This window comes from Salvelinus namaycush, chromosome 8, assembly GCF_016432855.1.
Source record: "Salvelinus namaycush isolate Seneca chromosome 8, SaNama_1.0, whole genome shotgun sequence".
In the NCBI taxonomy this organism is placed as follows: Eukaryota; Metazoa; Chordata; class Actinopteri; order Salmoniformes; family Salmonidae; genus Salvelinus; species Salvelinus namaycush.
This window is the reverse complement of record NC_052314.1, coordinates 36,067,750-36,211,495: the sequence shown is the minus strand read 5'-3', so window position 1 is coordinate 36,211,495 and position 143,746 is coordinate 36,067,750. Positions and strand designations below refer to the sequence as shown.

The 143,746-nt window shown below is 43.3% G+C and overlaps 2 protein-coding genes across 3 annotated transcripts; both read left to right on the top strand.

The window, feature by feature from the left end:
* The first annotated feature begins 35,517 nt into the window (after positions 1-35,517).
* LOC120052640 (zinc finger CCCH domain-containing protein 3-like) lies at positions 35,518-131,285 on the top strand. 2 transcript variants are annotated; one of them, XM_038999679.1, is made up of 12 exons: positions 35,518-35,594; positions 35,839-37,444; positions 38,049-38,269; positions 91,827-91,980; positions 99,410-99,582; positions 112,309-112,390; positions 112,491-112,646; positions 112,764-112,833; positions 115,184-115,315; positions 120,417-120,586; positions 120,861-121,051; positions 130,960-131,285. In XM_038999679.1, exons 1-12 carry the CDS (start codon positions 35,549-35,551, stop codon positions 130,989-130,991), a joined length of 3,033 nt encoding a protein of 1,010 aa, XP_038855607.1. In that variant the 5' UTR covers positions 35,518-35,548; the 3' UTR covers positions 130,992-131,285. The 2 variants fall into 2 exon arrangements, with proteins under 2 accessions (XP_038855607.1, XP_038855606.1); XM_038999678.1 differs by having other exon boundaries at positions 35,839-37,456.
* A 10,815-nt stretch (positions 131,286-142,100) lies between these two features.
* LOC120051897 (transcription factor MafAa-like) lies at positions 142,101-143,027 on the top strand. Its single transcript, XM_038998784.1, has one exon. It carries the CDS (start codon positions 142,101-142,103, stop codon positions 143,025-143,027), a length of 927 nt encoding a protein of 308 aa, XP_038854712.1.
* The last annotated feature ends 719 nt before the right edge of the window (positions 143,028-143,746 follow it).

Genomic DNA, 143,746 nt, shown 5'->3' with positions numbered 1-143,746 from the left:
CATCACTGGAGGCTTCTTGCCATGGATCATCACTGGAGGCTTCGTGCCATGGATCATCACTGGAGGCTTCGTGCCATGGATCATCAATGGAGGCTTCTTGCCATGGATCATCACTGGAGGCTTCGTGCCATGGATCATCACTGGAGGCTTCGTGCCATTGATCATCACTGGAGGCTTATTGTCATGGATCCTCACTGGAGGCTTCGTGCCATGGATCATCACTGGAGGCTTCTTGCCATGGATCATCATTGGAGGCTTCTTGCCATGGATCATCATTGGAGGCTTCGTGCCATGGATCATCACTGAAGGCTTCGTGCCATGGATGATCAAATAAAATAAAATGTATTTATATAGCCCTTCTTACATCAGCTGATATCTCAAAGTGCTGTACAGAAACCCAGCCTAAAACCCCAAACAGCAAGCAATGCAGGTGTAGAAGCACGGTGGCTCGGAAAAACTCCCTAGAAAGGCCAAAACCTCAGAAGAAACCTAGAGAGGAACCAGGCTATGAGGGGTGGCCAGTCCTCTTCTGGCTGTGCCGGGTGGAGATTATAACAGAACATGGCCAAGATGTTCAAATGTTCATAAATGACCAGCATGGTCAAATAATAATAATCACAGTAGTTGTCGAGGGTGCAGCAAGTCAGCACCTCAGGAGTAAATGTCAGTTGGCTTTTCATAGCCGATCATTAAGAGTATCTCTACCGCTCCTGCGGTCTCTAGAGAGTTGAAAACAGCAGGTCTGGGACAGGTAGCACGTCCGGTGAACAGGTAAGGTTTCCATAGCCGCAGGCAGAACAGTTGAAACTGGAGCAGCAGCACGGCCAGGTGGACTGGGGACAGCAAGGAGTCATCATGCCAGGTAGTCCTGAGGCATGGTCCTAGGGCTCAGGTCCTCCGAGAGAGAGAAAGAAAGAGAGAAAGAGAGAATTAGAGAGAGCATACTTAAATTCACACAGGACACCGGATAAGACAGGAGAAGTACTCCAGATATAACAAACTGACCCTAGCCCCCCGACACATAAACTACTGCAGCATAAATACTGGAGGCTGAGACAGGAGGGGTCAGGAGACACTGTGGCCCCATCCGATGATACCCCCGGACAGGGCCAAACAGGCAGGATATAACCCCACCCACTTTGCCAAAGCACAGCCCCCACACCACTAGAGGGATATCTTCAACCACCAACTTACCATCCTGAGACAAGGCCGAGTATAGCCCACAAAGATCTCCGCCACGGCACAACCCAAGGGGGGGCGCCAACCCAGACAGGAAGATCACGTCAGTGACTCAACCCACTCAAGTGACGCACCCCTCCTAGGGACGGCATGGAAGAGCACCAGTAAGCCAGTGACTCAGCCCCTGTAATAGGGTTAGAGGCAGAGAATCCCAGTGGAGAGAGGGGAACCGGCCAGGCAGAGACAGCAAGGGCGGTTCGTTGCTCCAGAGCCTTTCCGTTCACCTTCACACTCCTGGGCCAGACTACACTCAATCATATGACCCACTGAAGAGATGAGTCTTCAGTAAAGACTTAAAGGTTGAGACCGAGTCTGCGTCTCTCACATGGGTAGGCAGACCATTCCATAAAAATGGAGCTCTATAGGAGAAAGCCCTGCCTCCAGCCTCATCATCACTGGAGGCTTCCTGCCATGGATCATCACTGGAGGCTTCATGCCATGGATCATCACTGGAGGGAGGAGACGTATGGGCAGTCTGGTACATTGAGCTGCCACAGGGCTCACCAGGCTGGGGAGACACACAGGAGGATTAATTCTAGGCGCAGGCACAGGACTCACCACGCTGGAGAGACATACAGGAGGCCCTGTCCTAGGCAGAGGCACCGGATACACTGGGCCGTGGAGGCGCACTGGAGGTCTCGAGCTAGGAGCCTGCACAACCCGTCCTGGCTGGATGGTTACTTTCGCCCTGCAGATGCGGGGCGCAGGCACAGGACGCACTGGGCTGTGCAGACGCACCGGAGACACAGTGCGCAGAGCCGGCGCAGGATATCCTGGGCCAAGGAGATGCAATGGAGGTCTGGAGAGCAGGGCTGGCACAACCCTTCCTGGCTGGATGCTCACCCTAGCCCGGCAGATGCGGGGAGCTGGAATGTAGCGCACCGGGCTATGTATGCGCACTGGAGACACCGTGCGCTCCACCGCATAACACGGTGTCTGACCAGTACGACGCTCGCCACGGTAAGCACGGGGAGTTGGCTCAGGTCTCCAACCTGACTCAGCATCACTCCCCGTGTGCCCCCCCAAAACATTTTTTGGGGGGGCTGCCTCTCGGGCTTCCTTGCCAGCCGTGTTCCCTCATAACGCTGCCGCTCTGCTTTCGTCGCTGCCTCCCCCTTCCTTAATGCTTCCACCTGTTCCCATGGAAGGCGATTCCTTCCGGCCAGGATCTCCTCCCATGTCCAGGATCCCTTGCCGTTCAGGATGTCCTCCCATGTCCATTCCTCCTTTTTACCACGCTGCTTGGTCCGTTGGTGGTGTTGCGAAGTTCTGTCACGGCCGTTAACAGAAGAGGACCAAGGTGCAGCGTGGTGAGCGTACATTTTCTTTTATTTATAAAAATGACGCCGAACAAAACAACAAACACTACAAAAACGAACCGTGAAGCTAAAGGCTATGTGCCCTAAACAAAAGTCAACTTCCCACAAAGACAGGTGGAAAAAAGGGCTACCTAAGTATGGTTCTCAATCAGAGACAATGATAGACAGCTGCCTCTGATTGAGAACCACACCCGGCCAAACACAAAGAAATACACAACATAGAACATAGAATACCCACCCCAACTCACGCCCTGACCAAACCAAAATAGAGACATAAAAAGGATCTCTAAGGTCAGGGAGTGACACAACCATTTCAGTAACAGGTGCAAAAATCTAACTAAATGATTGGATTAGTTTAGAAAATGTATGTTATTTATTTTTGTGTAGTGTAAGATCAATCATTCAGTCAATGTACATGCAAAAAACAGAGATATATATAGATTTTTTTATGTATCTGCGTTAACGCATAATAATGATTATTATTATTTTACAGTAACTTACAGGTAATTGGCTGCCATTAAGTTACAGTAAACAAAACCGTTTTTTTTCTCTTCTTCTATGGCATTATGGTCGCCGCAAGCATACGTTAGAGGTGCATGCTGCCACCTTCTGTGTGGGCTGTGTCCGCCTACTGTTCTTGGGGGTAAATGTATTAAACTTTGTGACGCATAAAGGGGAGGGAAAAAAGGATGGGGGAAAGGGGAGAAAAATTGCCCTACCAACTAACCCTGCACTCATTAAAACCTCACCACTATTCCACCACTTTGGCCCTATCTGACCCTACGCTAGGCCAGCAGTCTGGGAGGATGGGACACTATTGTTCAACACACTTTGTAACTCTTATGCAACAAAATCTTGTACACCCAAGTACTTCTCCACAGCTGCCACCACAATATATATTTTCTGTGATTTACATTCCATTTCTGCGTTACAGTTGATAACCCTACAGTCAAATTTTGGCATCAATAGAGTAGCTATCTAGCTATATAAACCATGCCCCTCTGCAAACATGCCTTCTCTGATGTTGGTTACAAGGCGTTACTTATTTAAACTAGGTAAGAGAATACTATTTTACCATAGGTGTATTCAAAGGAGAGTTAAGGCGATGTCACCTTATCCCTCAATAATAATCTAAGTGTTTGACATTGGAAAGGGGACTAGTAACTTCATGATAATACTTTATCAATGTAGAAGCAAAAGTCATTTTTCATACTTTGGTCATCATACTTTCATCTGGTTTCATCCAAATATCATCAAATTTCATGAAAAACATAATTTTGACTGCATATGACCAACAACGGGCAGTGTTTCTGTTACATGCATTTGATATAAGTACTTCCATACCTATTCTGTCGTTTGTATTTCACTGGCCTGAACTACAATTAATGTAGCCTATTTTGTAACAGTTTAATTAGAATACATGTATTTTCTAATACAAATATAGACTTGCAAGTAGCCCGCTTAACTACAACATTTTCAGTAAGGGTAGCACAATATTTTTACTTGCTATGACTGTGGTATATTATTGTTTACCTTAGTTTAATACACTGACTGTAATTCACTCTGGATAATAGTGTATGATAAATGAACAAAATGTAAATGTGAAAGCACACAGCTGGGTATCATTTAATGACCTCCAACACCAAACAACGCCAAAGTTGATGAAAATACAAATAGTTTGAGTGCGGAGCTCATGAGAATAATACCCAACAGTGTGCTTTGCAAAAGCTTATTTTTGACATTTATTTTTAACATAACATTCATTTGTCATAACCAGATGCTCTTGTCCAGATTGACTTAGTCAATGCATTCATCTAAGGTTGATAAAAAATTAAATAATATAATTATATATATATATTAACAGTTATAGCAAGGACAATGTTTCTGTAACCGTTACTAGGAATGTTGTTGTAGTTTAGAATACATTGGTCTTCAAACTATAATGTAATTGTAATAGGATATCTTTTAGATGTATCTTTGCACCATCTTTCTGTAAGTTACTTTCAAATGCAGCACAGTGTCATGGTACAATACTGTGAAATTAGCCTAATGTACTGTAATGAAGTCAATTCTACTGTAATCATGTTAGTATTTCACTAATTACTTGGGATTAGTTCAAGCAAGTTGGCTGCTAAGTATTTGTATATTGCAGCATATTTATGCGTATTTGGTGTTTCATATCACTTACACTTCTAGAACCCTAAACAAAGGCTTCCAAACTGGCTTTGATTACAAGGCAGAACAGATCAACAGGACACAGCTTAATATTCAACCACTACGGGTTCAAATCAAATTTTATTTGAAGACACTGTCACTCTGACCTGTCTCCTGAATATATTTAAGTTGTTAAGGCACTACTACCACGTATCACTTCAATTGGTACAGCACTCACTAACGGGTGCAACAAATATCGCCTCTTACATGGCACGTCTAAAAATATGTTCTCTCTAATTTATAGAATGCTGCAGTAAATATATTTGCAAAATATTGTTAAAATGTATTGTAATAAAATTACAACAATTGCTAACAGTGCATCCAACTTTTAGGTGCATACACCGCCACCTACTGTGCTGGAGTGTGAGGCCAGTCACGGCCTACCTACATAACATTCCGGTAATACAAAATTGGGAAAAAGGAAAATTACCCTGCCAACTATTAGCCCTCACAACAAAACAAAAAGCACCACCCCATTCCACTATTTAACCCCATCTAATCCTACTCAACACCCCATGCAACTCTTCTGCAGTAAAACCTCGCAATCCCAAGTACTTCTTTGCAGCTGCCACCACAACCTTTATTTTCTGTGAATTACGTTCCATTTCTGCAGTACAGTTGACAACCATGGCTATGAATGCTAAGAAACCCACCTTACTGAAGCACATATTATTCCCAACACTATTGGTCTCTGCCTACTCACAAGAATCTTCTCAGGATCCCTCACCTTTTACCATCTTCTACCACTCTTCACTGCTTCATCATTCAACACTTTCTGTACTACTCTGACCTTGGCAATCTCAACATGCCTTTCTTACGCCAGACACCTTTGATCTCCAGCCCCATGAGCGGGCACACACACACGCACGCACGCACGCGCGCACACACACACCCCTTTCTCCACCGACACTATACATTGAGGTGTGATCCGCCTCCTCATCAATTCACATAGAATTAGCCCATTTCAGCGTTGTGGACAATTTATGTTTGAGGCTTTACTGAGCCGGAGAAACGTATCTCTTCGTGGGTTCTCTCTTCGAGGATAGCCCACAGACTTCACCAATTTTTGTGCAGATCAAGTATGCAGACATTTGTGCAGTCTTGGAAAATGTTCTGGCTGGCGCTCGCATTGCCTTCCCGGTTGTTTTCCTTACAAATAATAACTTTGGACATGTGTGCGTTCTTATAAAAGTAAGTTTCTTATTTTATGTATATTGTGTTGTCGTTTCTATTGTAGGTGGATACAGTATATATGTATGGAGCATAATGTATTTAGTGTTTTATTCACACGTGTTCAAGTACTGGTGTCAAATAATGCATTACGATTATTGCATATATTGTAATGGACACCTATGTGTAAAATACTTATTTGAAGGTTGTACTGATTATAAGGAGCTAATGCTAAGCTATTTGCCAGCTATGTGTGGCACCATGTTTGTTGACACTATACAATGCATTCTGGGTGTCACATAAAACATCTGTCGGACCAAAGATGTTATGATGAGGTGAAGAAATGGGTCACTCATCTTTCGGGTAAACTTCCGGAAAGGAATGAAGGGAAGTGAATGATCGTAGATGACACACCCCCTTCAACATGCATACTGCAAACAGACCAAACTCATCTTGGCTCCTCTTATTATGTTTGGTTGATGCAACAAAAAAAAACATGGCGGCACGCAAAAACTACCCATCATCGGATTACTTTTGATTTCTAGAAACTGTTTTCCTCAATTATTTCGATCAATGGTGAGTTCACTCATGATGTGATTAATTATAAATAGTAATTGCTATTAGATCATTCATATTGTAGTTTCTGTCAGCCGAGAGTTATAAAAATATGACCGCTTGTGTTACATCAATCTTTCCTCAGTTAGCGCTAGGACAAATGTAGCCTACATTTTCCGGTTTGGATGATTGTGTTATGCTGTAGATACTTCTGTGAATGTCTGAACATTGCATCCCAAAATAAACTGGTCACATTCTGGACATAACTTTGTAAGGACTGTGTTTGTGCAAATTGTTTTTGTGAAAACAGTGTCCAGCTCAAATGCTGATTGTTGTGTCAATCGAAACTGGATGTTCTAAATAAGTGTTCTAATCACACCGGTTTGAGCGTACACTGCAGGGACCACTGTATAATTATCACACCCGTTTGTTGGTAAGTGTGAAAAGGGTAATGAGCCACAACACCATGCACCCACAATAGTTTATGGAACTCCAAAATTACAGTACAGTACAGCAAATTTCTAGCAGCACAGTTGCCACTGGATTACTGAAGATTTACAGAAAAAGGTTTATAGATTCCCAAAAAACGGTATGGTACTGTATTCTGTGGGATATAGCATTCTCACTAATGGGTGCAACAAATCTAGCCTCCTACAAGACACGCTTCAAAATATGTTAATGAGCCAGAGATTATTTAGCCCCCAAGAACATTTTCCCACAATGCACCATAATTCACAGTATGCTGCTGTAAATAAATAGCAAAACAGGTAATACATTACTTTACTGTACAATTGTGTTGTAATTTTCGCAGTGTAGCGGAACGCCATTGAGCCCCTGTAATGCATTGCCCTTTGCAGTACTGTAATATAGAATTACAGATTACTAACTGTTAAAGTGTTGCTGTAAATTTACAGCAATTAGTTAGTTATATTAACATTTTCCAAATCATCTAAAAGTAACTTATTTGATGTACACAATCCATTTTGAGACACTTTAAGATGGTTTGGACAGGAAGGGTGAAAAAGAAAGGGTCCATACATCAAAACTTAATCTTAGTGAGAATGTCCAATGTCATTTTGCTCCGATATTTGATTTATATAATGAAAATAAGATATAGACTTTAGCTTTTAAGAGTCAATTACTCAAATTCCAAAATAAAAAAGGTATACAATTGATTTGAACACAATCCTAAAGGGGCAAGTTTTTGTTTTTATTGAAAAACAACAACCGAAATTCTGCCCACTTATTTCCCTTCAAAATGTGTATGCTTGAGGATCGCCAATATGCACATATTTAAATTTTACCAAATATTTCCCTTAAGGGGGGCGTTTCCCCCCAAGTTACCCTAGTTGTGGGTCTTTCCCCTATTGAAAGATAGCATTAATATGTTTACACTTTCTTTTTGCTTGATTTTGAGCACTACAGGGAGATGATAGATGCCAAGGACATGTGTCCTAATAGAGACACTCAAGTCTCTCTCACAGGCAGCCCCGGAGAACGGGACTCTTGCTGCTCATTGACGTCTATAGAAAAAGTATACTGTACGGGTACCGCACGGAGTACTCAGCTAAATTAGACACAGTCGCTTTGCCCCGGTCTCCGCGGTTGGCACCAGAACACACCAGACTCAGCACGATCCTTTCTCAAAGGAAATTAACTTAACAATAACCAGCCGAATCCTGGGGCTATGATGACAATTAGAAAGACAATGACCTGTAAGACTGGATGAAAGATTCAGTGTTCCAGCCTAATAATCAGGGAAATTAAGTCCCAAACTTTTTAGAATTCTTTCTCATTTAACCTATAGAAATAATGTATAGTTTGGATAGTGTGTTATAGAGCATTGTATAAAATATGTTACATTGATGATTAAATTGATTTGGAAGTTAAAGAGGTCAAAATAATGTTTTGAATGTTATAAAAGCATTTACTTACCGTTTCCCATACAATCTGATGCAGCCAAATAGCAAATAACGTGCGTATCCATTTCAACGACGAAGTTTTAGTGAGTAACATTGTCCTTTATAATTAATTGCCCCTTTTCTTAGTATAACAGATGGTTCAAAGAATAGTACATTGCATTGACATAACTCTAAATAAGTATCCTAATTATTTAATGAAACACTGGTTAGTTGTTTCTCTGAACGAAAACTAGTATTGTTTGATTCTCTTTGTCTATTATCCACAGAGTTTGCATTTGCCTGTATGTAACCCTTCTTGTCGCCGTTATTCCGAGGTTTTTCGGGGTTTCTCCAGCGCAGGTATGCTGGGCTTAGTTTCTAGCAAGACTTCGCCATACACGTACAAGAGACAGGACTCGACTGAGTGAATGAGGTGCGCGCCTCCTACTCAAAAGCCAGCTACAGTACACATCGCAGCGCACACTAGTAGACGTGCTTGTCCTCCTTGGAGATAAAACGACCGTAGTTTGTCCACTGGCTTCTTATGTTATAAAAGTGTACTATATCCACTGTTAATGTTAAATACTAAAACATTAGGGAAACCATGGTAAGCATAATTGCAGTGGACCTAAGCCTAAATGCATTTTATTGTCTCGTGAGGCTAGTGCATTCTGCTGGAACAGTGCTTGAGACCGGAGAGATACTTCTGTAGGTGTCAGAAAATAACCTTGAGGTCTGTTTAACAGACAACCCCCACCTAAAACAGGTTTACAGGTCAAATTATTTTTTTTATATACACTATATTTCATCAAGTATATAGGCTACAGATGATATGAGGCACCCATAGCTCTAATTTGGCAACTCAACATTATCTGTATCTTTAACATAGGATTGTTGTTACTTACTGATTTTCCATTCACGTTAATTCATTGTTTTTCCATAGAGTCCAAACACAGGCAGTCCTCAACCATAGACATTTAATGAACTGGATTACCTTTAGGCTTAGTCACCATGCCAGGACATTAGCATGGGGATTATATAGGGACCCACACTATAAAAATAACAACTCTTTGGATCAACTTAAAAAAATTATAATTCAAGTGATTACACATAAAAGTTAGGTTTTCTCAATGGAAAAATACTATACTTGTTGAAACCAAATATATGATTCTGTCAGAGCTGCTAGGAGTACTGGGTGGAGGAGTCAAGCGCAGAGAGCAGGGTTTCAAGAAAGTGGATTTATTTTCCAGTTGACAGGGAAAACGATCATGCCCTAAACACACGGGCGCATGAAAAGACGAGTCCAAAAACACAGGACTAAACTGTCCAGAAAAAATAATAAATCCACATAACAATCCAACACCAAATAACAGAGAAACAAGCCCGCACAAAAGCCAGCGGGCTTACTGCCCTTAAATAGCCTACCCACAAAACTAAACTCAAAACAGGTGCACCCAATCAGCCCAAACTAACAGAAACAAAAAGAAAATAATCGATGGCAGCTAGTAGGCCGGTGACGACGACCGCCGAGCGCCGCCCGAAAAGGAAGAGGCACCATCTTCGGCGGGATTCGTGACAGATTCAATGCCAACTGTATTATTTGATTATTTAAAAAAAACTATATTTCAAGTTGGAGGTTAAAATCAAATAACATAAATGCAAACTAATATTTCATGTAAATACACCCACTTTTTACAATTCTAGTAGATTTTTTACTTTTACTCAAGAAATTACTCTGGTTCAATAATGTGAAATAGTGACTCCAAACTGACCTTTACATAAAATGTTCTAATTTATTGGCCACAATATTGTAACCAAATTGTGACTTGTTAAAAGGTCCCGAACAGTCATTCTGATTCTAATCAAAAGATTACCCATAATAATATTTCCAGATAATATCATTCTGATTCTAATCAAAAGATTACCCATAATATTATTTCCAGATAAAACTGCTCAAAATGTTTCTCTCATGTCAAACTACCAGGAAGTCTGAAAAAACAGACTGAGTGGACAGGGAGCTAGTAGGCTGAGTTTGAGTTTTGAGTTTATTTTATTTTTACATGGACAGTGCACATTAATCAACGTTTCAGTAAAAGTGACGGTTTTAGCCAGCCGGCTAATTTTCAACCGCAGTCCCTGGGCAGGTTATGGGCCTGGACAAAAATAATGCATATGTGAGGATGCTGTGACAACCCTCCCACTCTGTCTGCCAAATTCTTTCTTTTTGCTCTTATTTGACTTATTACGACGTCGGTGGGTAGAGCCGGGAGAGTTGTCAGCAAAATGGTACACCTGGGTTTGGGTGTGTCCTAGGCATAAATACACCTTTCCCCCCCATTCATTGAAGAGACTCTCCATGCAGACACACTGTTGGATTTTGGTTGTGGCAGCTTGATATGGCACCTTTCAGAACCCTTCATTATCACATATTTGCACGCAACCACTTACACTACTGTTACTTTAGTTAATAAATATATTTTTGTTATTACTTGATCTCCACATTGTCTCCCTTTTTGTTACGGGCTACGAGCCGGTTCGTGACAAGTGGGAGCTCATCTGGGAATATAAGGTTGGTTCCTGGACATTTTGCCGTATAGTATTATGATGGGTTAATGTTATTTTGGGATGTGCTTTGGTTAGTATTCACTGCATAGTCTTATGTGTTCGGTATAGTGCCTTAGTGTCAGTGTTTTTGGTTGTCCGGTGATGTCATCAAATGATGCGTTGCATGGAATAAAAAGGGCCAGTAGACCTAATACTAGTGTTGTTGAGCTAACTGGTATGAGTCATTTGTTTGGGAGAAAACGTGGAGTTAGTGTTTGAAATCTCTGTTGGTGCTTGTTTGCATCTTTTGTGATAGCTTTTTTTGAGTTGCGCTGTTTGGTAGGCCAGTGTTGGGTGTCTTTGTTGGTTGTTTTTTTGGTAGACTTGCCACTGCGGGGGATAGTTGGTTGTGTGCTGCGTTGGAGTTACGTTGGTTCGTTTCCAGGCCCCTGCCCAGGCTGGAAACTCTTGCTCTACTCGCTGTTGGACATCGGTCTGAGGTGGTGAGTACAATCTGCTGTGTACCTCAGTGGGAGATTTGGGTAGGGTAGTGCCATTTGCTACCAGGAGCTATAGCCTGTCTTTTCCCCTATTAGGCTTAGCGACGTGTTCTACTTTGGAATACGTTGGGCATGGTTATTTTGTTAGTTATTTTTGTGTGGACGTCTGTGGACTGAGTAGTTGTCTCAGGGACTCATTTGTTGCTTTCGGGGAATCCGCCAGCGTGCTGTTTTTTTTTCCCATGCCAGTGAGCTTCAGCTCATAATTACCCACCGCAAATCCGCACGAAGACTAGGGTTGAGTTATTGTAGGATTTGGGGAAGCTCCTTATATATCTCATCTCTCTCCTGTGGTGCCCAGTGTGATTGGTGCTTCTCTTGTTGTGGTCTGGTGTGCTCAGCAGAGGGGAAGAGTGAGATTATTTTTAGCAGTAACTTGTGACTATGGCGTCTAATGTAGACGAGTTCATTCGCGTTCCATCAGAGGAACTGTTCGGAACTGTTGCTAAAATCAAGCTGCAACAAGAGCGACTAGAGTTGGTTAAGGAAGGAAAGCTCTCGGGAGAGTTTGCTCTGGGAAGGTGACCCAGATTTACCTGCTCTTCTCTTGGTTGTGCCCCAGACACGATTGATGTTGTTGGAAACTTACGGCTGTTGCAAAAATGTTATGAGAAGGACCATGAGACGCTCTTTTCATTGCTTGAGCGTGTTGCTGATGCTAGGAGTTGGCCTGATTCTAATCGCACTTTAATGTTGCAGTGTGTGTTGACTGGTAAAGCGCAGGAAGCATATTCAGCTCTGATAAGGTTCAAATGGATATGTTACAGATTTACGAATTGGTTCCTGAGACTTACCTCCAACGATTTAGAACTTTAAAAAAGTGTGATAAACAGACTCATGTTGAGTTTGCGCAAGAGTTATCTTCGCAGTTTAATCGCTGGTACTCCGCCTCTGGGTTGCAACTTTCCAGGGGCTGTGCGATCTGATTATGCTAGAGAAATTTAAGGATACAATCCTTGATCGTACATTAACGAATGAAAAGTGAAGGCGGTCTCTGAAGCTATGGTTTTGGAAGATGAGTATGTTAGTATGTTAGCAGCGCCTGTCCCACATCAGTTCGCTCCTGTCATGACGTTTCCCTGTTGGGGGAGGTTTATGACCCCCATAAATACCTTTCCCCCCTTTTCTCTCCACTCTACAGAATTTACTCTTGGAAAGCCCTTTGTTAACATAGATAATGGTAACATAAAAAGGTTGGGGGAAAAATAACAATATTTCTATAATCCAACCAGTTGAAAGTGTCTGTTGGTACTTAAAGAATATGATGTCAGATCAGTTGATGTCTAGGACATTATCTGATGATAGGACGACAAATTGTATCTTGGAAATTCTACACATTCAAGTTATCAGATTCACATGGAATTGTTGTGCAATTTAAATATTTAAATATTAAACTATTTGTGAAAAGATTGTAATTTTAGCTTCTAAATGAGAGAATTGTTTTCATAAAGTGAACTATGCTCACTCAGTGGCCACGCCCATGTGAACAGACATTGGTTGAAAACTATGAAACACGCCCTTCTCTCCCCCACTACAAAAGCCCGTTGACGGAAGTCACACTTTTGTTCCCGACGACGTGAGGCCTGATGTCCATATGTTTTAAAAGGGCTAATTTCAACTACAACCTAACAAAATTAACTTTAGTTCCCAATGACGTGAGGACTGGTGTCCATAAGTTTAAAAGGGCTAATTTCAACGTGGAGGTGATGATCACCACGCTGGAATGGTGAATTTCGACTAGACCAGCCAGAATATAGCACGAGCTGAGTATGGCAACTTGGTATGAACTTTGAACTCTTATTCACTAAAGAAGTGATAACTCAACTTCTACTGTAGGATGTATCAGTAGCAGCTGTAAACATACGTGGCCTAGGAAAGTACAGACGTATCTGTCACGACTTCCGCCGAAGTTGGTTCCTCTCCTTGTTCGGGCGGCGTTCGGCGGTCGGCGTCGCCGGTCTTCTAGCCATCATCGATCCACTTTTCATTTTCCATTTGTTCTGTCTTGTCTTCCCACACACCTGGTTTCAATTCCATCATTACATGTTGTGTATTTAACCCTCTGTTCCCACCATGTCCTTGTCCGGAATTGTTTATTGTAAGTGCATGTGCACGTTTATCTGGTGTGCGACGGGTTTTGTACCCATTGATTGTTTGTTCTGATTCCGTTGGTTTTTATTATTAAACTGCTCCGTTGTAAACTGTTTTTTCTCTCCTGCGCCTGACTTCTCTGCCGCCAGTACGCACCCCTTACAGTATCCGCCCTACAACACAACAGCAAGACAGATTCTACAAAGGACAAGGGCGTTCTCTGCTGGGCAAACCAGTCTTCCATCTTCGACTCATCTATCAAAGCGCAGCTCAGTGTAACTATATCTTGCATTTTCCTTTTCCGAATGAACGGTTATTAGAATGCATAAGATTCTGTATTTACGTTAGCATAGCTTTTCAAAGTCCGCCAGAGACCCTCTCCTTTGTACCTCAGTCTTCCTGCTCTTTCATTCGAACCCAACCCCCTTTGGGTAACCAGCCGTCATATTGGTTTTGTAGAATAGAACACGATATTGATGTTGGGGATGCTGACCCCGTCCGTCAGCGGTTCCATAGAGTTTCTTTCGGGAAACTGCATTGTCTGAATGCTGAGCGGTACATGGAGAGTAATATTGCAGAGCCTTCTTTCTCCAGCTGGGCTTCACCCTGTATCTTGGTCAGTAAACCAGATGGGACAAACAGATTTTGTACAGACTACCATAAGGTAAACAGTGTCAGTAAGCCAGATTAATTTCCTCTTCCTCGGATGGAGGACTGCGTTGATCAGGTCGGAGCAGCTAAGTTTAAAAAGGTCAAACTTGCTCAAAGGGCTATTGGCAGGTGCCACTGACAAGTAGGGCACGTGAAATCTCTGCCTTTACAGACCGAAGGGTGTAATACTCTTATTCAGTTATGAGTTTCGGCCTGCGTAATGCACCTGTCACTTTTCAGTGCCTTACGAATAGGGTTGTCCCCAGTCTGGTCGGGTGAGCTGTTTATCTGGACGATGTAGTGGTTTATGCGGATACTTGGGAGGAGCATCTGTCCTGTATTCAAGCCTTGTTCGACCGTTGCGTACCTTGGTAAGGTGGTTGGGCAGGGTGAAGTGCGTCCTGTTTGGGCTAAAGTGGTAGCTATTGATGCTTTTCCACCGCCAACTACTAAAAAGGAACTGATGCGGTTCTTGGGAATTATTGGTTATTACCGTCGTTTCTGTAGGAACTTCTCTACCGTAGTCGCTTCCCTGACAGATTTGCTGAAAGATAAGGCGGTTTATGTCTGGTCTCCTCTTTGTCAACAGGCTTTTGAGGATGCAAAGAGGTTGCTTACCGCAACTCCAGTGCTGGCTGCTCCTTGCATGGGTTTGTCATTCACTTTGCAGGTGGATGCGAGTCACATGGGGGCAGGTGCAGTCCTACTGCAAGCAGATGTGTCTGGTGTTGAGAGGCCTGTTAGCTTCTTTTCCAAGAAGTTTAACCCTTATCAGTTGAACTACTCCGTGGTGGAAAAAGAAGCGCTAGCACTCATATGGGCGCTATAACATTTCGAGGTCTATGTTGGGTCGGGTGTAGTACCTATTGTGGTCTACACCGACCGTAACCCTCTTACCTTCTTGAGGTCTATGATGTGTACTAACCAGAGGATAATGAGATGGTGTTTGTTTATATACGCATTCCATCTTGATGTGCGGCACATCAGGGGGACTGATAATGTCTTTGCTGACACACTCTCTCGTGTGCCATGTTCCGGAGTTGTCAGGTCCCATTGATTGGTGGACACGCGTTCTCTCATACACGTTGTCTGAGTGTACGGTGTCATTCACGTGACCGGCCACTGTATATTTAATGTTTTGTATTGTCCTGTTGCTCCTATCTGTTCCCTTCTGTTCTCGTTTTCTTCTTTCCTCTTAAAGGTTGCTTCTTGGCCAGTATTTTGTTTGTATTTATGATTGGCGTGGTGTTCCGGGATCCTTGGTGGTCCCGGTCTCTTTAACCTTAGGATGCTGAAGAAATTTGGCCTGTCCCCGAGGGACCTCAGTATTCTACAGGCGCACCATTGAGAGCATGGTCTCTGATCGCGGTCCTCAGTTCTGTTCCCGGTACTGGAATGCATTCTGCACCCTCATTGGGTTGTCGGCCAACCTGTCCTCCAGTTTTCACCCCCAGTCTAACGGCCAGTCGGAGAGAGCCAATCAGGATCTGGAGATGGCTCTTTGTTGCCTCGTCGCCGCCAACCCCACCACCTGGAGCCAGCAACTCGTGTCAGTGAAATACGCCCGCAACACCCTTCCCTGCTCGGCCACTGGTCTCCCGCCCTTCGAGTGTTCCATGGGATATCAGCCCCCGCTCTTCCCTGAGCAAGAAGAGATCAGCATACCCTCGGCCCAGATGTTCGTCTGCCACTGTCGCTGTACCTGGAAGAGAGCCCGGTCCTCTCTTCTCAAGACTACCTCCAGGTATCAGCGACAGGCGGACCGCCACCGGACTCCTGCTCCCCGCTACCGTCTCGGGCAGAGGGTATGGCTGTCCACTCGGGATCTGCCCCTCCAGGTGGAGTCCCATAAACTTTCCCCCTGTTTTAATCGGCCCTTTCCACCGATCGCTAAGAATCTTAGCCCCTCTGGTGTTCGTCTTCTGTTGCCCCGCACGCTCCGTATACGTCACACTTGTCCAGGATAAACCTCTGTCTCACAGCCCTTTATCTCCTTACCAGTGTGTTTTCCAGTATCTCCAGTTTCTGTTTTCTAGTTTTCCCGGTTCTGACCATTCTGCCTGCACTGAGCCTGCCTTCCATTCGATCCCTGCTTGACTCTGCCTCGGATTACTGACTTCTGTCTGCCCTTGACCTGCCTTTTTGCAATAAACATCTGAAATTCGAACTGTTTGCATTTGGGTCTTATCCTGAGTCGTGTCAGTTGGATCAATATCGCCATTCTAATCATTGGCCAGTACGGAGAATTAAGCAAAGCCACAAGTCCAAAACCCTATCTCCTTCCGTGGCTAATTTAGGAAAGGAACGACTAGCTAGCCAGCCACCGGAAGATAACACAACGAGAAGCAACAATTCATTTTTTTTCTGTAAATGATGTTGGGCTTTTGGTGTGATCGGCTTAGTGTGAAGGCAAATCCAAACTGACGTCCTTTGACACTTAAAAAAAAAAAAAAATTTAAATGTTTTTTTGGTGCGCCAGGACCATTCACAGATAAGCTCACTCAGTTTAGCTCAACGCTGTTTGGCTATTATAAAAATATATCAAGGGAGGCCAAATGCTCACTGGCTTCCCTTGTATTCACTGCTATAGGTGGCATAAATATCATTATTTTTGATCAGACAGCATCAGGTGGGTGTTACATACAGAGACAGAGGGGCGCTTCTTCGCTCGCTCGGATGCTTTCTCCAGTGAGATGCAGTCAGCCTCTTGCGAATTGAAGGAAAATGATTAAGCACAGAGACTAAGGATAAATAATTTGTACTTCGTCCATTTTTTGAGGAAGCGTGGCTTCCCTTGGTATCCATGAATACACACCACTGTTTCCTAGTCAGTTGCACAACTGAATGCATTCAACAAAAACCTGTCTTACGCATTTAACTTAACCCCTCTGAATCAGAGGTGCCGGCGGCTGCCTTAAATCGGCGTCATCGGGCACCCGGGAAGCAGTTTTTGGGTGATAACTACCTTGCTCAAGGGCAGAAATTTCTACCTTGCCAGCTCTGAGAGTTGAACCAGCTGCATTTCAGTTACTGGCCCAATGCTCTTAACCGCTAGGCTACCTGCGTCCCACAGTTCCTGGAGATTATTATTTATTTTTTTAACAACGATGATGTTGAGAGGGTTAGGGTTGAGCCGGGATTGGACATGATGCTAGGGAGATGGTTGGACAGAAGTGGAGGTAGCGCAAAGGCTATGGGTGCGACCACCTTAGGTCCCCCTGTTCCTGGAGTTTTTTAATATAATTATTTATTTTGACGATGTACCAAAAACATTCCCATAACATTATAAAACATGGCAAATGTACTGTGTATATATAATTGATATCCATATGATTTGATTAAATCCTGGAATTGGTCTGAGCTGGTGTTGCCTATTTTATTAAGCAATATCTGTGTCTGTCGCCATACCTTCTTGAGGGGCCCCCTGGCCTGGGACTGGTGCTAGACTCCTGGTTGGACGCTGGTGATTATGGCTATATGCAATTGCAATGTCATAGCCTTGCCATTGTTTGTTAATTCAGCAGAAAATACACTATTATATTCTCCTAAAGTTGACTGTGACCTCTCCAGCCTGCTGTTAATAAACAATGATTCATTTAAGATTGACTTTGAGTGTCCCATGTGTAGAATTTCCACGACAACAGAATTGCCATGCCCACTGAGAATGATGAATTACATTTCACCCCATGGCAAAACACATCTGTTTGGTGAGTAGGCTTACTGTAGTGTTCTTTCCTGTAACTTGTTTTTAAATGGCATCTGAAAGCAAAAGTAGTCTATTCTATATTAGATTATAGGTTGAACTATAACGAAACAGGCACATGGGACTCAGTTGCTTGTTGTGCCCGACTACAGAAAGCAATATCGAATTGAAGTGGATGTGTTTGCTGTTTACAGTGTATGTTATAGACTGCGGTCTTCCAGATCTTGCATGATTATTATTTTGTTTACTGTCCGACTATTCTAAAGAACTAGTTGTAGCCATGGCCTAATTATTTCTCCATGGTTCTGACTTGTCTGCTCATTGCTTTGTCAGTCTGCGTGCTCGATAATCCAGGTACAGGTATAGCCTACGTAATGATTGACGACCATTAAACATGCATGGATTTTTTTATACTAGCTACTTTTGAAGTATGTATGTATTGACATGAGCATCATGTTGTGACCCTTAACTTTTTTTTCAAAATTGTCACAGGATGTGTAACGAACGTCGTCGGGAGAAGGATAAGAGGACCAAGGTGCAGCGTGGTAAGTATTCATAATACGTTATTTTAATAAATATGAACACTCTAAAAAAACAACAACACGACAAACGAACAGTTCTGTAAGGTGACGAAAAAACACTAAACAGAAAATAATCACCCACATCTCAAAAGTGGGAAAACAGGCTACCTAAATATGGTTCTCAATCAGAGACAACGATAGACAGCTGCCTCTGATTGAGAACCACACACGGCCAAACACAAAGAAATAGAAAGTTTTATGAGGGTATGTTTGGCAGCGTGAGTGAAGGAGGCTTTGTTGCGAAATAGGAAGCCGATTCTAGATTTAATTTTGGATTGGAGATGTTTAATAAGAATGTGGTGATTGACAGAGTCGAAAGCCTTGGCCAGGTCGATGAAGACGGCTGCACAGTACTATCTTTTATAGATGGCGGTTATGATATCGTTTAGTACCTTGAGCGTGGCTGAGGTGCACCTGTGACCAGCTCGGAAACTGGATTGCACAGTGGAGAAGGTATGGTGAGATTCGAAATGGTCAGTGATCTGTTTATTAACTTGCCTTTCAAAGACTTTAGAAAGGCAGGGCAGGATGGATATAGGTCTATAACAGTTTGGGTCTCGAGTGTCACCCCCTTTGAAGAGGGGGATGACCGCGGCAGCTTTCCAATCTTTAGGGATCTCAGACGATACCAAAGAGAGGTTGAACAGACTGGTAATAGGGGTTGCAACAATGGCGGCAGATCATTTTAGAAAGAGAGGGTCCAGATTGTCTAGCCCAGCTGATTTGTACGGGCCCAGGTTTTGCAGCTCTTTCAGAACATCTGCTATCTGTATTTGGGTGAAGGAGAAGCTGGGGAGGCTTGGGCAAGTAGCTGCGGGGGGTGCAGAGCTGTTGACCGGGGTTAGGGTAGCCAGGAGGAAAGCATGGCCAGCCGTAGAGAAATGCTTAATGAAATTCTTGATTATCGTGGATTTATCGGTGGTGACAGTATTACCTAGCCTCAGTGCAGTGGGCAGCTGGGAGGAGGTGCTCTTATTCTCCATGGACTTTAGTGTCCCAAAACTTTTTGGAGTTAGAGCTACAGGATACACATTTCTGTTTGAAAAAGCTAGCCTTTGCTTTCCTGACTGACTGCGTGCATTGGTTCCTGACTTCCCTGAAAAGTTGCATATCACGGGGACTATTCAATGTTAGTGCAGTCCGCCATAGGATGTTTTTGTGCTGGTCAAGGGCAGTCAGGTCTGGAGTGAACCAAGGGCTATATCTGTTCTTAGTTCTACATTTTTAAAAGCGGCATGCTTATTTAAGATGGTGAGGAAATTACTTTTAAAGAACGACCAGGCATCCTCGACTGACGGGATGAGGTCAATATCCTTCCAGGATACCCTGGCCAGGTCGATTAGAAACACCTACTCGCGGAAGTGTTTCAGGGAGTGTTTGACAGTGATGAGGGGTGGTCGTTTGACCGCGGACCCATAGCGGATGCAGGCAATGAGGCTGTGATCGCTGAGATCCTGATCAGGATAATATCTATGAGGGTGCCCATGTTTACGGATTTAGGGTTGTACCTGGTGGGTTCCTTGATAATTTGTGTGAGATTGAGGGCATCTAGCTTAGACTGTAGGACAGCCGGGGTGTTAAGCATATCCCAGTTTAGGTCACCTAACAGAACGAACTCTGAAGATAGATGGTGGCAGTATCAGGGCAGGCAGAATGGTCAAAACCAGGACAACAGGTGCCAGAGGAAACCACTGGTAGGCTTGACCAACAACACAAACTGGAAACAGAACACAGGTATAAATACACAGGGGATAATGAGGGAAGATGGGAGACACCTGGTGGGGCATGGAGACAAGTACAAAGACAGGTGAAACATATAATTTATTTACAATATCGACCAATAGAGATATACACAATTTTAGCATAGAAACAAACTGCAACCAAGTTTCTATGTTCATAAGGCTAATAAGAAAATATGTCAAATTACTTAAATATCGGAAAGGTGTACCAATCTGAAGGTTATTGTAAACATGGCGGAAGATCATCAGCTAATTGTGTGTGTAGAAAAAAAGATCTGCATTGTTTTCAATTGCGATTATTGCCACAGTCCCTTCAAGCGTATCTTGCGCAGCTTGGGTTGTAGAGGGAAATAGATGAAACGGAAGTGTTCCTGAGTGTTTTAGCTTTCAGGAAATGTGTCATAATAGCTAATATACCCAACCGTTTAAAAGGTAAATAAAAAGGTGGAGGAAGCAAACAGAAAATCAAGCATAGTTGGTTCAGACAGGAAACCTGAGTGTTGCATCACCTGATAGCATAAGCTGATGTTGCACCAATTAGATCATCACTCTATGGCGGTCTACTTGGTCCACCAGGTTCTGGAAACACTTCTCTGATGGCTGCTGCGTGCAAGCTACAGTATGTGTTGGTGTTCTTGGTGACATGCTATTGCTGTAATGTCGTTACTCGCATGCATATGTGTTTCCTTCCTGCAGGGGGGTTGGTATAGCCTTCCTTCCTCTCTGCCTGTAATTATTATTATCTTAACATTATGCATGCTCTGCATGCTCCCCCCCCCCCCCCCCCCCCTCCCCCCCCTCAAAGGAGCAGAGCCTAACGTATTGCATGTATTTTAATATTAAACGAACACGTGGCGTTTCCTGTCTGTCCGCTCCATTTGCCACAACCAGAGCTGGTCACAACCGCTAAACACGCGCATATCAGAGAAGGGCCTAGAGAGGAGGAGGAGGAAGGCAAGATAACAGAGAAATTATGTATTATTAAAGGAAAGTATGCCAACTTCACGAGGCCCCTGATGATGTGAGGCCCCAGGCAATTTCCTGAGTTCCTTATTGCTATGTCAGCCACTGGGTGACAACCTCAACACAACAAGCACTGCAACAATTACACCAGCCAGCGTCAGAGTTTACATAGTAGATAAGTGTCCTAGGCTTACCTCTATTCATCATGCATCAAGTCGTATTTCTGAGAAAAAGGGGCATTGTGGTTCGTTGATTTGTTCTCTCATTTTGTGTACACTGATAATGTCTCTCCCCAGTAACACAAGGATGTGGCACTTGGATCCAGCTGTGTTGTAGTGGTTGCTTTCACACTCGTTATGACAGACAGACATATAAACTCACAGACAGACATGTCTCTCTCTCTCTCCTCTCTATATCTCCCGCCCTCCTCTCTCCCTCTCTTTAACTGCCTCTGTCTCTCTTTAACTGCCTCTGTCTCTTGTCTCTATCTCCTCTTTATGCCCCCAATTCTCTTCCCTCTCACTCCCCCTCCTTTCACCCCCACCACCCTCTCCCTCCCTCCTTCTCTCTCACTCTCTCTTTCTCATTCTGTCTGTCTCTCTCCCTCCCTCCTTCACAGTATCCCTTCTCTCCCCCTCCATTCTCTCCCTTCTTTCCCTCCCTCCCACCACTCATCTCTGTCTCCCTTCTCTCTCCCTCCTCTGTCTGTTTGTTGACTCGCTCTTGCTTCCCTCTCTCCCCTCTCCCACCTTCACCTTCACCCTCTCCCCTTTCTCCCTCACTCTCCCCCTACTCGCTCTCCCTCCTTCCCCCTCCATTCTCTCTCCTTCCTTCTCCACCTCCTCTCATCTCTCTCTCTCTCCCTTCCCCTTCTCTCTCTGCAAGACCGTTGGAGGTCAAAAATGCTTTTTGGACTAATGATTACAATGTCATATTATGGGTCATGTCTGTTCCCTGGTCACAAATATGTATAATAATACAAATATTCTAAAACATGCATCCTGTTTACAATAAGGCACTAAAGTAAAATTGCTAAAAAAGTTCATTTCTTTGCCACATTATGTCCTGAATACAAAGTGTTATGTTGGGGGCAACTTCAATACAACACATTACTGAGTACCACTCTTAATATTTTCAAGCATGGTGGTGGCTGCATCTGTCATGACGTCCACCGAAGGTGGTTCCTCTCCTTGTTCAGGCGGTGCTCAGCGGTCGGCGTTGCCGGCCTACTAGCCATCACCGATCCATTTATCTTTTTCTGTTTGTTTTGTCTTTGGTTCATTCACACCTGGTTTTCATTTGCTTTAATTCCTGTGTGTATATTTACCCCTGTTTCCCCACTTAGGTTTGTGACGGGATTATTTTCATGTTGCTTGTTGAGGCTTTCCTCAGTTTATTCACGTGTGTTTATTATAGTAAGGAGCGTTGGTTTTTTCTCCTTCCGTGAGTACTGTGAGGTCCCATTGTCTTGGGTGTTTTTTTGGTGATTGTACCTGTACCGTTTTTGGACTTGCTTATTAAAAAAACGCTACATTGACATCTCTGCTCTGCTGCGCTTGACTCCTTACCTACCTTCGGAACGAAATCACAACAGCATCATGTTATGGGTACACTCTTAGCACCTTTTTTAAAAAGTAGAACCATACAGGGGGGAGCCCGTTTTGGTGCTGGGTAGAAACCATTGCAGAGGGTTCAATGTAAGGTACTTCAAATAACTCCCTGTATATGGTTCTACCTAGAACAATCTATGAAGGGTTTTGCCTAGAACCCTCTACGAAGGGTTCTACCAGCATTAAAAATGTAATTATTTATGACTGTACATTGCATATATCATCAGGCCTTTATTTGAGGGCCTAATTATAGCCTAACACAGTGATGTTAGGATGCTCCTAGTTTACAGGCCAGATGCAAAGTGATTTGTATTTCCTATTGGAATGCAGCCAGAGTTAGGATTTCCAACAAGTGACATTGTTAATCACCTGCCCCTTTCCTACTGCCAGAGTAGGGATTATTGATTACTGAGACTACCTCAATAATCTAAACTGGAACAACCATCTCAGTAATGGGTGCAATAAATCCAGTTACTAACAGATTGGTTAGTTTAGACGACAGTATGTTATCTTTGAGTAGCATAGAATATATCAACCAAGCAATGTACAGATATTACAGTAAAACAAACTAATCTTAAAATATCCCTGCATGCTGGGAAATATTATAGTTCAATGTAAAACCCTTCTTGCCTTCCAAAGAACCCTTAATTTAAAAAGAGGTTCTTAGGGTGTTAAAGGTTCTATGTAGAATCCTTTGCTTTAAAAATAACCCTTGTCTTCCAAAAAGGGTTCTTCTGATCAAAACAGTTCTTGGTAGAAGTAGAACCCTATCCCTCTGCAAATAATTTTTTTGGAACGTGTATGTGTCACGATCGTCGTGAGAAGCGGACCAAAGCGCAGCGTGGTTTGAATACATTCTTCTAAGTTTAATGAAGAACACTTAAACAAAAACAACAAAACGAATAAGACGAACGTGACCGCTATATAAACACTGTGCAAACATGCAACATAACATAGACAATAACCCACAACCCACAATACAAACCAGGCTACCTAAATATGGTTCCCAATCAGAGACAACGCAAAACATCTGTCTCTGATTGAGAACCATATCAGGCCAAACACATAGAAATAGACAAACCAGACAAACAACATAGAATGCCCACTCAGATCACACCCTGACCAAACAAAACATAAAACATACAAAGCAAACTATGGTCAGGGCGTGACAGTATGCTTGTCATCGGCAAGGACTAGGGAATTTTTGGGGATAAAAAGACATGGAATAGAGCAAAGCACAGGCAAAATCCTAGAGGAGAACCTGGTTCAGTCTGCTTTCCAACAGACAGTGGGAGACAAATTCCCCATTCAGCAGGACAATAACCTAAAACACAAGGCGAAATATATACTTAAGTTTCTTACAGAGACGACATTGAACGTTCCTGAGTGGCCTATAGTTACAGTTTTGACTTAAATTGGCTTGAAAATCTATGGCAAGACATAAAAATGGTTGTCTAGCAATGATCAACATCCAACTTGACAGAGCTTGAAGAATAATGTGCATAGCTCTTAGAGACTTACCCAGGAAGACTGACAGCTGTAATCACTGGCGAAGGTGAGTCAAACATACTGTATATTGACTTAGGGGTGTGAATACTTCAGGGGGTGTGAATATATCTGTATTTCATTTTAAATACATTTGCAAAAACTAATAAAAACATGATTTCACTTTGTCATTATGGGGTCTTGTGTGTGAGAGAAAAAAATACATTGAATCCATTTTGAACTCTGTTGTAACACAACAAAATGTGGATGAAGTCAAAGGGTATGAATACTTTCTGAAATCACTGTAAGCGTCAACCCTGTGATACTCACCTTTCTCATTGAATGCCAAGTGTTGACATAAGCATCTATTGGTTGACATTCATCTTTTCCCACTGACTGCAATGTATTGACATAAGCACCAATTTGTTGATGATCATCTTTATAAACTCAGAAAAAAAAGAAACGTCCTTTTTCAGGACCCTGTCTTTCAAAGATAATTTGCCCAGGGTCCCTGCTCATCTGCGTGAATGTGCCTTAGGCATGCTGCAAGGAGGCATGAGGACTGCAGATGTGGCCAGGGCAATAAATTGCAATGTCCGTAGTGTGAGACGCCTAAGACAGCATTACAGGGAGACAGGACCGACAGCTGATCGTCCTCGCAGTGGCAGTAACAACACCTGCACAGGATCGGTACATCCGAACATCACACCTGCGGGACAGGTACAGGATGGTAACAACAACTGCCCGAGTTACACCAGGAACGCACAATCCCTCCATCAGTACTTAGACTGTCCGCAATAGGCTGAGAGATGCTGGACTGAGGGCTTGAAAGCCTGTTGTAAGGCAGGTCCTCATCAGACATCACCAGCAACAATGTCACCTATGGGCACAAACCCACTGTCGCTGGACCAGACAGGACAGGCAAAACGTGCTCTTCACTGACAAGTCGCAGTTTTGTCTCACCAGGGATGATGGTCGGATTTGCGTTTTTCGTCGAAGGAGTGAGCGTTACACTGTGGCCTGTACTCTGGAGTGGGATTGATTTGGAGGTGGAGGGTCCGTCATGGTCTGGGGCAGTGTCACAGCATCATCGGACTGAGCTTGTTGTCATTGCAGGCAATCTCAACGCTGTGCGTTACAGGGAAGACATCCTCCTCCCTCATGTGGTACCCTTCCTGCAGGCTCATCCTGACATGACCCTCCAGCATGACAATGCCACCAGCCATACTGCTCGTTCTGTTACGTGATTTCCTGCAAGACAGGAATGTCAGTGTTCTACCATGGCCAGCGAAGAGCCTGGATCTGGGACCGTTTGGGACCTGTTGGATCGGAGAGTGAGGGCTAGAGCGTGATCAACCATTTCAAAGTGTGTTCACATTATGGGGATAAAAATAGTCCGACTTGCGCCTAAATGTCGATTGCATGAACTTGACAAAAATCATGTGATCATAGGTCATGAAGTTGGTTCAACGTAATTTTATAAAAATTACGTGGAAACAACTTTGATTCAACCAGTGTGTGCCCAGTGGGCATTGTGAACCACGGGTGTTTTTGTTTGACCCATGTGAACGTGACCAAAGACATGACAAATAGGAACCAACTTTGCTGCAATTCATGAGTACAGTGGATATGTGCAAATTAATGTGATATTTGAGGCGCTCTCTCACCAATTCATTGTACACATATATTTTTCAGTGTGTGATATAGGAGTTGGAGACATGTTTATTTCGATGTTCTAAAGAATACTTTTTTATAAACAATGGCAACACTGCCATGTTGCGCTAAGCCTTGCTGTTGTCTTAGGTCTCTCCTTATGTAGTGTTGTGTCTCTCTTGTCGTGATGTGTGTTTTGTCCTATATTTATATATTTTTTTATTTTTAATCCCAGCTCCGTCCCCGCAGGAGGCCTTTTGCCTTTTGGTAGGCCGTCATTAGAAATAAGAATTTGTTCTTAACTGACTTGCCTGGTTAAATAAAGGTTAAATAAAATAAATAAATAAAATGTTGGAAAACCACATCAGTGTCTGACTTTTGGCTGTCGCAGATGCACCTCCCCCGACTTCAAGCCTCGACTTTGATCTGCAGTCGGTTGCTTTTTCTTACCACTCAAATGCGCCTTGTGTCTGTGGTGCCACAGCGAGAGGGATAACTGGGCCCAAAATCTGTCTTCTTCAGCAGGTTGCGTTTTTTTTTCGCTCACCAAGTGAGGAGTTTTTATATGAGTGTCGAATTTGGTTAACAAAACATGTAATTACTTATTTGCTACATGTGGCTTATTTATCAAACTGAAGTTTCGTAATGCTTAGGTTGTTATGAGTGTGCTGATTAGTAGACGTGACATCCCGGCAATTTAGAGAAAAAAAACACTTTATATCAGTGCCTGTTGTTCAAATTCATATCTGCTCTCTCATTGGTTAGAATGGTCCCACCTTGCCTCCTCCCGACTCCCTTACATTTTGGAAAACATGTATTTTATTTTCATTGCTAGAGCGGCCTCTTGAGTATCTGGACAATATAATGGATAATCTGTGCCACAGTGGAAAAAATCTGGTCGTCACTACCACTGCCACAAAGTCAGAAGGCCTGCGTACTCAACCAATCTGATGAGGGAGTGTGATGACGCTTTGCCGGCTCAGAAGACACGCCTACCCGACCAATCAAATTAGGGAGTGTGTTGACGTGTATTCTGGTTTGCGGGAAACAACTAATAAAAAATAAAAAAAGGCATATCTTGAGATCAAGTTTGAGGACAAATTAACTGAAGGGTATCAAGCGCATGAAGCGAGACAATGGATGGTGGTTGGAAGATCGCGCTTGTTTGAAATGGAAAAGCGTTGCGGTAGCTTTTGATAAAGAAGAACATCAAAACGAAGCAGGTGTTATATAAGTGGGATGCACTGTTGAGCGCTACATCCCGAGGGATTCGTGCTAATTGTACGGAGATTGTGAAAGCCGGTTAAATGGCGTCCCTTGAGAAGGCAAGAATAAGATGTCAGGAGAAGTGTAGTAGTATCATAAGGAGACGTACTGTATACTTGGAATACTGAGGAGGAATGGAGGGAAAAAGTGAGGCAGAGGAGGTCTAAGAGAGAGAGGGAGGAAGAGGGTGAGTTTGAGTCGGTTAAAAATGGCGGAATAAAGGGAGATGGTTTGTTAAAGAAGAATGGTAGAAAGGGTAAGCAGAGTGAGCTGAAGACAGGAGGAGAAATGGAAGTGAATGAGGTCGAAGTATTGGAGGTGGTAGGTTTGTTTAAGTTCTCGGAGCCCGAGGCTTGCACCGAGGGTCAGGATAAAGATGAGTCTGTGACAGTAGGGGTGAAGTTTTTGGAAAAAGTGGACCTTTGCCTTTTGGCTGATCCATTTGTGCTTTCAGGGTGGGTGAAAACAGAGTTGGGTGCTGTGGAATCGGTAAGGGTAACCAGAAGTGGTCTTGTGATAATTGTTTGTGTTTCTGCTGGTCAGAGGGAGAAGGCGCTCAGAGTTAAACGAATGGAGGCAAGAAATACTAATTGTTTTGCTCTCAAGAAAAGGGTGCCATTGAAAGAAGTGATTACTTGATTACTTGGGTAGCAGTAAATGTAAATGTTGACTAACTGAAGGGGAACATTCCCGGTGTTTGTGATGCTCGTCGTTTGGTGTGACGCAGACAGGGTGGCGTGAGTGGTGAAACCAAAGAGTCATTGTTCTTTTGAGTTTTGATGTTGAGTCTTTGACCTACAAAGTGATGTTAGGATATATAAGTTATCCTGTACGAGGTTCCTAGGTGTGAGAAGTGTGCAGAAGGTTATGAGACAAAGGAATGTATAGCATTGGGGAAATAAGTGGTATGTGTTAATTGTAGGGGTGCCCATGGGGCTGGGGATCAGAAATGTCCCGTGCGAGAGTGGCAGGTTGACGTTTCCAGGGTTAGAGTACTGCAGAGGTTGTCATATGCTGAGACAGTGAAGAAAGTAGAGGAAGATGGGTCAAGGGGGCGGGATCCTGAGAGGGGTGGTGTGAGTAGTAGATCTGTACCAGTACAGAGGGATAGGCCAACAAGTGATACATGTTTCAGTAAGATTGGATTTTTTGCATTTATAGCAATGTTTATCAACTGTACTGCAGGGATGGAACGTAAGTCGCAGAAAATTAAGGTTGTGGTGGCAGCTGCAGAGAGGTATTTGGGTGTGCGAGACGTGACATCAGAAGAGTTACAGCACATATGTCAGAGTCAAGGCCCGCGGGCCACATCCGGCCCGCGAGAAGGTTTTTTACGGCCCCTGGGATGATCTTGATTTATTATTAGAACCGGCCCGCAGACCGCAGCAAGCCGGCATCCCGCAGATCTTTTACACGCACCAATACTACATTTCCCACAATGCAACGGTGACGCACCGAGCAGTAGGCTGCTTCATTTCAATATTTATTGGCACAGCAGTCGTCAGCATCACAGTAAAATTAACTTTCAGATACCCATCAAAAATGGCAAAACGGAAGGTGGACACTGAGAACCGGGGGTTTCAAACAAGGTGGGAGTCGGAGTATATGTTCACGGAGGTAGCTGGAAAACCTGTGTGTCTTCTGTGTGGAGAAAGTGTGGCGGTACTGAAAGAGTATAATCTGAGACGACATTATGAAACGAAACACGCGGACAAAAACAAGAATATGGACATGGAACAAAGGCTACAAAAGGCAGAGGAATTAAAACGAGGCCTCAAATCTCGACAGGCTCTGTTCAAAAAAGCCAAATCACAAGGCCAGGCTGCTGTCAAGGCCAGTTTTATTTTGGCAGAAGAGATCGCTAAATCAGCCCGGCCATTTACGGAGGGGGATTTCATCAAAAACTGCATGATTAAAGTTTGTGACGAAGTTTGCCCAGAAAAAAGGCAACTCTTTTTAAATGTGAGTATGAGCAGAAACACCATTGCCGAGAGAGTAGACCAGTTGTCCATCAATCTAAAAGAGCAGCTTGTGAAAAAGGGAAAAGATTTCATTGCATATTCCTTGGCTGTGGATGAGAGCACCGACATTTCTGACATTGCCCAGTTGTCAATTTTCATCCGCGGAGTGGACTCCAGCCTAAGCGTGACAGAGGAGTTTTTGGCTTTACGTCCTATGCATGGCACAACTACGGGGCATGATTTGTATGAAGAGGTGTCAAGATGTGTAAATGAGATGGAGCTGCCTTGGGAAAAACTCGTGGGTTTGACAACCGACGGAGCACCTGCGATGTGTGGACACAGGAGCGGACTGGTGGCGAAGATACGGGAAAAGATGCAAGAGGAAAACGCGACAGGTGAGCTGACAGCTTATCATTGTATCATACACCAGGAAGCGTTGTGCGGTAAAGCCTTGAAAATGGAGCATGTAATGAGCATCATCACGCGCACAGTTAACTTTATCAGAGCCAAAGGTTTGAATCACCGCCAGTTCAAGGCATTTCTGACGGAGTTAGAAACGGAGCATGGTGATTTGCCTTATCACACAGAGGTGCGATGGCTAAGCCAGGGAAAGGTGCTTCAAAGATGTTTCGAGCTTCGTGAGGAGATTTGTCTGTTCTTGGACAGCAAAGGGAAAGACACAACACAACTCCGAGACGAAATGTTTCTGTGTGAAATGGCTTTTCTGTGTGACATTACGAGTCATCTGAATGCAATGAACTTGCAGCTGCAGGGTCGGGATCATGTCATCTCTGATATGTACAGTACAGTGAAGGCATTTAAAACCAAACTGACTCTGTGGGAGACGCAGATGCGGAAAGAAAATTTGAGCCACTTTCCCAGCTGCCAGACCATGAAAGAGAAGCTCTCTACCAGTGCGTTCCCGAGCGCACAGTTGGCTGATAAAATAGGTATGCTTGCCGCTGACTTTCGACGCCGATTTGCTGACTTTGAAGCACAAAAAAGCAGGTTGGAACTGCTCGGTAACCCATTTGCTGTTGACGTGGAAAGCTCACCACCAAACCTCCAAATGGAGTTGATTGACCTCCAATGCAATGATGCACTGAGGGCAAAATATGCGGCAGTGGGTGCTGCGGAGTTCGCCCGTTTCCTCCCCGACACAATGCCCCAGCTGCGCATCCAGGCTGCTCAAACGTTGTCTATGTTTGGCAGCACATACCTGTGTGAACAACTGTTTTCTTTGATGAACCTGAACAAAACATCACACAGAAGTCGACTTACTGCTGAACACCTCCACTCAATTCTGAGGATTTCCTCAGCTCAGAGCCTTACCCCGAACATTGAACTTGTGGAAAAGATGGGACACCACCAAGTATCACCCTCAACCTCAAACAAGTGAACATTACTGTGCAATCACATATTTAGAGTTTTTACTCAGTTCAAGTTTAAAAGTTAAAGTTTAATATTTGTTTTCACTGCATGTTACTTCTCCTTAAACAAAGTGTTGTTTTTGATTAATAGATTTTTGCACTTTATTTTATTGTATTTCAATCCAATTATATTTTAAAAATATTTCAGTTGAGTGGATGATAGAAAATTGCTATTATTGTTTTTTTCTTTGAAGTAAATTTAGCCCACTTTTGCTAAAATAGAAAATATAGGCTACTGATGGTGCCTTGAATACCGGTTTCTTTCATTTAATGTTCATGTTATGGGGATTTTTATATAAAGGAAATTTGTCTTTTGTGTCTGTTGAAAATTAAAGATTACTGACAGAGCCATAAGAAAATATTGCTTTATTTATCTGATCATATTGGAATATATTTGTTAGGTTTTCAGTAGGTTCAATTAGGTTCACTAGACTATATGCGTCATTTAAAAATTTTTCAATGAACATTCGAACAGTCCGGCCCTCGGCTTGTAGCTAAATTTTTTATTTGGCCCTCCGTCCATTTGACTTTGACACCCCTGAGTTACAGGGTGTGTTAAGTGGTGGTGTCCCATCCGTTCAGGTTGTTGGCCTGAGGTAGGACTAAATAGATTTAAATAGTGGATTAGGGTGGGGTAATATATATATATTTATTTTTAATTTTGTGAGTGTAGTGTTAGATGGTAGGATATTTGCTTATTTATTTATTTTTCAAGCAAAGTATAAGGGAGTTGTACTCCAGTTTAGTAGGTGGCGGTAATGCATCATTTATTGGATGCCAACCGCTGTTAAACCTCATCGAAGAAGAAGGACCAATTAACTAAACACATTCGGTAACAAGAATTGGCAACATCACTCAAATTCATAACATTGAGAAAAGGGTCAGTTGTATTTTCTTTGTTAGATAACTAGTAGCTAATTTTTGCTACCCTCATCTAAAATGAGCTAGCTAGCTAGAATAAATCAAGTCAAATCAAATGTTATTTGTCACATGTGTTTAGCAGATGTTATTGCGGGTGTAGCGAAATGCTTGTGCTTCTAGTTCCAACAGTGCGGCAATATCTAATAAGTAATATCTAACAATTTCACAACAAATACCTAATACACACAAATCAGAGTAAATGAATGGAATTAAGAATATACAAATATATGGATGAGCAATGTCAGAGCGGCATAGACTAAGATACAGTAGATAGTATAGAATACAGTATATACATATGAGATGAGCAATGCAAGATATGTAAACATTATTAAAGTGACTGGTGTTCCATTTATTAAAGTGGTCAATGATTTCAAGTCTGTGTATGTGGGCAGCAGCCTCTCTGTGCTATTGATGGCTATTTAACAGTCTGATGGCCTTGAGATAGAAGCTGTTTTTCACTCTCTCGGTCCCAGCTTTGATGCACCTGTACTGACCTCGCCTTCTGGATGATATACTGACCTTGCCTTCTGGATGATAGCGAGGTGAACAGGCAGTGGCTCGGGTGGTTGTTGTCCTTGATTATCTTTTTGGGCTTCCTGTGATATTGGATGTTGTAGGTGTCCTGGAGGGCAGATAGTTTGCCCCTGGTGATGCGATGTGCAGACCGCACCACCCTCTGGAGAGCCCTGTGGTTGTGGGCGGTGCAGTTGCCTTACCAGGTGGTGATGCAGCCCGACAGGACGCTCTCAACTGTGCATCTGTAAAAGTTTGTGAGGGTTTTAGATGACAAGCCAAATTTCTTCAGCCTCCTGAGTTTGAAGAGGTGCTGTTGCGCCTTCTTCACCACACTGTCTGTGTTTGTTGGACCATTTCAGCTTGTCAGTGATAGGTACGCAGAGGAGCATAAAACTTTCCACCTTCTCCACTGCTGTCCTGTGGATGTGGATATGGGGGTGCTCCTCTTGCTGTTTCCTGAAGTCCACAATCATCTCCTTTTCTTTGTTGACGTTGAGTGAGAGGTTATTTTCCTGACACCACACTCCCAGAGCCTTCACCCCTATACACTTCTTGATAAACTCAGTAACCGTCTCAGTGTGCACATCAATATTATTCTCTGAAGCTGCCCGGAACATATCCCAGTCCGCTTGATCAAAACAATCTTGAAGCGTGGTTTCCGATTGATCAGACCATTATTGAATAGTCCTTTCCACGGGTACTTCCTGTTTGAGTTTCTGCCTATAGGAAGGGAGGAGCAAAATGGAATCGTGGTCAGATTGGCCGAAAGGAGGATCGGGGGAGGGCCTTGTATGCATCCCGGATGTTTTTCCAGTGACAGTACTACAATCGATAAACTGATAGAATTTAGGAAGCCTTTTCTTCAAATTTGCTTTGTTAATATACCACGCTAAAATAAATGCAGCCTCAGGATATGTGGTTTCCAGTTTGCATAAAGTCCAGTGAAGTTCCTTGAGGGCCACCGTGGTATCGGCTTGAGGGAGGATATACACGGCTATGACAATAACCGAAGAGAATTCTCTTGGGAGATAATACGGTCAGCATTTGATTGTGAGGTATTCTATGTTGGGTGAACAAAAGGACTTGAGTTCCTGTATGTTATTACAATTACACCATGAGTCGTTAATCATGAAACATACACCACCGCTCTTCTTCTTCCCGAAGAGATGTTTATTCTTGTCGGTGCGATAGACTGAGAATCCAGATGGTTGGACTGACTCCGACAGTATTTCCCGAGAGAGCCATGTTTTTCTGTGGAACGGAGTATGTTACAATCCCTGATGTCTCTCTGGCAAGAAACCCTTGCCCTGATCTCGTCAACCTTGTTATCCAGGGACAGAACATTAGTGAGTAATATACTCTGAAGTGGTGGGCGGTGTGTGCACCTCCTGAGTTTGACTAGAAGACCGCTCCGACTTCCTCTTCTCCGCGGGCGTTGTTTTGGGTCGGCCTCTGGAATCAGTTCAATTGCCCTGGGTGGTGCGAACGAAGGATCCACTTCAGGCAAGTCGTATTCCTGGTTGTAATGCTGGTAGTGCTGGTGAGTTACCGCCGCTCTGATACCTAATAGCTCTTCCCGATTTGTATGTAATAACACATAACATTTTCTGGGCTAACAATGTAAGAAATAATACATAAAAAAACAAAATACAGCAAAGTTTCCTAAGAAATAGAAGCGAAGCAGCCCTCTCTGTCTGCACCATCTTATTTAAGGAATTCCATTCCAAGCATAGAGGAGTTATTCTATTTGACAGAGCAACGTTGTTAGTTTTCTACAAGCCTTTAATTCTAACAGTAATATATAATATTCTTGACCTTCAACAGAAGAACAGCCTTTGGCAAGAAAAAAACTCATTTGGGAGAGTTAAAATCTCCCATTCAATGGTGTTCTGTCAAGTATGAAGACATATGAATGTCACCAGGGCAAAGACTGACAAACAAATGCCAAAGAGAAATATGCTGCTGAAATGAACATGAAGGCAGTAAGTTCAAAGAAAGATCACTGTAATTTATACTATATACTTTTACAACATTAATTTCATTTGAATAATGTTGAAATACCAACTAACAATGGAATGTTCCTCAATAAAATTGAAGAAGATGGGACTTCAAATGGGTGTCCTAACTCTGTGGTCACTAAAGATCCCATGACACTTATTGCAAGTGTATGTAATGATGAGTACCATTTTATGTGTAATGTGTATATCAAACTGTATTCTTATCATGTAATACTGTGTATAAAAGTACCCTGTATGTAAAGTGTATGAATAATGTATATATAACAAAATATCTGTAAAAAAAATAGTTAAACAAGTTTACTTTGGGCCAATAAAAGTAGAGTATGTAAGTTGGGTTAGCGTGGTAAGTTTCCCCTTACACTGTTTGGGTGCTTTGGGTGTCTAGAAAAGTGTCATGTAAGTCCAATCAATTATTTATTATTAAATGTTTTGCCATCTTCCATAGCTTGAAGACCATGCCTTTGTACAGCGGCAAACTGGTTCAAAATACCGGAAAGGTGGACTGCACGGCTATGTTAGGTTAAATAAACAAATTACTATAGTAAGGGCCTAGGTGCCAAATAATATCACAGGGTTGAAGTTTATATCTTAAATCATCCAAAAATCAGCCAGTTAAAAAAAAAAATAATAATTCTGTGAACATTTCTGTTAAACTGTTGTGGATTTTGGAAATAAAAATCTAAAATTAAGATATGTCAATTTGTTTGTCTACATGCCATTTAAAATACAATGCAGATATTGGAGTAAACCTATTTTGGGGTAAGACAAGTACCTATGAGTAAGGGCAAATATCATGATAAGCTTGCGAGCTGAGTTGAAATAAGACATCTGATTACCACTTTGCATTTAGAACGTTTGGTTTTATTATAGTTAATAAATAACCAAATCATTGGTGAATCACTAGATAAAACAAATGCATGTCTTTAAAAAAAATCTTTATAATGGTTAAGGAAACCGAGCAGCACATTCTCCCATAAAAAAACAAAAGTCATCAAGAATATTAACAATATTAAACTGTGAATATCTTTCCATAATTGTTTTACATGTAGACAATGCCAAAATAAATGCGAAACTGTTTCTGGATGCTCAACACAAAAAGTACAATCAATGTTAATGTCTTTTTTGAGTTTCTTCGGGTAATGATTCGCAGGGTAATAATTATGGATCATTCTGAAAGAGGCCTCTTTGACCTTGTTAACAAGCAAGTTTTTGTGTGGTTATAACCAGACTTTTTCCCAACAGATATTAGTGACCAATGTATTCCAGTAACTTGTGACATAATGCATGCCCGTCTGGCATTGCAAGCCGGTCGACATTCGCGTCATCACACTCCCTCATCTGATTGGTCGAGTAGGTGGGATTTCTGATTTTGTGGGTGTGGTAACGACCAAACTCCTCCACGCGTAATCTATAATCGCGACGCTGGATGATGACGTTTGAGTTTAGGACATAAACAACATGGACGAGAGAGAAGCGCTGAAAAGGCAAATCGATCTGTTGCAAAGTAATGTGGAGTTTTACAGTACAGTTAACATTAATGATACACTATATTTAATAACTAATACTTACCAGTTACATTTGAAAGCTGTCACGCTGGCTGTTGGAACCACCACGTTCTCTGTTGATGCCTAGCTAACGCTATCTAATTTAGCTGGCGCAAATTGACGGTGCTAGCTAGATACACGCTTTTCAATTTTAATTAACCACTGTTGCCAGTTACTTCTTAACCTCTTTCTGTCATCTCACAGATCTCATCAATAACCATAGAAGTATCCATGGTGATGCCCCTTCTTGTTCTGGCCAGCAGTGGCACCCAGCGAGACCACCAGCCCGAGGCAGGAGTCCCAGCTCATTTTTCAGCCCTGCATTCTCCTCGCGTGGTGGGCCTCACCCCTCTCAACCCACAAGACACTGGAGGAAGAGCTTCACCTTCAGTAGCAAGACCAGCTCATCCCAGCACAGTAGACCTACTACACAGACTGCCAAGCCCTCTCTAGAGCAGCAGGGTAGACCAATACAGATTACCAAGCCCTCTTTAGATTCTGCAGCACCCAACTCCTCTACTGGCTTCCTGTCCCTTCATGCTGCAGATACCTTACAGTCCAGCCACAGCAGTAAGGAACCAGCTAGAGGAGAGAAGGATGGAACAAAATGTGCTACATCTAGGGATCTAACAGGACCAAGGGGCCAGCAGTACGCACTCACAGGGGGAGTGAGAAGCTCTATGACGGGGACAGGCAGTGGATCCACAGCTATAGAGGCAGAGACTGAACCCGGCAGAGGAAGGACAGGACCTGGGGGCAAGGATGGGCTGGGAGTCTCGGAGCTTAAAGGGCCTGGACCTCCAGAGGACCAGCATATAGAAACGAAACACAATATTCAGGCCAAGACTGAAGGGAAGAGCATAGGACTGGGACTGCCTCTGATGGTGACCGCCCCTGGACAAATGGACTTGTCAGGTGTCCCTTCCTCAGCCAAAATGACCACCACTGCCACCAGGGTTCAGAGCACTGCTCAGCTACATATTAAACATTGCGTGACTGGGAAAACCAACACAGTAGCTAAGCAGGTTGTTGCCAAGGCAACCTCCAACAGCAACCCCACCCCTAGCGATGCCAATTCACTTCCTCTACCCCTTCCACCTCCTCTCTCTGCTCCCCCTAGTGCCTCTTTCAGTCCCAGGTCCAAGCTCACCCCAGCCCAGCCAGCCTCCTCTCCCCACTCCAAGTTTTCCTGGGTGAAGAGCCATCAGCCAGGAGGAGTCAGGCCCAACCAGGCCAGAATAGAGTCCCGGCCCCCAGAAAATCTAATCACCTCTGTCACCACCACAGTCTCCCATTCTGGGGTCCCTAGTAGTTTCTCATCCAGCCCCAGTTCCAGTAGGAAAGCCTTTGTCCCCAGAAAGAAGGTTCCCCGTAGGCTCAGTTTATCCACTGCAGTCCCTAAGACCTCCAAGTACACCTGGGTGTCCTCCTCTGCAGGGGCCCAGGCTAGGCTGTCCCGGAAGCCTCTCTCACCCAAAGACCTGGCTCTGGCTCTGCCCCAGAGAGCTACAGAGGGGTTGGTAGCCAAGAAACCAAAATCCCTAAATCTTTTAGCCAAGCAACGTAAGGCAGCAGGGGCCTCCTCCTCCACTACCCTCAGTAGTCGCTACTGCTGGAAGGCAGGGCCTGGGGGAGGGGGGCAGACTGGCTCCGGGACAGGGTCCAGAGGTGGGTCTCTGTTCCGCTGGACCTCAGAGAAAGAGAACGGGGCCAAGGGGGGGTCCAGTGTTCCTCCATCTGTAACTCAACGCACCGCCTCCTCTTCCCCTGGAGGGTTCAAACTCAGGAGCAGGATGAAGATCATCAGGAGGTCAGTTAGCAGGTGAGAAAGAAGAGGATGAGGGCAGCCAGTGATTTATCTTCTCATCCATTCTCTTACTATAGAGAGCAATAGTAATGGCGTCTTTTTGTAAGCACTAACTCCGCCATGGCTCGTTGGGTCAAAGCCTATGGGGAGCTGAATTAATTGTTTTATTTTGGGGGGGGGGGGGGGGGGGGGGGGGTAGATAAACGTGAAAATAAGGTCTGTGGTAAATACAAGCTTAGGAGATCTTATACATTTTCTTTGAGATTATTTTCTTCTAACTACTTTTTGTGAATTTTGAAGCATTTATGTTAAAGAAAATATAAATTAAAGCACATAAAGGCTTTACAATTCATACAGGTCATGTTAACTCAGGGGTTACCAAACATTTTCGCTCAGGCCACCCTTCCAGCTTTAGGGAACATCCTGCGCCCCCCCCTTCAAGCGCACGCCATGTCTGTTACTATTGGCAAAAGCACTATTCATGACAAACTGTTCACACCCCTCTTGGCAGAGGAATTTATATTATTTCCCCACTACCTCTAACACACACACACACCTACCTCTAACATGGACATCTACCTCTAACACACTCTCCTATGTATTACAGTGGGTCTGGGGCAGAACGGAGATCCAGCCCAGCAGCCATGACCCTGATCAGCCGCTACTCTCTGCGCCTTAGGACACACATTCCGGTCCGGACACAAACTGCAGTGAGGACATGCACCCTTGTCCAGAGCCCGGGGGGTGTGAAGAGGAGCCCGTCCCTTGAACTGGTCTCATTTGGCAGACACAAGCTACGACGTCTCTCCCCCAACCCCTCCAGGACAGGTAGGAAAAGAGAGCTGGGGAAAAGGGGGCAAACACACAGGATGTACAGTCCTATTAGGGCCAGTAGGTTTTTCTGAACTTGGCTAGTGACCTGAACAAAAAAAAACATCTTCCATGTAACTACAAAATTAATGAAGGAATTAATGGAGATCCTTTCCATTCTAACATTTTAATTTAAAAAAATAATATGATTTTATAAATTTCACTAGCAGGGTTCTGGTGAATTCCACAAATTAAATTCCAACTCAATTCCCTCTCCCTATAAATTCCATCAATTCAACATTCCAGCAGGGTTGGGGTCAATTCCCTAAATTAAATTCCAATGTAATTCCCTCTCCATTTAAATCCCATCAATTCAATACAAAATTCCATAGCAGTTCTTCAATTCAGAGTAAATTCAACTTGAATTCCAATTCTGAGTCAATAAAAAAATACAGTTCCTAATTTGTTGTTCTGCCACAACAATTCACTCAATTAAATTCATCTCAAATACAAATTCTAAATCAATTCAAAACTACAATTCTTAATTCAATATTCTGCCACAACAATTCAAATAGTTACATTTCCTCACTCGACCAATTCCCTGAATTTATATTCCTTCTTTCAACTCAAGCCAAACACAACCCAACTACCTCAACTCATGGCAGATTCCAAAGACAAACTTAACCTCTTGACAAATTAAGAGGGAATATTCCTGGTAAACCTCAATGTCCCCAGAATTTTGAAAACATTCAGGAATTAGCTTAACATATAAAATAATACTATCAGATGCTTTTCAAATTGAAACATACCATCATAAAGAACTGCTATGGAATTTTGTATTGAATTGATGGGATTTAAATGGAGAGGGAATTACATTGACTTGCTTGATGTGACCTGCAAACCATGAGTTTCAGATCACTGTGTTAGAGTAAAACTAGGCTGTTGCAGTATAGTCTAATGATATGTGTTGTCATGAAGGGTTACATTTTAAGGATAAGATATTCACTTAGGCCACTCAGGAACATTCAATGTCGTCTTGGTAAGCAACTCCAGTGCATATTTGGCCTTGTGTTTTAGGTTATTGTCCTGCTGAAAGGTGAATTTGTCTCCCAGTGTCTGTTGGAAACCAGACTGAACCAGGTTTTCCTCTAGGCTTTTGCCTGTGCTTAGCTCTATTCCGTTTTATCCAAAATAACTCCCTTGCCGTTGACAAACATACCCATAACATGATGCTTGAAAATATGAAGAGATGTACTCAGTGTTGTTGGATTTGCCCCAAACATAACGTGTTGTATTCAGGACATAACGTTTTTTTTTGCAGTTTTACTTTAGTGGTCTATTGCAAACAGGATGCATGTTTTTGAATATTTTTATTCTGTACAAGCTTCCTTAATTCACTCTTTCATGCAGGTTAGTATTGTGGAGTAACTACAATGTTGATCCATGCTGAGTTTTCTCCTATCACCTCCATTAAACTCTATATCTGTTTAAAGTCACAATTGGTGAAATCCCTGAGCGGTTTCCGTTCTTTCCGGCAACTGAGTGAGGAAGGAGGCCTGTATCTTTGTAGTGACTGGGTGTATTGATACACCATCCAAAGTGTAATTAATCACTTCCATATTCTCAAAGAGATATTCAATGTCTGCCCCCCCCCATCTTCCAATAGGTGCCCTACTTTGCGAGGCATTGGAAAACCTCCCTGGTCTTTGTGGTTGAATCTGTGTTTGAAATTCACTGGTCGATTGAGGGACCTTACAGTTAATTGCATGTATGGGGTACAGAGATGAGGTAGTCATTCCAAAATATTTTGAAATACTATTATTGCACACAGAGTGAGTCCATGCAACTTATTATGTGACTTGCTAAGCACATTTTTACAACTGAACGTTAGGCTTTCAATAACAAAGGGGTTGAATATTTATTGACTCAAGACATTTGACTCGAGACAAAATCCTAGCGGAAAACCTGGTTCATTTCAGCTTTTCATTTTTAATTTGTTAAAATGTCTAAAACATAATTCCATTTTGACATGTTGGGGTATTGTGTTTAGGCCAGTGACACAAAATCTCAATTTAATCAATTTTAAATTCAGGCTGTAACAACAAAATGTGGAAAAAGTCAAGTGGTGTGAATACTTTCTGAGGGCACTGTATGTTGTAGAATTATAAAGCAATACAAAATAATTGAGTAAACAATACTTGGTGGAATTTGAATGTTCCCTCCTTATAAAAGATGTCCTTAAGTGATAGTTCACCCGTATTACAAAATAACAATGCCATAGTTCATAAACTGCTTACGGCTAAGGAAACCAACATGTCATTTTGGTGAACTATCATGTTAATTGGACCTGTATATTGCCCGTCGACTCCTCATTAGAAAACAGTATTGTATATAATTATGTGATTTAAAAGAAAGTTTGAATTCAATTTCAATGCATTAATAATACATGGTCATAGCCCTCGTGGCTATGACCACATCACAGCCTTGATTAAAAATGTCAGAACCAATGGCCTCATATATTGTTTTTATACAATGGGTTACCAACATGAAGAAGCAAGATTGTTTCCCAAACCATATTTTTTTTCAACAAAACATGATGATACATTCACTAACACTGGTTGTCAAGTGCAATTTTAGGCATTCTCTGGTTGTTAGTTCTATTCGCTTTGACTGCCGTGTAAAGCAAAACTACCCAAGCGCTGGTTAATAGAACTTTGCAAGTTGCTATGGCAAACAAAAATGGTTGCTATGGAGGCTTTTCCCCCCCTTGCTAGCTTGCCAACTACACAGCTAACACAATTACTTCAGACTGAAGCTGGAAAGACAGCAAAGTATCTTCATTTCGTTTAATTTTACCCGATATTTCTTTGTATATATCCATACAAATTATGCTGATTCGTGATTTCGACTGTCTGAGAAAAATTGCCTGTCTGTCTCGTCCGGTCACGTTCATTATTATGGGACACAATGAAATCGAATTTCAATATTGTAACAATGTTGGAGATAATTTGTGATGCTTTTTACAGTGTTGATCAAGTTTATAAATTGTGTAGCTGGGCAGATGAGACAGTGGATCTGTAAAAGTAGTAGTAGTGCGTTGCTAGGTAACGGTGTATATTAGCGCTGGGCGATATGGCCAAAATATCATGTTATATGGTATTTTAAAAATGTTTTTGATTAATAAAAGTTCTAAATTTGCTTTATGAGTAGTGCGTGACCCTAGGGTGGCAACACATATATTCTAAATTATTTCAATGGGTCTTTCTCCATTCTGATTGTTTTATACTGTTCGATTCAACCTAAAATAACTTCCTGCATTTCCATCAATTTCTGCATTTCCTGCACTCATTTGAGATCATTCCCACACTGCCACGATATGGGAAAAAATAGTCCTTATTTTTAACCAAATGTTGCAATTGCGATTTAGATCTAAACACTTGGGTGAACTTTTGGAATCATGGAAATAGAATGTTTATTATAATTCTATAGTTAGAATATAAATAATAGTGGGCACTTTGAATACAGTGTTGTTTGACATGACAACAAATGAAAATGCCATGGACGAGTTTATTGTGACAGGGTAGGAACCAAAGTGATGTTCAGTGTTTCCTATGGGACCCTATAATCTTGTGCTACATTAAATCTTTGTTCATATAGCCAACATATTCATGTTTCGCCTATTCCTCTTTGATTTAGACGATACTGTTGCACAAACAACATGCTGATTTAAGCCTCCACCAGTACTGGTATCAGGCTGTATTAGCTAGCTACGTTTGCTCTGACTCAGAACTTTTATTAGCTAGTTTGCTAACTAGCGATTAGCATTAGTGGCTAACACGATTTAGCTTAACTTGCTAAGAAAATACAAACTAGCTGTTTGCAGATGTAAGAAACACAAACTAATATTGTAATTATAGAACGCTTGTGGATTTATATTAAGATCAAAGTGGAAACAACTTCGTTGTCATCAATATTGTTGCATGTGCTGCATTGACCATCTCGTGGACAAGCAACAACAAATGCGCTACTTGAGTGACGGGGTGGGACTATGTCTGTGCGGAAAGCGGAATGGAGAGAGAGAATGCAGAGGGATGACTCAAGTAGCGGAGTAAACTATAAAAATGGACGTTACACACGGCGTATCAAATTTAACAAACCAAACATTCAAATACCGGTATAGAAGGTAAAATAAAAACCCAAACCGGTCCGTGCATAAATAGCAGTATATAGTAAAATACGGTATACTGCCCAGCCCTACATTTGATGAACGTACTGGCCATGTGTATGTTGTTTAGTATATCATCGGCAGGAAAGGTTGCTAGATCGAATCCCTGAGCTGACAAGGTAAAAATCTGTCGTTCTGCCCCTGAACGAGGCAGTTAACCCACTGTTCATAGGCCGTCATTGTAAATAAGAATTTGTTCTTAACTGACTTGCCTAGTTAAAAAAAGGTTAAAATAAAAATTCCATTGCAAGGACGCTTCATGTTAGAATTCAATTTCAAATCACAGTTTAAATTCCAGTTCCATTCCAGGGATGATATTCTTTTCAAATTCAATTAAAATTCAGACAGTCTAAATTCCAGTTAAATTCCAATTACGTTTTTTGAAGATATAATTCTTCACTTCCTGCTTGAATTCCAAAATTGAATTCGGAATTTGAAATTAAATTGGAATTGACCCCAACCTTGATCACTAGCGATCACAGAATAAACACATTTTGAATTACATACCTACAGTAGAAAAGAGGATAATATATTATTTCTAATGATTTTAACTTTGTTTTTCAACTCCTAATATTTAAGCAAATTACATTCATTGGAGCCAATTAAACTCACTGGAGTAGCTGACATAGGCTTTGAAAAAGCACCCGTGAATAGGCTGGCTAATTATTCAGATGGCTGTGAGTGGTGTCTTAGTCTGTGTTAGCTACTGTGTGACTAATTCACTTAAAGATGGAATCCTTAATGTTGAAACTGACACTTCTTTTTGGGATATTACAGGACAAAGAAGTTACTGCAAACAATCACTGTTTGTTGCCATCTTTAATGAATATATCCCTCTGTGTAGAATTACATGACATGGACCATAGTGTGGATATAATCTGTCTAACAGCTCTATGGTTTAGTAATTTTAGGACACTGTGATCATTTTAGGAAACTGTTGGACATGTTTGCGCTTTGCAGTGCTCGAATCGGCCTATCTGCCGATGGTATCCCACACTGTCTCCAGTCTCCTGCAGGGGGCAACATACCCATCTCTATGAGAGGCCTATGGAGAAATGCAATGTGTTCTTTGTGTGAGGTCGGCAGTTAAGAAGAGAGGAGTGAGGGTGGGGGGGGGTGTAATTGATAGCCTGATTGAGCTGTGATGGTGAACAAGTGGTTACAGTGGGTAATTTGCAGGGCTGGAGGTGGGGAAAAGAAGAGGCTCTACTATCAAGCCCTAACATCACCACACCACTCACCTCCCCATCTCCCCCATCCAGCCCTAGATAAAAAGCAGCTTATGCATAATTATCATTTTGCAAATTGGATTGTTTTAACAAACTAGAGAATCTAGGCCTAACCTGATAGAAAGCAATCAGTGTTTTTACAACCCTCTCTTCCTTCCATCCCCCGGTCATTCTGCTATAGCAGCCCCTGTCATGCCCGTCTTTGTAATCTCCCCCCAGTCAATGGAGTCGAGCAGACATTAGAAAATACATCACTATTAACAATGGGCTTTATTCATCCTGATGGCTGACTGTCTAGCCCTCTCCATCGCTCACTCTCTCTGTTTCTCTCCTTTCTCTCTCTTCATTCACCCTCCTCTTCTCACATCAACTCTCTGTCCTCCATTGTTTTCCTGCTGTTCTTCTCTTCTTTTTCTGTCTCTCACCCCTCTCTCTCTCCATCCAGTCATTCTTTCTCCTAGTTCTGTGCCTTATCTTCCCTTGTAAGTGTCGAGATGAAGCTCGCCTGAAGCAGGACATGTTTTTTTTCTTTCTCTCTCTCAGTGATAGAGAGAGAGAGAGAGAGAGAGAGAGAGAGAGAGAGAGAGAGAGAGAGAGAGAGAGAGAGAGAGAGAGAGAGAGAGAGAGAGAGAGAGAGAGAGAGAGAGAGAGAGAGAGAGAGAGAGAGAGAGAGAGAGAGAGAGAGAGAGAGAGAGAGAGAGAGAGAGAGAGAGAGAGAGAGAGAGAGAGAGAGAGAGAGAGAGAGAGAGAGAGAGAGAGAGAGACCCCCCATCTATGCTGCAGATAAGAGCTGCTAATAAAGAGCAAATTGAATTACTAATGATAGGGAGCAGTCTTACAGCTCTGATGACCACACACAAACAATGTTGTTTTCTCTTCAATGATCTCTCTTTCTCTCAGTGCAGCAGTAGTGCATGTGTTAATTTTGCTGCCCGGATATCTACGGTTTAATTTAAAGAGAAAATTCAAGGCTGTTATGAATCGTGTGTGTACGTATCTGTGAGCCCAGATAACCTAATAAAGCAGATAAACGACAGGAATGGACAGAACGCGGAGTGGAGGAGTGCTGAGCCATGTGGGTTCAGGCCCCATGTGATGGCTCGCTGGGAGTGGAGGGTCTCTCTCTCCCCCCTCCATCTCTCTTTCAGCCTCTCTAAATCAAATCAAATGTAATTGTCACATGCGCCGAATACAACAGGTTTAAACATTACCGTGAAATGCGTACTTACGAGCCCTTTCCCAACAATGCAGAATTAAAAAGTAATAGAAAATGTAAATAGTAGCACAATAAACAAAGCTATATACAGTGCTTTGCAAAAGTATTCATCCCCCTTGACATTTTTCCTATTTTGTTGCATTACAACCTGTAATTTAAATAGATTTTTATTTGGATTTCATGTAATGGACATACACAAACTAGTCCAAATTGGTGAAGTGAAAAAAATAACTTGTTTAAAAAAAAAAAAATCTAAAAAATAAAAACCTGAAAAGTGGTGTGTGTATGTATTCACCCCCTTTGCTATGAAGCCCCTAAATAAGATCTGGTGCAACCAATTACCTTCAGAAGTCACATTATTAGTTAAATAAAGTCCACCTGTGTGCAATCTAAGTGTCACATGATCTGTCACATGATCTCAGTATATATACACATGTTCTGAAAGGCCCCAGAGTCTGCAACACCACTAAGCAAGGGGCACCACCAAGTAAGTGGCACCATGAAGACGAAGGAGCTCTCCGAAGGAGCTCTCCTATATGACAAAGTTGTGGAGAAGTACAGATCATGGTTGGGTTATAAAAAAAATATCAGAAACTTTGAACATCCCACGGAGCACCATTAAATCCATTATAAAAAAAAAATGGAAAGAATATGGCACCACAACAAACCTGCCAAGAGAGGGCCGCCCACCAGAGAGGCAACAAAGAGACCAAAGATAATCCTGAAGGAGTTGCAAAGCTCCACAGCGGAGATTGGAGTATCTGTCCATAGGACCACTTTAAGCCGTACACTCCACAGAGCTGGGCTTTACGGAAGAGTGGCCAGAAAAAGGCCATTGCTTAAAGAAAAGAATAAGCAAACACGTTTGGTGTTCGCCAAAAGACATGTGGGAGACTCCCCAAACATATGGAAGAAGGTACTCTGGTCAGCTGAGTCTAAAATTGAGCTTTTTGGCCATCAAGGAAAACGCTATGTCTGGCGCAAACACCTCTCTTCACCCCGAGAACACCATCCCCACAATGAGCATGGTGGTGGCAGCATCATGCCGTGGGGATGTTTTTCATCGGCAGGAACTGGGAAAATGGTCAGAATTGAAGGAATGATGGATGGCGCTAAATACAGGGAAATTGTTGAGGGAAACCTGTTTCAGTCTTCCAGAGATTTGAGACTGGGACAGAAGTTCACCTTCTAGCAGGACAATGACCTTAAGTGTACTGCTAAAGCAACACTTGAGTGGTTTAAGGGGAAACATTTAAGTGTCTTAGAATGGCCTAGTCCAAGCCCAGACCTCAATCCAATTGAGAATCTCAAATCAAATTGTATTGGTCACATACACATGGTTAGCAAATGTTAATGCAAGTGTAGCGAAATGCTTTTGCTTCTAGTTCTAACTGTGCAGTAATATCTAGCAAGTGATCTAACAATTTCATGCATAGTTTCCTAAGAACGCAAAGCCAGGCGTCTATCTCTGTCGGCGCCATCCCACCTGTGGTATGACTTAAAGATTGCTGTACACCAGTGGAACCTATCCAACTTGAAGGAGCTGGAGCAGTTTTGCCTTGAAGAATGGGCAAAAATCCCAGTGGCTAGATGTGCCAAGCTTATAGAGACATGCCCCAAGTGACATGTAGCTATAATTGTTGCAAAAGGTGGATCTACAAAGTATTAACTTTGGGGGGGTGAATAGTTATGCATGCTCAAGTTTTATTTATTTACTTATTTCTTGTTTGTTTCACAATAAAACATATTTTGCATCTTCAAAGTGATAGGCATGTAGTGAAAATCAAATGATACAAACCCCCCAAAAATCTATTTTAATTCCAGGTTGTAAGGCAACAAAATAGGAAAAATGCCAAGGGGGTGAATACTTTCGCAAGCCGCTGTATATATTTAAGTGGGCAGGGGTACGAGGTAGTTGAAATACTAGGTAGGGGTAAAAGTGACTAGGCAATCAGGATGGATAGTTAACAGAGTAGCAGCAGCATATGTGGAGATTGTGAATGTGTGTGTGGTGTCAATATGCGTGTGTGTGTGGGTAGAGTACTCTAGCTGTCTCTGTCTCTTTTGTGTCTCTATTTGTCTATATGTCTCTGTGTAATGTGGTGTTGCTCTATATTATACAATCACACAGAACAGAGCTATCTCTGAGTCTTCGCATAACAAATCCAATCCCGTCAAAAGATCACGTTAGGTTCAGACTTCACTTCACTGAGAGGGTGTCTTGGGGGGTTGGAGTTGTAAGTTGAGAGGGCAACTGTTGGTGCGTTAGAGTTGCTGTAGTTCACATACTGGCCCTGCTATGGCAGCCATGTTCTCCTCTTTCTCAGCATCAAGTTACTGGTACCCCCCCTCCACCACAAACACACACACATACACACACACACACATACACACACACACACGTATACACATACACACACGTATACACACACACGTATACACACACACACACACACACACACACACACACACCCCAGCCGGTTACCCCGCCACCACAGATGTTTTGTGGGGATCCCGCTACCGTGCCGATGATCTGCCCATTTGGTCCATAAATTATCATTATCATGCGACATGTGCATCTAACCACAAATATATTTAGGCTTCACTTAGTGACAGTATGCTCTTATATCATGCCCCCTGGCTCTGCTATTAGGTCTTCGTATGACTTAGCAATATAGTGAATCTATGATATCCTCTGCAATAAAATCTAAATCTAGCTGCACTATTTGTTTGTATATGCAACACAAAATGTAGGTGTGCGTGTGTGGACTATCTGTTAGTGCAGTGATGGTTTTAATCTCTGCACCCAGAAGCAACTATTGCGTACATGCTGGCAACTATAGATGGTTATTTTGGCAGACATGCCTAGATGTTGAGAAAGAGGTCTATGTTCCCTGCCAGGTTTTAAACTCAGCAAAAAAAGAAACGTCCCTTTTTCAGGACCCTGTCTTTCAAAGATAATTCGTAAAAATCCAAATAACTTCATAGATCTTCATTGTAAAAGGGTTTAAACACTATTTCCCATGCTTGTTCAATGAACCATAAACAATTAATGAACATGTACCTGTGGAACGGTCGTTAAGACACTAACAGCATACAGACGGTAGGCAATTAAAGTCACAGTTATGAAAGAGGACACTAAAGAGGCCTTTCTACTGACACTGAAAAACACAGAAAGAAAGATGCCCAGGGTCCCTGCTCATCTGCGTGAATGTGCCTTAGGCATGCTGCAAGGAGGCATGAGGACTGCAGAGCAATAAATTGCAATGTTCGTACTGCCTAAGACAGCGAGACAGGACGGACAGCTGATCGTCCTCGCAGTGGCAGACCACGTGTATCAACACCTGCACAGGATCGATACATCTGAACATCACAGCTGCGGGACAGATACAGGATGGTAACAACAACTGCCCGAGTTACACCAGGAACGCACAATCCCTCCATCAGTGCTCAGACTGTCCGCAATAGGCTGAGAGAGGCTGGACTGAGGGCTTGAAAGCATGTTGTAACACCTTGCCCAAACCGGCTGCGCGCGTGCGCTATCGTGCATACATTTATTTTGCCCCCCCACACAACGCGATCACGACACGCAGGTTAAAATATCAAAACAAACTGAACCAATGACATTAATTTGGGGACAGGTCAAAAATGTATGGTAATTTAGCTAGTTAGCTTGCACTTGCTAGCTAACGTTAATTTGTCCTATTTAGCTAGCTTGCTGATGCTAGCTAATTTGTCCTGGGATATAAACATTGAGTTGTTATTTTACCTGAAATGCACAAGGATCTCTACTCTGACAATTAATCCACACATAAAACGGCCAACCGAATCGTTTCTAGTCATCTCTGCTCCTTCCATGCTTTTTCATCGTTTAAATTATATGGTGGTCGCATCTAAACTTTCATTGTATTACCACGACTACCGGCAAAACAGTTCGTCTTTCTATCACCCACGTGGGTATAACCAATGAGGAGATGGCACGTGGGTACCTGCTTCTATAAACCAATGAGGAGATGGCACGTGGGTACCTGCTTCTATAAACCAATGAGGAGATGGGAGAGGCAGGATCTGCATCAGAAATAGGAACGACATCTATTTTAGCCCTTGGTGTCGCAGACGCTCGTTGGCGCGCGCAAGCAGTGGGTGCAATAATTGAATAACATGGATTTCTAAATTTATTTTACGACGCACGCGATGTGTCCGGTCTGGTCAGCATGTAAGGCAGGTCCTCACCAGACATCACCGGAAACAACATTGCCTATGGGCACAAACCCACCGTCGCTGGACCAGACAGGACTGGCAAAAAGTGCTCTTCACTGACGAGTCGCGGTATTGTCTCACCAGGGGTGATGGTCGGATTCGCGGTTTTCGTCGAAGGAATGAGTGTTACACCGAGGCCTGTACTCTGGAGCGGGATCGATTTGGAGGTGGAGGGTCCGTCATGGTCTGGGGTGGTGTGTCACAGCATCATCGGACTGAGCTTGTTGTCATTGCAGGCAATCTCAACGCTGTGCGTTACAGGGAAGACATCCTCCTCCCTTCCTGCAGGCTCATCCTGATATGACCCTCTAGCATGACAATGCCACCAGCCATACTGCTCGTTCTGTGCGTGATTTCCTGCAAGACAGGAATGTCAGTGTTCTGCCATGGCCAGCGAAGAGCCCAGATCTCAATCCCATTGAGCATGTCTAGGACCTGTTGGATCGGAGGGTGAGGGCTATGGCCATTCCCCCCCAGAAATGTCCAGGAACTTGCAGGTGCCTTGGTGGAAGAGTGGGGTAATATCTCACAGCAAGAACTGGCAAATCTAGTGCAGTCCATGAGGAGGAGATGCACTGCAGTACTGGTGGCCACACCAGATACTGACTGTTACTTTTGATTTTGATCCCCCCTTTGTTCAGGGACACATTATTCAATTTCTTTTAGTCACACGTCTGTGGAACTTGTTCAGTTTATGTCTGTTGTTGAATCTTGTTATGTTCATACAAATATTTACACATGTTAAGTTTGCTGAAAATAAACACAGTTGACAGTGAGAGGACAATTATTTTTTTGCTGAGTTTATATCATTCTCGTCTCTCGGTTGTCTCCTCATTAATCAGATCAAGCCACCCCTTCCAATCCCACCACACCCCGTCTGTATGCATGCATGACTGTAAATCGCGTTGGATAAAAGTGTCCGCTAAATGGCTAATATTATTATTATTATTAAAATCACACCCGCTTGCTGGATTATACTTATTTTTTATTCATATGCTGTACAGTAGATTAGGCTAAAGATACTCTATGCATATCCAATGTAATCAATCTCAGTGTTAGTATCAGGTATAGTCTAGGCTTCAACTATGGCAACAACGCAACACACACAATGATCGGTGAGAATGACACCATCTCCCCTAACACACACTGATGTCATGCGTCACATTTAAAAGCCTGTCCTTATTTGGCTGTGGTTTGGCTTAATGTGTTTTTGTTTGTTTATTTGCATCATTCACTAGTTCACACTTTCTCTAGTTTCTCCCACTATAGTTCCCCCCGTCCCCGTCGTAAACATTCCGTTATACACACACACAGCTTTATTTGGCTATGGGCTTGAAATCACTCCTGTATTTGTTTGGATTCAGAATACACAGTTGCTGTGTCCATATGTGTATATGCATGTACGAATACATGTGTAAAATAATCTTTCTGCATGCCACCAATCGTCTCTTACTCTTGTAATAGTTATTGAGTGAGGAGGGTGAATCGTGTGTGCGTATTTCTTTCATCAGCTGCTTGTCAACATATCCCACTCTAAATGCCATTCCCTAACACATTGTCAGTCAGGCACCATAGCTTTGTCAATCAGGCACCACGCACGCACGCTCTGCGTCTTATGGCAGGCAGTAATGCCAACCCACAGCTCTCTTCGTCCTCCCCCAACAGGACAGGTAGCCTATTCTCATAAGTGAGGTCTTTGAAACCTTGAATAAGGGTTTCAAATTTGGGGAAATGACACTCTCAAATTTAAAAAAATATTTTTGACATTTTGTCAGGGAATGCAGCTCTGTCTCAGGTTCTGCTTTATTGCCGTGGTTGCACAGACTTTCCTCTATGCTTCCTGTGTCTACCTTTCTTAAACTTCTTATGGCTGCAAGCCCGATGTCGGTACACTTATGACAACAGCCAGCTCAAGTGCAGGGCGCGAAATTCAAAATATATTTTTTAGAAATATTTAACTTTCACACATTAACAAGTCCAATACAGCAAATGAAAGATAAACATCTTGTGAATCCAGCCAACATGTCCGATTTTTAAAATGTTTTACAGCGAAAACACCACGTATATTTATGTTAGCTCACCACCAAATACAAAAAAGGACAGACATTTTTCACAGCACAGGTAGCATGCACAAAACCAACCTAACTAACCAAGAACCAACCAAACTAACCAAGAAACAACTTCATCAGATGACAGTCTTATAACATGTTATACAATAAATCTATGTTTTGTTCGAAAAATGTGCATATTTGAGGTATAAATCAGTTTTACATTGCAGCTACCATCACAGCTACCGTCACAAATAGGACCGAAGCAGCCAGAGTAATTACAGACACCAACGTGAAATACCTAAATACTCATCATAAAACATTTCTGAAAAATACATGGTGTACAGCATATGAAAGACAAGCATCTTGTGAATCCAGCCAATATTTCCGATTTCTTAAGTGTTTTACAGCGAAAACACAATATAGCATTATATTAGCTTACCACAATAGCCAGAAACACAAGCCATTTACCAGCAGCAAAAGTTAGCGATCGTAACAAACCAGCAAAAGATATATAATTTTTGACTAACCTTGATAAGCTTCATCAGATGACAGTCCTATAACATCAGGTTATACATACACTTAAGTTTTGTTCGAAGATGTGCATATTTAGAGCTGAAATCAGTGGTTATACATTGTGCTAACGTAGCATCTTTTTCCCAGAATGTCCGGATATTTTTATGACACTCACCTATTCTGACCAAATAACTATTCATAAACGTTACTAAAAAATACATGTTGTATAGGAAATGATAGATACACTAGTTCTTAATGCAATCGCCGTGTTAGAATTCTAAAAATAACTTCATTACGACATCCAGCTTACGTTATAGCGAGAGAGTGCCCAAAATCTGGGCGCAAACTAATAGTACACATGTTCGACAGATATATGAAATAACATCATAAAATGGGTCCTACTTTTGATGATCTTCCATCAGAATGTTGTACAAGGGGTCCTTTGTCGGGAACAATCGTTGTTTGGTTTTAGAATGTCCTCTTCTCCAGTCAATTAGCACGGAAAGCTAGCAAAGTGGCGCAAAGCTCTCCTTCGTGAACAAACGCAGACAACGCAACACGCCTAACGTCCCGAAAAAAATTCAATAATCTAATAAAACTATATTGAAAAAACATACTTTACGATGATATTGTCACATTTATCAAATAAAATCAAAGCCGGAGATATTAGCCGTCTATAACGACAGCTTTTCAGAAGGCAATACTCGGTCCCTTCTCGCGCCTTCCAGAAAACAGGAAATTGGTGTCACGTCATGCCAAGAGCTCTTATTCGACCTCAGATCAAGTTATACACTCCATTTCTTCTCTCACTGCTTGTTGACATCTAGTGGAAGGTGTATGAAGTGCATGTATACTAATACATATCAAGCACATTTATAGGCAGGCCCTAGAACAGAGCATCGATTTCAGATTTTCCACTTCCTGTCAGGAAGTTTGCTGCAAATGAGTTCTGTTTTACTCACAGATATAATTCAAACGGTTTTAGAAACTAGAGAGTGTTTTCTATCCAATAGTAATAATAATATGCATATTGTACGAGCAAGAATTGAGTACGAGGCCGTTTGAAATGGGCACCTTTTATCCAGGCTACTCAATACTGCCCCTGCAGCCCAAAGAAGTTAATGACAAATCTCTCTCTCTATCTCTCTCTGTTTTTATCTCTCTCTCATTTTAAGGGGCTTTATTGGCATGGGAAACATATGTTTACATTGCTCAAGCAAGTGAAATAGATAATAAACAATGAAAAAAAATTAACAGTTAACATTACACTCACAAAAGTTCCAAATTAGTGGCAAAGCATTTCTCTCTCTGTTTCTCTCTCTCTGTGTTTTTCTCTGTCACTTTTTCAGGCCCCCTCTCCTCTCCTCTCCTCTCCTCTCCTCTCCTCTCCTCTCCTCTCCTCTCCTCTCCTCTCCTCTCCTCTCCGCTCCTCTCCTCTATCACTCATACACACACACACGCATGGCTGCATGAGGCGTCACACACATGCGTCTTCATGCATCCACAGAATCACACACACAGATGCTGCTTTGCGTTGCCGATGCAGTAAAGATTTAACCAGCTATTGTTTTGAAGGACCACCCACATCCCTCGTTATTGACTACTTTATGGTCATATTGATGGGGGAATTCCGTGGTGCCCCCCTGCTGACAATGTCAGAGTTTAATTCAAAAAGAGAAAAGCTGCGAAATGGATAGTTTAAAATAAAGAGAAGGGACGGCCAGAAAATATATGTTTGGGAAAGACTTGGTGAAGTGGTAAAACTGGATGATAGCAGTTAGGTGTGATGATTGTGAGGAGCTAAACAAATTTGACAATCACAGTACGGGACTTCAAATAGGCCTATGGCATGTCAAGGGAACTGTAGCCTACTGTTCAGATGGGTTAAATGGTAACTGGGAATCTGGGCACGGACTGTAGTATGTCTATAACCTCTCACATAGCTTTATGCTTAATTCTGCAGGAGTTAATATTATCTTGCAGTAAAATGATACACCAATTTAGCTTGTTAACAGCAGAGAATACCCTCTTGGATCAAGAGGCTTGCTGTCTAATATTTGTTTTGTGCATGCAGCAAACTGTGAGTAGAATTTGAGTTACTTGTATAACTTTATGAGCTGGGACGTTTGTCCTGCAAATACTTTAGGTCAGAGACTATATAATGTTCGCAATGCGCTCGTTAGCATTTAGTTAGCATTCTCTATGGGATTTTACATGTACTTGTTGGCATTGCTAACCATCAGATTACAAATATAGCGCCCCTTGTGTTCACTGCTGTTATTGACGAATATACCGGTATGGCATAAGGTCGGTATGACAATCTGGATACCGCCCAAGCCGAATTGCCTGTTTCTGTTTGAGTCTTTTTATTAAAGAATGTGAGACAATGTGTCTGTTTGCTGCTTTTCATTAAATCATGCATAGCAGTTCTTTATATGGCCTAAAATACATTTGTTCATACGGGGGGGGGAATATATGGTAAATACAGACATTTCAGAAAAAGCTTTTAAAGCTTTCAAAAAGCTGTTTCCTGGGACACGCTTCTTTCACATGTAATGGGCCAATTGGCGAAAAGTACAAACGCTTTTCAAAGTGTGACAAAAGTACCTCAACGACACTGACTACGCCCAAGAGATCAGGAAACTCAGCGCGCTCACATTTGTCCCACCGGCTGATGTGGGCGAATGTTTCAATGAACTGCTGGATACCCAGTTATTTCATCGCTCGGAACATGAATTGGAGGAGCTCCTGACATACTTCGGGCAACATGGTTTTGGGAGAAGGTTGGAAGCATTCGAAGAAAGACAATGTTTCCCATAGGTACGTCTTGTTTAACATAATAATGGCTTAATTATTATTTTTCTTATTATTCTTTTTGATGGCAGCATGCCCAAGGCCAATAACATGGTTGCTAATATTCTCTTTTTTATTTTCAGAATTATGGAACTGCGACGATGCTGTCCTGCAAGACTTGGCGAAGACCAACAACGGACATTCCTGCAGCCAGCATTCCAATTGCACACTCTCTCAAAACTTGTGTTGTGTGACAAAACTGCACATTTTAGTGGCCTTTTATTGTCCCCAGCACAAGGAGCACGTATAATGATCATGCTGTTTAGTTAGCTTCTTGATATTGCCACACCTGTCAGGTGGATGGCAACTAAGGAGTGGCTCCGTAAGAAGCATCTCAAGGTCCTGGAGTGGCCTAGCCAGTCTCCAGACCTGAACCCAATAGAAAATCTTCGGAGGGAGCTGAAAGTCCGTATTGCCCAGCGACAGCCCCGAAACCTGAAGGATCGAGAGAAGGTCTGTATGGAAGAGTGGGCCAAAATCCCTGCTGCAGTGTGTGCAAACCTGGTCAAGAACTACAGGAAACGTATGATCTCTGTAATTGCAAACAAAGGTTTCTGTACCAAATATTAAGTTCTGCTTTTCTGATGTATCAAATACTTATGTCATGCAATAAAATGCAAATTAATTACTTAAAAATCATACAATGTGATTTTCTGGATTTTTGTTTTAGATTCCGTCTCTCACAGTTGAAGTGTACCTATGATACAAATTACAGACCTCTACATGCTTTGTAAGTAGGAAAACCTGCAAAATCGGCAGTGTATCAAATACTTGTTCTCCCTACTGTATATGTTTTTGTGAGTGAGCAGGCTGAGCCGGTGATTGAGGGACATGGCTGGAGGCAGAAACAGTAAAGTCAGCTTGAACTCTTCCAAGTTAAGGGGGTACAATTTTTTGTAGGTATCCAGAGCAGTCAGAGCAGTGTCCTATGTGCACCGCTGGCTACACTCTTCTCTCTCTTCTCTCTCGCTCTCTCTTATATATTTATATATATATACTTATTTCCATAGACATGCCAACAGGGATGTTACTTGGTGGGTATGTTTCTATGTTAAACCACAAGGCCTTATGGGCCATGTAGCTATCACTGACATAGATTCTGTTCGATTTTCATTTTCACCTTCACTTACTGTTTAGCCAGTCATACATTGTTGCAATCTGTTTTAATAGCATATACTGTAGTACCATTTACATGGATTCATACAGACTACGTGTGACCTTTGCATAGGCCTGGCTATTCGTTGTAGTAGGAGTTTCTCCTTAAGTTAGTTTTTTTGACAATGGAAGACCATTGCCCCACTGGTTTAGCCTGGTGAAACCAACCTGATCGCTGCCTTCACCATTCTGTAAGTGAAATAGAATGGTGAACACAGCAATTTGGCTGGTTCCACCAGGCTACCACTGGTTTTGCCTTGAAATAATATGTCAACATTACAAAATGTTCAGAATAAAGCTTTTACAGTGTTCAGTTTTGGGAACAGTACCCAGAATGTGTTCTGTGGTTTTGTTGTATTATGTAAAGCTCCAGGAAGCTGCTCCAGTCCCTCAGTCAGTCAATCATAGAGCAGTACACTGGCATCTAGCCCCTCACTCCCCCTATAGAGTACAATAGTATGAGTCATAATACCCATAAAACCTAGCGGTCAAACAAGGAAATGGTTCCAATCATTTTTCCATCATTCATTTTTCCCCGTAGGGGGTTTTAGAAACACTTAATGTAAGGGCTGTGTTTTGTGTAGGCATATTCTGGCGTGACGTTTTGATAACCATGTAAATATCTCTAGGACAAGGGGACTTTTATCAATATATTCACCTTTATTCACCCCCCAAAAATGAAATGCTAATGTGGCTATCATAAAGAACAACAAATGCCATGATGATCTGGACGAGACTGCCGAATCGAGGCAAAAGTAAGAATCTCTGATTAACTATCTAATGTTAGCTACATTTTGTAATTGATACATTGGCTACATTTCTTTAAATTGACAATTCTGTGAACTGTCTTGTGCAAGTTTTAATTTGACCTGTTAGCAAAGGTGTCATCTAGAGATGCCGTGCAGGAGCTTGCAGAGATTTGTAGTCTTGCATGATGTCTACTTTGACGCTAATTAGCATTTTCGAATCTGAGGGTAAATAGAGCCGAATATATTGATGTCACCTTGTCCAAGAGAGATTTACATGGTTATCAAAACGCCATGCCAGGGTAAGCCTACATGAAACACAGCCCTTATTTTAAGGGATTCTAAAAGTCCCTTTGGGAAAAATGTATGTTGGAAAAACGATTGGAACCATTTCCATGTTTGAAGGCTAGGTTTTATGGGTATTATGACACCTCCACTGTGGGACTCTATCCCTCACCTCTCCCTCGCCATTACAGTAACCCAACACCAACTCCCTCCCCTCCATATGTCTTTACAGAGTGAAGTGTAACCATAATAATCATGGGGGTTTGGCATTTGCGTGTCCTTGGATCGCCTGGCATGTTAATTATGGGACCTCCTCTCCCTGTCTCTCTACCTTCCTGATTGCATGCAGGGATTGCATGCAGGGACACTTCTGGTCCCATTGGGGCAGGGGTAGCGGGTGACAGTGGGTAGGGGGGGGTTAGGGACTTTAGAGTTTTTTGAGTTGGGGGTCCAAGCAGGGGGCTTGAAGTGTGTCCCTTGGTTGGGGGGTGGGGGAGGGGGTCAGGAGCAGCCCACCTCTGCTCTAGCCTTTAACGCCCTCTTGTAAGACAATCCTCCCTCTAGTCCAGTGGGTTTATGATGGGGAACCTCAGAGGAGAGGAGACTGGCTTTACCCTGGGTTACCCTCAGCGCTAGATAGGACACGTAGCTGACTGTACGGAGTTACCTCACCACCAAATGGCCCTTTGGGCCTCATTAGGGAATATCTTTTACACCCTGTCTTACATATACTCACTCACTCACTTTCTTCTTTTACACTCCCAAACTCCTTACTGACATACTCACACTCAATAGGTTACTTATTTACACACAGTCACTGTGTCTGTCAGTCAGTAGCTCCGGTATCTCTCTTAATCACACTAATAATCACACTAATCAGTGGAGATGGGTAGGGGCATGGGCCTGTCCCAGCCACTGACTGACCACAGACCACAGGTTCAGGAACTATTCTGAGCTATTCTCCCCCCACCTCCTCACTCTCTCTCTCTCCTCGATCCCTCTTCCTCTCTTTCTCTTCTTCGTCTCTCCCTCCTTGCTCCCTCTCTCTGTCCAGAGGGAGTAATGATATTTTTCTAATTAACTGGTTGGCTGATGCTTTCTCAGGGCCAGCTGGGCAAGGCTAGGGGCCAGATCTCACCCTGCCTCCACCATCCCGTCCAGTGCTATCCCTGGTTCAGCTGGGTGAAGCTAGGGGCCAGATTACTCTTCCCCCTGACTCCCTCCCTCCTCCGCCTGGCTCTCTCCCCAAAAACAGCTCCAGCACCAGGCCCCTAGTAGCCCCTCCAGACGTGGGGAAACCCAACGCTCTAATCTCTTTCTATCTCTCTCACTGCCTGATATTTTTTGTCAGCCTTTCCAACTTTCCATTTCAGTCGTGCAGGCTGCAGGGCCGGACACCTGAACCCCCTGTCTATTCTGGTCCTCAAGAGTTATCCAGCCAGCAACCTCTCTCCCTCCCTCCCTCTCCCTGCCTACCTCCCTCCCTCCCTCCTCACACCCTCCTCTCCTCCGTGCCCCAGTCCATCCCCTGGGGGCAGTTAAGTTTCTCCAGTCTCTTGGGCCCCCCAGCTATGTGGCTATGTGCTTCAAGTCATGATAAGCATGCAAGCCTCCAAGCTCAACACCAGCCTTTCTCCTAAGCCTCTGCCCTGACCTCCCCCACCTGCCCCCTGACCCTCGGAGTTCTATGCCCGGGCACACACACACAAAAACTCTCCTCACCATCCTATCCCCACAGGTGTACCCATAACCTCCCTCAAAAGAGGAAGGTGACAGACAGGTGTAAACTGAATGATGGATGGGTGAAACATATATGAACCCGGTCTCGCCCTATCTCTCCCTCCCTCTCTCCCTCCACTGTCTCACTCCTCCGCCTTCTCCCTCCTATCTCACTTAACCCCCCTCATTTAACTTCTGCTAGTACCCTTTATCCATCTCCTTCTCTCCCCCTCCATCACTCCTCGAGCTCACCCCAAGCCCTGGTTGTGTGTGTGTGTGTGTCCCTCTGCGTCTGAATAATTCATGCTTAACCTATTTCATTAGGGAGATTTGCTCTGAACAGAGAGAGGCAGAGTAATTGAGTCCTCTTAACTGTGTGTGTGTCTGTGACTGACTGTTAGTGTAAACATTCTAACACAGCGATAGCAGCATCGAGCGACTGTAAGAAGAGTCTGAGGAGCCACCAGTCTCTATCCCTCTCTCTCCTTTTCACAGTTACCTAGTTTATTTCATTCTCTCTCTCTCTCTCTCTCTTTCTTACTCACATTCTCTCACTCACTCACTCACTTACTCACTTACTCACTCACTCACTCACTCACTCACTCACTCACTCACTCACTCACTCACTCACTCACTCACTCACTCACTCACTCACTCACCGTTTCCTGCTAACCAAATCAGTCTTTCACAATACTTGGCGGTGCTGGGGATTGGCTGTCTTGTTGATCGTTGCACAATACTAGTGTTGTTGGTAATATCCTGGTCAGATGGGTGACTGACGTGGCTACAGACGAGTAGTGCCTTCATTACTGGTCTCTATTACTCATAGTGTCTCTCTCAGGGCTTGGCAGGCTGTTTTTATTTTTGTATTTATTTAACTAGGCAGTTGGGACAACACTGTGGTTAGGGTCAGCGTCCAATACTAATTATACACACCTGTCCTCAACCGGGTTAAGTGTACAGCCAGGACCAGGGTATACAAATGCACGTGTGCATGCATACACCCGCATACACACGTGTTTGTCAGCTGCTTGTATTTCTGCTCATGGACTGCAGAGGGGGCTGTGCACTGTGAATGCAGGCAGGACCAGGCCCGGTGACCTGAATGATTTCAGATGATGGGCTATCTATGAGCCTTACATCTGACATTGTCGGTCGGGCTGAATGTGTGAAAGTACATGTGAGATGCATGTTGCAGGTGTCCTCTACCCTCTACTGTATGTCACTAAGGTAATCACAGACGGGACAATCCTGAACGTAAGAATTTAGGTGGCCACCACAGCCTCCAGCTTGACCTAACCCTCTCTGTAACTGGTTGGGGGAGGTGACAGTGGAGAGTGCTGAACAGGAGATGGATTAGGTTTTGGCTTTAGGCCCTCAAAGGATCAAGAATAGGGGCAATACTCTTGACTTAACCACATTTTCCGGCCAGATCCACTCCTTAAAGCCCTCTCTGTAACAGTAATGTGTTCTGTGTATGGGGGCTGTGGAGTTGACCGCGTCATAAGAAGGTGTCAGGGGGAGTCTGAATGTCACACCTGACCCTCCACACCTGTCCAGCTGTATGATACTTAACGTCACCCTTCTCCAGACAGCTCTGCGCCTGATGCTTAATACTAATATGTACACTACGCACATATGCACGCAAGCATGACGATTACACACATACAGTGCATTCGGAAAGTATTCAGACCCCTTCCCCTTTTCCACATTTTGTTACGTTACAGCCTTATTCTAAAACGGACTCAATTATTTTTCCCCCTCATCAATCTACACACAATACCGCATAATGACAAAGCGAAAAAACAGTTTTTAGAAATGTTTGCAAATGTATAAAAAAACTAAAACAGAAATACCTTATTTACTTAAGTATACAGACCCTTTGCTATGAGACTCGAAATTGAGCCCAGGTGCATCCTGTTTCCTTTGATCGTCCTTGAGCTGTTTCTAAAACTTGATTGGAGTCCACCTGTGGTAAATTCAATTGATTTGACGTTATCTAGAAAGGCACAAACCTGTCAATATAAAGGTCCCACAGTTGACAGTGCATGTCCGAGCAAAAACCAAGCCATGAGGTCAAAGGAGCTCCGAGACAGGATTGTGTTGAGGAACAGATCTGCGGAACGCTACCAAAACATTTCTGTGTTCTTGGGGACCTTCAATGCTGCAGTGTCCTCCATCATTCTTAAATGGAAGAAGTTTGGAACCACCAAGACTCATCCTAGAACTGGCCGCCCGGGTAAACTGAGCAATCAGGGGAGAAGTGCCTTGGTAAGGGAGGTGACCAAGAACCCGATGGTCACTCTGACAGAGCTCCTCTGTGGAGATGGGAGAACCTTCCAGGAGGACAACCATCTCTGCAGCACTCCACCAATCAGGCCTTTATGGTAGAGTGGCCAGACGGAAGCCACTTCTCAGTAAAAGGCACATGACAGCCCGCTTGGAATTTGCCAAAAGGCACTTAAAGGACTCTCAGACCATGAGAAACAAGATTCTCTGATTTAATGAAACCAAGATTCAGGTTTGGAGGAAACCTGGCACCATCATGTGGTATGTTTTTAAGTGCAGTGACACACTCAATTGCATACTTAAAAAAATCTGAAATACTATTTCAAAATACTCTGCTCCCCACACACTACTCTGTTTGAGAGAGACAGGGAAGAGGAGAGAGAGAAAGAGAAGGAGGGGGTGAGAGGAGAGCGACTGTGAGAGAGAGTACATTATTGATTTGGGGGCAGTTCATTCTGTGCTGTCCCTGGTGAGTTGCTCTGGGGGAAATAGCTAGTTTGTCTCCTGTCACTTTGGCTTCACAGTTAAAGAAAGAAAAGAGCGGAGAAAGAAAACCACTTGTCTCCATAGACGAGCGCATCAACATCAAAGGGACCTGGGGAGATCTAGAACAGACGCGTGCGTGCGGTGGAGAAGGTTGTATTGATCATTGGTCGTTTACTGTCCCTCGTTCCCTGGTGAATTGCACTGTGGGAAGTGGTTAATTTGTCGCCTGTCCAGGGGGGGCTTGGACAAGATGCGTGCATACAGTATGTGTGTGTGTGTGTGGTCATTTGTCTCCTGTCCAGAGTCGTCCTCAACTGTTAAAAGCCTCGCTCTGTCTCTGTGGTGACAATGTGATGTCATTGATCCCTCTGTCCTATGACGGTAATGCTGGACTAACTGGCCTCATTAACATAATGTATACATTATATACTGTAGAAATTGTATAGGAAGAAAATAACAGTTATGAAAGAATGAAGAAGCATTGTACTCTTTGTGATCTAGGAGGCTAAAAGCCTATTCAAATTGAAGAGAGTTGAAGCATTGGTATGCAGACAAAATTTAATTTCATATAATATGTACATAAACCTTTCAATTTACATTTGCAACAGAATGTCTTGTGCCGAGAGGGTTCGGGGACATTTACCTTAAATATCCCATTTTTGCAACCTATTTTGCAACCTGTATGGTGCAGCTGTCAAGTTTTTGGACCTTAAATAAAAAAGTATAGCAGTTTCATTTATCACAATTTTCTTTAGCCAATTTTGTTATTTTAATGCATGGCTGACAGACAAGTTCTTTACCTTCTCTGCTTCCCACCTGCCTCCTCCATTTCTGCTATAATGCTGCAATCAGTTAGTTGTGATTTTGTGTAGAGCAGACTTACATATATTTTGGTTAACTGCGTGTGTGACAACTCCACCAGTCCTATTTATGATATTATATACAATTATATATTATTATAAAATATATACATTTTTTCATCAATCGTACTTTTGAGTTGAACCATAATATTTGTTCTGGTGGATTAAACTGAAATTGCAACCAGTTTTCTATTGCTTGTTTTAAAAATAGCAATATTTTGAAAATGATTTCATTTTCATTTTTCATTCATAACCGAAAGTGAGAGGTGGTAATCTGATGAAGGGAAACAGGCCATCCTTGAACACGGGGTGAGCCATTCTTACTAATCTGCTAGAGAACCGGTTCGGATTTAAGTATAGCTTTTGTATGACTGAAGCCTTTAGTGAGCGGTCCAATGCTTTAATATTTTATAACTTCTGCCCACCTAATTCCTATTCTTTTGTCTGGCTTGCCGTTCCAAATAAAGTGGTATATTTATTGCTCATATTTAAAAAGACACGTCATTGGGTGTAGGCAGGGCCATAAGTAAATAGGTAAACTGTGACATGACTAAAGAATTAATCAGGGTGATTTTTCCACAAATAGACAGGTGTTGTCCTTTCCATGGTAACATCATTTTATCTAATTTGGCTAACTTTCTATTGAAATGTATTGTAGTGAGGATTTATTTTGGGATATGAATACCGATCATGTCCACTTAACCATCGGACCATTTTATTGGTAAACTACACAGTAATGTCAAAGTTGTATTTTTTAGATATCCATTATGTAATATAGTGCATTTATCATGATTCAGTTTTAATCCAGAGGTTAGAAAAATTGTCTAGATCCTCTGAGGCTGTGCAGGTATCCAAATTGCAGATTTAAATATACATACATACAGTTGAAGTCGGAAGTTTACATACACCTTAGCCAAATACATTTAAACTCAGTTTTTAACAATTCCTGACATTTAATCCGAGTAAAGTCTCTGTTTTAGGTCAGTTAGGATCAGCACTTTATTTTAAGAATGTGAAATGTCAGAATACTAGTAGAGAGAATGATTTATTTCAGCTTTTATTTCTTTCATCACATTCCCACTCGGTCAGAAGTTTACATACACTCAATTAGTATTTGGTAGCATTGCCTTTAAATTGTTTAACTTGGGTCAAACATTGCGGGTAGCCTTCCACAAGCTTCCCACAATAAGTTGGGTGAATTTTGGCCCATTCCTCCTGACAGAGCTGGTGTAACTGAGTCAGGTTTGTAGGCCTCCTTGCTCGCACACACTTTTTCAGTTCTGCCCACAAATGTTCTATGGGATTGAGGTCATGGCTTTGTGATGGCCACTCCAATATCTTGACTTTGTTGTCCTTAAGCCATTTTGCCACAACTTTAGAAGTATGCTTGGGGTAATTGTCCATTTGGAAGACCCATTTGCGACCAAGATCCTGACTGATGTCTTGAGATTTTGCTTCAATATATCCACATATTTTCACTCTTCATGATGCCATCTATTTTGTGAAGTGCACCAGTCCCTCCTGCAGCAAAGCACCCCCACAAGATGATGCTGCCACCCCTGTGCTTCACGGTTGGGATGGTGTTCTTTGGCTTGAAAGCCTCCCCCTTTTTCCTCCAAACATAACGATGCTCATTATGGCCAAACAGTTCTATTTTTGTTTCATCAGACCAGAGGACATTTTTCAAAAAGCACGATCTTTGTCCCCATGTGCAGTCGCAAACCGTAGTCTGTCTTTTTCATGGCGGTTTTAGAGCAATGGCTTCTTCCTTGCTGAGCGGCCTTTCAGGTTATGTCGATATAAGACTTGTTTTACTGTGGATACAGATACTTTTGTACTGGGATTGATTTGCACTTTTTGTACCAACGTACGTTAATCTCTAGGAGACAGAACGTGCCTTCTTCCTGAGCATGGTCCCATGGTGTTTATACTTGCGTACTATTGTTTGTATAGATGAACGTGGTACCTTCAGGCGTTTGGAAATTGCTCCCAAGGATGAATCAGACTTGTGGAGGTCTACAATTGTTTTTCTGAGGTCTTGGCTGATTTCTTTTGATTTTCCCATGATGTCAAGCAAAGAGGCACTGAATTTGAAGGTCGGCTTTGAAATACATCCACAAGTACACCTCCAATTGACTCAAATTATGTCAGTTAGCCTATCAGAAGCTTCTAAAGCCATGACATAATTTTCTGGAATTTTCCAGGCTGTTTAAAGGCACTGTCAACTTAGTGTATGTAAACTTCTGACCCACTTGAATTGTGATACAGTGAAAGTGAAATAATCTGTCTGTAAACAATTGTTGGAAAAATTACTTGTGTCATGCACAAAGTAGATGTCCTAACCGACTTGCCAAAACTATGGTTTGTTAACAAGAAATTTGTGGAGTGGTTGAAAAATGAGTTTAAAACTTCCGACTTCAACTGTAAACTTCCGACTTCAACTCTGTGTACACTTAGAAATGTCCTTATTTTTGAAAGAAAAGCAAATTATTATTATAATTTAAAATATTTTTTTTACCCCCTTTTCTCCCCAATTTCGTGGTATCCAATTGTTAGTAGTTACTATCTTGTCTCATCGCTACAACTCCCGTACGGGCTCGGGAGAGACGAAGGTCGAAAGCCATGCGTCCTCCGAAACACAACCCAACCAAGCCGCACTGCTTCTTAACACAGCGCGCATCCAACCCGGAAGCCAGCCGCACCAATGTGTCGGAGGAAACCCTTGCACTGCGCCCGGCCCGCCACAGGAGTCGCTAGTGCGCGATGAGACAAGGATATCCCTATCGGCCAAACCCTCCCTAACCTGGACGACGCAGGGCCAATTGTGCGTCGCCCCACATACCTCCCGGTCGCGGGTGGCTGCGACAGAGCCTGGGCGCGAACCCAGAGTCTCTGGTGGCACAGCTAGCACTGCAATGCAGTGCCCTAGACCACTGCGCCACCCGGGAGGCCAAAATAACATCAAATTGAATGGAAATACAGTGTAGACTTTGTCGATGTTATTTTATTTTTTATTTTACATTTATTTTACTAGGCAAGACACATCCTTATTTTCAATGACGGCCTAGGAACAGTGGGTTAACTGCCTTGTTCAGGAGCAGGACGACAGATTTTTACCTTGTCAGCTCGGGGATTCGATCTTGCAACCTTCTGGTTACTAGTCCAACGCTCTAATTTTTTGGCTTCCAGCCGCCCAATGGTAAATGACTATTGTAGCTGGGAAATGGCCGATTTTTTTATGGAATAGGCGTACAGAGGACCATTATCAGCAACCCTCACTCCTGTGTTCCAATGGCATGTTGTGTTAGCTAATCCAAGTTCATAATTTTAAAAAGGTAATTGATCATTAGAAAAACCTTGTGCAATTATGTTAGCACAGCTGAAAACTGTTGTCCTGATTATGGAAGCAATAAAACTGGCCTTAAGACTAGTTGAGTATTTGGAGCATCAGCATTTGTGGATTCGATTACAGGCTCAAAATGGCCAGAAACAGAACTTTATTCTGAAACTCGTCAGTTTATTCTTGTTCTGAGAAATGAAGGCTATTCCATGCGAGAAATTGCCAAGAAACTGAAGATCTCATACAACGCTGTGTAATACTCCCTTCACAGAACAGCGCAAACTGGCCCTAACCAGAATAGAAAGTGGGAGGCCCCCTGTGCACAACTGAGCAAGAGGACAAGTACATTAAAGTGTCTATTTTGAGAAACAGACGCCTCACAAGTCCTCACCTGGCAGCTTCATTAAATTGTACCTGCAAAACACCAGTCTCAACATCAACAGTAAAGAGGCGAATCCGGGATGCTGGCCTTCTAGGCAGAGTTCCTTTGTCCAGCTTCTGTGTTTTTTTCCCATCTTAATCTTCTAGGCAGAGTTGCAAAGAAAAAGCCATATCTCAGACTGGCCAATAAAAATAAAAGATTAAGATGGGAAAAGAACACAGACACTGGACAGAGGAACTCTGCCTAGAAGGCCAGCATCCCGGAGTCGCAACTTCACTGTTGACATTGAGACTGGTGTTTTGGCATAAAACAAAGCATGTGTGTCCATGTATGCTGATGATTCAACCATCAGCAACCACAGCTAATGAAGTCACTGAAACCCTTAAAAAAAGAGTTGCAGTGTGTTTTGGAATGGGTGGCCAGTAATAAACTGGCCCTGAACATCTCTAAAACTAAGAACATTGTATTTGGTACAAATCATTTCCTAAGTTCTAGTCCTCAGCTGAATCTGGTAATGAATGGTGTGGCTGTTGAACAAGTTGAGGAGGCAAAATTACTTGGCGTTACCTTAGATTGTAAACTGTCATGGTCAAAACATATAGATTCAACGGTTGTAAAGATGGGGAGAGGTCTGTCCTTAATAAAGAGATGCTCTGCTTATTTGACACCACACTCCAAAAAGCAAGTTCTGCAGGCTCTAGTTTTGTCTAAGTCGTGTGGTCCAGTGCTGCAAGGAAAGACCCAGTTAAGCTGCAGCTAGCCCAGAACAGAGCGGCATATCTTGCTCGACATTGTAATCGTAGGGCTGATATAAATACTATGCGTTCCAGTCTCTCTTGGCTATGATTTGAGGAGAGACTGACAGCTTCATTTATTTTTATAAGAAACATTCATGTGTTGAAAATCAAATTGTTTGCGTAGTCAACTTACACACAGCTCTGACACACACTTACCCCACCAGACATGCCAACAGGGGTCTTTTCACAGTCCCCAAATCCAGAACAAATTCAAGAAAGAGTACAGTATTATATAGAGCCATTATTGCATGGAACTCCGTTCAATCTCATATTGCTCAAATAAACAGCAAACCTTGTTTAAAAAAAAACAGATAAACCAACACCTCACGGCACAACGCCTCCTCTATTTGACCTAGATAGTTTGTGTCTATGTATTGATATGTAGGCTACGTGTGCCTTCAAAAAATGTTTTATGTAGTTCTGTCAGTGAGCTGTTGTCTATTACTGTTCTGTATTATGTCTTGTTTCATGTTTCGTGTGGACCCTAGGAAGAGGGAAAGGGGAAAGGGGGATACCTAGTCAGTTGTACAACTGAATGCATTCAACTGAAATGTGTCTTCCGCATTTAACCCAGCCCCTTTGAATCAGAGAGGTATGGGGGGGCTGCCTTAATCGACTTTTGCAACAGCTAATGGGGATCCTAATAAAATACCAAATGTGTGAAAGTCTGGTGCTTACCAGAATTAAAGAGGATGAAGGTGAGATCCAGAGAGTGTGTTGATAGAGTTCATGTTTAAAGTGTTTTGTATGGTGTTCTTTGTATGCCATTTTTATATTTGAGAATTAACCAATGATATTAGGCCACATTTGGCCATGATTACAGACATCTGTGTGTCTTTTGACACTATATAAACGAGTCAACCCGCAGTGTTTGTGATCATACCCTGATGAAGACAGCTTGGCTGTCGAAACGTTGGACATAACATTTTTGCATCTGAGCTCCTAGAGTGTGCGGCTCTCCTTTATTTTGAAGTTTTCTACTCCGCTGGCCAGCACCTCGCCTAAAAAGGTGTGCGTTTCTTTTTCTTCTAAAGCGTTTCAGATCCCAGGCAACACTGTTGACCAAATTAAACTCTAATGCGTATATCGTTTTGGACAGAGAGGACAGCGATACGAGTGCCCAATCGTTGCCAAATTAGCATCCTTTAAAGATAATATAATGGTTAAAAGCCTGGGCAAAAGACTCGCCGGGTTTTAAAATAGGTGTGAACGATCACTTCCCAAAGGAAATCACAGAACGACGCAAAGTACTGTATCAACTCTTCTAAGACAATAGACTAAAAGGGAGACGTGTAGCTCTCATAGTCGACAAGCTATACATTGATAACCAACTGTTCTGAGACACCAAGACCACTCCATGGCTATTCTAAATCACTAACACTATTAATGGTAGGGATTGTAATAAAAAAATGTTATGATAATACTAATATACAACAATTAATAAACTATAAATACGCTATACTATTGAAGTTACTTAAAATAATTAGTATTACATTTTTTATGTATAGTATTTATATATCGATAAAAGATATAGGACAATTCATGAAATAATATATCCCCACATACAAGAATCCACAACACAAAGTTCCCAAGCCCGAAATTTGGCAGGAATCAACACAGTAGAAATAAAAACACAACAAACAGAGGACAAAGGGCACAGTATATGGGTATGTACGGGTGTATGTGTGGGGTGTGCGGGTGTGTAGGCAGATGGGGTGCATGTGTGATTGGAAAAGTGTGATTAGTTAAGTGAGTGAGTAATTAAAGTGGTTGCAAATGCCAGAGCCCATGTGTTTATGCGAGCAGGCATTAACTCAGCATTTTTAAGGTTAGGGATAAGTTTAGGAATTAACTTCTTATGGCTGCAAGCCCGATGTCGGTACACTTATGACAACAGCCAGCTCAAGTGCAGGGCGCGAAATTCAAAATATATTTTTTAGAAATATTTAACTTTCACACATTAACAAGTCCAATACAGCAAATGAAAGATAAACATCTTGTGAATCCAGCCAACATGTCCGATTTTTAAAATGTTTTACAGCGAAAACACCACGTATATTTATGTTAGCTCACCACCAAATACAAAAAAGGACAGACATTTTTCACAGCACAGGTAGCATGCACAAAACCAACCTAACTAACCAAGAACCAACCAAACTAACCAAGAAACAACTTCATCAGATGACAGTCTTATAACATGTTATACAATAAATCTATGTTTTGTTCGAAAAATGTGCATATTTGAGGTATAAATCAGTTTTACATTGCCGCTACCATCACAGCTACCGTCACAAATAGCACCGAAGCAGCCAGAGTAATTACAGACACCAACGTGAAATACCTAAATACTCATCATAAAACATTTCTGAAAAATACATGGTGTACAGCATATGAAAGACAAGCATCTTGTGAATCCAGCCAATATTTCCGATTTCTTAAGTGTTTTACAGCGAAAACACAATATAGCATTATATTAGCTTACCACAATAGCCAGAAACACAAGCCATTTACCAGCAGCAAAAGTTAGCGATCGTAACAAACCAACAAAAGATCTATAATTTTTGACTAACCTTGATAAGCTTCATCAGATGACAGTCCTATAACATCAGGTTATACATACACTTATGTTTTGTTCGAAAATGTGCATATTTAGAGCTGAAATCAGTGGTTATACATTGTGCTAACGTAGCATCTTTTTCCCAGAATGTCCGGATATTTTTATGACACTCACCTATTCTGACCAAATAACTATTCATAAACGTTACTAAAAAATAAAATACATGTTGTATAGGAAATGATAGATACACTAGTTCTTAATGCAATCGCCGTGTTAGAATTCTAAAAATAACTTCATTACGACATCCAGCTTACGTTATAGCGAGAGAGTGCCCAAAATCTGGGCGCAAACTAATAGTACACATGTTCGACAGATATATGAAATAACATCATAAAATGGGTCCTACTTTTGATGATCTTCCATCAGAATGTTGTACAAGGGGTCCTTTGTCGGGAACAATCGTTGTTTGGTTTTAGAATGTCCTCTTCTCCAGTCAATTAGCACGGAAAGCTAGCAAAGTGGCGCGAAGCTCTCCTTCGTGAACAAACGCAGACAACGCAACACGCCTATCGTCCCGAAAAAATTTCAATAATCTAATAAAACTATATTGAAAAAACATACTTTACGATGATTGTCACATTTATCAAATAAAATCAAAGCCGGAGCTATTAGCCGTCTATAACGACAGCTTTTCAGAAGGCAATCCCCGGGTACTTCTCGCGCCTTCCTGAAAACAAGAAATTGGTGACACGTCATGCCAAGAGCTCTTATTCGGCCTCAGATCAAGTTATACACTCCATTTCTTCTCTCACTCCCTATTGACATCTAGTGGAAGGTGTACGAAGTGCATGTATACTAATACATATCAAGCACATTTATAGGCAGGCCCTAGAACAGAGCATCGATTTCAGATTTTCCACTTCCTGTCAGGAAGTTTGCTGCAAATGAGTTCTGTTTTACTCACAGATATAATTCAAACGGTTTTAGAAACTAGAGAGTGTTTTCTATCCAATAGTAATAATAATATGCATATTGTACGAGCAAGAATTGAGTACGAGGCCGTTTGAAATGGGCACCTTTTATCCAGGCTACTCAATAGTGCCCCTGCAGCCCAAAGAAGTTAACTCCGAATTCTTAAGGGTATGCATTAACTCCGGATGGTTAAAGTAAGAGTTAAGGTTTGGGATAGGCTTAAAACCAAAATATCTATCGCTGGATATGAACATGCAACCTTTGGAATCAGAGGCAGATTGTCACGCCCTGACCATAGAGAGCCTGTTATTCTCTATGTTGGTTAGGTCGGGGTGTGACTAGGGTGGGTCATCTAGGTAATTATATATCTATGTTAGCCTGGTATGATTCCCAATCAGAGGCAGCTGTTTATCGTTGTCTCTGATTGGGGATCATATTTAGGCAGCCATTTCCCCTTTGTGCTTTGTGGGATCTTGTCTTGGTATAGTTGCCTGTGAGCACTACTCTGAGCTTCATGTTTCGTTTGTTCGCTTTATTGTTTTTGTTATTTGAGTTTTCTCTACCTAATAAAAAGGATGGAAACATACCACGCTGCATTTTGGTCCACTCCTTATGACGATCGTGACACAGATGCTTACGCCCATCCACCATCCCCGTCTACAACACCTAAACCTATTTAATGGTAACAGAGCTCACTGTTGCTACTAGTGGCCGGTTTCCTCTTCATCTCCCAATGTCCTCAAACATGGATGGACATCGAATACTGACTTGTATCACGGGTGACCTGGCTGATGTAAAAGGGGCAACTTGGAGCAGTATTATGTGGCCCGTTTGGCCCCTAACTGACTAGCTGTTTACAATACAACCTCAGCCTCCTACTTAGAAACACATGTTTACGACTAGTGGGCACTCATGAGGGGCCACTAAGATGCTTGTGGAATGAATTAAATTAATGAAAAAATAAATAATTAGTGTCAAATCTCGAATTGGCAAACCATCCCTTATTGGATTAATTAACACATAAACAAACATTACAATAATTCACTATGGTAATGAAATGAAAATTCTTATCCGGGGTTCTCTGCGTTTCACATCGCATAAAGAGTGAAAAAAAAGTATGGTAAAAATGTAATGCATAATAGTAAATTACATCCCTAGAGCAGTAAAATAATATACATACATACATTCACACTGTATAACATATACATATACAGACAAATAAATACAGGGAAAAAAAGTTTAAAAAGACAAACAAGTCCCTTGATCCCCGTTGGGCACAAAGAGAAGATTAATATGGGAGACAAGCCAATACACAATCTATATACACATGCCATTAACCACATAGAAGCTAAATCATTTTTACATTTTAAATATATGTAGCCCTTTTTCTTTTATTCCCGGCTTTATTTAAATATTCCGCAAAAGGAAATACACAATGGACGAAAAACCATTTCAATTTCTCCTCATCACTCAGCCACATAATGCCAGGGTATATCTGGTGGGCTTTCTGGAATAAGAGCAAGTGTATATTGTGGTAGAAAGGGCAATACAGGATGAAATGAGCTTAAAATCAGATTATATTTGTCACATACACATGGTTAGCAGATGTTAATACGAGTGTAACGAAATGCTTGTGCTTCTAGTTCCAACAGTGCAGTAATATCTAACAAGTAATCTAACAAATTCACAACGACTACCTTATACACACAAATGAGCGATGGCCGTGCGGCATAGGCAAGATTCAGTAGATGGTATAGAATACAGTATATACATATGAGATGAGTAATGTAGGATATGTAGACAATATTAAAGGGCCGTTATTTAAAGTGACTAGTGATACCTTTATTAAATCAATTTATTACATTTATTACATTTATTAAAGTGGCCAGTGATTTGAGTCTGTATGTTGGCAGCAGCCTCTCTCTGTTAGTGATGGCTGTTTTTTTCAGTCTCTCAGTCCCAGCTTAAATGCACCTGTACTGACCTCGCCTTCTGGATGATAGCGGGGTGAACAGGCAGTGACTCCGGTGGTTGTTGTCCTGGAGGGCAGGTAGTTTGCCCCCGGTGATGCGTTGTGCAGACCGCTCTACCCTCAGGAGAGCCTTGCGGTTGTGGGCAGAGCAGTTGCTGTACCAGGCGGTGATACAGCCCGACAGGATGCTCTCGATTGTGCATCTGTAAAAGTTTGTGAGTGGTTTAGGTGACTTGTCAAATTTCGTCAGCCTCCTTCACCACACTGTCTGTGTGGGTGGACCATTTCAGTTTGTCCGTGATTTCCACCTTCTCCACTACTGTCCCGTCGATGTGGATGGGGGGATGCTCCCTCTGCTGTTTCCTGAAGTCCACAATCATCTCCTTTTGTTTTGTTGATGTTTTAAAAAATAAAAAATATATTTCACCTTTATTTAACCAGGTAAGCTAGTTGAGAAGTTCTCATTTACAACTGCGACCTGGCCAAGATAAAGCAAAGCAGTGCAACACAAACAACAACACAGAGTTACACATGGAATAAACAAGCGTGCAGTCAATAACACAATAGAAAAGAAAGAAAGTCTATATACAGTGTGTGCAAATGGCGTGAGGAGGTAAGGCAATAAATAGGCCATAGTAGCGAAGTAATTACAATTTAGCAAATTGACACTGGAGTGATAGATGAGAAAATGATGATGTGCAAGTAGAAATACTGGTGTGCAAAAGAGCAGAAAAGTAAATAAAAACAATATGGGGATGAGGTAGGTAGATTGGGTGGGCTATTTATAGATGGGTTATGTACAGCTGCAGCGATCGGTTAGCTGCTCAGATAGCTGATGTTTAAAGTTAGTGAGGGATATATAAGTCTCCAGCTTCAGCGATTTTTGCAATTTGTTCCAGTCATTGGCAGCAGATGTTGAGTGAGAGGTTATTTTCCTGACACCACACTCCGAGGGCCCTCACCTCCTCCCTGTAGGCCGTCTCATCATAGTTGGAAATCAAGCCTACCACTGTAGTGTCATCTGCAAACTTGATGATTGAGTTAGAGGCGTGCATGGCCACGCAGTCATGGGTGAACAGGGAGTACAGGAGAGGGCTGAGAACGCACCCTTGTGGGTCCCCAGTGTTGAGGATAAGCGGGGTGGAGATGTTGTTTCCTACCCTCACCACCTGGGACTGGCCCGTCAGAAAGTCCAGGACCCAGTTGCACAGGGCGGGGCCGAGACCCAGGGTTTCGAGCTTAGTGATGAGTTTGGAAGGTACTATGGTGTTAAATGCTGAGCTGTAGTCAATGAACAGCATTCTTACATAGGTATTCCTCTAGTCCAGATGGGATAGGGCTGTGTGATGGCCATTACGTCATCTGTGGACCTATTGGGTGGTAAGCAAATTGGAGTGGGTCTAGGGTATCAGGTAGGGTGGAGGTGATATGATCCTTGACTAGTCTCTCAAAGCACTTCATGATGACAGAAGTGAGTGCTACGGGGCGATAGTCATTTTGCTCAGTTACCGTAGCTTTCTTGGGAACAGGAACAATGGTGGCCATCTTGAAGCATGTGGGCACAGAAGACTGGGATAGGGATTGATTGAATATGTCCATAAACACATCAGTCAGCTGGTCTGCGCATGCTCTGAGGACGCGGCTATACACGGCTGTGACTATAATCGAAGAGAATTCTCTTGGTAGATAATTCGGTCGGCATTTGATTGTAAGGAATTCTAGGTCAGGTGAACAAAAGGACTTCCTGTATGTTATGATTACACCATGAGTCGTTAATCATAAGGCATACACCCCTGCCCTTCTTACCAGAGAGATGTTTGTTACTGTTGGCGCGATGCGTGAAGAAACCGGGTGGCTGTACCGACTCTGACAACAAGTCCCAAGTGAGCCATGTTTCCGTGAAACAGAAAATGTTACAATCTCTGATGTCTCTCTGGAAGGCAGCTCGTGCCCTAATTTCGTCCACCTTGTTGTCTAGAGATTGGACATTGGTGAGTAAGCGGTGGATGGTGTGCTCGCCTTCTAAGTCTGACCAGTAGGCTGCCCCGTCTGCCTCTCCTGCGGCGACCGCGTTGTTTTGAGTCGGCCTCTGGGATAAGATCCCATGTTCAGGGTTGCGGTCTGAACAAAGGCTCCGCTTCGGGGAAGTCGTATTCGTGGTCGTAATGTTGGTAAGTTGACGTTGCTTTTATATCCATTAGTTCTTCCCAGCTGTATGTAATAACAGTTGCTTTTCTTCTGGGCTAACAATGTAAGAAACAATACATACAAAAACAAATTACTGCATAGTTTCCTAAGGACCTGAAGCGAGGCGACCATCTCTGTCGGCGCCATTGTTGAAAGTTCATTCTCTATTTCTTAGAGGTCACAATAGTTACATAGTCTTTCCTCTTCCATTTCACCACAATACCGACCTGTTTCAATATGCGGAGGCAATATCCCTGATCTTACCTGTGCATATAGCGATCTTTTGCTTTTAGGTAGGTTATACATAATATACAGTTGAAGTCGGAAGTTTACATACACCTTAACCAAATACATTTAAACTCAGTTTTTTCACAATTCCTAACATTTAATCCTAGTAAAAATTCCTTGTCTTAGGTCAGTTAGGATCACCACTTTATTTTAAGAATGTGAAATGTCAGAATAGTAGTAGAGAGAGTGATGTATTTCAGCTTTTATTTATTTTATCACATTCCCAGTGGGTCAGAAGTTTACATACACTCAATTAGTATTTGGTAGCATTGCCTTTACATTTTTAACTTGGGTCAAATGTTTCGGGTAGCCTTCCACAAGCTTCCTACAATAAGTTGGGTGAATTGTGGCCCATTCCCCCTGACAGAGCTGGTGTCACTGAGTCAGGTTTGTAGGCCTCCTTGCTCGCACATGCTTTTTCAGTTCTGCCCACACATTTTCTATAGGATTGAGGTCAGGGCTTTGTGATGGCCACTTCAATACCTTGACTTTGTTGTCCTTAAGCCATTTTGACACAACTTTGGAAGTATGCTTGAGGTCATTGTTCATTTGGAAGACCCGTTTGTGACCAAGCTTTAACTTCCTGACTGATGTCTTGAGATGTTGCTTCAATATATCAAGCCTCCCCCTTTTTCCTCCAAACATAACGATGTTCATTATGGCCAAACAGTTCTATTTTTGTTTCATCAGACCAGAGGACATTTCTTCAAAAAGTCCGATCTTTGTCCCCATGTGCAGTTGCAAACCATAGTCTGGCTTTTTTATGGTGGTTTTGGAGCGGTGGCTTCTTCCTTGCTGAGCGGCCTTACTGATTATGTCGATATAGGACTCGTTTTACTGTGGATATAGATATGTTTGTACCTGTTTCCTCCAGCATCTTTACAAGGTCCTTTGCTGTTGTTCTGGGATTGATTTGCACTTTTTGCACCAACGTACATTCATCTCAAGGAGACAGAACGCGTCTCCTTCCTGCGCGGTATGATGGCTACGTGGTCCCATGGTGTTTATACTTGCGTGCTATTGTTCGTACTGATGAACGTGGTACCTTCAGGCATTTGGAAATTGCTCCCAAGGATGAACTAGACTTGTGGAGGTCTACCATTTTTTTCTGAGGTCTTGCCTGATTTCTTTTGATTTTCCCATGATGTCAAGCAGAGGCACTGCGTTTGAAGATAGGCCTTGAAATACATCCACAGGTACACCTCCAATTGACTCAAATGATGTCAATTAGCCTATCATATGCTTCTAAAGCCATGACATCATTTTCTGGAATTTTTAAAGGCACTGTCAACTTAGTGTATGTAAACTTCTGACCCACTGGAATTGTGATACAGTGAATTATAAGTGAAATAATCTGCCTGTAAACAATTGTTGGAAAAATGACTTGTGTCATGCACAAAGCAGATGTCCTAACCGACTTGCCAAAACTATAGTTTGTTAACAAGAAATTTGTGGAGTGGTTGAAAAATGAGTTTTAATGACTCCAACCTAAGTGTATGATAACTTCCAACTGTATCTCTCACACACACAAATTTGCCCTTAATCGAACAATACCTTCTCAATTTGGGTTCATGATTAATCTCCTCCACCCATTTTTTTTTCATATTGCATCAACATTTGTTTTTTAAATTATATCTATGTCTCCCTTATTTTGGTTTTCGTACAGATGTTCACAGTCAGACTCTTGAAAAAGGTCAGACATTTGCCCAGGCTCTCCCTATGGATAGATCCCATTGAAAAACTTTACTAGCTATTCTGGCAGTTGGTATATCCAACAGTTTATTCCAAAGTCTCACAATACATGCCTTCCATCTCACGTCACAGGGTTCCCAGCCCATATCCCCAGTTATTGCAAGTATAGGTGCAAACTTGTGGACACCTGAAAGTAACGTACTGCTCTGTTATGGACATGTTCATTTTTAAAATACCTCTTAGCACGCCACTCTCTTGCTGAATAATCCAGAACTAGACACGCATGTCTGATACAGTTTCTAAAACGTAGTAAAACCAATATCTTTGAGTGTTTTTGTTGATGTGGATGTTGGTTTGTGAGTACAGTATGTTGGGTGTGTTGGTTTGTGTGTTTGTGCATTTGATATCAGCCTACCTACATGGACGTGTGAGCCTCTGTGGGTGTGTTTGTGCCGTTCCTTTTTTGACCAAATTATTAAGTAAATGTAATTTGTGTCCGTGGAATGCTTGTGTGTGAGTGAGTGTGTGCTTGCTTCAGTGCATGTCTGCACTTGTGTGAGGGTGTGTTTGCTAACGTGTGATTGTGTGTTTATCTCTAGATCAATGCAATCTTGCTGTACTCCGTGGTTCCCTGTCTCAAAAGGAGTTTGTGCCCCTGATCTATTTTAGAGACGATTACACCCCCTCTACTACCCTTACCCTCAATCCCTCCTCCGGTTAGCCTTTCAGGGCATTCTTAGCCTAACAAGTTTGTACATATTAATGACCAACTTGCAGTGCCGCCTCTCCAGTTACCACGATGACGGGGACCCTTTCGCTAACGCAACACCCCTCTGCCCTAGTGCTGCTCCTCTGCCCTAGTGCTGCTCCTCTGCCCTAGTGCTGCTCCTCTGCCCTAGTGCTGCTCCTCTGCCCTAGTGCTGCTCCTCTGCCCTAGTGCTGCTCCTCTGCCCTAGTGCTGCTCTCGCTTTATCTCTCACTCTCTAACACTCGATTCCCTTTTATCTATCGTCACGAAGACATTCTACTCGGTCTGTTGGTGGAGAGGAGTAATGGTTAGAAAGTTCTGAGACCTGTCCGTGGTACCAGTCACTCTAGAGAGTCGTGGTGTGTGTGTGTGTCTCTGTGTGCAGGGCCTCACTCTACACATCTGAGTTGCCGATGCTTGGCTTGGTATACATTATTTTGTCATTGTACGCTCATTTCTGGGACCTTTTCCATTGTGTGCGTGCAGATGCCCGCTCGCGTAGATGCCCGTTCCTCCTGGCGATGCTGAGCGTTTTAGAGTGGGTCCGGTGCCAGTCTTGCCCAGAGGGACCAATTACAGCACAGCAGCTGCACCCAGGCACACACACATACAAGCACGCACACACCAGGGTATCCGTTAGGAAAATGTGACGCCGGACAATGTGACCGGGAAGATTTTAATTTGTTGGCCATTTGAGTAATGTACTGCTCTATATGCACTGGGTGCATAACCCATTAGAGCGTCCACCCACGGTAATCAGAATGATAGAAATCACATTTTGATTATAGTAATGCATCTTAGCAGAACATGCAACTCCTGTAATGAAGCAACCAGTAAAACGTTGTTTTCAAACATTTGCCTAAATGCATTTTGCTGGGAAACACCATTCTCACAGCCCATCTGACGCGAGTGGTTCCATATGTGAAACAGAAAGAGGGGGAATCTAAATATGCAACAACTAGGATGGGTAACAGGTTGTTAATATGACTAGGAGTGTGCCTTTGGCTTCTGGACAACGAAAGAAAGTTGATATGACAACCAATAGAACAGGAGAGTAAGGGCATATGAGGAAGTCTTTCATAGGCAGCTCATCCAATAGCTTCCATTAAAGCAAATTTGAAATAAATTTGCCAAAATAATATAATTACTCTTGTCTATACAGAAATACATTTAATCATTCAAAATACTGCATCAGAGAGAATGACTTAGCCACAGAGGAATTAAAGATCATTAGCTTCTTTAAGAAAAGTCGCTGTGGATTGTTTCAAACCACCAGCTCGTATAGGCCTATGCCTATTTGAGCAGCGTGTGTGGCAATAGGCCTAGCTGGTTAGCGGTCAGTGAAAAGCATCTAAAATATGTGTGACGATGATGTGTCTTGACTATAGTTTAAAATGTTCAGACAAGAAGAAGGGGGACGGGTGTGTGGCGACAATGGAGGGGTGTATCTCTTCGGAATGCATGCTCTGAGCTCTCCACAATGCACTTAGCTGTCTCCCGCCAATTCTTGCCAATTCATTGTTTCATTTTGTGAATTTTTTGCCTTTTGATTGTTTCTTTTGATCAATTCCCCATTACATATGTCACCAGTCGTAAATGTACCGTTAATCCCCATCATTTGGTGACATACATTTCTGTTAATTCATGTATTAATTACACTAACTTGCCGTTCTCATTTTTGGAGTGGAAACATTGTTTGTGGAGTTCACAAGCTGCTTCACTTGTGAGAAACAAGTTTTGGTTTACTTAATAACCAAAATGTACATGTTGTCAATTTTGTCATTGTCTTTTGTTTGGAGTGCTCCATGTGAGCAATGAGCATGTCTGGTTTCTCTGTCCTGTTAATGCTGAGGGAGCCCACACGCACAGAGGTGCCTGGCCTCTGCGTGCAAATTTCTGATTGTCTTAACTCACCACATCCATCACTAATAAGCTGAGCTTTCCAGTAATTGTTCCATTGCGAGTGATAATAGTATTTGAAAATCTGCCCTTGATAATCACCAAGCCTCGGTGTGAAAGACCAAAATATAATTATCCGACGATCCCATATATCCAGTGGAAACGTCATATAATACCTGAATACTTTTCCCTTGTTCAAAAACAGCTTTCTGTCCCAGGCTCACTGGCCAGGAAACTCTGATCACCCAGAATAGGCTTGTTGATATAATGCTGCAAGTTCGCTAGCAACAGCTTCTGGCCAGATCCAGTTGATTGATTTGATTCAATGTTGCACTTCATTAGCAATAGCTCAAGTCAAGACAGATGAAAAGGGAGACAGACAGACAGGCTGAGTAGGGATATGAATGCAATTGAAAGAACCCACATTTTCATCAGGGTATTTTTTTTGCTGGTTTTATTTGTTTATTTATTTGTTTATTTCTAAGCTTAAAGCTGCATTGGCCTAGGCTATCTCTGAGTTCCATTTCTTTAGCCACCAATGGATCATGGTTGTGTCCATATGGGAGAGGCTGATTAACCACGTGACAATCATTTTACGAAATGAAAACGTTATTATTTAAATGAAACTGTTACACGAAAATGCGCATATGAAAATCATAACTGGCGTGCAGAGCTGTAGAAATGGTAGGATAAATTGTCTCCTGTACGCGCCCCCAATGAAGTCTTAATAAAATAATTGTCTCCACGTTTTCGAATTTTGTCTAAGCTACATTGAAGGAAGGAAAGGCATGCCTCAAAATATGAAGTATGACAATCATGTTTCAAACAATTAAGTATGTTTTCAAAATGCATTGCTCACATTGTAAAGTGGTGGGTGACGCGCTGATAGCCTGCCTACCGTTGCCTGCACTTGAATGTGAGCACTTCAATTACCAAATAAAAGTATTAGGCTATCTCTTTTTAAACGTGGCCATCAAAACTGTTTTTAACATGCGATTGCATTTAAAATTGTTGCGCAAAGACTGGGCTTATAAAAGCACATGTTTTTCTCCAGGAACAACCAGCTGAGGAGCTGCGGGCAGGAATCCTGCTCAAAATAGGTTCTGTAAGCCTATGCTGTGTGCATGTGATAGTTGTGTTGGATAAATAAGATACATCACGACTAACAAAAATACACACACACCAATTGAATTCCACTAAATTATGCAAATTAACCTGTAGACCGATAGGCATGGAGGTCAAATGTAATTCCATCAATGATTTAAAAATCATTATTTTGCAATTGGATCGTTTTTCTCTCCCAGTCAATTTGCCTGGCAACTATTTTATTTATTGGGTTTAATTTATTTTTATCGTTCAAAAGCTAACGGAAGCCCTGGTGCGCACACACACGCTCACTGCCTGTAGTGCCACCATTAAGGAGAGCAAGAGAAAGGGGGAGAAGAGAGAACTGAGAGAAGAAGACGACAGGGGATAGGTTAGATATTCACTTGGAGAAAGGAGAGATACAAATCTGTATGGGGCAGAGTGAAAAGAGAGAGGGAGTGTTCGAAATAGAGGAGGTGGGTGGGATGATCGGTTGAAGAGAATATGTTGGATGGAGGGAGTGAAGAAAGAGATGGATGACTTGAAAGCTGGAGATGAGAAAGGAGGCGTAGGGAGAGAGCAAAGGGGGGGTGAGTGTTTATTTGGAGGTTTGTGTCTTCGGAGCACCTGCTTGACTTCAAAAGGTCTGGAAAGGAGTGAGCGGAAGTCCCCTGTGCCCCACCAAATTAGCACCCTGACTGACTGGGTTCGAGAGGCCTCACTATCCCCCTGTCACGAGGCACCCTATCCCCTTCCTCAACCCCCTGACCCCTCGCCCCTGACCACTGTAAATGTAGCCCTCACTGTAGCTGTGGGCCATGCCGCTAACCTTTACGCTAACAGCTACAGTGAGTGGCCAGACAGTAGCTCGTTAGCTTAGCATTAGATATGAATAATAAGGTCAAAGGTCAGGGTCAGCGCCGGTGATCATTCTCCGAGAGCCGAGTGTTTCCAGTAACGTAAATAAGACCGCAGTTTGTGAGAAGCGCTGAGGGTTTTGTTCATAACTCATAGCCTATAGCCTATAGGCTACGGTATGTTTTCTGTGTTTCCCCGCCTTGCCTGCCTAGGAGCCAGTCATGTTGGATAGCTCTCTTTCCTCATCTCCTACTCTTTTATAAGCAATTGTCTGATAAGTTAATGGGAAAGAATCGGTCTCAATGAGTCATTTCATCATACTGACCTTGTTGTAACAGCATGAGGCTCTGTTATAGATAGACCTATCCTAATAAGAGAACACACGCACGCACGCACGCACGCACGCGCGCGCGCGCGCGCACACACACACAAACCTCAACTACCAGGTGTCAAACTTAAAAGTTCAACACCTGGTAGCTCAGTGTGTGACGCACATGGGCTGTGTTGTTGTGTCTCGACCTTGCCAGTGTGTTACTGTGTAATGGAGACCCCATGAAAGGTGGATCCCTTTTTAAAAAGAGGGTGTAAAGAAGGCCTAAATACACCCTAAGAACAGCCTCCAGTCCTCTGACTCTTTTCTGTTCCCCGTTCTCTCCCTCTCTCTTTTACACACGAGCCGTCTTTCTAACCCCCTCTCTAGCTACTGTAACCCCTTCTCTCTCTCTAACCCCCATCCTTCTCTCTCTATAACCTCCTCTCTCTCTCCCCTCTGCCCCCTCTTTCGCTTTACTTATCCCCTGACCCTCTCTCTAACCTCCCTCTGCCCTCTCAAACCACCTCCCTCTTCATCCCTGGCCCTCTCTCTCTCCCCTCTGCCCTCAGCCATCTTTATAACCCTCTCTCCTCCCTCTTTCACCCCTCCCTCCCCCCTTTATGTTATCAATTTGACACTGAATGGCGGTTGAAAGTCTCTCTGCGTGTCTCTCTTCGGGGCTGTAAGTCACCTCGTGGTCTCTCACTCAGCGTCTAAAAGGAAGAGGACCTAACACCAGGGTTAGTGTCTGACCAGCCGGCCCCCATCACTCACTCACTGGCCCCGCGGCATTGCCCAAATGATGGATGTTGGCCAGACAGGCATGTGGTGCAACCAGAACCTTACTCTGGGTTTAGATACTCATACCAGAGAGCCCCAGATGAGTGTGTGTGGTGGTGAGGTAGGGGTGGTTGTGTAGGTTTGTGCATACGAGTGTACTATCTCTCATTCTTCTCTGGTCTGTTACACTCAACAAAAACGTATGTATACCTGCTCCTCCCCTCTCTCACACACTGTCACTCTCACACACACACAGACATGCTTTCCTTGGCCATGTCCCCTGGGACTGCTTAGTAAGTAGTTCAGAGCTCTTGACATGTATCAGGAGAGTCAGGCAGGGGTTCATATCCCATGTGGACTCTGTTGTTGTCGTCCTCTGGAGCGAGAGAGAGATACCTAACCTTGGTGTGCCCTCTTACTTAGGGGAAGGTCACACACACATCCCATCAACTACTACAACTGATGTGTGTGACTGACGCAAGCAAACACACACACACACTAGGGCTGACCCCGTTTAGTCGACTGGTGGATTGTTTGGTCGATAAGCTGTGGTCATCCGAGATTTCTTTAGTCGAGCAGTTTCAGTAAAAATAAATGTTTCATGGTACACCAGACACGTGTCTGATTCGCGCCTGTCTCAGTGGACTAATCCATTGTGGAGGCCATGGGGCTTGCACAGTCTATCACTCTAAGACGTGATACTGAAATTGTAAATGGTTATTTAATGTAAAAATAATGGCGCAACACTAATAAATAGAATATAATTTTATAACAAATGTGCTTTCTCCCACGTTTGGATACAGTCGCTGTCCGCGGTTCTGAAACGAGCTTCAGTGCGGCGTAGAATTGGCACCTTTAACTATTTTGCTATGTGCATAATAGCAAAGTTAACCAGCATATTGGGATTGAGAACAATGTGGCGCAGGCAGCAGCAGCGATGAGGAAACAGCCTTTGCTTTAGCCTAATTGTCTAAGAAAATTGAGGAGAGGGGAAACGCCATTTAATTAGATCGATAATCAATAGCCTAACTTTTAAATGTGCGTGGCTTTATAAATGATCCATATATATCTACAGAAATGAGATAGAGGTTGCTTCAGTTGCCTGTTTGAGTGTTTGTTTAATAGCCTGAGCACCAAGCCTCATGCAACGGCAAAATGTCGGATAAAGCAATTTTACAGATTCGGCTATTTTTCTATGCTGTTTTTTCTTCTTTGCAGTTTTTTTCTGTTTCATTTATTTAGTGTTTACACTGTTCCAAACAGGCAGAAAAATATTGTAGTTTAACAGCACCTGTTTGTCACATAATATGCAAGCACCTCTCGCTCCTATACCGTACTTTTTCTTGATCTTTTTATTGTTATTTTTGTTTTTTTTATCATCATCATCATTGCAATAATAAGTAACGTCGTTATCATTAGTAGCTTTGTATATTAGCCTTGTATAACCACAATTGAGCTCTAGGCCTAAGAGCGTGTCCTGTTAAGTCTTAATATCGTAACTTACTTAGGCCTATATTCCTCTAACCACTACTCTACCTGGGGCAGCAGGTAGCCTAGTGGTTAGAGCGTTGGGCCAGTAACCAAAAGTTTACTAGATTGAATCCCCGAGCTGACAAGGTAAAAATCTGTCGTTCTGCACCTGAACAAGGCAGTTAACACACTGTTCCTAGGCCGTCATTGTAAATAAGAATTTTTTCTTAACTGACTTGCCTGGTTAAATAAAGATAAAAAATCTTTATATAGTAATATATATGCTACTGTATCAATCAATCATTAATTAGTTCATGCCATCACACAACATACGAGAGACATTCATGCTTTGAAATGCAATCAAGCCTTTTAGTTTTCAAATTAAATAATAAAAGGGAACTTTGATTAATTAGCCTAAACAATAAATACACTTAAATCCACGAATGCATGCAACTGTTTTTAGTCTGCTGTAATAAAGGCTTTATATATTTTTGTTGTTGTTAGAACAGACTCTCTGCTACACTTATTTATTTAGTGTTTACACTGTTCCCAAAATAGCCATGAATAATAATAATATTGTAATCTAACAGCAACTGTTTGGCACACAATACTCATGCAACGCTTGCTCCTATACCCTCCTTTTTCTTGATCTCCAGTAGTTTCCACAACTAAGTCAAATGTCTTCCACAGATCTGACTTCCCCTTTCCCTCCTGAGCAACCAGTAAACATTTGCCCGTTTCAAGTTTCTTTTTCACGTCCTTCTCATCCATTTTGATGTCACGTTTTGATGTACTGTGTTTGGAGTTTGTTAAAACCTTATTTATTGATGTGATTATGATAGGCTATAGGTCAGCCCCTATTGGTCAGTTGCATGCGATGCTTACATGTTTCACGTAGAGAGAGCAAGGGTTGAGGAAATAGGGAATGTTTTTTTCCTAAACAAATGAGGAAACATGTACGAAACTACTGAACAAAAATCTAAATGCAACATTCAACAATTTTACTGAGTTACAGATCATATAAGGAAATCAATCAATTTAAATAAATTCATTAGGCCCTAATCTATGGATTTCACATGACTGGGCAGGGGTGCAGTCATGGGTGGGCCTGGGAGGGCATAGGCCCACCCACTTGGGGGCCAGGCCCACCCACTGGGGAGCCAGGCCCAGCCAATCGGAATTAATTTTCCCCACAAAAGGGCTTTATTACAGACAGAAATACTTGTCAGTTTCATCAGATGATCCCGCAGGTGAAGAAGCCGGATGTGGAGGTCCTGGGCTGGCGTGGTTATCCATGGTCTGCGGTTGTGAGGCCGGTTGGACGTACTGCCAAATTCTCTAAAACGACCTTGGAGTCGGTTTATGGTAGAGAAAATCACATAAAATTCTCTGGCAACAGCTCTGGTGGACATTCCTGCAGTCAACATGCCAATTGCACACTCCCTCAACTTGAGACAACTGTGGCATTGTGTTGTGTGACAAAACTGCACATTTTAGAGAGACCTTTTATTGTCCCCTGCACAAGGTGCACCTGTGTCATGATCATGCTGTTTAATCAACTTCTTGATATGACACACCTGTCAGGTGGATGGATTATGCTCACTAACAGGAATATAAACACATTTGTGCACAACATTTGAGCGAAATAAGCGTTTTGTGCATATGGAACATTACTGGGATCTTTTATTTCAGCTCATGAAACATGGGACTAACGATTTACATGTTGTGTTTATATTTTTGTTCAGTATAAATGGCTCAAATGATGTTACAGTTTCAGCACGGACAGCACAATAAACACTTGCTGTGTGGTGCCTTTTCACTGCAGTAGGGAGGAGAGCGAGACAACGTGAGCCAGTCACACAGGCACTCGCTGTCATTCTTTAACACAGTGTGACCATCGGGCTTTAAGTCATTTGTGTCTTAATTATTTGACCAAACACTGCTTAAAGCATTAGACAAGCTCAGTGCATATGTTGTTGTTGACACACATGGTGTCTGTCTATATATGGAAAAATAAGCTTAAACAATCGATTGGTCGAAAAAAACAGGACGACTCTCAGGTTGACCCAAGATTTGTTTTAGTCGGGGACAGCTCTAAAACACACAGACCCACTCACTCTAATGGCTGATCCTTAAATGGACAATGCCTAAGGCTCTTCCCTTTCAGGCCCCTCTTAACCCCCTGACAGGGTCTATTTGATTGACAGCCAGTCACTCCCCTTTGACTCCACAACATGTCACATGAGTGACACATGAGTGAACCGAGCTGTCGGACGATTCGGTCCTTGGAACCAAAAAAAGCATGCTAGCGTCACTAGTGGTTCGGCACAAAGCGAGCCCCTGTCTCCTCCAATCATCTGACTGGGGTCAGGGTCAAGTCTACGGTCTCCGGAGGTGTGTTTGTCTCATCTGTATGATGTTTTTTTAATGAGTCTTTAACGTATAGAAGTTGTTTGCGTTCGTGTACGGTATGTGCACGCGCATGTGTGTCTGTGCGTGCCCGTGTGTCAGTGCCTTTAAGTGAATTGAAGTGATGGAAGCATGTGTGTGAATGGACTGGATATTTATTGAAAGCATGGTAAAAAACCATCCCTGTCCCCTTGATGGGCCGAGAGGTGTATGTCTGTCTCGCTCTCGTCCCGCCCAACACATATCCTTCCTCTGATCTGTCCCATGGATATATACTCCTCTCCATATGTATTTGGACAGTGAAACTAACATTTTGGCGCTATACTCCAGCATTTCATATTTGAGAGGTAATGTTTCATATTAGGCGACAGTACAGAATGTCAGCTTTTTTCATACATATCTGTTTTACTGTTTAGAAATGAAAGCACTTTCTGTGTTTAGTCCCCCCCCCTAAGTATTTGGACAAATCCACTTATAGTTTATTAAAGTAGTCAAAAGGTTAGTATTGTGACTCTTTTGGTTGTTTTGGATTATGTTTTGCCCAATAGGAACTGACTGTGCTTTAATGTCTTAACAGTAAAACAGATGTATGAAAATACCCTCAAATAAACGCTGACATTCTGTACTGTCGCCTCATAAGACATTTGATCTCAAATCCAAAATGCTGGAGTTTAGAGCCAAATTTAAAAGGTTAGCTTCACTGTCCAAATATGGAGGGGAGTGTATTTACTTTGTAATAAATAGTACTGTGACTTAACTTTTCCTGGTATGTCAGATAGCGTGAGTGGTGGTGGAAAATAGGAGATTTCAGAGGGGGGTATGGTGTTACCCTAACTAACTTGAAGGGGGTTGGGTGTTACACTACCCCTCCTGGAGGGCAGTGGAAGAATCAGCGAGGGGGGTGGTGGGGACAGGGGGTGTGGTTTACAGACGATTGCTCCACACACACGCGCACAGATGATGGCTTCACCGCGATGACAGACGAGGCGTAGCCCCTCGGGCGACACCCGAATCCCCCCCAAACCCCCTACTCCTACCCGACAACCACAATGATCCCTCCGCCTTAGTGACATCATCACTTATCGGGCCCTAGGGTGTCCATGGCACCGTCTCTCCTTCAATCTGTCAGTACACCTCTCTCATCCCGCCATCTCATATACCCTCTTATGCCGCTTATTCTAACCCTCACCCCCCTCCAACTCAACAACAGAAAAACACCTTCTTTCCCTCTAAACGTATGTAGAACATCTTTAAAGTCCATTATTGTGATCCACACCAATACTTTTCCATGTTGGAAACATGGCACAGCTGGCTTAACAGAACAACACAAATTCAGATCATAAGATTTCTGGCATTTTACATTACTTTTATTGGGTGCTTGTTCATGAACTGAAGGCAAACACATGTAATAGCATGCCCAGACAGGAGGCCCTTAGTAGGAAACACTCTGGCCATCATCACTTCTGAATCCCACAGGCTCTCAAGGCAGCTCTGTTTTTATCCTAAGGAACGCCTCAAGGTCACACACACACCATCTAACCCCTGACAGCAGGTCTGGGACCAGAGGCTGGGTCTCCTTCCTGTAGCATTTGTCCACTGGACCTGTCAGTCAACACAGAGGGCAGAGGTCATTTCTCTCCTCTCTATTCTTTTTCTTTATTTCTATCTTTCTTTCTCTCCTTATCTCGCCTCTCGCTCTCTTTATTCCTTTCTCTCTCTTTCTCTCTCGCTTGCTCTCTCTCTTTCTCTCTCCTCTCTCTCTCCCCCCCTCATTCTCCATGTTGATATCTCTCACTCCCTCTCTCACACCACCCTTCTCTCTTTCTCTTCCCCCCCTTAATCTGAGACGCTAGTATGCACTCACACTTCCCCGAAACATACACACACGCACACGTTAGAGTATTTGTGATCATATGACACCAACACTATCTCACACGACACCACTAAGCTCTCTCTCATACACACACGTGCACACACCTATGAGCACACAGACATGCCAGTCAGTGTGAGATATTGCACAGAACAGGCCATATTTTTGCTGGGTGGGGCAGTGGAGTGGTACTAATATTGCTAACTGATAGTACGTGCCAGAATCTGCTCTCACTCTATCTTACTATACATGTGTATCTATAAGTGAAACTGCCTGCCTGAGCTTAGCATTGGGTGTTAAACTATATGCTAGTAACTTGAGCAAGTTGGTGGTTAACCGCATGACATTTGGTATGCATTTAAATATGATATCCTCCCAAAGTCAATTAAAGTGAAGCATTAGCCATGTTAAGTTAGCCTCTCGTTGGGCATGTCTATCAGATTCCCACTGGGATGCAGAGGATGAGCCCCGGGGGATTTGAATGGAGACGGGGGGGGGGGGGGGGGGGGGTTGTACAGCAGAAGGGGTGTATAGAAGCTCCAGTATCAGACTGACTGTCAATAACAAGATTAACGGTCTACAGAGTCTCCGGAGGCGGGTGGTGGTGGTGGTGGGGTGCTGTTAGCTGGAATTAGCCGTCAGGTAAGGAGAAGTCTCGCTTGCCAGAGTCACAGCGGCTGTGGGAAGGGACTAGATAGAGGCAGGCAGGGGATCACAGAGCAGGTAGGGGGAGGAGAGGGATAGATAGCAGCCTGTCTCTGGAGACGCCACACCGTGCGGTGCTGTGTTATGATGGCATTATTTGATCATCCCTAAGAGGATGGGGTGGAGTGGTGCTGTGGTGAGCCGCTCTGTCACTCTGCAGTCAGGGAGAAGACTAGAGCAAGAGCTTAAGACTGGGTGAAGAGAGCAGGAGGTGGAGGTCCGGAGTGGCAGGCACACTGAGATCTACTCTACCCGTCCGTCTCATAGAAGACGTAACAGTCTTCACATCCCAGTCCCGGTCGATCAGATGTAGCAGCTACGTTATAGAAGAAACAGCAGTTGATCTGTTTCGGGGGGCTGTTGCTACATAATAGGAGAGCATGGAAATTGTCCATCCGTGGCTGCTGCTGAATCGCAGCCAAAGGGATCTAGATCCAATCCATCTCGAACTCTGTAGTTATTCGGTGTTTAGAGAGTTTGTGGAGGGTTGCGTGTGTAAGTTCAGTAGCCCAGAGCAGAAGGTGTGGGGTGGGCTTGCTGAGAAAGGTGCAGTGCAGAGTGAATAGACTAGATCATCTGTGGTTTCACAGCATGGAGTTGTGTGTCATCTTGGGATGGATGGGTTTGATCTGTGTGCGTGTGCGCATGTGTGTGTGTGTGTGTGTGTGTGTGTGTGTGTGTGTGTGTGTGTGTGTGTGTGTGTGTGTGTGTCAGCGTGGGATGAATGGAGGGTGTGCTCTGATTGTAAACCCCAGCAGGTTGTGTTGGTTGAGTGGGTCTGGGAGCAATAGGGACTCAATCTTCTTCTACTAGACCACCGCGAACACACACACACAAACAGGGGTCTTAATCTTCCTCTAATAGGCCTTTGACAGCAAGATGGGGGAGTGAGAGAGAGTACTACCCTTCTACCATACACGCACACAGACTCTCAAGCGTGTAGCTACACTACAAACTGGGGCTGTCATTAAACAACAGCTAAAGCGGAACATCATTGTGTTTCGCTGTTGGGACTAGGTGGACTGTGTTAGGGGTGTTTGGAATAGGACTGAAGGAGGGGTAGATGTGGGGGGTAGGGTGTGACGGGGAGGCGGTAAGAGGTTTGGGGTGCGGGGCACGGCAGCGGTCTTTGACAAGCCCTATTTGTCATCTGCCAGGAGGCCCGAATAGCTCTGAATGCAATACAGATGACTGCTGGGAAGAGAAGGGACTACAGTCCAGGCAACTAATCCTGCACAACCATGCCACCCCCCCACCTCAGACCATGGTTATTATAGTAAATGAAAACTGAAACAAAAACTAAAATTGGAAAAACTATTTAGTAAACTGAAATAAAACAATTAAGAAAAACATTTGAAAAACTATACTGAAACTGTCTTTGGCTGCGAAATGAAATGAAATAAAATAAAATTAAAACCATCATAAGTGTTAGTTTTTGTTTTTTTCCTTCTAATGGAGTTTTCAAGCCTTTTTCCCGAATGGGGTTTACAAGCTTCTGAATCTGGCAGGTAAATGCTGCGAGTTGATGGCAATGTTTGAAATAGCGTAAAAGCTATCACTAGCTAGTGGTAGCGTGAACCATAGGTGTGAACCATAGCGGCAACAAAAGTTAAAGCTGAAACGAAAAAAGATAAAAATGAAATAAAAATGGTTTTATATGACTCAAACTAAATAAAAACCTTGTAAATCAATTCTGAAAATGAAATGAAACTAAACTGAATGTGAAAAAATGATCAAAAGACTAATAGAAATGAAAAATAATAGAAAATCACAAAAATATCATAACCGTGCCTCACACACATACACACACACGCCTATACATATGCAGCCTTACCTCATTCATACAGAGGGGCGTGTGGGTGGGCAGGTCCCGTGCGAGCGTGTGTGTGTTTGGGGTAGGTTCCACTATGATGTGTGGTGATTCATGGGTGAATGTTTGTCTGAAATTAATTATCCAGCTGATCCAGAGCTGTGTGTGTGCTGCCTGACAAGTGAAACACACTCCCCGTCCCCGGAATGTAAGATAAGAGAGAGAGGGTGGAGGAAGATAAATAATTTTGTTGTGTCATTGCTCCGAGCTGCTATTTGCTTCCTGGTCATGCTTTGTTATTAAATGCTAATTAACATGACAACAATCATGGCAATTGGCACTTAAAGATATCAGATACAAATCATTGAAATTAAGTAGAAAGGGCACATTGTTGGGTCTCTCTCTCTCTCTCTCGTTCTCAATTTCCTTCCTCACTCATTAAGAAGACAAAGTGTTGTCACCGTGAGAGATGGGTGGTACAGGAGAGGGGGGGGGGGCAGGGAGTAAGAAAAAGAGATTTTCTTTGTCACCGACATCTCTCATTTTCTCCTGCTGGGTCTCAGCGTTTGTCTGAATGAACAGAAGATGATTTATGTGAGATTTGAGCTGGGAGACTTCTGTTTTAGACCTTCCACAACACAGCTCTGGTTCAGTTGGAGATTCACTTGTATATTTCAACTCTAGAATTGACCCAGAGTTTTATTTAAATTAGAACCCACTGTATTCATCCCAGTCCTCTCCGATCTTCAGAATCATCAGTCTTATTCATTCTTCCACAGTCATCAGACACAACCTGAATCGTCACAGCACACTGCCTGATCCTGAAAGCTAAACCATAACTCCTGGCTTTGATAAATCCTCGAGTTTGTTAAATTGGTGTAAAGCAGCGGTTTCAGATCCTAGCGGATGCAAATGCCATCCTTTACCCAGCGCAACGTGTATGTCAGCCAATCCCAGCCATCATAAAGCAATATGATGGATACACACCCAAATAAATAAATAACAAAGACTCCTATTCTTTTTTTCTTCCTCCTCCCCTCTTTTATGGATCTGCAAAATGATATAACGAATGAGACTTAAAGAGGGAAATCGGGAAGGAGGGAAAGAGACAGAGGATAGGAATTATTAGGCTCATATATATATATTCCTCCTTTGTTATTCACTCATCTTTACATGTGAATCTTGTTAAAGAGCACACCTGCCTGCCACAGAGTTCTAGGTACGTGTGTGCGCCCTGCGCATGTGTGTCTGTGTCTTATTTGTGTTTTATCTGCTAACTTGACCCTAAAGCCTGGCTTGACCCTAAACCCAGGCTTGACCCCAGGCTTGACCCTAAACCCAGGCTTGACTCCAGGCTTGACCCTAAACCCAGGCTTGATCCTAAACCCAGGCTTGACCCTAAACCCAGGCTTGTCAGCCAATCCCCCAGTGGTGCATTGACACGTTGTAGTTTGTACCTATGAGTTAGCATGGGCATATACACAAATGCCATGCCCTGTATTGATTTCTTGACCTGTCAATCTGATGTCAATCACTTCCTCTGTCTTCCCCAGGTCCCGCCTCTCTGTCCCTGCATAGCCAATTGTCTCAGCGGGTTTTCAGGACGCGGTATAAGATAGTGACGCGCCTGGGCGGAGCCACCTTGCACACCCCACACTATAGTAGCCACGCCCTCTCCTGGAGAGCCAAGAGGATCCATACGGCCAGGTAATGCGTACACACACACACAAATACGGCATGCAATGTTCCACTATTTGAAATACACAGTTTATACATAGGCTGCACTCTGTAACACATGGTACGTAACACACACAGGCCCCCACACACACTATGGTTCTTATGTTTAGTGTGTCTCCCTTCTTAATATCACTCAGCAGCACCATAACCCAGGAAGGAGGGCCTGTCTTTAAAGTAGCAGACAGGTGTGCCGTTGTGTGTTAGCCTGTGCGTAGAGCGGAGAGGGACCCCGAGAATTTATGGAGCTTATTTTTGCACGGTAGATGACCCAGGGAATAAAACATTTACACCGGTCCTCTGCTCTGTACGCTCTGAGCATGAATTTACACCTCTTACAATGGGATCTCAGAGAAGACCCCATCAGAAGGGAGGGGAGTGGGCAGGTAGGGGGGGGGGGGCTCTTCTCCGGATGTCATTACAACCTCCCGTCTCTCTTTTCCTCTCTGTCTTTATTGCTCTCTTTCTTCCTTTCACCCTTTCATTTTGAGAATGAGGGAATTCACTGGAATGAAGCTAAATGCATTTACTTAATAAGCACTCAATGAACATGTGATTTACAGGGCTCCAACTTAACCCCTAGCTCTTTATCCCTCCTCATGTCTTTACCGCTCTCATCCTTACATCCATACTATCCATCCTGTCCTCCTTTCTCCCTGGGAGTGAGGAAGGGGCTCGGCGCTAAAACAGAGGTTCTAGAAAGTAAACGATATAAATGAGACGAGGAGAGGAGGTACGAAGTGGATGATATGAAGTGGTTATGAGGTCATAACATGGGGGACGGAGGGAGAGGTAATGAATCCTTCTGATGATCTCATTATTGCCCGACGGGCAATAAGTTCATGTGTTATTCATGACCTCATCACCGTGGGACGGACAGTTAGACAGTTAGTTAATGTTTTATTGTGATTGTTATTAACATGGACTTATGGTTTTATTGCGCCGCTAGTTAGAAGGTAATATGGTTATGGAGTTGGATAATGTATTATTCTACTGTTATGATAGGCCTGTGAAATGGCTTAGTGTCTTAATGATACTCTGTTTTCTAAAGCCTCGTAATGGGCTGTGGCGGGAGGAGATTACAAGCTGTGGCGTGTCGCGCGGGCACGCACAGACACCGTTGTGTTCATAGCGCGAAGGGTTCAGTCGGAGTGCGGTGTGCTGTGCAGGTGTGTTTTTGTCTTTGTGGCTGTGGCCGTGTGAGACGTCCACGGACTCGGAGGAGATAGACACACAGGCTCCCATGACAAGGGGACACACATGGTTACATTTCAGCTTGGAGAGATGCAGTAGTTTCTCTCTCTCTCCCCGTAAGGAAGATTGTTACCGTATGCCAGTTTGGATTTGTGTGTTCTTCATGTGTTATACAGTTATCTTAATTGCCTCTATGTGAGTGTTTTTTTGTGTGTGTTTGGTTGTGTGTGGTGTCTCATTTTGTGTAGTTCAGGTTGAGCTAGGTGAAACAGTGGGACTGGCTGCGTGAGGCTGAGAATGGAGCTAGGGCCTCTGGTGACTTATTACTATTCATTTAGCCGCTGCAGTAAATATTGATTAATCAAGGGATTTTCAATTTGAGCCGCGCGACATCCTGTGAAATATCACCAAGTCTGGAGATTGGGGAAGGGCTGAACAGGTCCCCTGGGAGAGAGGACGTTCTCCTAAGACCCCCCCCCCCCCCACACTTATTCCCCTCACTACCTCAATCTGTCTGACTCTCTCTAACACCCCTGAACCTTTTATTAGTTCTATCCTAAGCCATGTAAGCAGTCCTAACTCATCTATAGCAGTCTCATCTCTTCTTACCCCCTGCACCGAGTTCTGTCCTACCTCAGCAGCCCTCTCATATCATCCCCACTCGGGTGTCCCCAAAGCTTTAGAGAGGCCCAAGATGTAGCCTCGCTGTGGGAATAAATATGGTTAATTCTGATTTCCATAGTGGGGCTGATGCCCTTGGCACAGAGTGTCTAGCACCAGCCACACATGATCAGTGGGCACCTCTACCTATCTGAGCACTCCTGTCACCCTTAACTCCCCTCTCTCTACTCTGTTAGTCTCCCACCCAGACCCAAGGGAAGTGAGCTGACCTGTCCCGTACCCAGCATGCCGTGCGGTTCTCAGTGTGGTGTCAGCAGTAATGGGCATTCTGGGTGATTGAGTGCTGGGGGAGGCGGATGGGGGGTGGAGGAGGGGGTCGTATTCCAGCCCCCGCCACCAGGAAAGAGATATAATCTCAACATTAAGTCCATTAATAGTAGCAGGAGTTGAATTAAGAAAGCCGTAAAACATGCAGCGCACCCCAGGATAAATGACCGTCCCTCCCCTCCCTCGTTCCAGCCGTCCCTCTCTCCGCCCGTCTTCTCCGTCCCTTCTTTTCTCGCCTACTCTGTTGCTTATTTGCCTCCCATCATGTTCTATGTTTTCTCTTTTTCTCTCTATCCGTATCATTGTGTTGCTGGTCGTCTTTATCTTTTCATTGTCTGTCCCGTTCATCTCTTATTGTTTCTCTTCTCATCCTCGCCTCTTTTTCATGCGTTTTCAGTATCACCTTATCTCTGCTTCTCAGCTCTTTTCCACCTACTTCACTCTCTTGCACGCGCTCTCTTCTTGTCAGTTCTCTTTTGGATTTAATGCTGCTTGATTGTTTGTTTTTGAGCTACTGTTGAGACACACACACACACACACACACACACACACACACACACACACACACACACACACACACACACACACACATGGTCTCTCATCTCGTCTAGTGCTCCTCTATTGATCAGGATGTGGGAGACGGCAATAAAGGCCGCTCCGCTCTCCTCTCTCCCATCACTTACACACTCATTCACTCCTCCATTCATCCCTCCTTCACACCAGCTCATATGGCATTTTTACTCGTCACTTATCATATTTATCTTCCTATCGCTTTCTCACTTATCCCTTCTTACTTACTACGGTCTATTCTAACATTCATGTTTTTACTTCTCTTTTGCGCTTTTCTAGTCTCCCCTCTTTCTTACACACATACACTCTCATCTACAGATTTCTGATTGCTTTGTGTTAATTTGATGTTGTTTTGCCCCAGAGGTGTCCCTTACTCTCATACGATTAGTGTAGATTGAATTGTCTTAATGCGTAATGAGTGTGTTTTAGGACCACTGTTACTGCATTGCTGTAAGCAGAGCGCAGTCCTCCTCTCCTCGCTATAGGGATTAGCTAGACTGTTTGCGCTGCTCAGTCTGTTCCAAGGGTAACTGTTTTCCCAGTATGAGCTTACTAATGCTTTCGCTGCATGCAAACAGGCCAGAGCAGCATTATTCAGAGCACTCGCGCGACCCCCAAATTCTTCCCTGTCACCGAAACAAAAGTCAGATCGTTCATCAACGGCAGTAGTAGTGCTGAATCGCTCTCTCCTTCATCTGTGTGTCGCGCATGGTGAGAGCTGTACACACACACACACACACACACACACACACACACACACACACACACACACACACACACACACCATTTCACAGGCATGCAAACACATGAATATACTCACAAGGGAGTTCCTCTCTGCTATTTTCTCCACCTCTTCTACCTCCTCCTCTCCTCTCCTCCTCTACACTCGCCACCTACAACTCTGTGGGATCATGGTCCATGGGGTCAACTTACCCCTGCTGTAAATATACGGTGCATTCGGACCCCTTGACTTTCTCCACATTTTGTTACTAAAATTGATTAAAGAAAATATTTTCCTCATCAATTTACTCACAATACCCCATAATGAAAAAGTGAATACAGGGTTTTAGACATTTTTGCAAATGTATTAAAAATAAAAACAGAAATACCTTATTTACATAAGTATTCAGAGCCTATGCTGTGAGACTCTAAATTTATATCAGGTGCATCCTGTTTCCATTGATCATCCTTGAAATGTTTCCACAACTTGATTGGAGTCCACCTGTGGTAAATTCAATTGATTGGACATGATTTGGAAAGGCACACACCTGTCTACACACCACTGTATGTCAGAGCAAAAACCAAGCTATGAGGTCGAAGGAATTGTCCGTAGAGCTCCGAGACAGGATTGTGTCGAGGCACAGATCTGGGGAAGGGTACCAAAAAATGTCTGCAGCATTGAAGGTCCCCAAGAATGCAGTGGCCTCATCATTCTTAAATGGAAGAGGTTTTGAACCACCAAGACTCTTCCGAAGAAGGGCCTTTGTCGGGGAGGTGACCAAGAACCCGATGGTCACTCTGACAGAGCTCCAGAGTTCCTCTGTGTAGATGGGAGAACCTTCCAGGACCTAAAGGACTCTCAGACCATGAGAAACAAGATTCTCTGGTCTGATGAAACCAAGATTGAACTCTTTGGCCTGAATGCCAAGCGTCACGGCTGGAGGAAATCTGGCACCGTCCCTATGTTAAAGCATGGTGCTGACAGCATCATGCTGTGGGTTTGTTTTTCAGCGGCAGGGACTGGGAGACTAGTCAGGATCGAGGGAAAGATGATCTGAGGTCCTTGATGAAAACCTTCTCCAGAACGCTCAGAATCTCAGACTGGGGCGAATGTTCACCTTCACAACTACACACACCTACACCTACACCTACACACACACACACACCTACACACACACACCTACACACACACACCTACACACACACACACACACACACACACACACACAGCTCAAAATCTCTCTTCTCCCCCATAGTTTGTCCCATTAATGAATCACCATGGTGATTGGGATGATGTGTGTGCAGCCAGGATGTGTCCCCCAGGGCTGCTGGGGAGCAGAGTGGTATATTGGCGTGTCGGTGAAAAGGCTCCCCCTGAAACGAACGTGCTGTCCGGCAGGGGAGGATTTGTGTGGCGGACAGGCCTGGAGTACCTTTGATAACAGATCTCTTGCTTGGGGGTCAAGGGCGGCACAGGAATAGGTCAAGGAGAGAGAAGAGGGGATAAGGAAAGAGAAGAGAGACGGCTCTCTCTTCTCCTTCTCCAGTTGTATCACTTGGGGCTTTTTTTTATTATCTCTTTCGATCTCATTATCTCTCTCTCCCTTTCCCCTCTTTCCATCCTCCCTCCTCCTCTCTCTCTCTCTCTCTCTCTCTCCTCCTCTCTCTCATTAATAGGGAGATTACATGGCAATAGTAGTGGAAATAGTGGTGGTGTACAGAAGTAATATGTATAATGTCAGTAATGATGTTGTGCTGGAGGGGAAAACTCATTCAGACAGCTGCCTACCTCACATTACTACCCTCATTCACATGCACACGCGCACACACACACACACATACAGACACTCATGATGCACTCTTATACAGGCACACACTTTCTTTCATACTCTATGTATGCTCACACACACTCAACCACACACTGCCATTTTTCCCCAATACTCCCTCACCAGGTGTCTAGTCGTCCTCCTCCTTCTCCCCTCCCAAGTCCTGCACCATGTGTCAGGGTTAACTGCTGTCTATGTTAAGTGTTCATGTCATATCCACATTAACCTCCATGATGGCTCCTCTGGCTGTTGGGCCCTGCTAAAGCCTCCCTGGGAGGCAGTCACTGCTCCTACATTAGCCTCCATTATGGCTCCCTGGGCTCCAGTTGCCCTGTGTAGGGCACACACTGATCTTATATTTGTGAAACTGAGTGTCTCTGCTGGTGAGTTATGGCCTGGTGCGGGAGAGGGAGAGAGGTAGCTAACTAGCGATCTGTGAATGTGATGTTCCTTCTCTTGTTCTTCTTTCTTCACTCAGCTACACACAAGCTCTCCACTTCGTGTGTGTGTGTGTGTGTGTGTGTGTGTGTGTGTGTGTGTGTGTGTGTGTGTGTGTGTGTGTGTGTGTGTGTGTGTGTGTGTGTGTGTGCGCATCTCGCTGGCTGTGTGTCCTTGTGTGTGGTTCTCTGTGTGTGTTTCTGTGTCTGTTATTGTGTAACTGTAGTTGTAGTGTGTGAGTGTGTACGTGTGTGTTTGGGGTCCCCGCTCTGTTCTCTGTAATGGGAGGCATGAACTCTGGCTCCAAACACATTGCCAGCCCATCTGAACTACAGCAGCAAATTACCTCCAGCGCACTGCACACCAGCCCCAATCCCACCCAAATAAAAGTGACAGGCCAGTACAATTTATTGCCATAACCCCATGCCCCCCCCAACATCCCCCCCCCCCCCCCCACACACACACACACACACACACAGTTACACACATAGCACAGAGGGTGACTTCCTTTGCTTCTGCATGTCATTTTGTGAATATTTATTTGTGTGTATTCTGTAGGCTTGTGGTTGTGGTTATCCAGTATATGTGAGTACAGTGTGCGTGCGTGCGTGCGTGCGTGCGTGCGTGCGTGCGTGTGTGTGTGTGTGTGTGTGTGTGTGTGTGTGTGTCTGCGATTGCGACTCTGCGTTTCTGTGTGTCTGTTCGGCACCACGCGTTGCTTCAGGACCCGGGGGCAGCCCTCCCTGCTCTGGCCTCCTGCCCTGTCTATTATCTCATTGATTTCCTCCTCTTTTCAATTCTCTCCATTTCCACGCTGCCGCCCTTTCCATTAGGGTGGCAATTTAACAGAGTGCTGTGACACGGAGGAGAAAGAGGGAGGTGAGGAGGGAGGGTAGGACTGGGAAGCGTAAAGAGGGAGGTGAGGAGGGAGGGTAGGACTGGGAAGCGTAAAGAGGGAGGTGAGGAGGGAGGGTAGGACTGGGAAGCGTAAAGAGGGAGGTGAGGAGGGAGGGTAGGACTGGGAAGCGTAAAGAGGGAGGTGAGGAGGGAGGGTAGGACTGGGAAGCGTAAAGAGGGAGGTGAGGAGGGAGGGTAGGACTGGGAAGCGTAAAGAGGGAGGTGAGGAGGGAGGGTAGGACTGGGAAGCGTAAAGAGGGAGGTGAGGAGGGAGGGTAGGACTGGGAAGCGTAAAGAGGGAGGTGAGGAGGGAGGGTAGGACTGGGAAGCGTAAAGAGGGAGGTGAGGAGGGAGGGTAGGACTGGGAAGCGTAAAGAGGGAGATGAAAAGGGAGGGTAGGACTGGGAAGCGTAAAGAGGGAGGTGAGGAGGGAGGGTAGGACTGGGAAGCGTAAAGAGGGAGATGAGAAGGGGAGATAAAGTGGAAGAGGAGTGCAAAAGACAGGCAGAAAGAGAAGGGGTGTAGATGTGGTGGTGAAGTGAGCAAATTACAAGAGCAGTATCATTCAGCTCATTACTACTTTGTGGTTATACCGAATTGATCTTTTTGCCCAAGTACTGCGTTCTCCAGGAGTTATCATACCATGATGTTTCCTCCCATAGAAAATACCATCCCAAAACCTGGAATTGCCAACCTGTTCAAACAAGATGTTCTGTGTATCCATGTATGCTTTTCCTAATGCTTTGCCAATTTCTCCCTCCCTCACTCTATTCTGCTTCTTCTCCTCTCTCTCTCTCTGTGTCCTCCAGGAGTGTGCTCCAGAGTCGTCTGCGTCCCCCCGGTAGTAATGCCGGGCACCCCCCGGCCCAACACTGGAGAGGCAGAGGGCTGGGCATGCGCTGGATTGGCGGAAACCTTTACAGCGTCTCAGCCAATAAGCTGTCCCGCACTGTGACAACCAGTGCGCCAATCAACAGGACAGGTACTACACACACACACACCTTACAAATACAGTGCGCCAATCAACAGGACGGGTACTACACACACACACACACCTTACAAATACAGTTGAAGTCGGAAGTTTACTTAGGTTGGAGTCATTAAAACTCATTTTTCAACCACTCCACAAATTTCTTTTAACAAACTATAGTTTTGGCAAGTCAGTTAGGACATCTACTTTGTGTATGACACAAGTAATTTTTCCCACAATTGTTTACAAACAGATTATTTCACATATAATTCACTATCACAATTCCAGTGGGTCAGAAGTTTACATACACTAAGTTGACTGTGCTTTTAAATAGCTTGGAAAATTCCAGAAAATTGTGTCATGGCTTTAGAAGCTTCTGATAGGCTAATTGACATCATTTGAGTCAATTGGAGGTGTACCTGTGGATGTATTTCAAGGCCTACCTTCAAACTCAGTGCCTCTTTGCTTGACATCATGGGAAAATCAAAATAAATCAGCCAAGACCTCAGAAAAAAATGGTAGACCTCCACAAGTCTGGTTCATCCTTGGGAGAAATTTCCAAATGCCTGAAGGTACCACATTCATCTGTACAAACAATAGTACGCAAGTATAAACACCATGGGACCACGCAGCCATCATACCGCTCAGGAAGGAGACGCGTTCTGTCTCCTAGAGATGAATGTACTTTGGTACAAAAAGTGCAAATCAATCCCAGAACAACAGCAAAGGACTTTGTGAAGATGCTGGAGGAAACCGGTACAAAATTATCTGTATCCACAGTAAAATGAGTCCTATATCGACATAACCTGAAAGGCTGCTCAGCAAGAAAGAAGCCACTGTTCCAGAACCGCCATAAAAAAGCCAGACTATGGTTTGCAACTGCACATGGGGACAAAGATTGTCCTCTGGTGTCCTCTGGTCTGATGAAACAAAAATAGAACTGCATGGCCATAATGACCATCGTTATGTTTGGAGGAAAAAGAGGGAGGCTTGCAAGCCAAAGGACACCATCCCAACCGTGAAGCATGCTTTTCTGCAGGAGGGACTGGTGCACTTCACAAAATAGATGGCATCATGAGGCAAGAAAATGATGTGGATACATTTAAACAACATCTCATGACATCAGTCAGGAAGTTAAAGCTTGGTCGCAAATGGGTCTTCCAAATGGACAATGACCCTAAGCATACTTCCAAAGTTATGGCTTAAGAACAACAAAGTCAAGTTATTGGAGTGGCCATCACAAAGCCCTGACCTCAATCCCATAGAAAATGTTTGGGCAGAACTGAAAAAGCGTGTGCGAGCAAGGAGGCCTACAAACCTGACTCAGTTACGCCAGCTCTGTCAGGAGGAATGGGCCAAAATTCACCCAACTTATTGTGCTAAGCTTGTGGAAGGCTACCCAAAACGTTTGACCCAAGTTAAACAATTTAAAGGCAATGCTACAAAATACTAATTGAGTGTATGTAAACTTCTGACCCACTGGGAATGTGATGAAAGAAATAAAAGTTTAAATAAATAATTCTCTCAACTATTATTCTGACATTTCACATTCTTAAAATAAAGTGGTGATCCTAACTGACCTAAGACAGGGACTTTTTACTAGGATTAAATGTCAGGAATTCTGAAAAACGGAGTTTAAATCTATTTGGCTAAGGTGTATGTAAACTTCTGACTTCAACTGTACACAGTGCCAATCATTGTAGGCAAAGGTTATGCATTTGTTATAGACCACTGAGTGAGTGTGTATCTGGCGGTGTGATAGTGTGCAGTCACGGAAGTAGCACTACGGTAGACGAGGAGGAAATAGGAGGTATGAGGTGTGTTAGACATCTGAAATAATCAAGTTGTCATCAGTCAGTGGGAAAGGAGGAGGGGCTGCTGTGGGGAGAAGTAGACGACGCAGATTAAACCCAGCCCTGAGCTGCTCTCAATCTCTCGCTAGCTCAATCGCTTTCTCGCTCTCTGGCTCTCTCTCTCTCTCCCCTTACAGAAAAACCACATGCTTTCACATGTGGAAACATGTCTTTGGAACACTTCACGTTACCTTTAACATGTGAAAACGTGGTTATGGAACACAACACGTGAAAACGTCGTGCTTTTAACATAGTGTTTTCAACGTACATTTTTTTTTACACGCTTTGACATACATAACTGCATTGTGTATGTTTAATTATACAATATTTATTTTTCAACGTGTCCTCACCTGGTATTTGAACAGAGTTAATCTGTATTCTTACACTTTGGACTTCAAAGTGAATCTCAAATTTGTTAAAAATATACTCAAAACTTTTATTTATCATAGCGATTCAGGAGTATCATTAAAACAGGTTAATATGCCCCACCAACATTAGACAACTATATAGAAAACCCTCAAATTGCTGAAATTAGTAAATGAAATCAATGATGAACGAATAGTTTAATTGATAACTCAAATAGCAATGCAGATGGCAGTCTTTTTTTGCTAAGTGCAGAGATGTATTATAGGTAATGAATGTGTATGGGTGCAGATTAGTGCACCTCAAATCCAGAGGTTGTGAGTTCAAATCCCAAGGGGGGTCATATTTTAGCTGAGCAGCGTACCACTAACTTTTAAACCACCATTTCATAACTTTACTTATAATGATTTGGGATAGTTTGAGACCATCTGGGACCATCACGTAACTTCCTGACGACTGGTAAAACAAATGTATTGAGAAAGTCTTACAAACATCCTGAATTGGTCCTCACCTTTACGGAAAAACTAAATGTCACGTGTGAAACGTTCCAAAAACACATTTTCAGGGAGGCGGCAGGGAAGTGAGTATTACATTGAAATGGTGACTAGCTACAAATGAAATATTGTATGTTTCTTTTGTAACACATGCACTTACAGTGCCTTCAGAAAGTATTTCTCACGTTTTGTTGTGTTGTAGCCTGAATTGAAAATTGATTACATTTAGATTGTTTGTCACTGGCCTACACACACACACACGTACCCCATAAGGTCAAAGTGGAATTATGTTTTGAGAAGTTTTTACAAATTAATGAAAAATGAAAAGCTGAAATGTCTTAAGTCAATAAGTATTCATCCCTTTGTTATAGCATGTCTAAATAAGTTTAGGGGTAAACATTTGCTTAACAAGTCACAATAAGTTGCAATGACTCACTCTGTGTGCAATAATATTGTTTAACGTGATTTTTGAATGACTACCTCATCTCTGTACTCCACATATACAATTATCTGTAAGGTCCCACAGTCGAGCAGTGAATTTCAAACACAGATTTAACCACAAAGACCAGGGAGGTTCTCCAATGCCTCCAAATGGTAGATGGATAAACAAAAAAGCAGACATTGAATATTCCTTTGAGCATGTTGAAGTTTTTAATTAGACTTTGGTAGGTCTCTTAATAAACCCAGTCACTACAAAGATACAGGCGTCCTTCCTAACTCAGTTGCCAGAGAGAAAGGAAACCGCGCAAGGATTTCACCATGAGTCCAATGGTGACTTTAAAACAGTTACAGAGTTTAATGCAGTAGTCACCAACCTTTTCTGAGTCGAGATCACTTTCACAGTCAAAAAGCAAGCTAAGATCTACTGCTCAGATTTCTTTTTTTACATGAACCTCACACAAACAGTTTTGTAGGAATAAGGTTTGGGCAGTAGGCCTAATACATTATCACAGCATATTGGCTATATGATTGGCCTGCCAATATTGTTAATCAGACCATATTATATTTTAAAACTAGAACTTTGATAACAAAATAGATCAGTTGGTTTAGCACTTGTGAGGCACTGTGGAGCATGAGTTGAAATAATTAGCTTTTTTATTTTACTCGACTGACGGTACCTGCATCTGATGGTCAACGACGTCAAATTATGACGTCGGTGATCTTCAGGTCAAAGTTGGAGCTCTAGAAAGATGCCCGAGTTTCCGACTTGGAATTCCGAGTTGGATGACCGTTCAGAACTATTTTTCCCAACTGCCTCTCACGATTTAAAAAAAGGAGCGCAAGCCTTTATCGTTCATTGGCTTTTCTACATAAATATTGGGTGATCGACTAGGAATGCCTTGAAGATTGACCGGTTGGTGACCACTGGTTTAATGGATGTGATAGGAGAAAACTGAGGATGGATCAACAACACCGTAGTAACTCCACAATAAGAACGTAACTGACAGTGAAAGGAAGGAAGCCTGTGCATAATAAAAAACAATTCCAAAACATGCATCTTGTTTGCAACAAAGCACTAAAGTAATACTGCAAAACGTGGCAAAGCAATTCACTTTTTGTCCCTTATAACTCAGCAAAAAAAGAAACGTCCCTTTTTCAGGATCCTGTCTTTCAAAGATAATTCGTAAAAATCCAAATAACTTCACAGATCTTCATTGTTTCCCATGCTTGTTCAATGAACCATAAACAATTAATGAACATGCACCTGTGGAACGGTCGTTAAGACACTAACAGCTTACAGACTTAGGCAATTAAGGTCACAGTTATGAAAACTTAGGACACTAAAGAGGCCTTTCTACTGACTCTGAAAAACACCAAAAGAAATATACCCAGGGTCCCTGCTCATCTGCGTGAACGTGCCTTAGGCATGCTGCAAGGAGGCATGAGGACTGCAGATGTGGCCAGGGGAATAAATTGCAATGTCCGTACTGTGAGACGCCTAAGACAGTGCTACAGGGAGACAGGACGGACAGCTGATCGTCCTGGCAGTGGCAGACCACGCGTAACAACACCTGCACAGGATCGGCACATCCGATCATCACACCTGCGCGACAGGTTCAGGATGGCAACAACTGCCCGAGTTACACCAGGAAAGCACAATGCCTCCATCAGTGCTCAGACTGTCCGCAATAGGCTAAGAGAGGCTGGACTGAGGGCTTGTATGCCTGTTGTAAGGCGGGTCCTCACCAGACATCACCGGCAACAAAGTCACCTATGGGCACAAACCCACCATCGCTGGACCAAACAGGACTGGCAAAAAGTGCTCTTCACTGACGAGTCGCGGGTTTGTCTCACCAGGGGTGATGGTCGGATGTGCGTTTATCGTCGAAGGAATAAGCATTACACCGAGGCCTGTACTCAGGAGCAGGATTGATTTGGAGGTGGAGGGTCCATCATGGTCTGGGGCGGTGTGTCACAGCATCATCGGGCTGAGCTTGTTGTCATTGCAGGCAATCTCAACGCTGTGTGTTACAGGGAAGACATCCTCCTCCCTCATGTGGTACCCTTCCTGCAGACTCATCCTGACATGACCCTCCAGCATGACAATGCCACCAGCTATACTGCTCGTTCTGTGTGTGATTTCCTGCAAGACAGGAATGTCAGTGTTCTGCCATGGCCAGCGAAGAGCCCGGATCTCAATCCCATTGAGCACGTCTGGGACCTGTTGGATCGGCGGGTGAGGGCTAGGGCCATACACCCCAGAAATGTCCGGGAACTTGCAGGTGTCAAGATCTCACAGCAAGAACTGGCAAATATGGTACAGTGCATGAGGAGGAGATGCACTGCAGTACATAATGCAGCTGGTGGCCACACCAGATACTGACTGTTACTTTTGATTTTGACCCCCCCCATTTGTTCAGGGACACATTATTTTATTTCTGTTAGTCACATGTCTGTGGAACTTGTTCACTTTATGTCTCAGTTGTTGAATCTTATGTTCATACAAATATTTACACATGTTAAGTTTGCTGAAAATAAACGCAGTTGACAGTGAGAGGACATTTATTTTTTGATGAGTTTAGTTCTCCTTTCCTTAAATGTATTTAAAAACCTACCTTAGGTCGGAAGTAGGCTAAATACAATCAATTGACAAGGAAAGTATGAAGGGGACAGCTACAGTTGAAGACGGAAGTTTACATACACTTAGGTTGGAGTTATTAAAACTAGTTTTTCAATCACTTCACAAATTTCTTGTTAACAAATCATAGTTTTGGCAAGTCAGTTAGGACATCTACTTTGTGCATGACACAATTCAGTTTTCCAACAATTGTTTACAGGCAGATTATTTCACTTATAATTCACTGTATCACAATTCCAGTTTGTCAGAAGTTTACATACACTAAGTTGACTGTGCCTTTAAACAGCTTGGAAAATTTAGAAGCATTCTGATAGGCTAATTGACATAATTTGAGTCAATTGGAGGTGTACCTGTGGATGTATTTCAAGGCCTACCTTCAAACTCAGTGTCTTTTTGCTTGACATCATGGGAAAATCAAAATAAATCAGCCAAGACCTCAAAAACAATTGTAGACCTCCACAAGTCTGGTTCATTTATGGGAGCAATTTCCAAAAGCTTGAAGGTACCACGTTCATCTGTACAAACAATAGTACACAAGTATGAACACCATGGGACCATGCAGCCGTCATAACGCTCAGAAAGGAGACGTGTTCTGTCTCCTAGAGATGAACGTACTTTGGTGCAAAAAGTGCAAATCAATCCTAGAACAGCAGCCACGTACCTTGTGAAGATGCTGTAGGAAACAGGTACAAAAGTATCTATATCCACAGTAAAACGAGTCCTATATCGACATAACCTGAAAGGCCGCTCAGCAAGGAAGAAGCCACTGCTCCAAAACCGCCATAAAAAAGCCAGACCACGGTTTGCAACTGCACATGGGGACAAAGATCGTACTTTTTGGAGAAATGTCCTCTGGTCTGGTGAAACAAAAATAGAACTGTTTTGCCATAATGACCATCGTTATGCTTGGAGGAAAAAGGGGGATGCTTGCAAGACGAAGAACACCATGGCAGCATCATGTTGTGGGTGTGCTTTGCTGCAGGAGGGACTGGTGCACTTCACAAAATAGATGGCATCATGAGGCAGGAAAATATGTGGATATATTGAAGCAATATCTCAAGACATCAGTCAGGAAGTTAAAGCTTGGTCGCAAATGGGTCTCCCAAATGGACAATTACCCCAAGCATACTTCCAAAGTTGTGGCAAAATGGCTTAAGGACAACAAAGTCAAGGTATTGGAGTGGCCATCACAAAGCCATGACCTCAGTCCTATTGAAAATGTGTGGGCAGAACTGAAAAAGCATGTGCGAGCAAGGAGGCCTACAAACCTGACTCAGTTACACCAGCTCTGTCAGGAGGAATGGGCCAAAATTCACCCAATTTATTGTGGGAAGCTTGTGGAAGGCTACCCAAAACGTTTGACCCAAGTTAAACAATTTAAAGGCAATGCTACCAAATACTAATTGAGTGTATGTAAACTTCTGACCTAGTGGGAATGTGATGAAATAAATAAAAGCTGAAATAAATCATCCTCTCTACTATTATTTTGACCTTTCACATTCTTAAAATAAAGTGGTGATCCTAACTGACCTAAAACAGGGATGTTTTACTAGGGTTAAATGTCAGGAATTGTGAAAAACTGAGTTTAAATGTATTTTGCTAAGGTGTATGTAAACTTCCGACAACTGTATGCTATAGTATGAAGATGAAATTGACAATGTTTAAAATAGAAACAAATACACGCAACATGTCCATACCATATCTATCAGCGACACTGATTATCGGTGGGGAGAGTGTTAGAACTAATTTTCTAAAATCTGTTAGGAACTATAATAATTTGAGTGGTTATAAAATAAAAAGGACTTTGTTGACTTACTATGTGAGGTAAAGAAAAAATGAGTGAGAAGCCCACCTGGGAACTTTCCTACACTTGGGATTTGAAGCAGGCCAGGTACTAATATGCGTGCTCAAGCGCGCGCTCCGTCAACATTAACAGGACAGAGAAACCAGACACATTCTCATTGCTCTCATGGAGCGCTTACATGATGGTAAGAAATAAACCAAAATAAACCAAGAAGGTTGTGAACTCTGCAAACAACGTTTCCACTCTGAGAATGAGAACGGTAAATTACTGTAATTAATACATGCATTAACATAAATACATGTAACCAAGTGACAGGGATTAACAGTAAATTGCCTGTTTTGCGAACGGTACGCTACCACATGGGCATTCATAAAAGTGAATTTCAGGCCAACACTGTAGCCTAGACTACTATTCTACTTTGAGGGTATAGGAGGACGGCAATTTTTGGGGTCTCGGCCTATGGAGGCATATCAACCAGGACCGGCCTGGTCAGCGTTGATTAGTCTATAAATTAAGAGATTCTGTATCAAATTATACCATGCCAGATTGAAGAGGCTGGCGCATTGTCCATTTGACACAACATTAGCGCATATATAGGCCTCAGAGCCAGAACAACCTTGTCAACTGCTGTTGAATAATTAATGAATGGTCAGACACATCCAACCTTTTTTTAAAGAAGATGGATGTAATTATTTACTAGCAAGAAATTAAAACGTGCTCTACATAACAGCTCATTTTGCGATTTAGCTGCTCGCGCATCAAAGGTCAATTGGAAAGAAGGGGAGGTATAGAACGTTTAATTGACAGACTAAGTTAGCAAAACAATCGCTTATAATCATTAGTAAACACTTACATTATTCGGTAAAGTTGATCTACATGAAAATAAAGTTAATAAAAAATCATCCTAAAATGGATATAGGCCTATTTAAACGGGTTGGGAGGTTATATGGAAGATCTTCATCCATAACTGTCAGTTACACGGTTATTCGTTCAATTACCATCACAGCCCTAGGGGTTTTCCCTTGTGCTCAAATGTTGTCACGTGTTGTTTCATGTCATCACATGTTGAAATGTTTCATCCCCGTGTTACATTTATTTCACACGTGCTCACCATGTTGTCACTTCACATAAAATCACACGAGATCACGTGAAAATCATATGTTTTTTTTGTAAGGGGTCGCTCTCCTCCTTCTGTCACATACAGACTTAGTCTTTCTTTCTCTCCCCTCTCGTTCTTTGATTTACAGTCACTCTCTCTCTCTGCCAAAACATGTGGCTGGAATTGAAGAGTTGACTTCTGTTCCTGCAGCTTGTGACTCGCCTCCTGATACACAAACACACACACACACACACACACACACACACACACACACACACACACACACACACACACACACACACACACACACACACACACAGAAGTGCCTGTTTTCACACACCCACTCTCCAGAACACCACATTCCAGCATGCTCTGAAAATGCCTTTAGTGTCCACCACAACAGCGGTTATAATTTCAGATCTCACCAGTCCAGTTAGCTGAGATTACACTACTCTTATTTTCCTGGTCATCTGCCAGTGGCCTCCCATCATAGTGTCAAGATCACAGGAACACACACTGATGAAGAGGATATATTTTACATCTGAAATATTCCAAAATTAGAGACGTGGCTAGGTACCAAGCCTCCTTACCTTACCTCCCCCCCTCTTTTCCACCATACCCATATCTCATTCCCTGCTTCCTTCCCTCCCTCCAAAACTAGAGTCTTGGAGAGCTATCAGGTCTCTGGTACACACTTAGAAAAAAAGGTGCTATGTAGAACCATATAGTGTTCTTCGACTTGTCCCCATAGGGGAACCGTTTTTGGTGCTAGGTAGATCCCTTTGCAGAGGTTTTTTACCTAGAACCATTTGCAGTTTTCTACCTAGACCCTTTGCAGAGGTTTCTACTTAGAACCCTTTGCAGAGGGTTCTAGCTATGGTAAGATGACATGAAAATAGAGCTCTTTGGCCACGCACACCAGTGGTAGGTTTGGGGCAGTGGTGGGTTTGGCGATGAAAAACAGAAGCATATGCAGAAAAGTACCTTATACCTACGGTAAAATATGGTTATCTGTATAATGAAGCTAAAAACAATATATATGTGTATATATATATATATATATACAATACACTGCTGGTTCACTCAGACTCCCTTCTTTTCTCCTACTCTCTGCTTAATAAAATAACTGAAAATACTACACTGAACAGTTCATTTAAGGAAATCAGTCAATTTAAATAAATTCATTAGGCCCTAATCTATGGATTTCACATGACTGGCATTAAAGATATGCATCTGTTCATCAGCTGTCCGGGTGGCTGGATTTGTCTCAGACGAATCCTGCGGAAGAAGAAGCCGGATGTGGAGGTCCTGGGCTGGCGTGGTTGTGAAGCTAGTTGGACTTCTGCCAAATTCTCTAAAAGGACGTTGAAGTCAGTTTATGGAAGATACAGTGGCTTGCGAAAGTATTCACCCCCTTGGCATTTTTCCTATTTTGTTGCCTTACAACCTGGAATTAAAAAAGATTTTTGGGGGGTTTGCATCATTTGATATACACAACATGCCACTTTGAAGATGCAAAATATTTTGTATTGTGAAACAAACAAGAAATAAGACAAAAAAACAGAACTTGAGCGTGCATAACTATTCACCCCCCCAAAGTCAATACTTTGTAGAGCCACCTAAGTTTTTTGGGGTGTCTTTATAAACTTGGCACATCTAGCCACTGGGATTTTTGCCCATTCTTCAAGGCAAAACTGCTCCAGCTCCTTCAAGTTGGATGGGTTCCGCTGGTGTACAGCAATCTTTAAGTCATACCACAGATTCTCAACTGGATTGAGGTCTGGGCCTTGACTAGGCCATTCCAAGACATCTACATGTTTCCCCTTAAACCACTCAAGTGTTGCTTTAGCACTATGCTTAGGGTCATTGTCCTGCTGGAAGGTGAACATCCGTCCCAGTCTCAAATCTCTGGAAGATTGATACAGGTTTCCCTCAAGAATTTCCCTGTATTTAGCGCCATCCATCATTCCTTCAATTCTGACCATTTTCCCAGTCCCTGCCGATGAAAAACATCCCCACAGCATGATGCTGCCACCACCATGCTTCACTGTGGGGATGGTGTTCTCGGGGTGATGAGAGGTGTTGGGTTTGCGCCAGACATAGCATTTTCCTTGATGGCCAAAAAGCTACATTTTGTCTCATCTGACCAGAGTACTTTCTTCCATATGTTTGGGGAGTTTCCCACATGCCTTTTGGCGAACACCAAACATGTTTGCTTATTCTTTTCTTTAAGCAATTACTTTTTTTCTGGACACTCTTCCGTAAAGCCCAGCTCTGTGGAGTGTATGGCTTAAAGTGGTCCTATGGACACAGATACTCCAATCTACGCAATGGAGCTTTGCAGCTCCTTCAGGGTTATCTATGTCTCTTTGTTGCCTCTCTGATTAATGCCCTCCTTGCCTGGTCCGTGAGTTTCGGTGGGCGGCCCTCTCTTGGCAGGTTTGTTGTGGTGCCATATTCTTTCCATTTTTTAATAATGGATTTAATGGTGCTCCGTGGGATGTTCAAAGTTTCAGATATTTTTTTATAATCCAACCCTGATCTGTACTTCTCCACAACTTTGTCCCTGACCTGTTTGGAGAGCTCCCCCTTGCTTAGTGGTATTGCAGTCTCTGGGTCCTTTCAGTACAAGTGTATATATACTGAGATCATGTGACACTTAGATTGCACACAGGTGGAATTTATTTAACTAATTATGTGACTTCTGAAGGTAATTGGTTGCACCATATCTTATTTAGGGACTTCATAGCAAAGGGGGTGAATACATATGCACAGACCACTTTTCCGTTTTTTTTTAATTTTTTAAAACAGGTTATTTTTTCCATTTCACTTCACCAATTTTGACTATTTTGTGTATGTCCATTACATGAAATCCTCATAAAAATCCATTTAAATTACAGGTTGTAATGCAACAACAGGTTGTAAAACAAAAACACCAAGGGGGTGAATACTTTTGCAAGGCATTGTAAATGTCCATTCAATTCTCTGGCAACAGCTCTGGGGGACATTCAAGCAGTCAGCATGCCAAATGCACGCTCCCTCAACTTGAGACATCTGTGGCATTGTGTTGTATGACAATTTTAGAGTGACCTTTTATTGTCCCCAGCACACGGTGCAACTGTGAAATGATTATGCTGTTTAATCAGCTTCTTGATAATCCATCCACCTGACAGGTGTGGCGTATCTTGGCAAAAGAGAAATGCTCACTAAAAGGGATGTCAAGAGAATTGTGCACAACATTTGAGATACTTTTTTTTGTGTTAGGACATTTCTGGGATCTTTTTTTTCAGCTCATGAAACTTGGGACCAACACTTTACATACTGCGTTTATATTTTGGTTTAGTGTAATTTGAAATACAGAAAGCCTGGCAAAGATATCAACTATGTCCGTTTAAAACATTAAATTATAGCTGTCAGGTCATTGCATCATATCTGCCTGGGCACACAGTGGAAATGGCTTGCAGTGATGGCAGAGGCTTAAAGACTGTAATAGCCTACTCTAGGCTACTGATGAGTGGTGAGCTTTCTGGTGCCAGCGGCTGCCGGGGCATCACCCATGTGGGTGCTACTTGTGGAGGAGTGGCTACAAAGTCAAGCGGCTACGCTACAGATGGCTGTCTGTGTCGGGCACGGCGAGGTGCGCTGCTAAACAACGGCTCCAGAATTGTCTGATCCTCACCCACGACTCCCCCCTGGCTGTGACTATTATTGGCTGTTGACGCTATGAAAACAAACCGCTTCTGTTGACATCCTGATTTTGACCTGCTTCACTTTACCTGTTTAATTACTTGTATGTGCTATGTAAGTAATTCAGCTCTTAGCTGCCAAGTACGGCCTACCCTGTAATGTAATAAAACTACTACTACTACAGTGTAAACACAGACATGGACATGCACGCGTGTCCGCACACACACACAAACACTCACACAAAATATGGCAGTCGCAATGGTGTATTAATAACGCCATATTACCCATTTAAAAAAAAAATGTTTTAGTCTTTATAGAGGCGGTTTCTTTTTTTCTCATTCTCTCTTTTCCCCAAACAGTGCGGTTGTCCAGTCCACAGGAAGTCTCCCACACCACCTCTAGCACTTTCATCCGGCCCTCCAGCACTCGTTTTGTGGCTAGGTAAGCACTTTAGTATATACACACACACACACACCCTCTGCTACCTGTACGTAATTGCACAACTATATGTTTTCTTGATTGTGTGTGTTCTGTCTTCCAGTCGTGCGGTTCAGAGGAGTCTAGCCATCATCAGGCACGCTCGTCAGAAGAAGTCCCAGAAACAGTACTGTATGTACTACAACCGCTTTGGCAAGTGTAACCGTGGCAATACCTGCCCCTACATCCACGATCCTGATAAGGTGGCCGTCTGTACCAGGTAACACACACACACACCTAACATGCACAGATCTCCTCAAAACCACCTGTACAGACTGTGTGGGCTCTCTGATTGGCTGCTCTGTGATCTGATGACTCTTCCCATTGGTTCCTGCAGGTTCCTGAGGGGTACGTGTAAGCAGACCGGTGGGACCTGTCCATTCTCCCATAAGGTGGCCAAGGAGAAGGTGAAACTATCTGACACACACACACACACACACACACACACACACAACGACCTTGAGGTGAGAGTATGTGAAACGTCAATGTCTCTCACACCAGCTGGGTTGGAGTGTACTGTGTAGTTAGGCAGTTAGCGTTTGGCCCCGTCAGGTATATAGCCAGGGAGGAGGTGAGAATATGGTGTCACACACTTACAGATCTGCAAACATTGAAGGATTAATGGTAGGGGGTAGGGAAAGGGATTGCATTAGGACCGACTGTTAGTTTACCACCCAGAGATAGATATGGAGACATGTCACATACAATACGTGGTGTTTAGAGTTATGGTTGGTGTAAGCTGTATAGAGATACAGCTAGAGTCACAGTCACTCGATTGGCACAGCTCCTGTCTCTGTGCTCTCACTGGCAGTATTAAGATATACACACACACACACACACACACACACACACACACACACACACACACACACACACACACACACACACACACACACACACACTCCCACTGGTAGTGTACACACTCAGAGACGTGACCTGATTCTATGGTTAGGGGGGTGCATGTTGAAAGGAGTCGGGGTACGGGCGATGGGGGTATCATGACCAAAATGGTGGTCCCTGTCCCAGGTTTCAGATGTCCCAACATGGTTTACACCTGAACACGTACACCTTAATAGGCATGGGTACAGAGAGTATGGCATGAGTACACAACCCCTTAATTAACTATAAGACACACCTACACACAGCTGGTTACACATACCCAATATGTTCACGGCCAGTCACACAAACTCTTGTTAAAGGTCTGAGACACACACACACCTGAACTGGATAAATCACAAATAGGTCAGAAGTATGACTCTTGTTTCAAAACAGTTTAAATTTGGTGCCAATTGGTACTATGCCAATTGCATGGCATGTTGTGTGACAAACTGCACATTTTAGATTGGCCTTTTATTGTCCCCCAGCACAAGGTGCACCTGTGTAATGATCATGCTGTTTAATCAGCTTCTTGATATGCCACACCTGTCAGGTGGATGGATTATCTTGGCAATGGAGAAATGCTCACTAACAGGGATGTAAACAAATTCGTGCACAACATACGAGAGAAATAAGCTTTTTGTGCATACGGAAAATATTTTATTTCAGCTCATGAAACATGGGACCAACACTTTACATGTTGCGTTTATATATTTGCTCAGTATAGATCATTGGCTGCATCTTTAACTTCATCTAAACGACTCCCTCTCTAACAGAGAAAGAGTACAAACTAAAAGATAATAATCACATGTTTAGTACTACCAACAGTCAACACAATGGTTCATCTTCGATTATTCATTCTGCTTCATAGCTACTAATGACATAGTTACATAGTAATACGTGTAGTTAAAATGTCTCATTTGTTTATCTGGCCCCATAGCACAGAATAGGGTCATGTAGTGGTGTTTAACTAGGTGTTTAACGAGGCCAGTCCGTATAGGGTAAAGGAAAGTGGTTACACTGGACAGGGAAATCTGTTTTTCTTTAGACAAACAACCCACAGACAGGTGTCCTGTCCAGCCTCGCAACCCAATACGCACACATACTAGTAGGGACTGGGGATAGACGAGGAGCTCCAATCCTGTACCCCCCCCAAGAAATAACTCCCGAAACAAGACCCTCTGTACCCCCCACCTCCGCCCGTCCCCCCTTCCTACCCCCTCAGGGCCTGGCGACCGTAACTCGTACACACAGCCAGCACATAAACGCATCATGATAGCTAGCTGGACAAGCTGCGGCCTGGATAAATATTTCTGTAGCAGTTAATTAGGTAGAACTGATCCCATCCCAACGAGCCGCCCTGATTCTCTCATTACCCCCCCCCACCCCACCCTGGCCCTCTCCGTATAGCTCTCCCTCTCCTAGCTCCTTTTCCCTTGCTCTCTGTCTCGCACCTCTATCACTCTCTCTACATGGTGTATATTTAGACTGGCCTGCACTACTCTCACACAGCGTACCTTACTCACACACAAGAGGACATTTTACACCTGCATGCAGCCTGTCACACGCGCACACACACACTCTCTCTCTCTCTTTCTCTGTCAACTGCAATTAAGGCCATTTAACAGCAGAGGCAGTGACAGATTGTAGAAGGCGGGACCTATCTGAATGGTGGATTGGCTTGTTGACTTCTTTCACTCTACATCTGACTGTGTTTTCTCTAGTATGCTGTGAATGAACTCTTTCTTTCTCTCGCCTCTCTCGTTCTCTCTCTCTCTCTCAATGAAATGTTCAATTCCGTTGAAAATGCTTTATTGGTGTGCCATTTTTATGGAGATATTGCCAAGCAGAGATTGGTAACAACAACTTGTCTCTCTCTAGATGCCTGTGTGTTCGTACTTCCTGAAGGGTATATGTAACAACGGTAGCTGTCCCTACAGCCATGTCTACGTGTCCCGCAAGGCTGCTTTGTGCCAGGACTTCATCAGGGGGTACTGCCCTCAGGGAGAGAAGGTATGACACACACACACACACACACACACATACGAATACACACACACACACAATCAGTCAGTCCCACACACATGTATGTACACACGCACTCACACACCTACTCTCTCTCTCTCTCTCTCTCTCTCTCTCACAGACACAGACACTCTTTCGCACACACGTGCACACATTCAGTCAGTCACACATGTACACACAGTCAGTCACACACATACACACAGTCAGTCAGTCACACATGTACACACAGTCAGTCAGTCAGTCACACACGCACAGGGACAGACATTCTCTCTTTCTCTTTATCATGATCTGATGACCTATGGTAGAGAAGGTAGATATACCCAGTGGTGTAGTGGAGGGTATACGCCGTTTACCCACTCGGTGGGCATTGCGTATTTAAGTGATAATGCCCGAGAAGCCGGTGTTTGGAGGATAGATTGGCACGGGTGTTGTTAGGCCCGAGACGAAGTCCCTTCGAGGGGCATTATTACTTTTACACAACAGGTTACCAACATATTCAAATAATGATTGACATATTTTCATTAAAAACGTTATTTTGATGAATTGATTCATATTATTTCATCCTTCCACAAGATACAGTCCCGAAACAAATCTACTGTAGGGGTGCTACCCAAGCCGGCTGGTCGTTAGTTCCATTGGTTCGGTTGCCAGAGACGGGACCCAGTCGTTCAGTCTTTTTGTTCTGTATAAATGGACACGACCCAGTCATTCGTTCCAAATGTTCCTTATCCCTTGCTTGCTAGCTAGCCAACTACGGTTAACTTACAGTCGCGTCAATCAGTGCAGACAGAATAACAACAGCAGCTGCATTTGTTTAAGCTGTTTTCAAGTGCCATTTATTTGGATACATCCATAACAACGAGCTAATGAGGCACGATTTCGCCTGGCATAGAAAATGTGCTCTCTTGTTAGGACACTGTTGTTCAGAGGAGCTAGCCAACAACACAGCTAACACAAAAACGTCAAACTGAAGCTGGAAAGACTGCAAACTAGCTGCAATTCGTTTCGTTTTACCTTTTTTCAATTGACATTTCTCCTGATCCCGACACGTTCATTACTATGGGACAGTTGGAGATCGAATTTGAATATTGAAACACTGTTGCAAATGTCAGAGAGACAGACTGCAAGGTTTGTACAAGTCTTCGCTGTTGAAAACGAAATGTTATTCTGAAAGAAATGTGAGCTAATGTCTAGATGCTTTTTATAGTGGCGATCAGGCTGGAGTGTGCTTTTAACCAATCAGCATTCAGGATTAGACCCACCCATTGTATAAACGCACTTATTAATCCCCAGGATGCGTAGTGTAGTGGTAGGTATACGCCATATCAATTAATAAGGCTGATGGAACAGATCAGAATGTTTAGCTTAAAATGATGATAAACTATTCATTTTTTCACATTTTCAGAGCAGCAATGTGCACACGGCAGTAGGCCTAGAATGGTGCGAATGTTCCAAAATGCAATTTGCAGGAAAGCACAGTTGTAAAATACACACCGCACATGCGAGCGATTTCATGGACAGAGATGGAAAATATCCATTCAAGATGTTGAAAGTGGGGAGATCTAAAGATGCAACAACAATCATGGGGTTGCTAATATGATTATGATAATGTGTTTGGCTGCTAGACGATGAAATAAAGTTGAAAGAAAGCCAATAGAACAGGAGGACGCATATGAGGGATGTCTTTATAAAATAATTGCCTCCACATTTCTATGGTGGGATTGTGGCTTTAGGCTACTTTGAAGCCAGTTAAGACGTGCCTCATAATATGAAGTAAAACGTCCAGGTGTCGAACAATTAAGGAACAGGAGAAATATAGCGACGCTAATCATAGGCCTAACCGTCTTCTGGTAGATTCAAAGGCTTTTGCAAACTCCATCTCATGTGCTACAGAAACACCACTAACCAAACGCATATATTAAAGGGTAACTACACTCAAAAATCCTTATGTGGTTTAAGCATTGTTGTGTACTTAGAACATCCAATTTGGTTGTTTTCTATTTTTTTTAAAGTGTGACTTTGAGAGCGAAAACCTGAACAGAAAAAACAAACCTGTGAATTTCTGACTCTGTTGACAGCCTAATTTATCTGTTTCAATAGTAGGCCTACTATTAGACTACTTGCACAGTGCAGCTTGGGTTGGCCTGACTTTGAAAGACCAAAATGGGATGTATTATTTTAGGTCATTCAGAGTGTATGTCGCTGTTTCTCAAATAATTGTTCACCTTTCCTTTGTGGACCGTTTGGGAAATGTTTGGCAAAATTAGTGTATACCCACTTCTCCAGGCACTGCTACACCACTGGACACACCCTCGTGGACATACTCTTCACACAAACATATAAACTGTCCTCCAAACAGCCCTGGGTATGGAGGGACAGCTGTTGAGAGTAAGGGCTTGTCAATAGTGACATAACTCTAGTGTCTGAGTGACACATTGAGGACCAGAGGGTAACAGTGCACGGCCACACAGACACACATGACCCCCCCCAAAAATGTAGAGTTCCCATACACACTCTGTTTCCACATTCACCGCTAGTACCACTCCTATCCTCTCTTTCCGTCTGTCTCTGTCCCTACCAATCCTATATCTGTTCATCTATCCCCTCCCTCCCTCCTATAACCCTCTCTCTGTCTCAGTTGTTGTTTATGAGTGTCTGTGTAACACATGCTTTTTCACACTGTCAGGCCTCATTTAAATATAGCACAGAGAAATGAGGATATATAAAACCAAAGGGCATTAATATTTATTCTATTAGCTGAAGTGCTTAGGTCTGGTGTGTGTGTGTGCTCGCGTTTTGTGCGTGCACATGTGCTTGCTAGCTGGTGGCTGTGGGAGGGATAGCAGGCAGTAATTACAGATGGAGGAAGTGCTGAGGATGGCACTATGGGGCAGGCAGGCAGACACTCCAGTAGCTCAGGGGTTAACCCCGCTTCCCTCCATCTCCATCCTCTTTTCTCGTTCCATCTCTCGCTTTGTCTCGCGCTCACTATCCCTCCCTCCCTAACACTCTTTCTCTCTCTCTTTTCTATCTATCCCCCATCACTACCTTCTCCCCCTTTTCTATTCTGTATTACTCTTTTGCGCCTGTCTCTCTCGTTTTATCCAATTTGGACCCTCTTGGTCCCTTTCGCCTTCTCTCATTCCCTTGATCTCCCACCTTTCTCTTGTTTCTCCATCTCCACCACTCTTTCAACTTCCCTTGCTCTCCTTTGAACCCCGATCCACCCCCCCTTCTGTTTCCCTCTCCTCTCTCCCCTTCCCCTCCTTTCCCACCTCTATCTCCCTCCCTCCTTGCCCCTCTCTTCTACCCCTCCCTCTCTGTAATGGTAAATGTGCTGACTCGTCCTGGTTTGGAACGCAGTGGAGAGAGAGCTCTTCTAATAGACCACTGAGACATCACAGCGTTTCTTAAATCAAGTGGAAAATGATTAACTTGGTGTGGAATAAAGATGTTCTGTCCGCTTTCACTTTTTTTTATCTTCCGTTTCTTGGCTCTTGCTCTCTTTCCCTCTTTTCAGTGTTTTATGAAAATGAGAATGTATTCGACTGCTGTCAGTTGAGTCTTAGTAGATTTGGCATTTGGCTCAGTTTTCCCTCCTCTCCTTATGCTGGAAAAGGGCTCTAAAAACGGTTGTAAGTCTTTGTATGGTCCCATTCCCTGGTCTAAAGACGACCACTATAACCCCAGGGCACATCTTGGTTGGATTGGTTAAAAACAATGTAAAGCGTCTTCAATCTGCACCTCTGCTCTCAGACTCTTGAATGGTAACAGACTGATAACGTAATAGAGACAGACAGGCTTTGCTAAATTTGGCAAATAGTGTCAATGTTTACGTTAGGGCATGAAAACACATAGCATTACGGTGTGACTTTGTGAGTGTTTTGGTTTGCCGCCTCAGAAAAGCTGAAAGTGAGATAAGTCTAAGACCTACACTGATCTGACCCCTAGGGTGCAGGAACATGGGTGTGAGAAGGGCAGGGGGTCTGAGTTTGGGAGTTAGTGGTACTGGCTATAGTGAGGGGTTGGGGGTATAGTGGAGAGAGAGGTGCTTCATCGGGGAGAGGAGAGGTGCACGGACTGGTTCTGGGCTGAGGGGACCATGGGGTGAACTGGAGTCCAAACTGTTCCTGGAAACTCAATCTGCAGACCCCCACCCCTCACACACACACACACCCCTTACCCCCACCCTCACTCTATTTCTGGACCAACCTGCTCCAGGCTGCTCCCCACACACCACATACACACAAACACGGCTCGCACCCCATAGTGAGTATAATTAGCTTTTCTGACAGGTGGGAGGGATCGAATCTCCCTCAGAATGAAGTTACCAATTTACGCCCATATTACACCGTCACACACACTCTCACTGTCACATACACTCTCACCAGACCTTCATCTGTATACTCACTCAGGCACACGCAGTGCTCTTAAGATGACCACGTTCAAGTGCGCACACACACACACTCAAAAACAAAGCTTTGAAACACATACACTGAGTATACAAAACATTAGGAACATGACATAGACTGACCAGGTGAATACTATGATCCCTTATTGAGGTCACCTGTTAAATCACTTCAATCAGTGTAGATGAAGGGGAGGGAGGCAGTTAAAGAAGGATTTTTAAGCCTTGAGACAATTGAAACATGGATTGTGTATGTGTATGAGTGCCATTCAGAGGGTCAATGGGCAAGACAAAAGATTTAAGTGCCTTTGAACGGGTATGGTAGTAGGTACCAGGCACACAGTTTTGAGTGTGTCAAGAACTGCAACGCTGCTGGGTTTCAAGAATGGTCCACCACCCAAAAGACATCCAGCCGACTTGACACAACTGTGGGAAGTATTGGAGTCAACATGGGCCAGCATCCCTGTGGAACGCTTTCGACGCCTTGTAGAGTCCATGCCCCGACGAATTTAGGTTTTTCTGAGGGCAAAAGGGGGTTTAACTCAATATTAGGAAGTAAACTATATGTTTTTTACACTCCGTGTAGTAACTAACAGAGCAGTCTCAAACTGTCTTCTTGGGTTATGTTAACCTCCTGTGTGTTTCATATAATAAGTGGTATCGGTCTGTCCTCTCCTCCAGTGTAAGAAGAAGCACACCCTGGTGTGTCCAGACTTCTCCAGTGGTGGCTCCTGTCCTCGAGGGGCCCAGTGTAAGCTCCAGCACCGTCAGAGGGCCAAACGCACCGCTCCTAACCCCAACCCCACCACAGGCCCCTCCGCTGCCCCGGCCAAGAAGTCCCGCACCAAGAGGTCAAGAACAGGCCCTCTGTCAAAATAATTAAATGACAAAGTGAAATTAATTAGATACAATTTATATTTAAAAAATGTAATAAAACAGAGCAAATAGATTACATTACAAATTGAAAACAGACATTTTGGAAAATGCATAGCAACAACCATAAAACAACACAGTAAAAACAGACATTCATTTATATTGCCAGATGTGCACAGATTATATTACATTTCGATGTCAACAATGTTTTCTAATCTCCTCCTTTTCCACTTCCCCCTCTTCTCTCTTCAGGCCTAGCCTGTCAGTGGTCCTACCTGATGACCAGGCGGCAGAGGGTTCTGCTCAGGCAGATCCAGGGACACTCTCGTTTTCTTCCTTGGGTCCTCACAAGACCAAGCTCCCGTCGTTCATCTCCCTCTCCAGCTCCCCCGAAGACACAGACGCCCCGGACATGCCCCCTGCCGACAGGGCAGAGGTCACAGGTGAGAGGTCACGCAGTGACCAGGAAAGTTAGTCTAGTTCAGGGTTGTGTCCTACAGAGGTCAGGAAACTGCTTCTATGGACGCCATGTTGACTCCTATGACCCGGAGGGGTGGGGTGGGCTCATCAAACAGGGCATTCGAAAATTGTGGTAATCATTGCGAGCACTGTGATTCTTCCAACTGCCCCATGTTTTTAAAACATAGCTCAGATGGCCCACTGCTAATCGAGGAAAGATGTTGAATGGATAAAAAAAAAAAATCAAATCAAGATCCATTCAAATTATTTGTCACGTGCTTCATAAACAACAGGTGTAGACTAACAGTGAAATGTTTACTTACGGGCCCTTTACTTAGGAGTAAAGCGACTAGGTAACAGAATAGATAATAAGCAGTAGCAGCAGTGTATGTGATGAGACAAAAATATTTAATGCAAAATAGTCAATGCAGATAGTCCGGTTAGCTATTTGGTTAACTGTTTAGCAGTCTTATGGCTCGGGGGGTAGAAGCTGTTTAGGGTCCTGTTGGTTTCAGACTTGGTGTATCGGTACCGCTTGCCATGCAGTAGCAGAGAGATCAGTCTTTGGTGATAGGAGTCTGTTTAGTGACTTCCTCTGATACCACATGGTATAGAGGTCCTGGATGGCAGGGAGCTCAGCCCCAGTGATGTACTGGGCCATACGCACTACCCTCTGTAGCACCTTGTGGTCGGATGCCAAGTAGTTGCCATGCCAAGCAGTGATGCAGCCAGTCAAGATGCTCTCAATGGTGCAGCCGTATAACTTTTTAAGGATCTGAAGGCCCATGACAAATCTTTTCAGCCTCCTGAGCGGGAAGAGGCGTCGTCGTGCCTTCTTCACGACTGTTGATGTGTGTGGAGCATGTTAATTCCTTAGTAATGTGGACACCGAGGAACTTGAAGCTCTCAACCCGCTCCACTACAGCCCCGTCAATGTGCATGGGGGCGGCCCTCCATTTCCTGTAGTTCAGGATCAGTTGCTTTGTCTTGCTGACGTTGAGGGAAAGGTTGATGTCCTGGCACCACACCATCTTCGTCGGTGATCAGGCCTACCACCGTTGTGTCGTCAGCAAACTTAATGATGTTGGAGTCGTGCGCAAACAGGGAGTACAGGAGGGGACTAAGCATGGACCCCTGAGGGCACCATTGCCATGGGGTAAATATTAGTGGATGAGGAAATAAGGTTTAGGAATGCCCTGATATTGGGGTACTTTTAGGAGGTTGATACTGATTGCAGTAGAAGGTAATATTTGAGTATGATAATACTTAGCTGGAAGTGTAATAGTGCTTAGTGGGAGAGAGGTAATAATATTTAGGTTTGGGGCAAGAGGGAGGCACAGCTGGGCTCTCTGTTGACAGACTGACAGATAGAGGTTTAGAAGAGGGCCTCCCTCCCCCGTCACCCTCCCTCATTCCCCCTGTCGGCCTCCCCCCGTCGCCTACTCTCCTATGTCCACCTGCCTCTGCCCCTCCCTGACATAGAGGAACCCTCAATCACACACTAACACACACATTTACTCTCACTGTCCAGTAGTGAAGAAACAGACAGACACCACAAATGAACTTACCACTTCAATTCTCTTTCTATTGCCCTCCTTCTCATATTATCTTTCAGTAACGGTACATTTTAACAATGTCTACATTTTGCTTGAAAGAAATAAACAAAATCTGTTTCTACCTAATACTAAATAGTACCCTGCGGTACAGTACATGATTCAATAACTCCAAAAGAAAGTGTTAATACATTACTATGTTATTACCATATTACCATTACATTTCTAAGTAAATACCAGGAAGACGGCGACTGTAAATTACACCAGAACCTTTCTCTCACTTTCTCTCCATCTGTCATCCCTCTCTCCCTCACTCTGTCATCATCCCTCTCTCCATGTCTGTTTCGTTTCATATTTAATCTCTCTTCTCCAGGAAACAACTATGACCTTTCACCTTTAGCTGCCCCTGTGTCATCTGGACATCCTGCATGTCACTCCCTTACTGCTAGCTACCATGACACACACACATACACAAACACACATATACACTGCTCAAAAAAATAAAGGGAACACTTAAACAACACAATGTAACTCCAAGTCAATCACACTTCTGTGAAATCAAACTGTCCACTTAGGAAGCAACACTGATTGACAATAAATTTCACATGCTGTTGTGCAAATGGAATAGACAAAAGGTGGAAATTATAGGCAATTAGCAAGACACCCCCAATAAAGAAATGGTTCTGCAGGTGGTGACCACAGACCACTTCTCAGTTCCTATGCTTCCTGGCTGATGTTTTGGTCACTTTTGAATGCTGGCGGTGCTTTCACTCTAGTGGTAGCATGAGACGGAGTCTACAACCCACACAAGTGGCTCAGGTAGTGCAGTTCATCCAGGATGGCACATCAATGTGAGCTGTGGCAAAAAGGTTTGCTGTGTCTGTCAGCGTAGTGTCCAGAGCATGGAGGCGCTACCAGGAGACAGGCCAGTACATCAGGAGACGTTTAGGAGGCCGTAGGAGGGCAACAACCCAGCAGCAGGACCGCTACCTCCGCCTTTGTGCAAGGAGGTGCACTGCCAGAGCCCTGCAAAATGACCTCCAGCAGGCCACAAATGTGCATGTGTCTGCTCAAACGGTCAGAAACAGACTCCATGAGGGTGGTATGAGGGCCCGACGTCCACAGGTGGGGGTTGTGCTTACAGCCCAACACCGTGCAGGACGTTTGGCATTTGCCAGAGAACACCAAGATTGGCAAATTCGCCACTGGCGCCCTGTGCTCTTCACAGATGAAAGCAGGTTCACACTGAGCACATGAGCACATGTGACAGACGTGACAGAGTCTGGAGACGCCGTGGAGAACGTTCTGCTGCCTGCAACATCCTCCAGCATGACCGGTTTGGCGGTGGGTCAGTCATGGTGTGGGGTGGCATTTCTTTGTGGGGCCGCACAGGCCTCCATGTGCTCGCCAGAGGTAGCCTGACTGTCATTAGGTACCGAGATGAGTTCCTCAGACCCCTTGTGAGACCATATGCTGACACATGCACATTTGTGGCCTGCTGGAGGTCATTTTGCAGGGCTCTGGCAGTGCACCTCCTTGCACAAAGGCGGAGGTAGCGGTCCTGCTGCTGGGTTGTTGCCCTCCTACGGCCTCCTAAACATCTCCCGATGTACTGGCCTATCTCCTGGTAGCGCCTCCATGCTCTGGACACTACGCTGACAGACACAGCAAACCTTTTTGCCACAGCTCGCATTGATGTGCCATCCTGGATGAACTGCACTACCTGAGCCACTTGTATGGGTTGTAGACTCCGTCTCATGCTACCACTAGAGTGAAAGCACCGCCAGCATTCAAAAGTGACCAAAACATCAGCCAGGAAGCATAGGAACTGAGAAGTGGTCTGTGGTCACCACCTGCAGAACCATTCCTTTATTGGGGGTGTCTTGCTAATTGCCTATAATTTCCACCTTTTGTCTATTCCATTTGCACAACAGCATGTGAAATGTATTGTCAATCAGTGTTGCTTCCTAAGTGGACAGTTTGATTTCACAGAAGTGTGATTGACTTGGAGTTACATTGTGTTGTTTAAGTGTTCCCTTTATTTTTTTGAGCAGTGTATATCTCACACACATGGAATCTCTCTTTCCTTTCATCTCGATGTATCTTTCTCCCTTTACATGGACTCTGGAACTCAGTCTCTCCATCTGTCATCTCCCCCCCTCTCTCTCTCCACTGTGTCCCCCTCTTTCTTCTCTTCTCTCTCTCTATTCTCCTCCTTAACCCTCCCTTCATCCCAGCTTTAGCATGTGTTTAAATCCTGCAGAGAGGGTCTTGCCTGCATCATTGGTTATTCCTGTCTGGGTTAGCTGGCCATAGCACATGCTGACTGGGGTGTATACGTGTGAGTGTGTAGAGCCAGGACTTATTTGGAACTAGGGCTCCCTTCCGGGAACACAGCAGTCAGAGCTCAGTCTATAGCTGCTGTGGTGCCCAGTGGCAGTCTCCCATAGGCACGGAAGGCTATTTTAATGTCTGGGTACAGTGTTAGCAGGGTACAGAGCAGCTACCAGTCACAGCAAAAACTCAGTATATACAGACAACGAGGAACAATGAGGCAGACCATATAGAGTGCATTCGGAAAGTATTCAGACCCCTTGCCCTTTTCCACATTTTGTTACATTTTAGAATAAGGCTGTAAATTATTAAATTATTTTTTCCCTCATCAATCTACACACAATGCCCCATAATGACTAGGCGGTTTTTTAGAAATGTTTGCAAATGGATTATAAATGAAAAACGTAAATACCTTATTTACATAAGTATTCAGACCCTTTGCTATGAGACTCGAAATTGAGCTCAGGTGCATCCTGTTTCCGTTGATCATCCTTGAGATGATCAATGTGGTAAATTCAATTGATTGGACTTGATTTGGAAAGGCACACACCTGGTGGCAGCATCATGTTGTGGGGATGTTTTTCAGCCGCAGGGACTGGGAGACTAGTCAGGATCGAGGGAAAGATGAACAGAGCAAAGTACAGAGAGACTTGATGAAAACCTGCTCCAGAGCACTCAGGACCTCCGACTGCAGTAAGGTTCACCTTCCAACAAGGACAACACCCCGAAGCACACAGCCAAGACAACGCGGGAGTGGCTTCGGGACAAGTCTCTGAATGTCCTTGAGTGGCCCAACCAGGGCCCGGACTTGAACCCGATAGAACATCTCTGGAGAGACCTGAAAATAGCTGTGCAGCGACGCTCCCCATCCAACCTGACAGAGCTTGAGAGGATCTGCAGAGAAGAATGGGAGAAACTCCACAACTACAGGTGTACCAAGTAGGGCTGACCCCAATTAGTCGACTGGTCTATTTTTAGGTTGTTGGTCAACCAAGATTGTTTTAGTCGAGCAGTAACAAATATATACAGTACCAGTCAAAAGTTTGGACTAATCCTTCATCCAAAAATGTTGTTTTAGGCTGCATGACGGTGTGACGCAATTGCGGTGCCTCCAGAGGCACGCAGAGGGCAAATCGAGCTCTGTAATGCATCGCCATGAGCCTCCCACATTTTTTTAACAATGCGGAGGGCTCTCTATAGGTCCGCATTGACATGATTGGTTGACGGTAGGTGGGGGTAATATCCTGTATGACAACAGCTCTGCAATGCTCCGCGAACCGCAAGAAGTATGCTGTGGCCATATCAACGTAAATGCTGCCTGGCCAATGCAGACGACAGATTGACCATGCGCCCAGATGCATTTCTCTCTCCAGATTGCGCTCTCTCTCCCCCCAGTTTGTACACGTTAATTGTTTGCGTTTGATTGTTAGTGTATATCAATTCACCATTACATATATAACCTGTACTACATTTACCGTTAAATTATAGGAATTTTCGTCTACAATGTTTTTTTACTTTGGTTACGGTAATTTATTTTAATTAACGCGTTCAATATTATTCCGGTCTTCCCGTACTCTTTATCGGAGTGGACACATTGTTTGCGGAGTGCACAACCTATACTACACTTGTGAAAAAGTGTTGGTTTATTTCATTCCATTTATGAGTTTTGTCAATTTAGTAATTTACTTTGGTTTGGAGCTCTCCTGTCAATGTTGAGTAAGGACGTGCGCGCATAGAAGTAGACCTAAAGGCTACCTGGCCTGCGCGCCAATGTAGGCTTTACTTTTTAGGTTTGTATCATTTTCATTTAGATTTGGATCAAATTTTGATTAACCACATGACAATGATTTTGACATATGAAGATGTTATTATAAATTAAATTAATCTGTTTCACCAAAATGTGCATATGAAAACCATAACTGTCGCCCTCTTGAGGCATTTGTCTTATTTCATTAAACCGTAAACTTTAAGCAACAGATAGTTGATTTTATTCAAACATAGGGTGTGTCTATATATGGAAAAATACACGTTTAAAAATGTTGACCAATAGATTGGTCGAAACGGTGCTTCAACAAAGTACTGAGAAGGGTCTGATATTTCAGTTTTTACTGTTTTTGCTTTGTCATTATGGGGTATTGTGTGTAGATTGATGGGGGGAGGGGGGACTATTTAATACATTTTAGAATAAGGCTGTAACCAGTGGTGTAAAACTACTTTAAAGTACTACTTAAGTAGTTTTTGGGGGTATCTGTACTTTACATTACTATTTATATTTTTGCATTTTACTGGGTGACTTTTACTTGAGTCATTTTCTATTAAGGTATCTTTACTTTTACTCAAGTATGACAATCGAGTACTGTTTCCACCACTGGCTGTAACATAACAAAATGTGGAAAACGTGAAGGGGTCTGAACACTTTCCGAATGCACTGTACACACACACTTAGGCACAGAAACACACGATCCTCCTGAGGCACAACAAGTGGTCAGTTACACACACAGACCACCTTCAACTCTGTGTCCAGGGCAGTTAAGTGTTACTAATGACCGCTGGTTTATCCCCCAACACACACTCTCCACACCCTTGTGGCTTGTTAATGGTGGAAAGAATCCAAACAAGTTCCTCTCCACTGGGGCTGTTGCAGTGACCGTATTACTGCCACACCAGCAGTCATGAGTCATGACCGTAGTAAAATTCCATGTGACCATTGAGTCACGGGAATCTCCTTTTATGCACTCTGGACATGCGTTGGTAGTATCCAATTCGCTAACTACCATCAGGTCCTAACGGACTGGTACTCAGGGCTCTATTGTCCCTCTAACCACTCTGACGTCAATGCAATGGAAAAGTCACGTCAAGCACTTATCGTCAAAACTGTATCATGCTTTTAAAACTCACCTCGCTGTGATGATCAATTTGAAGACAGAAGTTCAAAAGCAGCTTGAAACTGAGTGTAAAACATGGTCGTTGTGGATGTTTCAGCACAGTGAAACGGACAGCGCTTTCTAAGGTGATGATTCATTCAAAACACCCATGTGCATTTTAGAGCTTATGCATATGCATAGGCTTATGAGCCCAAGCCTGGGAGAAAAAAAAACGTAATTAAATGGATTGTGCGGTTATACAGTACATAGCCTACCGCATATTACGCATTGCAGAAAAACATAAATCAAAACCGATTTAAGATGTCTTTGGTACATAATTGGTTTAGCCTATACTCCAAAATTAAACACATTTTGGATAAATGCCTTTGAGTGTGGACTGTATTATTATGCATACTGGATGGACTGGTTACCTTATGCTACGGTCCAAAAGTTCTATCCACGAGTCTGGGAGAGAACGTACTGTATAGGCAGACTAGGCGATGCTGTTGGTTCATTGATTGTGCAGGGCAGCTTACAGTGAATTTGATTTTGAATAGCCTAGTAATAGGGATTTTTATTTTACTGGTGTTGCCTATCCGGCATCATTGATCAACGAACTAGCGGGAAAGAGTGAGGCATCCATTTGCTGTTTGAGTGCATTCAAATTAATTTTTAAAAATCCCATGCCCCTGTTCCTGCCCATTTCATAATGGGTCATTCTGAATCAAAACTAATTTGACATATTAGTAAAGACGAGATTAAATTGAGAATAGTCTGATGGGTGTAAATATGATCACTTGATCGGAGAACAGCTGTGCAGCCAGAGGCAAGGAACAGCTTTTTTTCGGACTTTCTCAAATCATCAATTAGCCTATAGTCACATCATGCAGCCCATACCGTGAATTCGGACCTCTTGACTTTTTCCACATTTTGTTACGTTACAGCCTTATTCTAAAATTGATTATAATATGTTTTCCCCTCATCAATCTACACACAATACCCCAAAATAACAAAGCAAAACAGGTTTTTATTTAAAAAAAATCTAATTTATGAAAAACAAAAAAGGTTTGAGGTCCTGAGCGCTCTAGAGCAGGTTTTAATCAAGAATCTCTGTAATTTGCTCTGTTCAACTTTCCCTCGATCCTGACTAGTCTCCCAGTCCCTGCCGCTGAAAAACATCCCAACAGAATGATGCTGCCGCAACCATACTTCACCGTAGGGATGGTGCCGGGTTTCCTCCAGACGTGACGCTAGGCATTCAGGCCAAAGAGTTCAAACTTGGTTTCATCAGACCAGAGAATCTTGTTTCTCATGGTCTGAGAGTCCTTTAGGTGCCTTTTGGCCAACTTCAAGCGGGCTGTCATGTGCCTTTTACTGAGGGAGTGGCTTCCGTCTGGCCACTCAACCAAAAAGGCCTGATTGGTGGAGTGCTGCAGAGATGGTTGTCCTTATGGATGGTTCTCCCATCTCCAGAGAGGAACTCTGGTTTTGGTTTTGCTCTGACATGCACTGTCAACTGTGGGACCTTATATTGACGGATGTGTGCCTTTCCAGAGAGGAACTCTGGAGCTCTGTCAGAGTGACCATCGGGTTCTTGGGGACTTCCTTGACCAAGGCCATTCTCCCCCGATTGCTCAGTTTGGCTGGGCGTCCAGCTCTAGGAAGAGTCTTGGTGGTTCCATAATTTTTCTATTTAAGAATGATGTGTGCCACTGTGTTCTTGGGGACCTTCAATGTTACAGATATGTTTTGGTACCCTTCCCCAGATAGGTGCCTCGAAGAAATCCTGTCTCGGAGCTCTATGGACAATTCCTTTGACCTTATGGCTTGGTTTTGCTCTGACATGCACTGTCAACTGTGGGACCTTATATAGACAGGTGTGTGCCTTTCCAAATCATGTCTAAACAATTGAATTTACCACATGTGGACTTCAATCAAGTTGTAGAAACGTCTCAAGGATGATCAATGGAAACAGGATGCACCTGATCTCATTTTCGAGTCTCATAGCAAAGAGTCTGAATACTTGTGTAAATAAGGTATTTCTGTTTTTTATTTTCAATACATTTGCAAAAACAATTATCTGAAAACCTGTTTTCACTTTGTCATGATGGGGTATTGGGTGTAGATTGATGAGGATTTTTTTAAATTTTATATCCGTTTTAGAATACGCCTGTAACGTAACGAAGTGGAAAAAGTCAAGGGGTCTGAATATTTTCCGAATGCACTGTATATGTTTTGATTTCTAAGGTTCGTATCATTCACAACTAAAGCTGCCAAATAACTCTAAATCTTGTGTAGAAGACCTGTTTTAAATTATCACTTTCATGCTCAACGTAGCCACTTCATATGCACACTTGCTCCGGATTGGGAATAATATCCTTTCTATTTTATTCCACTAGGTTCAATTATATTCTTCTTACTATATTATCATATAAAATAGTGGCATGGGACTTATAGGCATATATTGTCAGCTAAATCAACAAGCCTACTGCTTATGGCATGGAGCATAGCCAGATAACATACAGTAGGACAACTCATATTCTGTTCTTCTGAAATACATTTTCTTTAGAACTGACTAAAATAAATGATGGATTTATTTTGATTGCGTATATTAAATTGATTTATTACACTTTTTAAATGTAGATTCCAAAGCCACACATCATCAGCTTGTATGTAGCTTGTATGTGTGGATGCCTGGAGATGCTAAACTTTTTTTATGTTAATTAACGGTCAATTACCGTGATACCGGCAGCCTTTTGCATGACAATAACCGGCTGACAACATTTCATGACCGCCACAGCCCTGCTCTCCACTTTACATAAATTAACCCAATAGCTATCCATCACTGCCGGGGCGTACACACGTATGCACACACACCCCCCTGTTCTCCCATTCATTCAGTTCCCAGTGTGCTCATCAGCGGAGATGCCATCACTCAGGCTTTCAGTAGGACAGAGAGCCCTGCGTTTCACCCATTCACATCCTCAGGCACACCATCAGTCACACACACATACACACAGCCTGTCGTTTTGTACACCCCTGTGGTTGTAGAGCGATCTCTCTGCTGTCTGACATGTTAGTTTTGTTGGTATCTTTAATCACAATCTGTTTCTGTCTTGCCTGTCTGTCCGTCCTCCACAGAGAGAATACTGCAGATCAAGCCTCGACTCTAGAACTACAGGAACTAGAATGGATACTGCCTGAACACCAAATGAGCTTTGAAAATACTACAGAGACGTATGTATTGAATGCTTATGGAAGCTCTGACGTTTCTCAGACCCATATCTGTATCTGCTCTCAACCACACTCAGGGTCTTTTAATGTAGCTAAAAGTTTGCTTTATGGACTCATTCATTTCATACAGCAATGATGTTTGTAATAAAGATTGTATTGATATTTGAACATGTTTTGTTTTTTTGTAAATTGGAGATTGACGAATTTGGAATAAAATGTATGTTATTACTGTACATGCCTTTGTTTGACTTTGTTTTGCTCTTGGGGTGGGGGTGGGGGTGCTAGCCTCTATGATTGTCTGCTTTAAGGCCCATGTATTCTGAAAAAAGGGCATCCTTCTGATAAAATAACTATTACCCACCAACCTCTCTCCCTCCTACATTCTCTCATCTTCCATCCCTCTCCGGGATCGGTCTCTTCTCCTAGATTGTGCTCGGTCTCTCTCACGCCATCTCTTTGTGTCATATAATTAGTGTGTAGGGAGATGGAGAGTGGCACAGAGAGGATGTTGGGATGTGTAATCCATCCATTACCTGCCTACCGAGCCCAGAGCAGCCCCTGATAATAAAACTATTACTACGCCCTTTGTGTGTTTGTGTGTGTGTCTCTAGTGTGTGTGTGTGTATATATGTGTACAGCTCCTGATATTTAGGCCATTAATACGCTATTTAACCGAGGCGTCGTCACAGTGACAAATGACTGTTGCGTCGCCCTGGGGAGCATGTTCACACCGCGGAGCTTACCACGGCAACACAGAGCATTAATTCACGCTAAGGAGCTCACACACACAATGTAGACCGAGGTTATTGTAGTAGCTAAACTAAAACTGAAACGAATACGAAAACGAACCATGAAAAAACTATTTAATAAACTGAAATAAAATAATTGACAAAACTAAAACTATACTGAAACTATTATCTTTGACTCCAAAACGAACAAAAATTCAATAAAAACCATCATGAATTATGTTCAGTTTTCTTCCTAAACTTTGGGAAAAAATCTAATGGAGGTTTTCAATGGGGTTTTCAAGCTTTTGGGGGGGGGGGGGGGGGGGTTCAAGCTCCTGAATCTAGTGGGCAAATGATGTTAGGAGATGGCAATGTTTCCAATAGGTCTAGCTAGGTCTAGCTTGTGCATCACTATCACTAGCTAAACCGGGGAAAAACGGCTAGGTAGCTAACTTGATTATTCTTACAAGTTAAAAGGCATTTGATTGGCGTAAACCACTATGCATCAGTGGTGTGAACGTGGGCGAAACACGAGTTTCCTTCCACCATATTTTTTTTGCACCAGTCTCAGCGCTATTCCCTTTAAATCCAAGTAATATTGAGGTTGACTTAATAATTGAAATGTAACCTCTGATCTGACCCATCACCTTATGTATAACTGTCCCCCCCAATGCAAGAAGTGACTTCCCAAAAAACACTATACAACAATACTTACTATGTATCTTACAGGATGAATGCGCAACAAGCTCTCACTGCAGAATCCGTTTGTCCATAAACGTCAAATTTCAAAGGTTAAGATGAGGCATTCATTCCGAATGATTAAGTCAAGGGTTAAAGTTTGGGATAGGGTTAAAGCAAAACAACTCTAAGATTAAGTTTAGTCATTAACTCTGAACGGTTAAAGTAACTGCCCAGTGTTTCCAGATTTCTATTAAATATGCTTACAATATAAATGTTTTTCCTTCCAATTTGTTTTTATTAAGTATGCTAAAAAACTGCTTTTCTGAGTTGGAATGGTGTGGGTTTCCCCAACAACAGAATGGTGTGGACGTATACCGGTCATAAAAAATATGCACGCGAGTAGACCGCTGATTGGCTAGCTCATTCTCCTCTAGACCGCTGATTGGCCAGCTCATCCTCCTCAGGGAGATGACATCATGTTCTATGAGGAAATTGCAAGCATTCTTTAAATGGTCTGTTTGAGATAGAAGTTTGAGGTGGATTTTTTTAAAGTGTTTTTTCTCCAATATATGCTTTGGTCACAAATACGAGTATAGGACTCGTCAACAACATAATTTGGTTATGAGTTAACAGAATATGAACTCTTCAAAGTAATTTTTCTGTGGGCAGTTACTTTAAGGTAAGGGTTGAGGTTTGTGATAGGGTTAAAACAAAAAACTGCCTAGAACTGGGATTGAGCTTGCGACCCTCGGATGCCGGAGCTTATGGCTTACAACCATCCGCCATCCCCGTCCATAACGCCGTAGAAGACCGCAAGCCTACTTAGTGGTTATAGCACTCACCCTTTCCCCTAGTGGCCGGTTTTGTAGTAATCTCCCGACGTCCTGCTTACCTGGACAGACGTCGAATTTCACAGTGGATCTTGAGCGACCAAGCTGGAATGAGGACAGGATTGGATGATTAGGAAACAACGACTACCCTTTCTTTCACTGTCTTTTTCCCCCAATATATCTAGATGCAGAAAGTGCACACCAGTTCTGCCCACTGTAACCATCAATGTGCCCATGTGTGCATGTGACTAATCCACCTGATTCTCTATGTGACCTATTGACAGTGGAGAGAGAGAGCTGGACATGATTGTAACACGAGACAAAATTCACAAATTCTACACTACAATGTAGTCATGTCTTAAAGATGCAATATGCAGAAATCACTCCGCCATTTCCTGGTTGCTAAAATTCTACAGTAGCATTGGTACAATTTAAGGCCATGTGGCAATCAATAATGCAGGCACTAGGGATGGGAGCATGAGGGTCTGTGCAGATGAGATGTAGTCGTTGTTTGTGTGCATCTGTATATTGACGTATGTGTATGTTTGTATCTGGTGTGGATTATTTATTTTTTATGACAAATAAAATATTTTTTAAATTAAAGGAGCACACACCCCGAACCCCACCAGGGTTTGATTTCTAAAATATTTGATTTCTGAAAGATGTGTCCTGAGATTTGGTCTAAAATCCTAAATTAATCAGGAATGAGCAAGGTCAACTATACCATAAGGACCCCTTATTCATGTCCTCATTACATGTTGTGCAAAAAGACCACGGTCTGTAAAGTTTTTTTTTTTTAAACAATATTGGAATCACCATGGTCACAACCACAAACTGTCAACTCCATCTGCCTGATAGATTAAGATGGAATATTAATTTTGGTTCAAATATGTTACATTTAATTCCGTTTTAGTTATAAAGAAACTGAGAGAGAAAAAAATGCGACTGTGTATACCACTACAATGAAGAAGGAAAAAATATATACAGTACCAGTCAAAAGTTTGGACACACCTACTCATTCCAGGGTTTTTCATTATTTTTACTTTTTCTACATTGAAGAATAATAGTAAAAATATCAAAACTTTGAAATAACACACATGGAATAATGTAGTAACCAATGTTAAACAAATCAAAATATATTTTATATTTAAGATTCTTCAAAGTAGCCACCCTTTGCCTTGATGACAGCTTTGCACACTCTTGGCATTCTCTCAACCAGCTTCATGAGGTAGTCACCTAGAATGCACTTCAATTAACAGGTGTGCCTTGTTAAAAGTTCATTTGTGGATTACGTTTTTCCTTCTTAATGGGTTTAAGCCAATCAGTTTGGGGGGTGGTATACAGAAGATAGCCCTATTCGGTAAAATACCAAGTCCATATTATGGCAGGAACAGCTCAAATAACCAAAGAGAAACGCCAGTCCATAATTATTTTAAGATAGTCAATGCGGAAAATGTCAAGAACTTTAAAAGTTTCTTCAAGTGCAGTCGCAAAAACCATCAAGCTCTATGATGAAATTGGCTCTCATGAAGACCGCCACAGGAAAGGAAGACCCAGAGTTACCTGTGCTGTAGAGGATAAGTTCATTAGAGTTACCAGCCAGAAATTACATCCCAAATAAATTTTTCACAGAGTTCAAGTAACAAACACATCTCAAAATCAACTGTTCAGAGGAGACTGTGTGAATCAGGCCTTCATGGTCGAATTGCTGCTAAGAAACCACTACTAAAGGACATCAATAAGAAGAAGAGACTTGCTTGGTCCAAGAAACACGAGCAATGGACAGTAGACCTGTGGAAATCTGTCCCTTGGTCTGATGAGTCCAAATTTGAGATTTTTGGTTCCAACCGCCGTGTCTGTGAGACGCAGAGTAGGTGAACGGATGATCTCCGCATGTGTGGTTCCCACCGTGAAGCATAGAAAAGGAGGTGTGATGGTGTGGGGGTGTTTTGCTGGTGACATTGTCAGTGATTTATTTAGAATTCAAGACACACTTACCCAGCATGGCTACCACAGCATTCTCAAGTGATACACCATCCCATCTGGTTTGGGCTTAGTGTGACTATCATTTGTTTTTCAACAGGACAATGACCCGAAACACACCTCCAGGCTTTGTAAGGGCTATTTGACCAAGGAGAGTGATGGAGTGCTGCATCAGATGACCTGGCCTCCACAATCACCCGACCTCAACCGAATTAAGATGGTTTGGGATGAGTTGGACCACAGAGTGAAGGAAAAGCAGCCAACAAGTGCTCAGCATATGCGGAAACTCATTCAAGACTGTTGGAAAAGCATTCCTCATTAAGCTGGTTGAGAGAATGCCAAGAATGTGCAAAGCTGTCATCAAGGCAAAGGGTGGCTACTTTGATGTCTTCACTATTATTCAACAGTGTAAATATTTTTAAAAAACATATATTTAAAAAAATCTTCTCCGTAAAACATCAACTCCATCAGAGTGCTGAAAGATCTGATTAGAGTGGTTATTTTTTAATGGGATTTTTCAAATTAATAATTTTCCATATTTTACAAATGTTTGTATTTAACTCATTTTTAGAAGCAAAAATATGTTCGTTTTGAGTATCTGTTGTCAACTCCGTCAGAGGCTTGTCAATATTTGAATCACTGCAACATATTTTTACATTTACGTTTTGGTCATTTCCAGGCGCTCTTATCCAGAGCGATTTACAGTAGTGTGCGCATACATGTTCATATTTCATACATATTGCTCAACAATTTAAGTATTTGCTGTGCAAGATCTAATGGATAATGTTTGCTTTATAAATGTTGTTTTATGTTCTAAATCTAGAAAAACATACCAAAATGCTAATGGAATTAGCCCTGGAGCATTTAATAGTGCTATAAAATGAAACAAAAAGATTTTTGGAGATTTCTGTTAAATATTTAAAAAAATCTAAAGTTAGAATTAAACAATCAAGGTTTTTAAACACTTGTTGGACAATAATTGTAAAAATGAAATGCCTTTTATGGTGACTGACGGAGTTTACATAAATCCAACAAGTTGCATTTTATGAAGACATTTTTGGGAGGTTTTGTATGATAGCTGATACTTTGGTCTATCAAGCATATAGATTAAGACAAATATCTGTGGGAAAAAAGTTTAGATTGTCCCGTCTTTCAAGAATTCTTGAGCTCTAAAACAGCAACATTTTCTCTCAGCCTCATGGCAAAATGTGTAATAAACTGTGTGGTTCGAGCCCTGAATGCTGATTTGGCTGGGAGCCATGGTGTATCAGACCATGGGTATTACGGAACATATTTTATAAAATGTTACTGTTCTAATTACGTTGGTAACCAGTTTATATTATCAATAAGGCACCTGGGGGGGGGGGGGGTGTATGGCCAATATAACAAGGCTAAGGGCAGTATCCAGGCATTGCATCGTGCAAAGAACAGCCATGGTATATTGGCCATATACCACACCTCCTCATGCCTTATTGCTTAATGAGATTAGCTATTAAACTACAATTTTTTTTGTGTGTCCCATGGCAACAAAAAAAGTTTGGAGAGGGGGGCTTGCTCGAACATTGCGGGCCATTTTGAGCTATGCCACTGTAGGAGACGGGAGCTATCACTCTTCCATCCTCCCTTCCTGTTTCCCTACTCCCTCTCCCTCTTGCTGAAGATGTAAGTGCCTTAGACAGGTGTCTGCTGCTGCTTGTCTCAAACCCTCAACACAGGCTGCTGAGCTCGGCAAAGCCTAATTAAGATCAATATTTGAATGTTTTGTGAAAGCGCACAAGAAAAGGGAGAGGGGAGGAGAGAGAGAGGTGTGTGTGTGTGTGGGTTGGGGGGGTGGGGGTGTGTTATGTGTGTGTTTCTTCTCCCCAGTAGATAGCAGTAGCATAAAAAATGCTAACTTATTATAAACAGTGGCTATTCCATTAATAAAGATCAGTTTCTTTGTGAGGAATGATTCATTAGCTCTCTCTCACTCGTCCAACTATTTTCTTTCCTTCTGTCATTACCTCTCTCCCTACATTATCTTCATGTCTCATAGATTCAAGATGTGCAAGTATTGGATAAAGAAACTTACTTTTTCACTGACTCAACGTAAGCTTTGGCAAACGCCTTACAACATGTAGTAGTAGGCAAGTATGTAGGGTTTTCTGTCAAATCTCCATTTAACATGTTGCCTCTTTCTGTTGCCCTTCTATTGGCTTCATAAAGTGTGTATGTGTAAGCATGTGACTGCGTGTCCCTCTAGAAATTGAAACTGATTCCTTAAGACCAGCATTTAAGACTTTAAGATGGCCACAAAAACTCTTTCACTGATAACCTTAACCCCCCCCCCCCCACACACACACACACACACACACACAGACCAAGGAGAAGACTTTGGATAGAAGAGGGTTAACTTCGCCCAAAGCTTGCGCCCACCCTGCTCAAATAATCTCCCACTCGCTATGTGGATCTCCCGCGTGCTGATGTCCATTTTTGCTTAAATCGGTAAGAACTGCACCAGCAGCGAACACCCGATATGCAAAGGCACAATGAAATCCCTGACTTCTTCTAAATGTATGTCTCAAGGCCTCGGCCACACACACTTCCCTCTCACAATGAATGGACCTAATGGCAGATCTTCTTAAATGTGGCCCTTCAATGCGGACTGCTTAGCTTGGCGTTTGGGGTCCGGCTCCTGCTTATTTGATAAAACCCCAACCCCCGTTATGATGACTTAGTGCACCTTAAACTTCAAATACCTTGATATTTCTGTCCCGTTTCATCTTACAGTCCTACTTTTCTTTTCATCCTAGCCAGCAGATTTGAGCCAGGGAGAGAGAATGCGTCCCAACTGGCACCCTATTCCCTATATAGTGCACTACTTTTGACCAGAGCCCTATTGCGCATGGTCAAAGTCGTGCACTACATTCGGAATAAGATGCCATTTGGGAGGAAAATAGTATATTTCACATCTGTAGTGTTGGACAGGAAGTTGAGCTCAGCGCAGTGTCAGGACGCACACGGTGTATTTCACAGCTGTAGTGTTGGACAGGAAGTTGAGCTCAGCGCAGTGTCAGGACGCACACAGTGTATTTCACAGCTGTAGTGTTGGACAGGAAGTTGAGCTCAGCGCAGTGTCAGGACGCACACAGTGTATTTCACAGCTGTAGTGTTGGACAGGAAGTTGAGCTCAGCGCAGTGTCAGGACGCACACAGTGTATTTCACAGCTGTAGTGTTGGACAGGAAGTTGAGCTCAGCGCAGTCAGGTGCAGGTTTGATGGTGGCTATAGGCTACTCTTCTGCCCTATTCATCTCATATTATACCTGACTAAGTTAACTTACTGCTTGCCCTCCATCTTTTTTTAATCTCAATATCACTAGACCACACGAGTCTGGGGGTCTAGGGGCCATGTAGGATAATTTGACAATGCACTACCATTACGCATTGCCCCTTAACCATTATTAACTTAGGCTACTGCCGTTTTTCATCTTATCACTAGAACACACCAGTCTCTCTGCAGGGCCTAAAGGGCTATGAAAAATATATGCCTTTAATTTATACTAAACAAAAATATAAATGCAACATGCAACAATTTCAAACATTTTACTATATGGAAATCAGTCAATTTAAATACATTCCGTAAGCCCTAATCTATGGATTTCACATGACTGGGAATACAGATATGCATCTGTTGGTCACAAATACCTTTTTTTTTAAAGGTAGGGGCATGGATCGGAAAACAGTATCTGGTGTGGCCACCATTTGCCACAATTATCATGCTGAAACAAGAGGTTAGGGTGTCGGATGAACAGCACGACAATGGGCCTCAGGATCTCGTCACGGTTTCTCTGCATTCAAATTGCCATCGATAAAATGCAATTGTGTTCTTTGTCCGTAGCTTATGCCTGCCCATACCATAACCCCACCGCCACCATGGGACACTCTGTTCACAACGTTTACATTAGCAAACCACTCACCCACACGACACCATACACGTGGTCTGCGGTTGTAAGGCCGGTTGGACATACTGCTAAATTCTCTAAAATTACATTGGAGGTGGCTTATGGTAGAGAAACTAACATTAAATTCTCTGGTAACAGCTCTAGTGGACATTCCTGCAGTCAGCATGCCAATTGCACACTCCCTCAACTTGTGACATCAGGCATTGTGTTGTGTGACAAAATTGCACATTTTAGAGTGGCCTTTAATTGTCCCAAGCACAAGTTGCACCTGTGTAATCAGCTTCTTGATTTGCCACACCTGTCAGGTGGATGGATTATTTTGGAAAGGAGAAACGCTCACTAACAGGGGTGTGAATAAATTTGTGCACACAATTTAAGAGAAATTAGCTTTTTGTGCATATGAAACACTTCTGGGGTCTTTTATTTCAGCTCATGAAACATGGGACCAACACTTTACATGTTGCGTTTCTATTTATGTTCAGTGTAATTTGATAAAGAACTATTCTTCCATTATGCTTTAATTGTCCCTCGACTGACCGCCTAACCCAATTTGCAGAGAAAAGACACAAGTGAGCAGAATCTCAGTATTCATCCTACCCTCCCTTGAGACGCATATCACTGGTATCGACGTTCTGCTCAACCCTCTGCTTTGATTTTCTTTAACCCGGGTGCCTCTCCAGATGAAGACGTATGTCTCCATGATGGGGGGCGTACATTGCGCGTTCCGCGCACGATGGGGGGCGCACGTTGCACGCGAAGTTTAATTATTTGTCGATCCACGGAGATGGGTCGGAATGCAATTTGTAGTTAATTGCGACTTAAAACCCTGCGCAAGGGCCATCACGTGGAATAGCCTAATTGTAATTAACCCCCTCACACCCATCGCCCGGACCCTCAGCCCGACTGAAAATGCGGCTTGATTTTATGGGCGCGTGGCACTAAATCCATCACCACATAGGGTGGACTCGTGATTGGGGAGGCCTGGCCCGGGGATGCCAGGTTCTTTCTTGTCCCTCAGACCACAGCTGCATAGGACATGTGTCCTTGTATGTGGCATAATATACATCAAATAAGAAGCGTATAATAACACCTCTCCAACTTTTACCATCTCACTTCATCCCAATATTATCTCATGCTTGTTTTCTATACGCTTTTCGTTAGGTGTTTCATTCAGTTTTGAAGTGAAACCTGAGACAACTTGTTGTTGTATGATTTTTTTTATGAGATCGTTAACGGGACTTCTCTGCTACCAGTGTCCCATAGTGGCTTTACGGAGTGGCCAAGCACCTCAAAGTTAACCAGCCTCTCTTATTCCTCCCTTGTTTAGTCTGTTTTGTCATATAATATTGATAATTCTAACGTTTCTGTTATAAACTGGAATAGATCTATTGTCACCACTGTTCATTTTCTTCCGTTGTTCGCTATCAATCATGTGGATGTAAGCTAGCCTAGCGGGGCGCCTAGCGGGGCGCCTCCCGCGTACCTTACATGTGCCTGCCTCTCTCCTCTCCGTGCAGTAGCACGATCTCGTCGATAGAGGGGGGAGATGCACCTGTTCCGCAAACATGAGTTCTGCGTTCCGACAGCTGCCGGCTGGTCCCAGCGCGAGATGTTGCTATAGGATAATGCAAATCCACCGCTGTCATCTTCTCCCATTGGTCCGTCACATACGAGGTGGGAGGTTCGGGCGCGTGGTGTCTTTAAAACTGCAAATTGCCTTTCCCAGCGTCTCAGTGACACTGCGATGTTGCGCTGCACTGCAGAGCCGAAAGTAACGGCCATCTGCCAGATAGAGAGAACCAACTGTGAAAGGAATTCATCAGCTCACACACACATATACACACACTCTCACACACAGGACGCAACGTTCCCAGAGTGAAGGGGAAAACCGTGGGGGACCGGCGCATTCGTGAGTACACAGCAAACTGATAAATCTGGACTGACCATTCAGAAACGGCACCACTTAGTCCTGTGTCCCACCACAGCTTAAGGAATATCTATTTTTAATATACATACCTATTTTCTGCTTGTAAGAACTCTTGAGAACTGTTTTTCTCCGAACTATTCCATTGTGGACTCCAGCAGATGCAGAAAGTGGGAGTTTAAAAAAACTATTTTTTTTTTTTTTTTTTTTTTACATGTTTACGCGCGTGTGTCTAGTGCACAGTGACTTTTTTCCGAGCAGTCATGCTCGTGTCTTGTGTGGAAAGTTTTATTCTGGTCATATGTAACACATGCTGCATGCTGCAGTAACTTCAGTCGCGAGCATCGCGAGCCTTCCTGCTCTCCTCCTGCAGAAAGCCTGGACTCGCTGTCCTTGCGTCAGTCGAGACGAAGAAGAAGGATACAGGAAAATATCTACATTTTTTTAAACAGACAACAAGAGAGCAACAACTCCAGAACAGGAGAGGAGAAAATAAAATTTTCCCCTGTGCTGCTTTCCTTCACAACCACTGACTGAAGGACAGTAAATCAGAAGGCGCGAGCCGGTACAGAGGTGGAGGGAGGACAGGACCGGTTATTGTCTCCAAATTTCACCAGGGGGCTCGAGTTTCAGCCGGCCCTGGGCCGTGGTATTAAAAAGTGAATTTGACCTGGGATAAATTGTCAACAAGAAAATCGGCAGAGGAGAACTGGCAGGTGTACAAGTTCATTTGCGTGCATACATATATTAACACCGGCGCCGCTCTACATAGTTGTTGTTTTAAGGACTAGCAGCTTAATACGAAGTACCCCCTCATCTATACAACCTTACAACTCCACACACCGGGCACACAGACGTCCTCTTCGAATCGAAGAAGCAATCTACATCCGCGAGGGCTGCCCAGTGTCCTGCCCGGTGTTGGTTTGGCTGTGAGGGCGGGAGTCGTCGCATGGACTGACATGGCCACCGACCTCGCCATGAGCGCAGAGCTGCCCAATAGCCCACTGGCCATCGAGTACGTCAACGACTTCGACCTAATGAAGTTCGAAGTAAAGAAGGAGCCTCCAGAAGCTGACCGTTACTGCCACCGCCTCCCCCCTGGATCCCTCTCCTCCACCCCGATTAGCACGCCCTGCTCCTCCGTGCCTTCCTCGCCCAGCTTCTGCGCCCCCAGCCCTGGTGGCCAGTCGAGCCAAAACCTGGCCAACGGCGTCAACAGCAACAACAGCGGCAGCAGCAACACCCAGAGCGTTGGCGGTAAGCCTCAGTTGGAGGACCTGTACTGGATCCCCAGCTACCAGCACCACATCAACCCCGAAGCCCTCAACCTGACCCCCGAGGATGCGGTGGAGGCCCTCATCGGCAACGCCCATCACCACCATCACCACCACCAGGGCTACGAGGGCTTCCGCGGCCAGCAGTATGTAGGGGAGGATCTATCCGCGACCTCGGCCGGTCACCATCACCAGGCCCACCATCACCACCACCACCACGGACACCGCCTCGAGGACCGCTTCTCGGACGAGCAGCTGGTCAGCATGACAGTGCGCGAGCTCAACCGGCAACTGAGGGGGTTCAGCAAAGAGGAGGTGATCCGCCTAAAGCAGAAGAGACGCACGCTCAAGAACCGAGGTTACGCGCAGTCCTGCCGCTACAAGCGCGTGCAGCAGAGGCACATGCTGGAGAGCGAGAAGTGCACGCTCCTGAGCCAGGTGGAACAGCTGAAGCAGGACGTTGCGCGCTTGGCCAAAGAGCGGGACCTCTACAAGGAGAAGTACGACAAGCTGGCGAGACGAAGCTACAACGGTTGCGGGCCCGGTAACAACAACAGAGACCCCTCCAACGGAAACCACGGGAAACTGACCTCCACGGAATTCTTCATGTAAGAGACTGATTCGTGACATGACTTTTGCCCCCTTCTTAAAACGTATTTTTTTTTTTTTTGAAATATATTATTTATATTTTTCTGTTTGCATTTTTTTGTTTACAGTTATTCCTTTAGGAAAAACACTCAGTGTACATTTTAAAAGTACAACATAGCATAATGCTTCATATTTAAAGAAACAAGCAAGTTAGGTGCGCACATAGGCTAAGTAGCCTATTCTATGTGCGCAGATATAATTGTTCGATAAGTCTTAAAGATGCTCCTTGAATGAACTTCAATACACTAAGACCTCTTGATCTAGACATGGGATCACAAACTGTCAAATCAATAGACTGATTAATATTTTATGATCCAATAGATCTCAGAGAAACCCTGATTAACATTTGGAGTCTTACTGAAACATGTGAATCAAACTTGGCAAAGTAGACCTACTGGACAGAAAAACAAAACTGAAATCCTTATGTTTTTCTTAGAAATTAAATCCGTACCTGTTTGTTTTGATTCTTTATATGGCCTTGAGCATCTTGAAGCTGGTGGGACTCAAGGAAGAGAACCCGGTATTTATTTTATCATTGGGACTGAATTGAAATCAAAGTGATCGAACCACGGAAAAAGCAATACACCTTTGCAGCACCTGCAAGCCCCGTTGATGTACCGGACTGTGATGATGGAGGGGACTCCCTGATATGGCCTTCCATCCCCGTTAACGGAAAGGGAACA

Bases quoted from the DNA above. Each gene is read 5' to 3' on its own strand.
- LOC120052640 (XM_038999678.1), top strand. From the start codon at position 35,549: ATGGACGAGAGAGAAGCGCTGAAAAGGCAAATCGATCTGTTGCAAA. The intron at 115,316-120,416 runs GTATGACACACA...CCTCTCCTCCAG, and splicing joins ACTGCCCTCAGGGAGAGAAG to TGTAAGAAGAAGCACACCCT. The intron at 121,052-130,959 runs GTGAGAGGTCAC...CGTCCTCCACAG, and splicing joins CGACAGGGCAGAGGTCACAG to AGAGAATACTGCAGATCAAG.
- LOC120051897 (XM_038998784.1), top strand. From the start codon at position 142,101: ATGGCCACCGACCTCGCCATGAGCGCAGAGCTGCCCAATAGCCCACTG.